Consider the following 144,179-nt stretch of genomic DNA (forward strand, 5'->3'; position numbering starts at 1 on the left):
TCCCTCAGACCCCATTGGAAGGGAGGGGCTGCGTTTCCAGCCCAGAGAACAGAAGAGGGTTTTATTTCTCATGTCTCCAGGCAAGATGCAGTACTGGCTAGAGGTGATCGCCAGAAAAGAGATCGAAGTAGCATCATCCCAGGAACGATGAAAACACCCCTTCTGAGCAGAGAAATATCAGCCTTTCAGCCAGTGGGCATTGCCTGTTTCTTAAGGCTGTCGGGATGAAAAATCGTAGTGTTTACACTCTTCTCATGCTAACTGGGTGTAGAACACGTTCTTTTTTTTTTTTTTTTAAGTCAACCTGTATGACTGGTGTCCAGTATAAACCCTAAACACCAAGATTCAGTAGACATGCTTTTTGGGGGAACATTTTGTATGTGTAGTCAAATATCATTGCTGGGAAAGTTAAGTGTATCCTTGTGCAATTCCATTGGAATGAGACATTTAGAAAATTGTGCCTGGTGTTTCCTGGACTTCACCCTATGCACCTTTACCCTTTTCTTATCTTCTTCTCTATATTTTCTGTGTAATAAATCATAAGCATGAGTACAATGCTTTCTTGAGTCCTTTCAGCAAGATATTCACCCTGACAGTAGTCTTGGAACTTGTGACATGGTTGCCTAGGCATAGAAACCCTCAAAGGGTATTTTTAAAAAGTAATCACATGTATATTGTCACCCTGCTTATTTAACTTATATGCAGAGTACATCATAAGAAATACTGGACTGGATGATACATAAGCTGAAATCAAGATTGCTGGGAGAAATATCAATAACCTCAGATATGCAGATGACACCACCCTTATGGCAGAAAGTAAAGAAGAACTAAAGAGCCTCTTGATGAAAGTGAAAGAGGAGAGTCAAAAAGTTGGCTTAAGGTTCAACATTCAGAAAACTAAGATCATGGCATCTGGTCCCATCACTTCATGGCAAATAGATGGGGAAACAATGGAAACAGACTTTATTTTTGGGGGCTCCAAAATCACTGCAGATGGTGACTGCAGCCATGAAATTAAAAGACACTTGCTCCTTGGAAGAAAAGTTATGATTAACCTAGACTGCATATTAAAAAGCAAAGACAGACACCTTTGCCAACAAAGTTCCACCTAGTCAAAGCTTTCGTTTTTCCAATAGTCATGTATGGATGTGAGAGTTGGAGCATAAAGAAAGCTGAGCACCAAAGAATTGATGCTTTTGAAGTGTGGTGTTGGAGAAGACTCTTGAAAGTCCCTTGGACTGCAAGGAGATCCAATGAGTCCATCCTAAAGGAAATCAGTCCTGAATATTCACTGGAAGGACTGATGCTGAAGCTGAAACTCCAATACTTTGGCCACCTGATGCAAAGAACTGACTCATTCGAAAAGATCCTGATGTTGGGAAAGATTGAAGACTGGAGAAGGGGACGACAGAGGATGAGATGGTTGAATGGCATCACCAACTCAATGGACATGAGTTTGAGTAAGCTCCAGGAATTGGTAACGGACAGGGAAGCCTGGCACCCTGCAGGGAAGCCCTGCAGTCCATGGGGCCGCAAAGAGTCAGACACGACTGAGTGACTGAACTGAACTGAATCATATGTTTAGTTCAAGCATCATCTTTTCATTGAAATTTATTGCATATGTAAATGATTTTCATCACCTCTTATAGTTTAATGCCAGGTTCATGGGCCCCCTTCTAAGGCTGTCTTTGCTTCACATAACAGTCTTTTCCCCAGTTAGCGGTGGCCACAGTGACAGGTTGTTTTCACGTGAAGTTGAAGCACATCTCATCCCAGCTTTTAAAGGGAGAAAAAAAAAAACAAAGCAAAACAAAGCAGTTCAGGAGATTTTTTTAGAAGTGGCAAAGTACACTGCAGACCCTGCAGTCTTCACGGGCTTGTGTAGCATGATCAGTACCTCCCTCTTCTTTCATCCTACGAGTTGTATGATGAACTCAGCTGTAAATAAATATCCCAGACTATAGCACATCCCCAGTGTGGTTCCAGGTATGATGAAGGTAACATATTTCTATTCCTGCCCCAGTTTGGATGCTCTTTTTATATTGAGCTGGATCGCCAAATTTTTTTTTCCCTCTGTCCCCCACTGATCAGGTCTTCAGTCATCTATGGTAAATGAGCACTTCTCTACACCAGATCTGTGATGCCAGTTCCAGAGAATGAATAGACTACACCAGCAGTTGCTTCATCAATTGTATTTTTTCCTGACATCATGCCTTGAAATGCCTGCTGTGGCTTTTTCTGCTTTTCCAGGAGTGGGGCTTTCACACCTCTGCAGTGCTCTCTGCTCCCTGCTTGTCTCCCTGTGTCTATACCTACTCTGCTCCAGGGCAGTTACATGGGAAGCACTTTACCTCTCATGCTACATTTCTGGGGGGGAAGGGAGTAGACAGAATTGGACTGAAATAGGCTCTGCACAAAATGTATGGAGTTTGTGATACCTTGTGGCATCTCAGGGGTTTATTGTTTAACCATTTCATACCCATTTTAAGAGTAGGTGATAGTTATACTAAAAATGGATGGTCTGCATTTTCCTAGTTTAGGTGTATCAAAATAAATGCTTTTATCTTTTCATTATAGGACTATAATATGATTTTCCTCTTTTGATCTATTAATACATTTTCTACTATTGAACTATCCTTGCATTTTTGAAATTAACTTTGCTAGGTCATTCTGTAACATTTAAAAATATTCAAAGTAAACGAGCTTATCTTTTACTTAAGAGTTTTGTGTCAGTTCTTTTAAGGGCAGTTGGTTTGAAGTTTGTATTCTCCTTGTTAGAATGGATGCTAACTTCATATGAGGGAGAGAAACAGTTTCTTTCTTTATCTATGTTCTGGACCAGTTTATATAACATGGAAAAAATTTGTTCCTGGAAAGTTTGAAATAATTCATCTGTAAAACCATCTGCGTCCTGCACATTTTTGAGGAGTAGTTCTGTGACAACTTTATTTTTTCCATGAAAATTGATTTATTTAGATTTTCTACCTCGTCAAGGGCCAATTTTGGTAATTTATATTTTCTTAGACTACTGTTCATTTCTTTCTGATTTTATTATTATAGAGATGTGCAAAGCATTTTCTTGGAGTTCTTTTAATATCCTTTCTGTTCTCTTTTTCATTTCTATCTTTGTGTAGGGGCATTTCTGGCAGCATAATTGCTTCTTGTATGATTGTTACGAGTCAAGTCATTTTTAGATAAATTCTTTAGATAAAGTCCTGTAGAGAACAGTGTTAAGAATTAGAGCTCCAAAAAAAAAAAAAAAAAAAGAATTAGAGCTCCAGTCCTAATCGTACTATAAAAATACAATGTTAATCATAAAAGTAAATGCAAGGAAATTACAAAGTATAGGTAATTAGAAGCAAATATTTATAACTCCATAAAACAAATATTTAGAATAAAGCATATATTGCAAATACCCCTTTTTGAGAATTTTTCTCTGTGGAATTACACTAGGTAAGTGTTCTTAAAATGAATTCAGAAAGTTTGGGTTGAGATTGCTTTTCTCTGTTTCTTGAAAGTTTCCTTGAAGCAAAATACAGATGCTTTTTGTTGATCATGGTAAGATCTTCTGCCTTGAGAATTCCATTGTGCGGAGTTTTTGAATAGGAAATTCTGGACAGTAGAGTTATTTTAATGATAATTCTATATGACTGATCATAGGGTACAAGGGGTAGAGATGAATCTGGAGATAGAGGCAGAGAGCTTATTATGATGTGTCCTGTACGTTATGTACCATCTACAAAAATTTGGGGCTAGATCCTTATAGACAATGGAGAGCCATTGAAAAGTTTTAACCATTAGTGTAAATGATCATATTGCAGTTTATAAATATAACTCTGTCAATGTGAGGCATGGATTAGAAGGAAGAAAACATGAAGGCAGAGACACCAGTTATGAAGTCAGTTAGAAGGCAGAAGGGATAGATTCAAACAGGAATACGTGTAAATCTATGGCTGATTCATATCAATGTATGACAAAACCCACTGAAATGTTGTGAAGTAATTAGCCTCCAACTAATAAAAATAAAAAAAAAAAAAAAAAAAAACCCAGTATTTAAAAGATGAAATGGCAAGTCTTAAAGACCAATTGAATGTGAAGAGTAGAGTAAAGGGAGATATTTTTAGATTGGTTTCCAGATCACCCATGGCCTGAATGATTGGATAAATGATGGCATCATTTGTTAAGGTAATTTGGGAAAGGAACAGATGTTAGCGGGAAGATAATAAATCACTTTTCACATATTGAATGTTCAGTGAATGTTCTATGGAACCTTCAAGAAGAGCTATGTGTGGGAGCCAGCTGCATAAACTAGTCTAAAATTCAGCAGAAAGGTTTGAGTTGGATCATGAATTTTGTCATGATCAGAATACACTAACCAAAGGTATGAGATGAGTTTGCCTAAAGAGTGTATTGTGGAAGAATGAAGAGGGCCCAGGATCAAATCCTGGGAAATACCAAATTTAAAAACAGTTATATTTAAATATAATGTTTGTCCACTCCCTTCCCACATTAGGTCCTCTCTTCTGATGAATATATTTTCAAATGCTCGGGCTCACAACTTTGAGTCATATCCCCCCCTCTCCTCTTGAGTCCCTTCTCATTAAGTGTCTCCTCTCTGTCCCTTACTCTCCATTCTCTTGACCCCTTCCCTAGAGACCTAGCATCAGCCACCTGGCAAGAGCCCTCCACATATCAAAAGCTCTCTTACCTGAGATCGTTTGGGTCAATGGCTTGTCAATGTTGTTTTTAAGTCTGTTTAAGCAAGGAATTATAAAAATTAAAACATTCATATACCTTAAGAACCTATAAATTTACACTCACTCATCTTTTAATGTAGCCGTGACATTTTCCTGACTGTTGATCCATTTATTGCTGAACAACAGACTGGTTCCAAATAAGAAAAGGAGTACATCAATGCTGTATATTGTCACCCTGCTTATTTAACTTATATGCAGAATACATCATGAGAAACGCTGGGCTGGAGGAAGCACAAGCTGGAATCAAGATTGCCGGGAGAAATCAATAACCTCAGATATGCAGATGACCACCCTTAAGGCAGAAAGTGAAGAAGAACTAAAGAGCCTCTTGATGAAAGTGAAAGAGGAGAGTGAAAAAGTTGGCTTAAGGCTCAACATTCAGAAAACTAAGATCATGGCATTGGGTCCCATCACTTCATGGAAAATAGATGGGGAAACAGTGGAAACAGTGGCTGACTTTATTTTTTTGGGCTCCCAAATCACTGCAGATGGTGATTGCAGCCATGAAATTAAAAAACTTTCCTTGGAAGGAAAGTTATGAACAACCTAGACAGCATATTAAAAAGCAGAGACATTACTTTGTCAACAAAGGTCCGTCTAGTCAAGGCTATGGTTTTTCTAGTGGTCATGTATGGATGTGAGAGTTGGACTATAAAGAAAGCTGAGAGCTGAAGAATTGATGCTTTTGAAGTGTGGTGTTGGAGAAGACTCTTGAGAGTCCCTTGGACTGCAAGGAGATCCAACCAGTCCATCTTAAGGGAGATCAGTCCTGGGTGTACATTGGAAGGACTGATGTTGAAGCTGAAACTCCAATACTTTGGCCACCTGATGCTAAGAGCTGACTCATTTGAAAAGACCCTGATGCTTGGGAAAGATTGAGGGTAGGAGGAGAAGGGGACGATAGAGGATGAGATGGTTGGATGGCGTCACCGACTCAATGGACATGGGTTTGGGTGGACTCTAGGATCTGGTGATGGACAGGGAGGCCTGGCATGCTGTGGTTCATGAGGTCAGAGAATCAGACAAGACTGAGTGACTGAACTGAACTGAATTATCCTCTTGAAGCCATATCCATAGTGAATACTAATAACAGTAATAATAAGTCTTTTTGTAACACTTTCAATGTAGCAGAATCTTTTGTATACCCTTTTAACTCAATCCTTACTGCAGTCTATGAGGTAGGTACTATTACAACCTTATTTTACAGATAAGGAAACTGAGGCACATAAAGGTTAAGTAAATTACCCAAAGTCATAGATAACAAAGGGTAGAATTGGAAGTGGATTTATTAAGTTTACCTCTGTAGGTGCTTGGTTACTGTGCTGTACTTTGAAAGTGGAAAACTCTTACAAAGTAACTTGACTATAGAATCTTTCTTGATATTCATCCACCTCCCTACCCGATCCTTTACCTGTCTCAGCCACCCTTAATCCTACAGTGTTTATTACACTCTTATTTAGTCTTTTCCAAAGCAGGTGGTTTGGTTTTCACAGAAACAACCACTCTTTTGCATTTTGCACTCAGTTAACTTTGTCTTAAAGTATTTAATTAAATAATGCGATAGCAATTAAGGTTCACATACATATTTGGTAGCAAACATCATGACTCTTGGTCAGCAGGCAACTTATCTGGAAGGAGGAGGAGGAATACAAGGGCACATTAGAATATGTCTTCCTGGCCTCAGCATCCAGAGATTTGAGAGGCAGCATTGACAGTGGGGCTTAATGAGGTATTTCAGTTAACAGGGGTCAGTTCAGAGAACTTCTACTTTCTCTCAGTTTCTAATCTCTTGCCATTCTGATCCATTCTACTCAGGCCTTTCAGACTGTGTCATTTTTCTAAATGGTTATGTTGCTTGCCCGATCAAAAACATGCAACCATTTCTCTAATGCCATGGAACAAAGTCCTGAGTCCATCAGAAAACCTAAATTCTCAGCATGGCATTTAAAATCCTCAATGATTGATCCCAAACCATCTCCCTAAATACATTTTCCTTTTCCATGCTCCAGAAATACTAATCTGCATTGAGTTTGGGTTTTGAAAACTCATAATCAACTATATTAATAATTCCCCTAAGCAGAATCAGGGCTTTCCCAGTGGCTCAGTGGTAAAGAATCCACCTGCAATGCAGGAGATGCAGATTTGATCCCTGGGTTGGGAAGATTCCCTGGAAGAGGGCATGGCAACCCGTTCCAGTATTCTTGCCTGGAGAATCCCACGGACACAGGAGCCGGGAGGGCTACGGCCCATGGATCGCGAAGAATCGAACACCACTGTAGCGACTGAGCACACACCCACGCAGGCAGACTTCAGGTTTTTGTTAAGTCCTCTGCCCCTCTGCATATTCTAGACACTGCAGTTGCTATAAAGGGGTATACGAAAGGGTCAGAGAAAGGGAGAGACGAAGCATGCAGGATAGGTTGGCTCTGTGATCTCTCCAAGGCTTAGGGGCAGATCTTCCTGATATTACCATGGTAAAACTTCTGGTTCAAACATGCCCTTCAGAACGTTGCCTTTCTTCCCACCAAGAGGTAGGATCTCGGTGCTCTGGCCATAATTTTGGGCAGGAGCTTGTTAACTACTTCTGCAAATAGTATATGATGGAACTCTTGCTATATAACTTCCAAAACCGGGGAATAGAAAGGATATAGTCTCCATTTGACTTTCTCAGAGTTCAAAGGATGCTTGCCCTTTGAACTCTGCCACCATTTTGTAACAAAGTCAAACTAGCTTTTTTTTGGCTAAGAGACCACATGGAGAAGCCCAAGTGGAGAGGAACTCCAGCCCCAGTTGACAGTCAGTGTTAACTGCATGACATGTGAGCGAATGAGCCTCCAGAAGATTCCAGCCCTCAGCTTTGAAGTCTTTCAGCTGAGACTCAGAAAGTATAGGACACAGGCAAGCTGACTCCACTATACTCTGTCCAAAAGCCCAACCCACAGAATCTGTGAGCATGATTAATTGTTGTTTTTCTCCATCAAATTTTGGAGTAATCTGTTGTGCAATCACAGTAACTGAAATAGGCCGTTTGTGCAAATAAGTAAATAGTACGTTTAGGATCCTTGTCCCAGAATTTTAACTTAGAAATGGTTGAAGAAAGAAATGCCTTCATTTGAGGACTACTTGCTCAATGCTCGTATCCCCAGCTCCTACTCTCAGGTAGTACCGGGCTGCACTGGAGTATGAAGCCGTACCTGGGGCCAGGACTGGCAGACTCAGTTGACAGCCCGTCACCCCAGGGCCCTCCTGTGACCCCCTTGCCATCTTCCATGGGCTCTAAGCTTGTCAGCTGGCTGCCAGCTCAGTATTGCCAGATGATTCTTATTCCCTCTTGGGCACGCCTTAGGCTCCCAGTCAATGCTACAATGTCAGTTAATGCCAACCTCAGTCATCTTGGGCCATTTGAAGCTCTGAAATTATTGTGTATGTGCTTCCTAGAAAATCACTCCTGCTTTAGAATTTCTTCACATACTAATCTGCGTTCAAAAACAATATTTTCACATCATGGATAAAAAGGAGGTAAAATGATCACAATATGCTGTAAACAAAAAGGTAAAAAAAGGATTGGAGATATTTTGCTTCTCTTGGCAGCTCTCTCCCATCACCAGTGCCAAAATTCTTCCTGACTCTTTTCTCCTCTGCTGGCTTTTCTTCATGTCCTTGCCTTTGCCTGGAAATCCCCAGAATTGTACCTATCTTTTCAGCTCAAAAACTTGTTGTTTAGTCACTAACTCATGTCCAACTCTCTTGCAACCCCATGTACTTCACAGGGCTCCTCTGTCCATGGAATTCTCCAGGCAAGAATACTGGAATGGGGAGCTATTTCCTTCTCCAGGGGATCCTCCTGACCCAGGGATTGAACCCACAGCTTCTGCTTTGCAGACGAATTCTTTACTGCTGAGCCAGCTGGGAAGCTGACCAGCTCTTTTAAGAAGCCACACTTGCTGTCATCTCATCCAACTTTATGCTCCCTCAGAATTTTGTTTATAATACTTTAAAATCCTCTTCTTGTGATTAAGATATCTGTACATGTGGATTATGTCCTTGACTAGATAGTGAGTCTTTGTTAGTGTTTATTTCCTTTGCATTTAGCAGAATGCCTTTCACATAAGAGATTCTCAATACAAGCTTGTTGAATTAAATTTCTGAGTTAAATTTCTAAATGACAAGGAACAGTGAAATAATATGATAAGGTTATCATATTGTAATAAAGTTTATATGATGTGTATGTATTTCTTATATATTATAATAAGCTTCAGAAATTTAAAACTTCTCAGATCCTTGGCTTGAGTTTGGTACATTTGTGTATGTGTACATAAGTATAAATATATATAGATTTACATATGATACAATCGGTGTCTCATTTCCTTCACATTTCTGTAAATTATTATTCTTACTATTGGGGCTTAACTTTGTATTTAATTTCAGAAATGACTTCAAGGGACTTACCTGGGAGAAACAAGGAATTTTAGTGATAGCAAATTATCACACACACCTAGTGTTTAGTTTGAATAGTTGGTAGAAGTGTACCCTAATTATTTGGTTCTGATCAAGAATTAATAAACACAGCAGCTAAATGTGAAAATTTGAACATGGAAAGTGATAGAAAATATGATAAGAAGAAGCAAGAAAATTTTTCTATGTTTTAACATGATTTTATTTTAAGTGAAAAAGTGTTTTTAGCATATTTCTATTTCAAAATATTTGCTAGATATATTGAATAGCTTCTACTTTGGAAGTGAGATAAACTACATAAAATAATTGCTTAGAACAAGTACACATGAATGAATTGTTCCTTACTAACAATATGATATACATCTTCCATTCAAAGATATTAATATCAATCCTTTCATTATGCAAAATTTTTTCCAGCTACAGCATTTCAATTAACATACCCATCTATTTCCATATGAACAGGGATCTGTGCTAATTTTATACTAATTCCTAAGATGAATAATTGAGATATTGGATGCAATGTCTCAAAAAACTGAATCTTGTTTGGTGCTTGAAGTAACAAGTCCTGAGCCATGAGTTAATCAAGAAAACTATACATAGGTCTTCATTAACATATCAAGAATCAGCCCACCAATAACAAAATCACTGAACATGCACATTTAATGGTGCAAAATTCAATCACACTTAACTCAGCCTGAAAATATCAGTATCTTAATAATCCCTTGTGTTTATATAGACTAGAAACTTTCCTGTGGAGACAGTGAAGTTCTTTTGCATATCTTTGATTAACCACATTTAAGAGCAGATGCCATTATCCACACTTGACAAAATATCAAAAAGGTGAAGTAACAGCCAAGGTCATAGTGCCAGAGAGAGATCTAAATCAGCTCTAGACGTCTTGGCTGCAATTAACACTCTCCTGAAGACAGAAGTAAACAGGACAAAATATATTTCTACACGTGGATGCTTCCAGGATATTATAAGGTCTCAAATGGTGCTGTCACCAACCTCTGCTGCCCTCCCAGTGCTATAGGCAATGAATGAGGAAGTGTGAAGAGGGAAGGGGGCACCTGACAGCAATTTTGAAGCCTTGATTCTGGAAAAGGATATAAATGGAAACCAGAGACGTATCTACATATCCGACTACTGTGAGCTGTGACTTGGTCATAAACATTCTATAGTATGATTCAAGGACTGCTGTAACATGAACATTTGTGATCATGGAATCCAGTACAAAGCACCCAGTTATAATACAGACCCCTTCAAAAATGCTAGAGAATAAAGGTTGCCATGTATGTGGTTCTGGGGAGCCCTGGCTGCTGGTCAGTCATGGGGTAGAGGGTAGAGAAAGTGTGAAGGGGAGATGAAATTGGCAGAGTTGTCCTAGGCTCTTGGTATGTCCTCAATCCTTCCTCAGATGTAACTCTGAGACCTGGTTAGTATTTGTATCTGGATAGAGAAATTAAAAAAAGGAGAGAGAGAGAGAAGGAAAGAATAGAAAAACTCAGAAGTTAGGGTCATGCTGTTATATGGCAGAAACCAATGCAACATTGTAAACATTGTAAAGCAATTAGCCTCCAATTAAAAATAAACTAAAAAAAAAAGAAGTTAGAGTTGATATTAGATCTGGATTGGAAAATAAAAGGCATATCTCCCCTCACTCCTCTATCCTGTGACACTGGAAGTGAAACTTGTTTGTCACCCTGGATTAGATGCTCTTTATGAATCCTTCTAGTTCTATCATTATTGTATCCTGCTTAAGTAAAGAGTTTTTGACAATTATAGAACAATAAAATTTATTTCCCCAATGCTCTAGTCTGTTAACTGCCCTCCCTGAATGCATGAAAGTATGGTTGTTCTCTTAAAGGGATAGCTTAAGGCACATAAAGTGCTGCAATGTCATCTCAACAGCTACAGGTAAAAGAGCAATATGTGCTCTGTTTAGATGCGTCAACAGCAAAGCTTACAGAGAACGTGAACTGACTTGATTCAACCCATTTCCAGAAGATGAAGGTATATTAGAATCCTGAAGGAAATGAGGCAGGGAAACCTTTGTCCATAAATCAGCAATTACTGGTAGTTGGTCAATATCACAGGTTTGATAAAATGCCAGAGCCCACTAATGATATGAGACCATTAAGTCTTTGGTCACAAAGTCACAGCAAGACCTTGCTCAGATTTACCCTGAAGCTGTCTGGGCTTCAAGCTGTTGCTGTGAATAACAAATCTAATATTTTTCTTCTGCTCTCATTTCTGTGCTGCACTTGGACTTGGTGAAAACAAAAGCAGGCCAGAGCAGAACAGCCACTAGAGACCGACATTACTGGTTGAGAACTTTGACACATAGAAAGCTAAACTCATCCAGCTCATGCAGTCTTGGCCCATGCCAGAATTGTATCTACAAAACTCCGCTAATACTGGCTGCTGGCTTCCTCAGTTACCTTGCAAGATGGATCAGAGACAGTGTTCTGAGACTGTGGGGATGCCCACTTGTGGCATCACTTATAGATTTTTCTCTTGCACTGGCTCTTTCAGTAAAATGAAAATAGAATCTGGACTTGGTTGTTATTGTTTAGTTGTTAAATCATGTCTCGACTCTTTGGTGACCCCAGGGACCACAGCCCACCAGGCTCCTCTGTCCATGGGATTGTCTGGGCAAAAATACTGGAGTGGATTGACATCTTCTTCAGAGAGTCTCCCTGACGTAGTGATCGAACCTGCAGCCCCTGCGCTGCAGGCAGATTCTTTAACACTGAGCCACCACTACTTGGCCTGTTCCCGAAGAAATTAAAACCATCTAAAGGAGTCACACACATGTTTAACGAGATTCTATCCATTCACTACCTTGTTTAAGACTTCAGTCAAAGCTGAGATACTGCTCGTAATATTGGTACTTGGTCCTGCTAAATCCTCCTCGTTCGGATGCAATATTCGCAAGTGAAATGGCCTAAAGCATTCTCTTCAAAGTGTAGCTGAAGGCTCAGTAGCATCCACATTGCCTGGGAGCTTGTTACAAGTTCAGAACTCAGGATCCACCCCAAATCAGAATCTATTTAATATGATTTCCAGGAGATTCAAAAGCTCATTAAAGTTTGAGAAGTACTGGCATATATGACTTTTACTATTTTTACTACAAATGGTATTTGTCAAGCATTCCCTGAAAAGAATGCCTACTTAGATTCCTACTTACAGTAAGAGGCACAGACAGAACTGAAATAGAATGAACCACCAAACACAATTTGTATGTGAGGTCCAACTCTCAGTCTAAATGAACATAAATGCTTACTAGTGAGAGAATAAATACTGATATTGTCCTTCCCCCCAAATGGCCCCTCCCATCCTCAAAATATGACCTTCGCAAAAAGTAGCTCAAAAACCCACTCTTTTGAATTTCAAATACTTGTGTTGTTTCCCTAAAGAGGTACTTTTGAGTGATTGCATTAAGTTTGTTTTTTTGCTGCACTAAAGACTATGGAAAAATATTCATTATTAGGGAAAGAGGACATCCAAATTTGAAATTAGCTCAAGACCTCTCATCCTACAAAATAGTCCAACACTATATGAATAGCAATCTACTTAGGAAATAGTAAATAAAGTGCTTGGTTCCATAACAGATCGATCCCGCTGACCGTTGTTAAATCTTGTTTGGCCCACCTCCAAGATGTTTGTGCTGTCCTGGCAGCCGCAGGCATTCTCAGGGGGCAAGAGGCCAAGAGGCAGGCGGAAGGGGGACCGCTGCCAGCAGCCCATCCTGGCTTTTCACCTCTTCTTTTAATGACTTGCTTTGTGAGTTATTTGATTTGGAGGAAAGACCCCCTACTCTAAAGCGATCAGATCTCTCACCATTAAAGGCTGAAATGATAAACAAGAAAAAAAATAGCAAAAGGATAGTGTATAATAGGGAACTTTATCCTTGGTAACATTTTGAGAACCCCTTTAAAGAGGAAAGTCAATTTCTCCTCAAAACTTGGAAAACGCCTACAATTTATGATCAGAAGAAAGAGAAAAAAAGAAAGCTATTTTTAAAATTTGCTTTCCTATTTCTTTGAGTCAAATGGAGGAATTTTTCCCCGTAAGGTACTGAGAGGATTCTAGTCAAAAAATCCCAAACAGTTACAGCATCATAAAGAATGATACTTAAAGATGCACTTTTAGGGAGCTTCTTGTCGGATGATGCTTGTCCCTTTACACACTATCCAAAAAAGAAACGTAATCTGTTGCCTCTATTTGATTACATCATAGACAAATGCTTCCTAGGTGGCTCAGATGGTAAAGAATCCGCCTGCAATGCAGGAGAGCCCGGTTCGATCCCTGGGTTGAGAAGATCCCCTGGAGGAGGGCGTGGCAACGCACTCCAGTATTCTTGCCTGGAGAATCCCCATGGGCAGAGGAGCCTGGTGGGCTACAGTCTGTAGGGTCACAAAGAGTTTGACATGACTGAGCGACTAAGCAGAGCAGAGAGATGAGAGATACTGCCGGATGAAGGAAACGCATCGTCAAAGGGTACTGAGTTTGGGAGAAGCTTTGTAATAAAGATTCATCAATTATTGTAAAGATTTCATTTTAAATTATGCAGAATAAATTATTCTTGGGGCATGTGTACTCACTATATAGATAATATTATTTATATTAACTTTGGGAAAATATTTAAGGCTCATTGGTAAAAATAGGATATACTTCTTTATGTTCCAATAGATATAACCTAGAAAAAATATTTTCATATTTTTCTTTTAAATAAATACACACATTACGTTACAGGGGGGCCGGTATATTCATACTTGTGCCAGGACACAAATAAATGAATGAATACTGAGTGTTTATCTGGATAGTTTAGTCCCCTCAAGTCTTCTACTGAGGACAAAATGATTGTGAAGGATTAAATACTTTGAACATTTATATTATAAATTTTTTTTATACAAAGTATAAATACTTTGAACATATATTATATGGAACATTACTACTGAAACTCTCAGAAAGTCACATGTTACTTTTGCTTTATCTGTATGGCAGAGAAACTGATTTTTTTCTGTTGATTACTATGTCATTCTGTGAATAGACCACAGGGATCTGCCTAATGCAGACATCCAAGAACTCTTTCAAAAGCATCTCCACTTAAAACAGGTATTCCTGTTGGAAGGAGTTGGAAGGAGAGAGATTGTAGCTTCATTTGGGCTCAGTGGAGGTCCTGACCATAATCTTCATTTTCAAGCTGTGTGTTCCATCTATCACAGAACCATTGGTGTGAAGTTACCTCAGGAAGAGATCTATTGTGTCCACTGCTTCCAGGTGGAGCTTCTCTTTTATTCTCCACCACTGACAATCTTTTATTAATGCTAAAAATTTTAAGTAAATGATCCAAGCTACAGAAGAAAGAACAGTACACGTGAAAACATTAAAAAAAATTTTTTTTTTTGGCTGCATTGTGTCTTTGCTGTGACTTTCTCTAGCTGTGGTGTGCAGGCTTAGATGCCATGTTTCAGGTCACTAGACCTTAGGGAAGTCCTCTAAAATATTTTTTTTAAGTATTTCAAGATATCACTTATTTGCCTATGTAAATTGTCTAAAGGTTTATCTGGTTATTTTAAACCATGTTACTGGTTTGTTGCTTAGATGGTAAAGAATCCACCTGTGATGTGGGAGACCTGGGTTCAGTCCCTGGGTTGGGAAGATCCCCTGGAGAAGGGAACAGCTACCCACTCCAGTATTCTTGTCTGGAGAATTTCATGGACAGAGGGGCCTGGCAGGCTACAGTCCATGGGGTCACAAAGAGTTGGACACAACTGAGCAGCTTTCACTTCACTATCAAAGACATTAGCAGATGTAAGTTAGGAGACCTATATTCAAGTCTTGGCTTTGCCAGAAATTTACCATAAGCCTTTGAATTAATTATTCACTTTTTCTAGGCTTTTCTCTCTTCTGATGACAATGGGAAGGATTAGACTAGAGTGAATTTGAAGGTTCTATTCTGACATTTTGTGCAGAAAAGACTCAATTTCTGATCTTCAACATGTTTTAATAAATATTAATAATATTCATACATTTGCATATTACTTTATAGCTCACAAAGTGCCTTCACATGTATGATTTCTTTTAAACCTCTCCACTGCCTGTGAGTTAGGCACATTTTATAGACCCGAGGACAAGCTCAGATAAGTTGTAGCTTACCCAAAACACAGAGTTACTTACATAGAGGAGCAGGATACTCCCAAGTTCAATTTTCTTTCTATTGTATTCAGCTCCTTCAAGGTTATGATAGTAAGACAGAAGCATGATTAGTTAAGGTTTTGTTAAATTATAAAATAATAATGCAGTATCATTTTGAAAAAAGACTCTAGATTTAAAGTCAGAGAACTAGGTTTCACAGACAGTTCTGACACTTTGATTTGGGGAATTCACCTAACCTCTCTGAGTCCCAGTTTCCTTATCTGTAAAAAAAGGGATTTGGACATGACTTTGGGGCTTCTCGCTTAAAATTCGTATTTTCTTTTTAATGGCTGTGACTATATCTAGACTAATTTTGTGACACATTAATATTAAATTGAAACTTTTTACTAGATTGTAAGAAGTTTAAAAAAAAGTACACAGAAAGACCATTTCTACTGTTGATTATTCATGCTCTTTCAACAGCTGCATTTTAAAAACCTTGGACTAATATTACTGAGTGAAAGTCATTTTCCAACAAACTAGTTAACTTAAAATTTCACAGAGGGGTAAATTATTTTGGCTGAGTTATGAAAGAAATGTATGGGATTGCGTTTTCTGAGAGGTCTTGACAGAAGAGCTTGTTTAGGAACCAGTAACAGAAAACCTAAGGGTTTTTTCTTCACCTGCCTGTGAAGACATTTTGGGTCCCCTGGGAAGAATGATGAATGAGATCTCTGCCCCTCTGGTATACTATCTCATTGGCATGCTTACTCCTTGTCATGAAAGCTTATTATAACTGGTAGACATTTCTTTCTAAGATGAAGAAAAATCACTTGAAAACAGAGGTTATAATGGTGAGAGCTTCAAGAGTTAGAGACAAAGAAGAGTTTTGAACCTGCTGCTTCTTTGCCCGCCTCCCCATCTGAGTAGAACATTGTAACTTTTGAAGCTAACATAGAATGGATCATAACCAGCTTGCTGAGCTGGTGACTTTAAGCACAATTAAGCTTTGTTGGGACTTTCTTTATTTGTAATAGTACTGTTACGGCGTGGGATGCTATTCAGTTGCAAACAACAGTCCATTTAATAACCAGGCATTAGTCCATCTATCAAATCAGCGCCATCATGAACTGATAAGTATCACCCTTTTCCTTGGCCTCACTTGGCTCTTCTGCCCAGCAAACAAAGCATACAGTGGCATGGCCCATGAGATGAGAGGTTGGAGACAGAATAGATTGAACAATGATGATCAAAATTCCATTACTCACAGAAATGGAACTTTGCCCTAATCTTTTCCTTTCTTTAAATATAACCTTATATACCTTCCAAGCAGGACTTCAAATGCCTTTAGAAACAAAACTAAACCAAAATACTACATGAAACAATAGCACCAACTATTACATTTCTTACACACCAAAAAAAAGAGAAATGTATGGGAGGGCATGCAGAAGATAGGCAGGGAAAGATATGAGTAAGAATTTCATGGCATCATCACTAAAAACTAAAAACAACTCAACGTTGATCACAAGTAGAATAGGTAAATAAATTATGGCATATTTGGGCAACAGAAACTCAATAAACTACTACACTTAACAACATAAATAACTCTCCCAAATCTAATGTTGAGAGAAAGAAGCCAGATTCAGAAGAGTGTATCATATATGAAACTAACTATATAAAGGCAAAAGTTAGCAAAATGTATCTCTGGTATTAGAAGTTAGGATGATAGTTACCTTTGAGGAAGCATAAACAGTACAGATAGGGTTCTGAGTACTAGTAATTAATTTTTTTTATCTGAGTGGTGAATATATGTGTATGCTCACTTTTTTATTAAACTCTTCATTTATATTTTGTGGCTTTTCCTGAATATATTTTAATGCTTCAGTGAAAAGTTTATTTAGAAATTAAATGAGAACCTGTTTTAGCAAGATTGAGTCTGAGTACTTTATGGACATCACTCAAGTCTCACTGGCAACCATAAAAGGGTCCGTTTCATTTACTTGTAAATTATTATTTGCAGTCCAGTCTTTATTTTAGAATAGATCGAGATTTACAGAAAAGTTCCAGTGATGGTACAGAGAGTTCCCTTATATCACTCATCTGTTTTCCCTTTATTGTTAACATTGTATGTTAAATAGTATGTTTGTTAAAACCAAGAAACCAACACTGACACATCACTATTAACTAAATTTCATTCATCACTCTACTACAATTAGTTTTCCCACTAATGTTCTTGCCATGTTCCAGGATCGCATTCAAAAATACCATGTTACATGTAGTGGCCCTGTTTCCTAACAGAGAGAGCTCTGGTCTGTGAAAATTTCTCAGTTTTTTTTTTCCATGAAAAAAAATTTGGGGCATTTTGTTCAAGTTTTTTTATAGGATACCTGGAGTTTTTGATGTTTTCTCAAGAGTGGACAGGGTTTATGGGTTTTGAGGAAGACTATCACAGAAATGAAGTACCCTTTTCATCACACCATGTCAAGGTACATGCTACCAACTTGGCTTATCACTAACGGTGTTAACTTCCATTTGACCAAGATAGTGTTTCCCAGCTTTCTCCACAGTAAAGCTACTTTCCTCTCCTTTCCATTTTCTTTGGAAGCAAGTCACCAGGTGCTGGCCACACTCAAGGACAGTTGAGGGTAGAATGGGGATTAAGCTTCAACTTATTTGAAAAATTTCCAGTTTTGTATACAATTTATACTGTACATCATATATTAGCTCCGTTCAGGCATATAATTTAAGAATAAATATACTTATTATTTTGCCTCTTTAGGAGTAATTAGATAGCAAGCAATGTGTGGTTTTACCTTTCTTCATTATTGTGTTCCATCTTAATGGAAACTGTGCCATATGCAAGATAAATATGCAAACTAAAAAAAGGGTAATATTGTCTCTATTGAGAATACATTAAAATGATTAAGGGAGACCATGAGAGCATCTTCTTCAACAGAGGTAATAATCACGGGCTTCGGAATGTTGGGAGGGAGATGAGCCTGCAAAAAGGATTTGTTTCTGGGACAGAAGAGTTTTGTAAACTTGGTGAACTATGCCTTTAGAGCACCTATTACTTTTGTTCCCCTTTTCTTCTGAGAACATCAACACCCATAATCCTTGAGCATCCCCTGACCCAACGACTCTAGACTGAAGAAGCCCTAGCTCTACTACATTACTGACGGCAGGCCGATTAGAGGACGAGATTACTTCCACAGCACATTTGCAACCAGTGCCCCTTGAGGAGTAACTGGTAATTCGTAGGGTACCAGTCAGGCCAGAACAGCAGTAGGAAGCTCCTCCCCTCGGCCTGGGAGGGGGCGGTCCAGACGCCGACGTGGCCCCGCCCCGTCCCGGCTCCGCCCCTCAGCGCGGCCCGAGCGTCTTCCTTCCGGGTCGCCCTGGGCCGGGCTCGCCGCGGTCTCGCCGCAGCGCGGGAGTCTGGGAGCCGCCCCCGCGCCCCGGCCTTCCCGCGCCGTCAGGTCGCTGGTGAAGCCACGGCGCGCGCCTCTCCCGGACCCTACAGGGTACGGCCCTTCCTTTACTTCTCCCTCCTGGGGGTCTCAGTCTTCTTCCGGCGCTGGGGCTGGGCCGGGCCCGGGTGGAGCCGCTCTTCGCGGAGCCGGGGCTCCCGGCAGAGGTCTCCGCTCCTGCTTTCCGCCCTCTCGCCGCCAGCCTGCGTTTGCTGGGCTTGCTTGGGACCCTGCAAGCATCTAACTTGCCTCCGGCGCCGCTTCTCTGCCCGACTGTCTGCTAGGCGTGAGGCGTCGCCCAGTGCGGGCGGCGCAGGGTTGTTTACACTGCGGGGTTGGCAGGTAGCGCTGACCCTGCAACCCCGAGTTGGCCACCGGCCCGCCTGTGTACTTGTGGCTCCTGCGCGTGCTACTTTGATTTCTCTTTGGCACCCGATGGTTTTCGCCTAGTCAGGCTCGTGTCTTAATTCAGGACTGCAACGAGATGCCCGGCGGCAGCCCTGTTTCTGTGTTTAGAGCTATCCTTAGAATGCAGTGAGATGGTGAGCATCCACTTGGCCTCCTTGTCAGCCTGTTTGCAGTGGGAGCGGTTTGGGATTTCCTTGATCGTTTCCCAAATACTCGTTGCCACAAAGCCTCTCATGTAGTCACGAGTTAAAATATACAAGTAATTAGAAAGTTAAGATGCTCTAAACCTGTGATCAGGTAGTTGAGGGGGCGTCTGGCTTTATGCCCTGGAGGACTCACTAGGTGCGGGGATCTTGCTTGCTTTGGTGTCTTAGAGGACACAGGCTGCCTTTACTGCTTCTTGGCATGCCCTCTTTGGTGTCTTAAGTTCAGAATAGAAGTACATTCCTCCCCCCACACCTCCCACCCCTTAAAGCTCACTTCATGCTTGTGTTGTCCTGTATTACAATATGTTGGCTGAGTAGAGGGAGATTTTCCTGAGACATCAAGGCTTCTCTAGTCCTTTATTAGATACTAAGCTCTTGGGGAAAGGGACAGTGTATGTAATCTTTCTAGGGGTACTATGCGTCACCCCATAGTAGACACTCTACTTGTTCATTGAATTGGCTCCTTCTTTCCGCACTTCTTTTCAGAGCACCATTTCTTTTCTTCCCTCTTTCTCCCTTTTCACTACTCCCCCCAAATTTGCTTTTTCTGGGCCCTGCATTTACATACTCTTCCCGTTTATTATGGACGTAAAAATCAGAAAAGTCAAATCCGTATAAGATAGTTATATCCTTTTTACCAGCACCCATGATCCAGTAATGCAATTATAGTCCTGTGTACGAGGCATCTTAAAATGTTGCTATTTATCCTTTACTTCTAACTATGGCCAGTAAAGGGAAAACTCCTGTTTCTTTACTGTGTAAGTTTCATTGTCGCATCCTCTTTAACTTTTGCTGTGATCAACGTAATCAGTTTTAACTTCATGGGTCTAACTCTGGTATCCTCTTAAAAAAGATGTTTTGCCACATGAATTGTATATAAATACTCCTTTATTTTCTTCTAGTACTTTTCATAGTCTTATTTTTCATATTTGGGCTTCCCAGGTGGCTCAGTGGTAAAGTATCTGCCTGCCAATGCAGGAGATGCAGGTTTGATCCCTGGGACGGGAGGATCCCCTGGAGAAGGAAATGGCAACCCACTCTAGTATTCTTGCCTGGAAAATCCCATGGAAAGAGAAGCCTGGTGGGCTAGTCCATGGGCTTGCAAAGAGTCGGACATGACTTAGCAATGGAGCATTCTTCATATTTAAGTCTTTACCTCAATTATATTTAGCATGAAAGTGAAGTCGCTCAGTCCTGTCCGACTTTTTGCAACCCCATGGACTGTAGCCTACCAGGTTCCACCGTCCATGGGATTTTCCAGGCAAGAATACTGGAGTGGGTTGCCATTTCCTTCTCCAGTGTTTAATATAAGCAAGGAAATAAAACACCCCTTTTTCTTTCGTAGTTGTCAGCCACTGTCCCCACCAGCAATTGTAGAATTCTATTTTCCCCTACTGATGGCAAATACTGTTTTTATCTGAGGCCCTAATTCTAGTATATTCTTGAAACTTTTACTGAATTGATGTTTAGCAACCTCTAGCTTCCTGTGCTGATACCATGCTGCTCTTATTACTTTAGTTTTATAATGTGTTTTAATGTCTAGTGCTTCAAATAGTGCCTGGCATATTGTAGACATCTCTAAATATTATTGAAATGAACCCGTTTAGAGAGGGTAAGTTGACTCCCTTTTTACCTCTTCCTCTCTACCCCACCCTTTCCTTAAAGTTTCTTGCCTCTTGAAATTATTTTTTAGCTTGCCTTTCTCATGGTCAGTTGAATTATTAACCATTGTTAAATAAATCCCTTCTCTTGCTAAGTTAGAACTTGCCCTGTCAAAGTTGCTCCTCAGAATTGTACCTAGAAAAGCAGCTTGATTCAAAATCTGGGTGTCTTTTGACCTTGCATTGTGTGCTAGTGAGTGTGTCTCTCCTCTTCACTTAGGACTCAGGATGTTCTGTAGTAGGTTTCAGTAGCTCTAAGGGATATCAGCTTCCCTGATAGCTCGGTTGGTAAAAAATCCACCTGCAGTGCTGGAGATTGATAACTCAGTTGGTAAAGAATTCGCCTGCAATGCAGAAGACCCTGGTTCAATTCCTGGGTCAGAAAGATCCGCTGGAGAAGGGATAGGCTACCCACTTCAGTATTTTGGGTCTTCTCTTGTAGCTCAGCTGGTAAAGAATGTGCCTGTAATGCGGGAGACACGGGTTCAATCCCTGGGTTGGGAAGATCCCAAGATTCCCTGGAGAAGGGAAAGGCTACCAACTCCAGTATTCTGGCCTGGAGAATTCTATGGATTATAGAGTCCCCAAAATTTGGATGTAACCCAGCAACTTTCACTCACTCACAAGGGATAAATGCCTGTAGACATGATCCCTGGGAACTGCCCCATGTCCATTTGTGTTTTATGATTGAACAACTTAAATATAATGAATTTTCAAGTGTTGCTATAATAGGTACTTAGAAATGTTATTAGATCATAAAATAAATGCATACATTCTTTTAGAAAAGTAATACAGAAATAGCCAAAGGAGCAAGTAAAAATGTTGTGTGTCCACCTCTCTAGTAACCCCATTCCCCAGAGATCGTCACTTTTAATCATTTGTTCTCTTTTCCTTCCAGACATTAAAAATACATGTGTGTAAGTCTACATGCGTTTCATAACTAGCAGTATATTTTATATAATGTTAAGTAACTTCCAGTTAGTAATAATTGATGAACATCTTTCTATGTTGGTGCATATAACATTATCTTTTAAAAGTCTTTTCTGTATTTCATTGTAGGAATAACCTAAAATTCATTTAACCAATCCCCTGGTGATACTTAGGCTATTCTGAATTTCTTTCTATTAGAAACAAAGCCTCAGGGATTCCTATTGTGTGTATATATTTGCACATTTATTTAGTTCCTTAGTGTGAATGCTAAGACACGGTATCGGTGGGTCAAAAGATATATACATTTTTTAAAAAATAAAAAGTTACATATGTTTTAAATTATGATAGATCGTTCCATATTTCTCTTCAAAAGGTTGTTGTCAGAGTCAGCTTATACCGTTTCTGAAAATGTTGCCTGCTGTTGCTGAATCCTTGCCAGGAATTGTCAAGATTGAATTTTACCTTATTTGCAAGCTCCCAGATTGATGGATGCTGGTAGAAGACAGGAGCCAGCAGTAACAGTAGCCAGAGATAATTATTTCTGTAAACTTTTTATTTTATACTGGAGTATAGCAGATTAATAATCTTGTGGTAGTCTCAGGTGGACAGCAGAGGAACTCAGCTGTACATGAACATGTATCCATTCTCCTCTAAACTCCCCTTCCATCCAGGCTGCCGCATAACATTGAGAGAATTTCCTGTGCTGTACAGTTGTTATCGTTTTTGAGTTGCTAAAGTCTTTGTTGGTTATCCATTTTAAATATAGCAGTATGTACATGTCAGTCCCAAACTCCCTAACTGTCCCTTCACCCAGCAACCGTAAATTCATTCTCTAAGTCTGTGAGTCTGTATCTGTTTTGTAAATAAGTTCATTGGTGTATTTTTTGAGGCTTCCCTGGTGGCTCAGTGATAAAGAATCTGCCTGCAATGTAGGAGATGTGGGTTTGATCCCTGGGTACAGAAGATCCCCTGGAGAAGGAAGTGGCAACCCACTCCAGTATTCTTGCCTGGGAAATCCCATGGACAGAGGAGCTTGGAGGGCTACAGTCCATGGGGTCCCAGTCCATAGGGTTTCAAAAGAGTCGGACACAACTCAGTGACTAAACAACAACAAATATTTCTTTTTAGATTTTACATATAAAAAATGTCCTTTGATATTTCTCCTCTTGGCTGTCTGACTTCACAATCTTTAGGTCTATCCCTGATGCCACAAATGGCATTGTTTCTTTATTTTTAATGGCTGCGTAATGTTCCACTGTATGTATTCACCACATCTGCTGTATCCATTCCTCTGTCGATGGACATTTAGGTTTCTTCCATGGCTTGGCTGTTGTACACAGTGCTGTGGTGGATGTTGAGGTGCATGTATCCTTTCAGACCACGTTTTTCTCTGGATATATAATTTCCCTTGTGGCTCAGATGGTAAAGAGTCTGCCTGCAGTGCGGGAGACCTGGGTGCTATGCCTGGGTTGGGAAGGTCCCTTGGAGGAGGGAATGGCAACCCATTCCAGTATTCTTGCCTGGAGAATCCCATGGACAGAGGAGGTCGGCGGGCCGCAGTCCATGGGATCGCAGAGTTGGACATGACTGAAGCAACCAAGACTTTCACTTCACTTTCATATGCCCAGGAGTGGGATTCCGGGGTGATACAGTAGCTTTACTTTTAGATTTTTGAGGAACCTCCATACTGTTCTCTGTAGTGGCAGTACCAATTTACATTCCCACCAACAGTGTAGGAGGGCCCCCATTTCTCCACACCCTCTGCAGCATTTATTGTTTGTGGATTTTTTGGTGATGACCATTTTGACTCGTGTGAGGTGATCACTCAATGCAGTTTTGATTTGCGGGTCAGGAATCAACAGTTAGAACTGAACATGGAATAACAGACTGGTTCCAAATAGGAAAAGGAGTACGTCAAGACTGTATATTGTCACCCTGCTTATTTAACTTATATGCAGAGTACGTCATGAGAAACGCTGGGGTGGAAGAAGCACAAGCTGGAATCAAGATTGCTGGGAGAAATATCCGTAACCTCAGATATGCAGATGACACCACCCTTATGGCAGGAAGTGAAGAGGAACTAAAGAGCCTCTTGATGAAAGTGAAAGAGGAGAGTGAAAAAGTTGGCTTAAAGTTCAACATTCAGAAAACTAAGATCATAGCATCTGGTCCCATCATTTCATGGGAAATAGATGGGGAGACAGTGGAAACAGTGTCAGACTTTAATTTTTGGGGCTCCAAAATCACTGCAGGTGGTGATTGCAGCCATGAAATTAAAAGACGCTTACTCCTTGGAAGGAAAGTTATGACCAACCTCGATAGCATATTAAAAAGCAGAGACATTACTTTGCCAACAAAGGTCCATGTGGTCACGCCTATGGTTTTTCCAGTGGTCATGTATGGATGTGAGAGTTGGACTGTGAAGAAAACTGAGCGCTGAAAAATTGATGCTTTTGAACTGTGGTGTTGGAGAAGACTCTTGAGAGTTCCTTGGACTGCAAGGAGATCCAACCAGTCCATCTTAAGGGAGATCAGTCTTGGGTGTTCATTGAAAGGACTGATGCTGAAGCTGAAACTCCAATACTTTGGCCACCTCATGCAAAGAGTTGACTCATTGGAAAAGACCCTGATGCTGGGAGAGATTGGGGGCAGGAGGAGAAGGGGACGACAGAGGATGAGATGGCTGAATGACATCACCGACTCGATGGACATGAGTTTGAGTAAACTCCGGGGGTTGATGATGGACAGGGAGGCCTGGCGTGCTGCAGTCCGTGGGGTCGCAAAGAGTCGGACATGACTGAGCGACTGAACTGACTGAATAATTAGTGATGTTGGATATTTTTTCATGGGCCTTTAGGCCACCTGCGTGTCTTCTTTGGAGAAATGTCTGTTTAGATCTTTTGCCCATTTTTTGATTGGGTTGTCTGTTTTGATGATACTAAGCCTCATGAGGCTGTCTAAAAGGGTTGTGCAGGCTTCCTGATGGGAGGGACTGGCAGTGCTGGTTCTTGCTCTGGTGGTGAGGGCCTTGCTCACTATAACTTTAATCTGCTTGTCTGCTGCTGGGTGAGGCTGTGATCCCTCCCTGTTAGTTGTTTGGCCTAAGGACCCAACCCTGAGCCTACAGACTCTATGGTCCGGCCTGTGGTGGCCTCTGAGAGAACTCACACCAGCTGGGACTTCGGAGAACTGCTCCTGCCAGTCCCACTCAACCACTGCCTCCCACACCTCTGCAGGAGACCCTCCAACACTATAGGTGGGCTTGGTTCAGTCTCCTGTGGCGTCCCTGCTCCTTCCCCCTGGGTCCTGTGTGTACCCTCTTGTTTCCCCCAGTGCCATGGAAGTCCTGCAGTCAAATCCCACTGGCCTTCAACGTCTGATTCCCTGGGGATTCCTGGCCCCTTTGCTGGACCCACAGGCTGGGAATCCTGATGTGGGGCTCAGAACCTTCACAATAGTGGGAGAACTTCTGTGGTTTAATTGTTCTGCGGTTTGTGCGTCACGCCCCTGGCAGGTATGGGATTTGATTTTATCGTAATTGCACCCCTTCTGCCGTCTCACTGACTCTTCTTTGTCTTTAATGTGGGGTATGTTTTTTGTCGGTTTCAGTATCTTTCTGTTGCTGCTTGTCCAGCAGGTAGTTGTGGTTTCCATACTTTCCCGGGAGTGGGTGAGTGCATGTCCTTCTGCCATTCTTTTCTTCTGTCACTTCTTTGAACCCTGATTTCCAGAGGGTGATGTGATGAGGGCCAGGTAGTTCAAGCATACGCAGTAGATTACATCATAGGAGTGAAACCCTGAGCTTAGGGAACCTGACTGTTCATAATAGGCGAGCAAGTCTGCCTAACTTTTACCCTAGAGAGAGACATTATCTTTATTATGCTGGAGAGTTAAAAAAAGAAAAATCTGCCCTCTACTCCAGGGGGAGACTTCTCTTTATGTGCCAGCGATGTTTGCTGTATAAAGACCTTTGAAAGGATAGTCTGGAACAGAGATTATCAGTGTCCCTGCTTGTGAGATGCGCAGAAATGTGAGCGACCTGTGAAGAATTGTTCTGAAACAATCACTGCTAAAATGATGTCATTTTTTTACATTTTATGATGTTATGGATGAAAGGTACTTTTGCTGTTTTAATTTTGCATTTGTCTGCTTATTGATGGAGTTGAATATCTCCTTGCCTTTTCATATTTTTTGCTTAATTTTCTGTTGATGGCCCACTTTTTCATGTTAATTTGTAATAGCTCTTTGCATGTCACGGCTGTCCGTGACTTGGTACACCATTGCTAGTATTTTTTCATAGTTTATTCTTTAAATGCTTTGTCTGGGAGCTTTTGCCATATTGGTTTTGTTCAGTCGCTAAGTCGTGCCTGACTCTCTGCGACCCCATAGACTGCAGCAAACCAGGCTCCTCTGTCCTTCTCTGCCTCCCAGAGTTTGCTCAAACTCATGTCTATTGAGTTGGTGATGCTATCTAATCATCTCTAAAGCTTTAATATGTATGTTGTCAGTTCTGTATTCTCTTTATGGCATCCTGAGTTTCCGTCCCCAGGTTATTAAAATGCTCTCTGTACATATTCTCTTACTGGATATTTTGTGTTACTTATTTAAATTTTAAAAAATGGTTGCTTGGGTAATACAGTTGACCCTTGAATAACATGGGTGTGACTTGCAGGAATCGATATACCTGTGGATTTTTTTCAGTAGTAAATGCTCAGGACTGAACAATTCACTGTTGCATGAACTTAGGGATACAAAACTGTGGGTAAGGAGGAACTGTGCATATGCATGACCAGTTGTAAGTTATACATGGGTTTTCAGCTGTGCTGGTGCTCCTAACCCCTGCATTGTTCAAGGATCAACTGTATTCTAAATTTACTTTGCTAAGTGTGTAGACATTTTCCCAAAATATTTTTGATAAGCTGTCATTTCCCTGTTTTTGGTTTGACACATTCCTTGTACTATATCACTATTTATTGTTTTCTCAAAACTGATAAATCAGTAAGCAGAATATATTAGTCTCTCACTGTGACTATGAATTTGATTGGATTCATCCTTATAGATGTTTGTTCTTAGTGGATTTCAATCTTACAAAATATAAAGTATGTTTTGCTCTGTTTGATGATTTCTGATATTACTGTTGCCATCTCTGTCAGTTTTGTGTGTACTGGATAGATTTTTATTGCTCACATGTTTCTTTCAGTTATTTACATCATTTTGCTTTACTATCTTATAAATATCAAGCATCATTTAGTCAGACTTTTATTTTTCCTTCCAACCTTCGCCCTCCCAACCTGAAAGTTTTTCTTTGTTATTTATTTTGCATTGTTAAGAAACGTTTTATAAAAGATAATCATAGGTTCACATGCAACTGAAAGAAATAATAAAGGAATATCTTACGTATACTTCACCCAGTTTCTTCCTGTGGTAACATCTTGCATGACTATAACACTGTAGTACCCCTGGGACATTGACATTGACCCAGTCTACACACATTACTCGGATTTCCTCAGTTTTACGTGCCTTTGTGTGTGTGTTCTCTGACATTTTATGTAGATCTTGTCATAGCACCACCACAGTCAAAATGTAGAATCACTCCATTACAAGGATCCCTTGTGCAAAAGGACTTACTTTTGCACAGGAAAATTTAACCTATTCGTATTTACTTTTTTTTTTTCCTCCCCTGAAAGTTTGGAAATTCTGAAACGATGTAGAACTGACTTTCTTTTGCCCTTATTCCTCCATTTAATGAGGCAAGACCTTGACTCTTTGCCTTCCCTACATTCTTGGCTCTATTGATTTGATTTCCTTTTGTATCACTTCTGTTTTTCCCTAACCATCCTTTTCAACTTTACCAGCACTGCATCTGTAATGATTTAGATTTAACTATAAGGTCACTGGTCACTTGAATATTGTGTCTTCCTCTTTTAAAATTTATTTACTTTAATTCATTTGTTTTTTGACTGGAATACTTTCTTGAGTAATGTTTTTAAGAAGAGTTATGGGAGGAATACTTGCATGTCCAGAAATAGTTTCTGGCTTGTTGTTTGTTTTTCTATGTGAATAAAAGTTTGAGTCAGTTCTTTTTCCTTTGTAATTTCTAAAATGTTCTATTATCTTTTAGCATTTTTTTGAACTTTCGTCAGCTTCAATCTCTTCTTGAAGTCACTTTATATAAGTATTGGGTTTCTTGCATCTGTGTTCCTATTTTTTTCATTTAAATTTTCAATTTATTTTGACTACTATGATTTTAATTTCTAAAATTTAAAAAAGTTTAAAAAAATTAGCTTATACTTATTTTACGGAGCCTATGCCATGTTAATTCACACTAAAGATAATAGTTATATTTTAAAACTCTTCTCCTGTTTTTTGCATTAACTTTTGTTGGAGACCAGTTGCTCTAATTGCCCAAGTTGCTTTTAGGTCTTTAGGATGGATGTCTAAGGCCAGGTGAGTTGGCTGGGGCTCTGAGATCAGGCTTTACCCTGAGTGTAATGAATGGGCAGAACATGTCAACTAGTAGATATTTTTTTAGGGTGTGCTGGTCAAAAACTGACTAATAAGCTAGGATGCCCATAAACATGGAGAAGGCAATGGCACCCCACTCCAGTACTCTTGCCTTAAAAATCCCATGGATGGAGGAGCCTGGTAGGCTGCAGTCCATGGGGTTGCGAAGAGCCAGACACAACTGAGCTACTTCACTTTCACTTTTCACTTTCATGCATTGGAGAAGGAAATGGCAACCCACTCCAGTGTTCTTGCCTGGAGAATTCCAGGGATGGGGGAGCCTGGTAGGCTACTGTTTTTGGGGTCGCACAGAGTTGGCTATGATTGAGGTGACTTAGCAGCAGCAGCAGCAGCCCGTAAACAACCCAATTCTGGGATACCAGATCTCTACCCTGTCTTGGTCCACAGTGAAGACTGAAAATAAAAGCATACAGAGCAGTCTCATTGCCATAAGCATTCCTTTGTGTGGCCCCTTTGCAGTCATCAGACTCAACCCTGTCTTCTTCCCTAACTCCCCAGTAAACACTGATCTGCTTTCCTTCCCTATAATTTTACCTTTTCCAGAGTATCATATCATGTACATGAAATTAAACAATTGTGTAGCCTTTGTGTATGTCTTCTTTCACTTACAAAATGCATTTTCAGTCATCTTTGCTGTTACCTGAGTCAGTAACTCATTCCTTGTTATTGCTGAATAGGTGTACTACTGTTTATCCATTTGCCTGTTGAAAGACATCTTGGACATCTCCAGATTGGAATGAGAATGAATAAATCTGCTCTAAACATTTGCTTACAGGTTTTTGTTTGAATATAGGTTTTAATACATTTGAGTAAATATCCTAGGAGTGGAATGCTAGATGGTTTGGTAAGGGTATATAACTTTATAATAAACTTTCAGACTTACCCAAAGTGGCTGTACCATTTTGTAATCCCACCAGAAGTGTTTGTAGCATCCAGTTTGATATCATCTTAGAATTGATTAATCTGTATTTAACTGTTCTCAGATTTATGATATTAAACACTATCTGTCTTAGGGTTTATTCTTTTGAAATTGCTCCTAAGTAAAACATTTGCCAGGACACACAAAAGTATGTCATAAAAGAAAAACAAATGATAAATTGGACTTAAAAATAGAAAACTTTTCTAAAGAGAAGCTATTTTCTAAAGATAAGTCTATTATCAAGTAGATGAAAAGGCAAGCACAAATAGGGAGAGACTGGAAGAAGCTATTTGTGAAACATATATTTAGAAAAGATTGCATCTAGAATGTATGAAGAACTCTTACAACTCAATAAATAATAAGAAAGCAAAAAAATGAATGATAAGACAATTAAAAAATGGGAAAAATACCCATTTCACCAAAGAAGATACATGTGGCAAATAAGGACGTGAAAATAAGGCACGTTATTAGTAGTCAGTTGAGAAATGCAAACTAAAACCATAAGGTATCATGACCCACCCACTGGAATGGCTAAAGATCGACAATTTGAGTCGAGGTGAGGATTTGTTGGTGGGAATGTAAAATGTTACACTCATTTTGTAAACATTTTGGTTCCAGAAACAACCCAAGAATATGTCTGCTTAAGAGAGATGATTCAGCAATAAAGGAACAAACGACTGATAAACATAACAAGAGGGATCAATCTCAGTTATGCTGAGCAAAATAAATTAGACTCAAAAGTACAGACATATTTCACTTTATGTAACTAGAATAAAAGGTAGTCTAATTTATAGTGACAACAAGTAGTGTGTGTTTTTTTCCTGGCACAGGGAGTAGATGGGTGGTTGGGAGAGCAGAAATTTTTTATTGGGTTGCTCAAAAAATGTGGGTTTTTCTGTAACATCCTATGGGAAGACCCAGACTAGCTTTTTGGCCAACCAGTATATCTTGGTCCTGGTGGTGGTTTGCATTTTTATATGTCTTTGTCAAACCTCATTGAACTGTACACTTAAAATGGAGTACATGTTTTAGAATGTAGATTATACCCTAAGGTTAATTTAGCAGTATTATGCCATTTTAATTAATTGCTTTTTTAGCTTGAATGGCTAGCAGTGACATACCTAGGATTTTGTACTTGGATTTTTGTTAGGAAGGCTAACTAAATTCAGTTATTTTTTACTTAGGTAAAATACTTTTTATTTTAATGTAAAAATGTATCACTAGTATTTGGCTAAAATAAATGTACATTTACCTTATGGTTTTAAGAGCTAGGGAGTTTTTTTTTTTTTTTTTTCCTCCTTCAGTGTGTCCATTAAAATGATCTGCAATCAGATATTCTTAAGTTTTAATACTCTAGGTTTTAGTTAAATATATATCTTGTGTCTGTTAAAAGTTTTGGGTTATTCTGATTTGTAGTTCTTCTAACTCAGATGATTTATTCTTACTCATCATAAATAATTAAGAAAAATGTAAAACAGAGAGAGCATTGGTGGCATTTGTAAGTAAGGTACTTTATAGAATCATGTCTGTGTGACTAGAAACATCCTTATTTGTCACTTCTGAAATAGTATCTTTGGTAGGAAGAGGGTTTCCAGATCTATTTTATCAGAAAATCACAATTCACTTATCCTACCATTATGTGGCGCTTTTTTTTTTAACATTGACTCCTAAATTCCTTTTTCTTGCTACTGAAAGGTTGCTTGTGAAATATTTCATAAATTTAGATTTGCTTGTTAAAATCTAGGAAAGAAAGAGAAGAAATAAAGCATTGTACAGAACTAACCATTGTCAGTTCCTAGTTTAAGTTGGTTCTAAACCTCATCCTTGGTTTTCTGACAAGTTTATTCCTAGTTTCACTTGTTAGGCATTTCCTGCTTCATCCTCACCGTTGGCGCATTAACTCAGCAGAAATTCTGAAGAGCCCATTGTGTTCCATACTTTTTGTATTTTCAAGGCCTACCTTGATTTCTGGAAGATTTTTGTTCACCTCTTTGGTTTTCAAGATTTTTCCCTGGCCTTCAGGTTTTTCTTCCTGGTTGCTTCTCCTTTTGCTTTATTTGCCTGGGTTTTCAAATAGCCATAAAGCTGCATAGAAGTCTCTCTTTTCTTTGTTCATCCACATGGTTCAGTTAAACTCTACCTGTTTATTTTGTATTGGGACCTTGTTGATTATAACCTATAGTCATAATAAAGATGTTTCAACTGGAGAAGAATTTACATAGAGGAAGAGAGAGGCACTTAATGTCATAATATTGCACCCCCGGTAGTCTCCTTACTGACACTGCCGTATGTTTTCAATGTAGTGCATTGTGAATAATGATGAAGGAAGAGGGATGCTTTTGTAAGACTCAACCTTTGCTCCTCCCTAGTGTATCTAATAGCAGAAAAATATTAACCTGTCTTTTTTACCTTTACTCTTATATTACTGCCCATTTTGGCCTATCTCTTTTACTCTGAAGTTATCTCTCTCTCGCTTTTTAAAGAACTTTTTCATCCACAGTTTTTTCCAGTTCTTCATAATCACCATATGGTCTTAACATAGATTTGGAGTGTTAAAAAAATCATCATATTTGAGAAAATAGCTTCTTTTACCTCTCCAATCATGTCTTTTATGTGTCTTTCTTTAATTTTAATCAGTTTCTTTGTGGCCAAGGTCAGTTCTCTTTTATGTATTCAAGACTGCTTTTGTATTAACAGAAGTTACCACTTTTTTACATTCTCTTTGAATAGTAAAATTTCAATATATATATACTATTCCTTATTGGATGACTTCAAGGAAGGTCATATATTTGATTCTTACCTATTGTGTTTCTGTTTTTATTATCCATTTCTCTCTCTTTTTCTCTGTATCAAGATGTGGAACTTTTTTTTTTTTTTTTTTTTTTTGGGTTACATGTGCCTTATGTGACTTGAAGGGTCACTGGTTTATTTTTGTGTCTATTTTAATCTTACTTGTTTTAATTCTCTTCTGCCATCTACTCTGCCGGCTCAAAAAAATGAATAAATGTTTACAGAGCATATATTGGCATGTGCTAAGCCCTAAGGATATAGTTCTCATTAAGAAATATTCTTTTAACTTGAGGAATTTGTAGTCTATTATAGTAGGAAAAAATATCTCAGCATGTAAGAAATGGTGGGCTTCCCAGGTGGCGCAGTGGTGTAGAATCCGTTTGCCAGTGCAGGAGATGCAAGAGAGATGGGCTCGATCCCTAGGGGTTGGGAAGACCCCTAGGAGTAGGAGGTGGCAACCGGCTCCAGTATTCTTGTGTGGGTAATTCCATGGACAGAGGAGCCTGGCGGGCTACAGTCCAGGGAGCCCTAAAAAGTTGGACATGACTGAGCTCACACATGAAAGATCAGAGCAGGGAAAAAGTGAGTAGTGGATAAGGCCTGAACCTTAAAGGTGAGTAAGAGGGTGTCAAAGAGAGGAAAAGTAAGGGGATTTCAGAGCCACGTAGCCTCAGTGGGAGACCAGGAGATGCTGGGGGTTGAAAGTACAGGTGCAGCTGAGGCCAGGGTAGGTGTCCTGGTAGGTCTGTAGGAAGGACGGGGTGTGTGAAGTGGAAGACACAGGGAGAAGACAGCCCAAGAGAAGTGGGAAGGAACTAAAAAGACAGCCTTCCTTTAATGGAACCTCTAGCTATTTTAGAAGAATGAGGAGAGAGGAGTCCGAGGGAGGACACGGAAGTTACCAGAAAGGCAGGAGGAGATAGGAGAGCATATGGTGGCGTGGAAGCCTGCAGAGGGCAGGCCAGGGGAGAGGGCTGGGTGGGAGTGTCAGCTGCTATCCCAAGTTCAAATATAACCCCTTTCTTTTCTTGACTGATATTTTCCTCCATTCCCCTATGTCTGGATTTCTAGACTCAACCTGAAAAGTCCTTTCCTCAAAGGAGTGTCTCTTGATCAGTTTCAGCAGGATTCAGAATGACAGCATTTAAAGTTCAGCTTTTTTTCTGGATTTGTTACCACATTCCGCCCTCTATGACATTTCGGTAACATCCTGCAAGGCTGCCGAAACTTTTGGTTTTTTTCTGTCACTTCGCTGACATGTCTCTGTGGGCTGTTTTGCAAGTACGTATTGTTATGACTTGCCTCCAGTGTAGGACTGTGCCTTTTTGCCTAGCCTTTTTATCTTTTCCCATATCTTTTCACTTTAAAATAAGTTGAGAATCCACTGTGGAGTTTTAAACTTGTTCTCCAGGTTCTCCCACTATACCATGAACCTAAGCTTTCACTTTCATCCCAGTTACCTCCTTTTGTTGATTTCATGAAAAGCCCCTTTTCATGAAAAGCTCCTTCCTCCTGGTTGCTCTGCCCTCTTCTCTGCAGTTTCTGCCATCCTGTTTCTCTCCGCCTCATCGACTCCCCATCTCACTTCAAATCTCAGTAGTAAACATATGTTCTCCCTTGTCTATACCTCTTAATTTCTCTTTTCCACTGTTATTGCTTTCTCTGTAATTGTATTATTTAACTTTGTTAAGCATTCTATAATATGAAAGATGAGGTTGAAAATAAAGTTGTATTATAATAAAATGATGTCGCATAAAGCAAGTTGTTTCCCAAGGAGTATGAAAGTCTCCCGACACAGGTTAAAATGGCTGTTGTTTTGTATTCCTTGATTGTGCTAGTATAAGTGTTCAGTGTGTTGTGGGGAATTTCTTACTTTGTAATCATTGTTGACAAGTTATTGGATTAAATGAATAAAGATCATTGTATTTCTAATTCATACATTTTTGTTAAATGGAAAATAGTGTTTTTATATGTTGTGTTTAATAGTAATGTAGTTTTTTGAATGAACTGGGAAAGAAAATGTCTCCCAAAAGGTATATATTATAGTCACCCTCTTGGAAAAATTTAGTGTACCAGACCCATATTTGTTTACTTGCATCTGGTGGGAAAAGTCATTTTGTCTTTGAATTCCATTCTCCTCCTAAAGGGGAGTTATTGTATCTTTCACATTTGGTTCATTGTCCATTGGGATATTCATTGGTTGTCACAAATTGCCTCAATGCCTTGGCAGAAGTCCAGACAGTACATGGACAATTTGAACTTGGGTACTGGTCGTTGCTGCCCACATGAGTCCTGAGACTGCGGCTCTATTCCCTTTTTCAGCGTCATTTCCCAGGGAAAAGTAGAGTGAGCTATCCTTTCTTCTCCATATGTTCATCCTCACCCGCTAGACACTGGTATGTGTCATCTTAGCTGACTGGAAAGGAGTTTAGAATCAGTGAAGGATGTTAACAATGGATTTGTACATTTTCCTTTTTTATTTCTATGCCATGTTTATTAAAAAAAAAAGACAGGAGTTAGCTGCATTATATTTTTCTAAATATTATGGCTGATAAAAGAAAAAATGTATTCGGTTTTCCAGTGCCTGCCTTTCTTTTTGTCAGTATAGCTTTATCTCACAGAAAATTAACCCTGTAGGTTATTGTTATCCATAGTTGAAAAAAATAAAGCATCTCTTCTACACTGAAGATCTTTGAACATATGTATATTTATAGCATATATATATAATACATGTATTTATAACTCTCACATATAATATGTATATTTATAGCTCACCTTTATGTGTGTTGCTTCAATGCAAAATTTTACTTAACACCAGCTTAAAAATGATCCTGCACACTTGACAGTCTTGCTGCTTTTGATATTACCCCATAATCTGATGGTAAAAACTAGCTAGGAAACAGTTATCAAGTTTGTGGTTCAGTAGGTCAAATAGAATTTGTCTCAATCTTTTTGCCAAGAATGATTGTGCAAGTTCACATGAATGATGGTATCTTATTTACAGATGTTTCTTTGGTTTTATAAAACTATTACTTTCTGATAAATGCAGTTTTATAAAGAAAGTAAAAGGAGCTCCATTGCAGCAATTTATAGACTGTGGAAGGACAAGTGATATCTAAAGATTATAGAGTCAAACCCATCCATCCACCTTGACAAATAGATTTCTGTCCTTCCCTTGAAGATTTCCAGGAACAAAACACCCACATTCTTCCCAGATTAGCAGAGATGTCAATTGAGTGGGATTTTCTAAATTTCATTTTTGCAGTTTAAATTTATTTCATTAATTCTTTTTCTTTCAAGAAAAAGAGGGGTCAAGTAACTTCTTTGGGAAATTATTCTTCTTAATTTACCTGGGGGGGGGCCTATTTTGAAGTAAAGTATAAGTGGTAAAAGAAAGAGCTATGTCATTTCAGGTTTTGGTGTTAAACATTTGATATTTGTGCATTGGTACATTTTTTTCTTTGACCGATTTATCCTTGTGGTGGGTGGAATGCTTGAATAAGGAGGTGATGTTCTAAATCATTATTTCTCCCACATTTACAACCCGTCCTGTGCTTCGGCACTCCGTGTTGTCTGTCCTGAGGTGAATCTGATTCACTGACTCATGGTTTATCCGCTGGAGAACATGTAACATGTGTTGCAGAAGTACCTTATTTATTTCAATACTGTGCTTTTGTTACTCTTTCCCAAAACAGTTCTCCTCCAGAGTGTTCTGCTGTTTCTTGTTCTTAGGGTGCGGCTTCTTCCATTGAGTGAGTCTGCCTGCCGACTGTCCGTGATAGTGGTTCAGTTTCTGCTGTGGTCTGTACGTTTGTGCTGTGACGCATCTTCTGGAAGGGTTTAGTCAGTCCTGTGTGTGGAAGCATTCCTGCAGGGAGGTTCACATCTGCCTGTACCAGTTAGGACCGCTGTTTCTTTTGAGATCTTTTGGCTCGGGGGTGGTACCGCGATTCTCAGCCGTGAAGGCGGTATGAAGCTGGGCCCGTACTTTGTGTGATACTTGCCTAACAGGGTTCTGACTTCCCTCCGCTGACTTTCTCCCCGCTACCCACGTTGGTGCCAAGCATCCTTTGGCCTCCTGGCCGGTGAGCTAAGCTTTCATGTTCCTGGTTTCACAGACAGGGTGATTTCTCCTGAGTTTTGGCCTTAGGAAGATTCTTCCAAATGGGACCTGTGGCTTGAAATCACCTCTCTGCATCGGTGTTGAAAGTCCTCTTATTACAACCGCTGAGACCTGTAACGGGTTCCCTGCGTCTTAGCTTCCGTTTCTGTTCTCTGCTCTTTGATTTTCCTCTTTGTTTCTCACGACAGCAGGTTTTCCTCACTTGTTTCTAACTCAGCCCTTTATCTCCTGTTTTACTGGGTATGTTTTGTCAAGCGTTTCAGTGTGTTTGGATCTGGACAGGATTGAGAGGCAGAAGATGCCATTGTATGTGTGTGCTAAGTCACTTCAGTCGTGTCTGACTCCTTGTGACCGTATGGACTGTAGCCCACTAGGCCTCTCTGTCCGTGGGATTCTCCAGGCAAGAATACTGGAGTGGGTTGCCATTTCCTCCTCCAGGGGATCTTCCCGACCCAGGGATCCAACCTGTCTCCTGCATCTCCTGTTTTGCGATCGGGTTCTTTCCCACTAGCATCACCTGTGAAGATGCTGTTATCTAATTTTAACTTATTTTGGATTTTTATAGTCTTTCTTCTCATCATCTTTCTGTCAACATGTGTCATATTTCATGTACTGAGTACTTTGATAAATGAAGTCTTTGGCTATATTCCTTCCTCCAAGAAGCTTGGTCCTAATGTAGGCCCTTGTGGAAACAAGAGTACATACCTGATACAAAGGTGGTGCCGGATAATAAGCCTACTTACGGAATAAAGGGGTTAGAAAAGGAATGGTAAAGTCAGGGAGATTAAAGTAAAGTATGAAGGCTGTTTAGAAGGTGACAGAGTTTACTGCATTAGATGCAAAGAAGTGGGTCTAGCTTGAGGAGAGCCTTGAAATGTCAAACCAAGAGGTTTAGATGGTATCTTGTATGTAAGAACAAAAAGCTGTGAGAGGTTTTAGGTGGGAGAGATGTCCAGTTTTTTATAATCTTAGTATACTGTTTTGAAAGCCTAGCACATTGCTCTACTAAAGAAAAAATTCTATATTTTCCTTCTTTTACTTGGGAGAAGTTAAACTCAAGCCTTCGCAGGTAGAAAAATGAGTATGCTTGATTGCTTTGTTTGTGTAGCCAAGAGGTTAGCTAGTCAGTGCAGACAGGGGCCAGGTCTCTGTCGTGAACTGGGAGAGCTGGCTGAGAACAGCAGTGGCCGCCAGGGAAGCTCAGGCCTCTTCTCACAGGGTCTTCTTGACTGTTAAAAGTTACAAACTTCTTCAGCTTTACAAATCACTATTTGGTCCGATTAAAGTATATCCACCCAGCGACGCGTCTTACCCTTGGACTTCCCTCAGATGGTAAAGAAACTGCCTGCAATTCAGGAGACTCAGGTTCAATCCCTGGGTTGGGAAGATCCCCTGGAGAAGGAAATGACAACCCACTCCAGTAGGCTTGCCTGGGAAGTCCCATGGACAGAGGAGCCTGGTGGGCCATAGTCCATGGGGTCGCAAAAGGTCAGACGTGACTGAGCAACTAAGCTCTTAGCATGAGTATATCTGCTGGCGTGGTTTGACCCATGAGCTATGGGTTTGCAACCTTCATATAGAAAGGGTTCGTTTATAATATTTTTATTACATTCTGTTATAAAATTTAAAAAACATATTAGTTATTCAAAATTGTCCACGCAATTCAGAAAAACGTGAATTCAGAAAAAATTCAAATTCTATTTGAGTGTTCTGTATCTAATAAGTAACTGTTTCTCTATGATAATAATCTTGTTGGGATATTTGGCTTTCTAAGTTAGAAGTAAAAATATTTTCTAAAACTCTTGTCTTACAGGTAAAAGAATGTCGTATTTCAATATTTGCACCTGAAATCAGGGTGTACCTGTCAGGCCACATGGATGAGTGCCAACCTTTGCATTTCCGGTGTGTACCCTGTGACCGTTCTGTCTGGGGTGAGTGATTTCTAAGAGGAGCTGGCAACCAACCAGATGCCAGCCAGCCATGGACTGCCCTCACAAATAATGCTGGGAGTTATAATAAATTAAACACTGTCTGGTGATCTGTGATGTGTAAGGCAGTTAATTTCGTTGGTCTGGATTAACTGTCAGCTCCAGAAAACTATATTCCCATAATGTGAAATCTGTACTTAGCATGTTCAGAAGTGAGTCATAATTAACAGTAGGGAATCATTTGTTAAAATGTGAAGTTATAAAATATGCCTAAGATCCTTTTGGATTTATAGCACTATTTTAGTGGTTTGCCATATATTTTAAATAATTTTAATTTTAAAAGTTCAAGGACTTAGTATTTCTTGAAGGATAGTTATAATTTTGTACAAAATGGGGTTTTTTGGGTTGTATGTCTTCCATTGCCTTATAATATCAGTTTTGCTTCCCATATAGCATAAAATTGTATACATTTTCAATATTCAGGTTTCTTAAAAGTACATTAGATAGATTATTTAGAGGTTCACATTTGCAGTGAATTTTTTGTTTGTTTCATTCTGGGAAATTACATTGGGTAAAAAGCCTGTTTATTACCTTATCCATGCATGTTTCTACTTATTTAAATTATTTTATTTAACCAAGCCATTCATTTTTTTTAGAACATCCTTCAAAGAGTTCATGCGTCTTACTGAGGACACCTGACCTTTTGAAGCTTCATAATTCACACCTAGATGTCACCGGTCTTTCCCATGTTAACAGTTCTGACTATGTTTTATTATATGTGCCTTCGGCGCCGAGCCAGGACGGCTACCAGAGGAGAAATAATGAACAGCCATAGAACTGTAGAATCAAACAGCCGGACCTCGCCTCTGAATGCAGAGGTGGTCCAGTATGCCAAAGAGGTAGTCGATTTCAGCTCCCATTACGGGAGTGAGAACAGCATGTCTTACACCATGTGGAACTTAGCAGGTGTCCCAAATGTGTTTCCGAGCTCTGGCGACTTTACGCAGACAGCTGTGTTTCGAACTTACGGAACGTGGTGGGATCAGTGTCCCAGCGCACCTGTGCCGTTCGAGAGGACGCCAGCAGATTTCCAGAGCCAAGACTATGTGGAACTTGCTTTTGAACAACAGGTATATCCTACAGCTGTCCACGTTCTGGAAACCTATCATCCTGGAGCAGTCACTAGAATTCTAGCTTGTTCTGCAAATCCCTATTCCCCAGGTCCACTGGCTGAAGTCAGGTAAGACTCATTTTTTTTAATGACCACATTTTACTGCTGAAAGATGGTGGTGGTTTCAGTACTGGAGGTCTTTTTTCATTGAAAGCGTTCTCTTAGGTCATTTAAACAAATTCAATTTTTAAAATTTTCCTTTACTTTTCTGATAGGGGAAGAAGGATCAGATAAATTTAATGCATTCTTTATACCTATAATACCTCACCCCATAATAGTCATGGATTGTGAGATTTGTGTGTGAGTTTGCTGTAAATGAAAAGCATGATTTGAACTAACTGGAACATGAGCCAATCTGAGAAGTTGGAAGTATGAATTCTAACATATTTTCAAACAGGCATCATGTTATTGATTTTAAACACTTTGGTTAACTCAAAGTCAGCCTACAGAGTAATACTTTAGAGGAGGTCCTTAGGGGATTAGCTTTCATGTTAAATGGATGTTTTTGTAACAAGTATATTCATTTAAAAATAAATGCTGCCTTAAGTGTTCATGCAGTCTCCCTAAAAACCTATTTATTTACATCATTGATTTGCATCATGGCGCCTCTCTCTTCCTGTCTTGTTTCTGTAGTTCAACCTCCTGATTTTTTAGAATCTAATTATTTGATAGGTAATTATATTCAGTAATCTAAAAAGTACATAATACATTCTTATACCCTGTTCTCCATGTGCCTAGGATCCACCCTGCACTCAAAGAAACCACTGTTATCCACTTCCTTTGCATTGTTCCAGAGTTTTGTTATGCAGATATAAAAAAATACAAATATATTCATTTTACTTTTCTTTATACACAAAAATAAGCACACCGTTTACATTGTTCTATACCTTATTTGTTTCACTTAGGGTGTATATTGGATCTTTTCATATAAATGCAAAGAGAGCTTCCTTATTCTTGTCTACAGTTGCAAGTAATGTACAGTATATGTATACGCCAACTTATTAACCACTCCCCTGTTGATGGCTTCTTAGTTGTTCCCATACTTCGCTATTATTAGTGTTAACGCAATGAATAACCTTGCCATTGAGTCACTTTGCATGTGTACAAGCATGCATGTGGGTAACTTGCGAGAAATTTTGCTGGGCCAAGGGTCTGTGTATTTGTAGTGTTAACATGTGCCAGATTTCCCTTCAAGGAGGCTCTACCTATTTATATTCCCACCAGCAGTGTACGTGCATGTGTGTTTTACTAAAGCCTCACCTGTAGAGTGTCTTAAGAAATTTTAGCATTTTTGTTAATTTGGTAGGTGAAAAATGTTATCTCACATTAACTTTAAGTTAAAATTCTTTCATCATCTCTGAAGTTGAATGTTTTCTTGTGTTTAAGAGCCATTTATATTTCCTTCTCCTTGAACTATCATGTTATTAATATTTGTCCATTTTCTATTACTTGTTGAGCTTACCAGTTTTAAATCTCTATGTTGCTTCATTTATTCATTCATTAAATATTTGAGTGTCTACCATGTACTAAGCATTGTTCTCTGTGTTGAGGTACGTTAATGAACAATGAACAAAACAGACAAAAATCTCTGCCCTTATGAGCTTATTGTAGTCTAAGAGCAGTTTGTGGGTACCTGTTAAACTGTAGGAGCTCATCTGCCCATGGAGGAGGAGGAGGGGCACAGATCTGGTGTGGCCTAACACACTCCTCCCTTTGAGTTGAGAAGAGGTCCTTGTCTCCTCAGCTCCAAGGAACACCTCCCAGGCTACCAGGAAGCAAATGCAGAATAGAGCTCAGCTCAAGCTGGACACTGCTGGTATAATCTTTATTCATTCTTATAAGAACAAGTTTGATAATTCACATTGTCAACAATATTATTAATGAATCAGTTTTTTAAACACAGAAAGCCAGTATCCTTTATTATACAGACTTTTTTTTTTTTCTGAAAGGGGATGCTTTAAATTTCTTTGAATAGGATGCTTGCTTGTGTGAAAACTGTTTTGTTGAACTCTTGTCATTCTCTGCCTCTTTCCTACAAAGCTATCTACTTTTCCCTAACAAGATGAATCAGTATCTGGATAAGATATAAAACCTAATTTCTCCATAACTGATTGTGACTGTAAATCATGCTCTTGGGTTCCTAGCTGAGAGTTGCAGTGTGTGATTGTGATGAAAATGACAACTTTGTATTTACAGATGTAAGTCTACTTTGCTTAACTGCGTTTTAGCCTTATTCCACAGAAAACACCATTAGCTTTTGAGGAAAAGAATATAACTAATAACTAATATCTATTACTGCAGGATAAAAAAGGGCCTACAATTTTTACTGATTATGAAATCAGTTTCATTGTTTAAAAAACTTGTTAGAAAATACCCCACAATTTGTATAAAAAAACCCCACGATTCTTCTGCCCAGATTTAGTGTTAGCATTTTGGTGAATCTTTAGACAGTCAGAAACATTGATTGAATACCTTCTCTGCCCACTCACTGCTGGGAATAAAACAGAGGGCTGGACCGATGTGGATCTTGTTCTTTGAGATTTACAGGCCAGCCTGGAAAAGGGCTGGGGAATTGCCGGGTGCATGTGCTGACAGAGGGAAGCCTGTGGGGCTCAGAGAAGTCCCCCCAGAGAAAGTGACTTACTTGGGACTGAGGGTTGAGTAAGGCTTTAATTTGGGTAGGAAAGGTGAAGTGAGAACAGCACGTACAAAAGTGGAATCATGAGGTGAAATCCTGGTGTTCCAAGAAGTGAGACAAGTCCCAGAGTGGAGAGAACAAGCTGTCAAGGGGCCACAAGCTCTGGGAATTCGTAGCGCTCTTGGATCCAGTTTCCCAGAAGCAGCCCGGAGAAGACTGTTCCCCCGCCAAGGATTTTTTAGGAAAGTGCTCCTGGAGAAACCGGTGAGGGAGCAGGGAAAGTGGTGTAAGGAAGGGAAGAAGGCAAGGCTGCAGTGTCCTGTGAAGTCCCAGGCAGCCTGGAGGCTGACTTGCCAGGGAGCTGGACTTGGACACCCCTGCTGGTCTGTCCTGGGCTGTGAGCTAGGGGAGTGGGAGGTGGGTGGAAGTCTTCCAGAGACCTGCCACTCTCTGATGAAGAGGCTCTGGGAGCCCATGTAGTTCTCTGTAGAAGGCTGCAATTGGGAGCCCTAAGGAGCAAGGCTGCAGATCTGGGGTATGAGCACAGACCTACCAGGAGATAAGCTGAGCATGGGTAGAGAAAGTCAGCTCTAATACACTGGTAGACATAATGTATTGATAATAAAAGAGAACTGGTACAGAGGTAGCAGATTATTTACTTTGCTACCAATGTCATTTTCATCACTATCATTTCATAAAAGAAGCCCCAGTTTATACTGAGAAATTAGCACGCTCAGAATCGCAAATAAAGAGCAGTTGGCAACTTTACATGTGTATGTGTGCGTGTATGTGTCTGCTCAGCCTCTCAGTCGTGGCTGACTCTGACTCTTTGTGACCCCGTGGACTGTAGCCCACTAGGCTCCTCTGTCCATGGGATTTTCCTGGCAGGATTACTGGAGCAGGTTGCCATTTCCTTCTCCAGGGGATCTTCGTGACCCAGGGATCAAACCTGAGTCTCCTGCATTGCAGGCAGGTTCTTTACCCTTGAGCCACCTGGGAAGCCCTTATTTCCACCTTAAGGCTTAGCAAGTGAGAGGGTGTGTTGGAGTAGTTCAAGAATTTGTTAATGGGAATTGAATGCGTCCCAGCAAATGGAAAAGCAATCTTTCCCCATTTTGTCTGATTGCATTTCTTATGTTTGGTGAGTGAAGTGGGAAAGTTACAAGTAGTCCTGTAAGATCTCAGAGTCTTCTGACTTCATGCCTAGTGTTAATACTAAGAGAAAAGAAAATCGTATAGCGTGTCCTGGTCCTGAGGATAAGATCTTAATAGATGCTTCTGTAAGAGTCAGAAAAAAGGCAAGTGCAGGGTTACACACTGGAAGAGAGAGAGACAGGGGAAAGAAAAGAGACATTGAGGTCATATTAAATAAACTGATTGGAATAAAGCTATTTGGGGTTAAAATTTAGTGGTACTCTTAAGTGTTGAAAGCATTTTCACTGTATAATATAGACGTTAAGTAAGCAGGGAGAAAGAAAATGGCTGTCTCAGGATTTGCTGCCAAAGGAAGTTGCTTAAGCAGTGATTTCACGAATTGGTCATGATCTGGTCCCCTTGACTTTGTGAGGCATGATTTTGTCATTTAAGTCAGAAATAATCAGACCCTTTACTGGTTCTTTTTAAAGCAGATGCCAGTTTGTTAGTGCCTATTAGTGGCAGGCTGAGAAACACAGAGTGAGTTCAGTATACCTCTTAGAATACTTTAATTTTATTCTTGTTTTACGATTCTCTCCCTTCACTTTTAGCTGGTGAAATGGAACCATGTTGGCAAGAGATCTTTCTTTGTGCTGGCTACTAGGTATGCTTAGTAACCAGGAAAAATTTTGGTTACAGCGAAGTAATTTGCATCCGTGTGCCTGGCTTGCAACCTGAATATGTTAGGAAACTTGCTTTCTCCAGTTTCTGTTGATAAACATCTCTCTTCCTCTCTTGTCCACCTGCTGCTTCCTGGGAGCCCTAGAGCGACTTTCTCAGTGGTGACATCAGGTCAGCAGTTACAGAGACAGAGTGTCTGGTGTCCACGCCCTGGATACATAGTCAGAGAGAGAAGGAGAGAGGAGGAAAAAGAAGTGGACTGGTGAAGAGAATGCTGATACCACCCCGGGATTAAGTGCTTCAAGTGTAGAAAAAGCACAGTCTGATGCGGATTCCACACTTAAGTTCTGTACATGCAACTGTAGATTTAAAATAATTGTTTGTCAGATTTGTCCAGTAGAGAAATATACTGTATGCACAGATAAAGTTAGCATATAAATGTGCAGACTACAGTAGCCATGACTTAGGGCAGTTTAATCTCATCGGCGCAGCTCTGGGTCTAGAGGATTAAGAGAGTCAGGGCAGTCTCATGGAAAATTATGTGTAAGTGTGTATGTTTGTGTGTATTATGTGTACACAGGCATGCACATGTGCATTTATTTGTATTTGCTTGCTTGCTTTCACTCACTAGTTTTTAAAGGTCAGGCTTTAGTTTTCTAAACAGAAAGATTTTGACATAGGAAATACAACCAATATTTTAGAATAGTCATTATTTTGTAATATAGTAACATTTTATAACCTATGAAAATATTGAATCATTGTGTTGTATACCTGAAACTAACGTTATAAATCAACTGCATGATAATTTTAAAAAGATATTGATATATTCTCTTGTTGGGTAGATATCTAACTTTAAAATAATATAGTTCTGTTAGAATTTTAAACAAAAATTCACTTTAGTGCAGATACCCCTAAATCAATTGTATTGGTCTCATAGTTAATGTTAATTTAAATGGCCACAGACCTATAAAATAATTTTTTCATCTTTTTAGCACTTTTCTTAGTTACTTTTTAGGTTATCAAGAAAAATCAAAATAAAATATAAATAATGATACCTGAATTTTTTTATGTTTAGACATTTAAAAATATTTCTAAAAACTGATGATATTATTCTACGTTAAGAATGCTATCATATTTAAATGTGATTTATGTATAACTATATTTATGCTATCTAAAGTCAGAAGCAAAAGTGATACTAAAATAGCATTAACTCTTATATATTTAAACATGGTAGAAATGTTAAGGAAGTCGTTTTAAAGCATCATCTTAACCTTGTCCATTTTGCAAAGTAGAGAGAGAGGGGGGAGACTTTAGTAGATTAGTACATTATTTCAATAGAATATTTCTGCTCTAATCAATGCTTGTTTTCAAGCTTATATTTGTAATTTTATAATGTAATTTGCATTATAATACAGGTCCAGCTCTGCATAAAGAACATGTTTTGTCTGTGTCTTTATTTATTGCGAAGGACCTGGCAGAGGTGATTTTTGTGTTACATTTTCAGTGTCTCTGTTAAGCTTCATAAAAACTTCTCATTGAAGCTAAACAATAAAACAGGCTGGTTTTGTCCACATGTGCTATGAACCAGCACGGGCAGTTATTTCACAGGGCCTTGAGTGGTCCTTGCTTCTTGGACACGAGAAAAACCTCCAACATCACTTCATGTCATTTTCCAGCAGCAACAAAAAGAAGAGCAAAACCAAAGTCTGAGTTTTCTCCTACCTTCTGCCATGTACCCCAGGATTCTTGGACACAATCTGTCCAAAGTTAGGAATGCATTTCCCTACGAACATGGTTTTAAATGTTTCATACTTCTCTTCCTGTGTGGCTAGCTCTGTTGAACTGCCTGGATCTTCAGTAGAGTGTTCAGATCAATACCATTGTTAGAAACCCTCAAGATTTTTGCATTTAGACTTTAGGAACACTTCTTAGTCTGGGCTGGCATTTCAAATTTGCTCTTCTGCCTTGTCACAGAAAGTGAGACTGCTCATCCTGCTTTCCTTTCCTCCTTGAATCTGCCACAACCTGCTGTGTTCCTTGAACTCTTCCCCTGCCTCCCAAGGCTGATCATACAGCGGGGCCAGTCTCTATTCCTGCTTTCAGGTTGTCTAAATGCAAATACTCAGAGTCTCTTTATATGTTTGATGGGTTTTATTCCTAGTGTTCAGGAGAGAAGTAGCAAATCTCACAAATATGGGGTGATTATAAGGGTTCTGTTAACTGTAAAAGTTCCTACTGTTATTGTCAGTGGTATGTTTACTGGAATCCCCGTTGAGTTTCTGCCTTATGCTTTTATTCCTAAAGGTAGAAATTACCTTCTCCTGCAATTGGTGCTCTATGCCTATTTTGCTCCCATCTTGGCCTAAAGACCATTATGGTACTTGTATGTCAATGACTTCTGTAGTCTTGGCTCTGAGTTTCACACTCTTTTGTATATTTTAGCTTCCTAAATGCTTTGCTGTAGTCAATTTTTACATAGGTATCAATAAGTCACTGGGGCAAGGAAATGAACTGACGATATACTGGGAGGAAGAGAATTTGATATGATTAATAAGCATATGAAAACATTTTAAGTGTTATTAATAGTGAATTGTAAATTATGTCACAGAGATATGGGTCACCATGAATTTAGAGATTTTTTTTTTTTAAAACAGAATACTGGGAACTCCCTGGTGGTCCAGTGGTAAAGACTCCAGGCTCCCAAGGAAGGGCGCCTGGGTTCAATCCCTGGTCAGGGAATTAGATCCCACATACCACAACCAAAGATCCTGAATGCTGTAACTGAGATCTGGCACAGCCAAATAAACAAATATATACATAAAAATAGAGGATGCTTGCAGTGGTTACTCTTATATACTGTTGGCTTAAGCGTCTTTGAAATAGTTTGCAGTATTTATTGGGAGACTTAAAAGTGTACTTAGACTTTGACATAAAATCTTTATTTAAAAATTCTGCCAGCTAAAGTAAATCTAAATAGCAAAAGAAAAAAAAAAAAACAGCAAAAGAAGTATTTATTGAAGTATTTTTGTCTGTGTTTTTAATTTTCTCTGATGTATTAGAAAAATGGTTATTTATGCCATATATATGAGGGTGTATATATTTAATGATGTTATGAAGAATCTTTAAATAATTTCGGAAAAAATTTTTATAAGAATATCTATGTAAAGACATGGAATATGAGTTAGTCCTTGAAGAAAAGATGGGCTGATGATTGTAATTTAGGCATTTCATTGAGTGGAGAGGCAACATGAGCAAATACCTTTCTGTGAAAATAAATTTATTATCTGGAAAAGTAACGATTAACCCAGCTGAATAGTGGAAGTTCATTTTGAAGAAATAGGAGAAAATGTTACTTACCTGTTAACATGTTAGCTAGTTGCTAGGTATGGAGGATATAAGGATGACTCAAAGATGACAATAATGGAAATTTGGCAGAAGAGCATATATGAGACAGTTTCATGAAAACTTTGATAAAACTTAACGACTGGGTAAAAGAAAATCAAGGATAATGAAAAATTTGAATTTGTACAATGCCAGTAACAGAAATGGGAAAGGAGACCTTTATGAGGCAAGGTGGTCAGTTTAGTTCCCACAGTTGGTTTCGGGCACACACACAGGAGTGCTTGCTTTCTTTTTTTAAAAGTTAGTTAATTTATTTATGGACGCAGTGGGTCTTCATGCTCCACAGGCTGTCTCTAGTTGTGGTAGGTGGGGGCTTCTCTTTGTTGCAGTGCTCGGGTTTCTCACGGCGCTGCCTTCTCTTGCTGCGGTCACAGGCTCTAGGCGTGTGGGCCGGGTAGTTGCAGCACATGGGCTTAGTTGATTCATGGCATGTGGGATCTTCCCAGACCAGGGACTGAACCCGTGTCCCCTGCATTGGCAGGCAGAATGTTATCCACTGCACTATCAGGGGAGTCCAGGAGTGCTTGCTTTCATGTGCCTTCATACTTGGAATTTACTTTTTCTATAAAACTGAATGTTGTTTATGTACCTCTGACTAGTGATTCCAGTTTTTAACTAACTGTGAAATCTGCCTAAAATGACTTTCTAAGGAGTTGTAAAAATAATTTAAGTAGTAAAAATGTTTTCAGTAATAAGGTCTATGGCATTTAGATTTAAAATTTTTTCATGTCCTAGAAATAATTATTGGTTCGATTGTATCTATCTGCTTTGTTTAATGGTTTTGCTTCACACTGGAACATACTGGCCATGGGCCCCTAACTTTACAGTACCAGAAAATGTCATTCTAAACTGTATTATAGAGAAATTTCTTTTTTTGGCAGATGGGAGACTCTTTGGTCAGAGAAACCTACGAAGGTGAATGCTTCCCAAGCTCGCCAGTTTAAACCTTGTATTAAGCAGATAAATTTTCCTACAAATCTTATACGCCTGGAAATAAATAGTTCTCTTCTGGATTACTACACTGAATTAGATGCAGTTGTACTACATGGTACGAAGGACAAGCCCATGCTTTCTCTCAAGACTTCACTTATTGACATGAACGATCTGGAAGAAGATGACTATGAGGAGAAGGATGAATGTGAAATGGACAATCTGAGTAAAACGTTTAGCAGTACTGCTCTCAGGGAAGGGCCAAGTAATGGATATTTTGATAAATTACCCTATGAGGTAAGCCAAAGATGTTCAGTAGCAATGTTGGAGATGCAGTCATTTAAAAATATTTAGATATAAATGCTTATTTTGCTGAATGTCAGAGAAATCGGAGCATTAGCGAAGTATACATAATCTGATGTATTGTGTGTTTTGACTTTGGAAAAACTAGACAAAATTGTGTTCAGTAACTTCACCATTTCTGTTTTGAATTGACTTTAGTGATTCTGGACCAATTCTTCAGTTCAGTTCAGACGCTCAGTCGTGTCTGACTCTTTGCGACCCCATGAATCTCAGTACGCCAGGCCTCCCTGTCCATCACCAACTCCCAGAGTTTTACTCAGACTCAGGTCCATCGAGTCGGTGATGCCATCCAGCCCTCTCATCCTCTGTTGTCCCCTTCTCCTCCTGCCAAATTCTTAGATATATGTTATTTTATCACTGATTAATAATAACCAAAATACATAAAGCAGTAATAAATTACACTCCACTTTAATTCAGAGTTACACAGCGTAAGCATGGACAATATGTGTTTAACGTGATACCAGTTATTTTAAAGATGATTTGTTGTGAAAATAGTGTTAATACGGTTGTGAGAGGAATCCTTATTCTGGTTAATAGTGCACAGTTTCTCCAAGTGTGACTTACTCTTCTCTACTAATTCTATTCTGTATTCTTCTAACTAGCTATAATTTTTGGGCTAGGCAGGTACAGGGAGGCTTTCTCTAAAGTCTTGTTTTCCATGTGTCTCCACAGGATTGTTTCTAGGGTATATTTAGCACTCCTGGCTCCCAGGCATTCAATGCCATTAGCACATCTCCTGGAATGGGGGTGGGGCCAAGCATTTCTGTCCCCTGCTGAGAATAGCTGTGTGTGGTTTAAAATATTAATAATAGAATCAGATCTTTTAAAGAAAATATTCTAAACTCAAACTACTATGGAGAGGGCTATCATGTGGATGAAATCCCTGAGGATGTTCATACTCTGAGGGTATGAATAAAGGGTCAAGAACAGAATTCTAGAATTAGTAACATCTAAGAGTCAAATACAGGCAGACAAGTCAGAAAAGGCACTTGGAACAAAGATGAGAGTGTCTTAAAAGCGGCGATAGGAAGCTAAAGAGGTATAGGGAACATGAAATGGGTGTGGTCAGCCACACTACTGCAGAGAGCTCAGGGACAGCTGCCCCTGCTTTTGCTCATCGGGAGAGCTTTGCTAATCCTTTACCATTATCAGTTCAATGGAACTATGACCACAGGTGAGAGATGGGGAAAACTTTACCATATCTGGTCAAGGCATTGAGGAGCGGGGAAGAAGCAGAGACAAAAACTATTTGCTGTCTGAGCAGAAGCAGAAAAAAACCTTCTGTTAATATACTCTAATTATGGGCTATAACATGAGTAAGACTGCTCACCAATAATGAATAACACTTGGCATCCTGACTAACACTCTAGTCCTTCCTGTCACATTCAGAGAAGGGCATATCAAAATGAGGGAGAGTATGACATTTTTATAGATATTATATGCTCTAATTTATCATTTAAAAGGAGAAAAGATGGGTGGCAGAAGATGCAATAGAGTAGGCAGGTTGCTGTTTGTAACAGGTTGGGAGAGATTTCAGTAGGTTTTTATGCTGTAGGGAAGGAGACTGTAGAGAGTTAAAGCTTCTAGTACATGCAGGGGGTTTAGTCAATACAACAGTGGAAGAGCTGGGAGATAGAATCAGTAGTCTTGAAGGACATTAAATAGCCATGATGAAAGCAGTGCAATGTATAGAGAGTTAATGCTCCAAAACACCAAGTGATTTCACAGTGAGTAAAAGGAGAAACTGTTTTTTAAAGTTACCCAAATTATAGGTACTTCAAGTTACTTTAAGGGAAAAAAAAAACCCCACATTTAAATAAATATGCCAAGTGATATCATCTTTCCATAGTTGAAAATAATTGTATTATGAGTAGAATGAATTTTGAGGGCAGATCATTTTGAGAGTCCTTTCCTGCATTGCATGGTGTCAAATGGTACTTTAGGCTAGGATGTTTTTGTTAGTCGCTAAGTCGTGTCTGACTCTTTTGTGACCCCGTGGACTATAGCCCGCCAGGCTTCTCTGTCCATGGGATTCCTAGGCAAGAATACTGGAGTGGGTTTCCATTTCCTTCTCCAGGAGATCCTCCTGACCCAAGGATTGAACCCATGTCTCCTGCATTGGCAGATGGATTCTTTACCACTGAGTCACCTGGAAAGTCTCTTAGGCTAGGATACCCCCATATGTTTGACAGACACTAGCTACTAGATGAGTAATGATTAACAGGTATTGTGGGCCTAAAGCTTGTTATTTTTCACTGAATCAGAATCCAAAGTGCTTTTTCACTTGCCACTGTCATGGTCTCAATAATTTCATTATTCTTTTTCTATTTTGATATTTGCTTAAAATATAACATTAGGGGGCTTCCCTGGTGTCTCAGATGGTAAAGAATCTACCTGCAATGTGGGAGTCCCAGGTTTAATCCCTGGGTTGGTAAGATCCCTTAGAGAAGGCAATGGCTACTCACTCCAGTATTGTTGCCTGGAGAATATTAAGGATCAGGAAATGTTTTCACACAGTATACATCTTTTAATATTGGTGACTTTTGTTTGGAATGATGCCAGCAATTGCTGGGAGTTATTTAAATTACAAATCATCTGGAAAAAATAAATTATTTATCCTCTGGTACAGGGATATATTTAACTTTTAATGCTTCTTTGTACTAACTACTTTAAAATTTAACTGAAATAGCTTTTAATATTGTAGTTAAAACAACAATTATTTAAGGTCCTACTGTTGCCAAGCCTGGATGGATCACAGGTTCCTTCAGACATTTAAGAAGTGATCACATTCTGTGTTATTTAAACTCTTTCATAGAATAAAGAAAAAGAAAAGTTTTTAACTTCTTAATGAAGCTGATATAACACTATAGCACATAAAAATAAATGTATAGACTAATTTTCCTTCTGCATCAAAATGTAGTGAATAGAATCACTTAAAAATAAAAAAATCATTCAGGATGTATTTCTGGAATTAAGGGTATTTAAGTATTAGGTATGGCAGAAAGTGAAGATGAACTAAAAAGCCTCTTGATGAAAGTGAAAGAGGAGATTGAAAAAGTTGGCTTAAAGCTTAACATTCAGAAAACTGAGATCATGGCATCTGGTCCCATCATTTCATGGGAAATAGATGGGGAGACAGTGGAAACAGTGTCAGACTTTAATTTTTTGGGCTCCAAAATCACTGCAGATGGTGATTGCAGCCATGAAATTAGAAGACACTTACTCCTTGGAAGGAAAGTTATGACCAACCTAGACAGCACATTATAAAGCAGAGACATTACTTTGCCAACAAAGGTCCGTCTGGTCAAGGCTATGGTTTTTCCAGTGGTCATGTATGATGTGAGAGTTGGACTGTGAAGAAAGCTGAGTGCTGGAAAGTTGATGCTTTTGAACTATGGTGTTGGAGAAGACTCTTGAGAGTCCCTTTGACTGCAAGGAGATCCAACCAGTCCATCCTGAAGGAGATCAGTCCTGGGTGTTCATTGGAAGGACTGATGCTGAAGCTGAAACTCCAGTACTTTGGCCACATGATGCAAAGAGCTGAGTCATTGGAAAAGACCCTGATGCTGGGAAAGATTGAGGGCGGGAGGAGAAGGGGACGACAGAGGATGAGATGGTTGGATGGCATCACCGACTCGATGGGCATGAGTTTGAGTAAACTCCGGGAGTTGGTGATGGACAGGGAGGCCGGCGTGTTGCAATTCATGGGGTTGCAAAGAGTCGGACATGACTGAGCGACTGAACTGAACTGAAGTATTAGATAATATATATGATAATATACAGTACTATAAAATGATAACATAGTCAAAGGAGAAAAATTCTATGGTCATCTCAGTAGATGTGCAAAATCAGTTGACAAATGGCAACTGGATAGAAATCCAAATTTTTATCAATGTCACTTTAAAAGTAAATATCTTATTAAGCTAGCCATGAATTGTCTACTACCACGTGTTAGTAACCAAGAGCTAACATCATATTTAATCATCAAACACTAGAAATGTTCAGTATGGTAGTCACTAGCCATATATACTATTGAGTACTTTATGGCTAATTTGAAGTGAGATACGCTGAAAATATACACATAATACTTCAAAGACTTAATATGACAAAAAAAGACCTAGTTTCTCAGTAATAATTTTTATGTTGAGCACATGTTGAGATGATCATTTTAATATCCCTCATCAAATAAAATACATTAAAATTAATATCACCTGTTTTTGAATTTATTTTTTAATTTCATTGAGGAATAATTGACAAATATAATTATTTGTACTTAAAGTGTACAACATGACTTGATATACATTGTATAGTGATTACCAAGATCAAGGTAACTGACACATACATCACCTCCCATTTTTAACTCTTTTGTGTGAGTGTTTGTGGTGAGAATTCTTAAGATCTACTCTAAGCAACTTTCGAGTATACAGTACTATATTATTAACTAGAGTCTTTTAACTTCTAACAACTTGTAGTTGCTAAAAAAATTTTAAATTGCATATGTGCTTCACATTTTTGGCTCACATACAAATTAGAGTTAGGAACAAGACAACAATTTTACTTAACATTGTTCAGGATATACTATCCAGTGCTGGAAGATGGGAGAAAGAAATAAGAGGTGTGATTTTTGAAAAGAAAGATGTAAAATTATTGTCATTTGCAGACAATATGATTATGTATTAGAACACTCAGGAGAATAGACCAAAAACTATTCAAAACAATAAGTAAGTTGGCAGGTTACAAAATTAATAGATAAAAAATCAATAGATTTAAGAACTCTAGGATCAAAAAAGATAAATGATAAATTATGCCATGCTCTTGAGTAGGAAGACACAACAAAGAGGTCAGTTTTCCTTAACAAAATCTATGTGTTCAATGAAATTCCAGGTAAAATGCAAACATAATTTGTTTATTTTTTAATATAAAAGTTCACCTAAAGCCTATGAAAATACTCAGGAAAATTTTGGAAAAGAAGAGTGACAGAAGGAGCCCTAGTCCCACCAGAAAATAAAACATACTACGAAGCCATAGTACCGATATTTGTGGGTCAACAATGAAGGTAGATTCTCATTTGCAACCAAATAATCCAGTACATTTCCACCCATAAACTGGGTACCTCATCGTGGTTTTGATTTGCATTTCTCTGGTAATGAGTGATGAGGAGCATCTTTTCATGCCACATGTAAACTTTTAAAAAGACAGAACAGAACTTATTTATTTGACCCAGTGGGCTATTGTTATGGGAGAAATAAATGGAATAGAATAGAGACCAACAAGAAAGAAGGAAACTTTGGGAACTCCCTTGACAAGGGTTACACTTCTGTAATTAAAAGCAAAACAAACAAAACCCCAAGATGACAATGCCCTACTATTTTTTGTTGCTGTTTTTTTTTTTTTTTTTAAATTTTTTTCCTTTTCCTTCCTTTCAGGATGGCAAAATTAAAAGTATTGATACTAGTTTGGATAGGTTATGCGTGAATGGGTACTTTTATACACTGTGTAAATTGATGCAAACATTCTGAAGGGCAATTTTGTGTTTATAGCAAAACTTTTAAATGCATGAAATTTACCGTATGATATATTTGCAAAATTTACCAACATATGCATACATACACACAGTGATATAGCAGTGTTATTTACAGTAGGGAACAAACCAGGAAATACATCAATGAGAAATTAGTTGGATTAGGGTGTCACATCTACAAAGTGGCATGGGGTAGATTTGTGTGTGCAAGTGTAGAAATTTCTACAAGATACATCATTCAGTGAGAAAAGCAAGGTGAAGAACAGTGTATAAAGTATCATTCTTTTGGTACAAATCCAGGAATAGAATTTCATACATATTTATCTAGAAAAGATCAGAAAAACTGTTAGCAGTGTTTACCAAGGGGTTGAGGGATTATTAGATTTGAGGGTCGAGAGGGAAAAACTTATCATTTTCTACCTGCCTTCAGTGTTTGGATTTTATGATATTTTACCTGAATTTTCTCTTGTTATTTGTTTAATATTTTGCTTGTCGACAGTTTGCATGTCATCTGAATGGTGAGAGTTTAGACTAATTTTTAATTTCCCTGTTTTTATAACACAAACACCCACACCCCTTGATGTTATTTTCAAAAGTCAAGTTCACATGTTAAAAATAAATAGCAAAAACACCCCAAGCCTTCTTATACTTAATATGTGTATTACCAATGTGCATTTTTAAATGTACTCTTTAGGCTTATTTTAAATGTATTGTTGTCACTCTTTGTTGTACTTTGGCCTCAAACAGGGTTATTCTGACTTGAAAATAATACTGGGCTTACATAGTTAAATAAATTGATGAAGAGCATTTAGGTTAAAGGGCATAATCGCAAATCAAAAAGTATAGCTAGATAAATGCACTGCATTAAGTGGAAAAGTCATACTCTCTCATCTAGAGGTTTCTTTTTCTACCATTTAGCAAATATTTGTTTTTTTTTCCTTTGTGTTTCTTGGTTCAGAATAGGCTACTTAGCTATGATTCTTTGAAAATTAGTTTAGAAGCCCCCAACTGTTCACCATTAAGAAAAAACAAATCTTGAACTACTAACAGTTCAAAGAAACTATTAGAATTAAACATCTTTTTGTTTCCTCCTCCTTAATACATTTTTTGGTATCTGTTAGCGACCCCATCATCATTGCCAGTTGCCTTAAGTAGGCTCCTGATTCCTCTTCCCTGGAATTCTGCAGTTGCCCCCTGGCTGGTTTCCCTTCCTGCCTCCAGGAGTGCCCCTTGCAATGATCTTTCTAAAACACAAATCTGACTCTTGTCACTCTGCAGCTCAAATCCCTTGGAGACTCATCATTGCTTTTTGTGTAAATCCAGGCTCCTCTGTGAGGCTCTCTGTGACCTAATCCTTACCAGCACCTAGTCTTTGCTCTCCGCAGTTTTGCCTCTCACTCTTTAAAGTGGAGCCTTTGTGGTCCCAGTCTGCTTTTACTGTGGTTAAGCCTGTGTCCTATGTCAGACTCTGGTGGCAGTCTATGCTCCTAGCAAAGTTATTAAAACCGTCGTTGTCCTTAGCAACATGCCGCTGAACTCTGAAAACCCTGAAAGAGGGAGCTCTTCTGTCACCAGTGATAGATGTGTAATCGATGTTCAGTAAAGGTTAAGTCTGTGAAAAATTGTGTTATTCAATAGATTACCAATATATACTTTTTGCACTGTAAAAAAAAAGGGTAACTAACATGAATTGAGTATACAGTGCACACTCTTGAAATGTAGTATATATAGCCTTATGTATGTATGGGTACTACTGATGTGGATAATTCTGTTGAATATTGATTTATTTAGTATGTGAAAATACTGTTATAAAATGTAGGATACTGTTGTCCTTTATTAGATCACATCATATGCTTCGTAAAGGGATACTGTGTTTTCAGTCTGGGTGATCTTGGTTTCTCTGTTTTATGTAGCTCATTCAGCTGATTCTGAATCATCTTACGCTCCCAGACCTGTGCAGATTAGCACAGACTTGCAAACTACTGAACCAGCACTGCTGTGATCCTCTGCAGTACCTCCACCTCAATCTGCAGCCGTACTGGGCGAAGCTAAATGACACCTCTCTGGAATTTCTGCAGGCTCGCTGCACGCTTGTGCAGTGGCTTAATTTATCTTGGACCGGCAATAGGGGATTCATCTCTGTTGCGGGATTTAGCAGGTTAGTGCCAAACCTCGTTGAGGTTATTTCACCAGCAGGCCGTACTTACTAGATAGTAGTTAACATAATAAAAGTTTGAAATTGTATACCATGTACTTTATAGAAATCAAGAGAAATACATTTGTGTATCTTGTTCAGAATGCTTCTGCTTACAACAGTGGATGAGTTCGTTTCGCCATCCTCTTACAGCTCAGCTTCATAAGATGGAGGGGAAATTATGTTCTTTACCTCAAATTTTTCAAAATCCCAAGTAACTTTCAACAGAGCTCTTTTTTTTTTCTTTCTCATATTTTCAGCACAGATGATTAACACATTTTAAGAACTATTTCCAAATCAAAATCTACCTCTCTAATGTGATTTGTCAGAAATGGAAAACAATTTATTATAGAACATTTTTAATTAAATCTTAATTACATGTGCAATACATCACCCAAATTTAGAAGCTCATTTAAACTAATTATGTTGAAAATGCAATTGCATGTTAAATAGGCGACCACACTTGCAGACCTGCCCAGGTGTTTCTGCTCCTTTCTATTTAAGCATTTAGTTTCCTTACTATTAAATGTCACCTGTTAGACATTTGAAAGCTTGCACGCGTGCATATTCATTTAGTAACGCCATAGTCATTTTTTCTTGTGATACAAACAGGTGTTTTTCTCTTAACCTTGATGACGGTTATTCTCATTGTAAGTTACAGTATAATCCGTTTCATTAAGTTAAATAATGAAGAAATAGACACTTCAGGGAAATTACTTGTTATTTTTGATTAACGAATAATCGCCTGTCGTGTTTTTAGAAGTTAGAATGAACTATAGCTTTCCCCACACACATCCCCAGTGGATGCATTCCTACACAGTGGCTTATGAATTAGAAATTTGTATTTTGAGCTTTGTTTCCCCTTGACTTAGAGTGTAAAATTAAAGATGCAGTTCCAGAAATAAATATTTGATACCCTTAGATTCAGATGAAATCATGTTTGAAATAGCACCACTGTGTTCAAAATGCTAATATTAATAGTTTGTGCATCAAAATAAAAAATGAACACAAACGGTAATGGCTTACAGCACATGTTGAAACCATCAACGCACTGGGTTTCTTCCTTTTCTGCCAGAAACAGAACCAGAGGAAGGGGTTCTTAGATAAAGTGTTCTGGGATTTGAGGGTCAGAATCTAAAGATTTTGTAACATGCTATGTATACAAAATTCTTTTTTATTATGTAAATTTGCTTAAGAGGGGAGATATATATATACATATATATATAATAGTAGGTATTATATATATGTAAGAAAATGAGTTGTTTCTTTTTGGCAGTGTAATTTTGGTGAATTTTGATAGAATCCACATTTTGAAAATCGTTGGCTCCATTGGAACACAGCTTAGTCCTTTCTGCTTCCCTTTCTGCAAACACGCTTCATTAGCAAATTGTCCTCACTGCTAATGGGACCAAGAAGAACTGAAGCTAATGATGACTGTGGGTATTCAGAGAGTGCACTATGGATCATAAACCAAGACTAACCAAGAGCAGATAGAACCATTGGTATCAGTAAGCATTGTTTTACATTATAAGGACTTTGGGGTATTTTAATTCCCCTCATAGCTCTTTCTTCAATGTTTCCCACTATTTGGGACTTATGTGTTTGTTTTTGCTGTTGGTGTGTAGTGTGTAAGGCATTAGGGTGAGTATTGTGGACCACGTGAAGAGATAGGTGGTATAGTTCCTACTACAAAAAAGATACAGATATAAAGATAAACATTTAAACATATCAGTCCCATATTTTTGTAAATAAAATAACAGGAAGGCAGCTAATGAGTAAAAACATTAAAGAAAACATTGGTAATGAATGACCAAGTCCAACTTCCTAGGCAAAATGTGGCATATACCCATAGTATAATGAGTAAAATATAAAGATAATATTAAGTCAGTTTTTAGAAACTCTCTTTTTGTAGCTTCTTCTGGTGCATGAGCAGAAACATAAGTTGTTAGAAGAAAACTTCACAATGCTATTTTAAGAATTTTAGACATGCAGTGGATAAAGATCTCCTTTTACAAGGTTAAAGCTCCAATCTGCTTTCTCACCAGCAATTTCTCTTCCATTTTCAATTTGCCCATTTAGTTGCCTTGGAGCTGTTTGAATAATTACAAAAGTACATACATAAATGTAAGTTTTCCATATTTCACAGGAGTATTTCAGCCAGTAAATCCATGTATCTTGATAGCATTCCTTTAAGCATAGTCATTGTTCCCATTAAGAAAAGAAAAAGTTGAAATAACAGGGAGAGAGAGAGTCTTTTTGGGGATGGGAGATACTGGAGCTTTGCCTACTGATTGCTGTTGGCCCCCTTGATGTAACTGCTGAATTGATAGTCATTATGGCTTGTAGGCAGCATTCCCAGAATAAACAATAAATATTCATGGCTTGATTATTAATGAATAATCTATGAATAAGTGTGGTCTATTTATGCTCATTACTGTGAAGAAGGCTTATTTATAATACTTTAAAGGGAAAAAAAGTACATTTTTGAACTAGAAACCAATGATGATGAGTTGCCTTTTGAGCAAGTCTTTGGGAAAAGTTTGATATAGTTAATTTTTGTTGCCTGGAAATGTTATCCTCACAAACTGGAACTGTTTCACTGCACTTTAAAGAAGTTAGGAATTTATTTTATTCAAAATATCAGGGAAAGTGGAATAATGAGAACTTAAAACTTTTAATCAGTTATTAAAATCCTATTCTATCTACAGATTTGTGATTTGTAACTTTGAGTCCTGCTCATGTATATCACTATTCATTAAAATCACATCTATTATAATTGCACTTTCCTCTTACAATGCACTCCCTAAAGTCTTGGATATTCCTTCGCCAGCCCGTTTGTTTGTGCTCCGAGGCTTAATTATACCATTTTGATGTTCAAAAAGCCTTAGATTCATTTTTTTCTGCTATAGTTTTTCTTCAGATAGTTGCTCAGACTAATCACCTTGAGCTCCACCTCAGTTATGTAGAGATTTCTAGCCCTAGTGCATCTACTTGTTTCCTTCAGAAAACACTGCTGGATGCTTTTTAGGTTTAAGGACTTGATGTTTTGACACAAAGCTACAGTTTTATGGAATAGAGAGCTTTTTGAGTATTCATATATTTGTTTATTCAGTTGCCTGCCAATGTCTTACACTGTTGTGTCTTTTAGATGGTCAACTCCTGGAGATGAAAGACAATTTACAACAGTTTCTTTTCATGATGTTCTACCATTGCTGGGTGGTGCCATACACAGTTAAGCAAGAAGTTTTGTTTTTAATAACTTTATTTTGGATCTGATATAGTAAATAATGCTCCAGCTATTTGGAATTAAAAATATCTTAAATATACTGTTTTATAAAACTCAGTGAGCGCCAGCTACAAAACATGAGATTAGGATTCAGAGCCATGGATATTTGTACCTAATTCTCCTCTTTACCTTGAAACTTCAGGCAGGTTGTGAGGATTGGTGCCTTTTATTTTGTGATGAATAAACTCAGATTAAGTCATTCATTCACGTAATGTTAATTATTTTAGGGTGCAAATTACCATTTAGTAAATTACTTCTTATGTACCTGTATTACTCTGGACAAATTAATTCACCTTATAAGGATAGGCAATTTTTTTCCCTCTCCAGAGACTCCTTTTCTCATAGCAGGAGACCTAGTTTGGGATTGTTTGTCTGAACTTAGGTTTTCTCTTAATACCCTCAATATCAAGAAATACTTGATGAGAATTCATAAGGTGGAATGAACAGGCTTCAGGAAATAAACAAGCTATAGTTCTCTTTTCAGGTGACTAGTATTACAATTGAGATGAATAAACAGATGACTAAGATCTGTAATTATGTGTTAAAATAAAACTTTATGAGGAATATTAAGGAAGGAAATGAGTTGTGTTCAGCTAATTAATTGATTCTGCTATTTCTGCCTTCTTGTGGAAATATTATGAAAAAGCCGGTGGTGTAGATCTCGTAAGTTTAGGAAGAGTTGACTATGGGGATATTGACTAAATTACCTACTCAGTAAAAATAGAGAATATAGAAAAAGGGGGAGAGTCATAAAGGTAGTATAAGCATGATCATTGTCATTACTGTGCTTCCAAATTCTATCATTCATTAAATCAATTTGGGAAGTTTTCTAGTCTACTAACAGCTTGCTGATGATTGGCTTGCTATCTTTAGAAGGGAAAAGTTCATTAACGAGAGAAAAGAGAAAAGGGGTGTCAAAGCATTCCAAGTCTAATACTAAAAAGAATTATAGAACAAAGCACTTTGCCAAATAATGAAGACCTTCAATAGATAAGATGCTTAAAGATTTTAAGAGTTAATATACTCATTTAACTTTTGTAATCTGCAAATAATTTTAGAAGCATCAAATCAAAATAGGATACTCTAGATCTCTGGTGCCAAACATTCATTTCTAGATTGCTAGCTTATAAATGATGATGAACTAGCCATAACTACAATGCATATTCAAAGTAAGGTAAAAATGTTCATTTTGTTGTATTTCCTAGTTTGATCCTCTTAAAGGAAAAATGCTGAGTCCATAGAACTTAGTCTGTTCCAGAGTAGAGGAAATTTAAATTCCTCAAATGCATTTTCATAATTGGAAGAGTTATTCAGCAAATTCATCAAGTGTTTTTACACACCTGACATCGTGCTAAGTACTAAGTATACCAAGGATAGACTCAATATAAACAAGTCAGTAAAGAAGGAAATTATGGTTAGCAGAAAAATGAATTTTGGTTGAGAAGCAGAGGAGCTGAACTCATTCAGTTCAGTATGCAGAAGATACGTTGTTAAGTTAGTACCCATTGCTTCCCTGTGAACTAGATCCCCAGTCTGAATATGGAGCCCCATGGTCAAGGCCACCACCCCCATGCAGCCCTCGTCCCTGAATGTGGCTGTGGTGTCCTGATGATCTCCCGGTTTTCACCCCTGCTCCCCTTCAGTTTATGCTCCACACAGAAGCCAGAGTGATCCTGTTAAAACACAAGCAAGTGGTGCTGCACCTCTACTCAAAACCCTCTGATGTCTGAGAGCCCCGTCTCCCTCAAAATAAAACCAGAGTCTTTATAGGATGCACGCTCCGGCCTGCTCCCGTCTGCCTCTCGCCTTGTGCCTGCTTGCGGTTCCCAGCTCCAGCGTGGCTGAGGTGTCCTGCCTCTGAGCAGTCACCCCGGCGGCCTGCTTGCTGCTTCTCCAGGGAACTGCTTTGCTCATCTCTCACTGCCTTTGGGCCTCGACTCACCTTCTCAGTGAGGCTTCCCTGTCTCCCCTTCACGCTTTCTGTTGTCATTCTCTGCTTTTCTTTTCTCCTTGGCACTTTTCACTCTCTTACTATTAATTACTCTAAATACTATTAATTAGTATATTAATTAATATACTCTCTAATATACTATTAATTTTACTCATTTATTTGTTCATGGTCTACCTCTCCTACTGAAATGTAAGTAAGCTCCCTGAGAGCAGGGACTTAGCCCACAGCCAGCTCCCCAGTGCCTAGAGTAATGTGGGGTCATAGTAGGAGCTCAGTAAATATTTGTTGAGTGAATGCCTGAAGGTGCTTGATGTAAACTGTCAATTTAGCCACTACAGTAGCAGAGAACAGTAGTGAACATGTAGGAGGAAATCAAGGTGAGGGGATAGCTTGTAGAGTGCCCGAGAATTTGAAGGAAGGGGACGGCATGTGAAATGGTGTGAAATGCCCCCAATAAATCAATACAAGGGCTGGAAAGAAAGGCCCCTTAATTTGGCATTTAAAAGGAAAGGATGAATTTAGGGAAGGCAGAACATAGACTGCAGTGGATTAAGAATAAGCAGACGTTCTTGGATGTTTGGCTGTAAATAAGCTGTGTGGGCTACTGACTTATTTGCAATATTTAAAATAAATTTGTAGCAATTACATTTTTTGTTTGTGTGCTGGCCAAGATTTCACTTTTAATGTTTCTGGGGTGCTCTGGCCTTTGCAGACTTTTCACATTATTGTAGAATGTTCAAAACCACAAGCAGTATGGTGAGTGCTGTTACACATTTCTAGTCTGCCTTCTACTGCTGAGGGAATGCTGTGTGTGTGTGTGTGTGTGTGTGTGGTGTGTGTGTGTGGGGTGTGTGGGGTGTGTGTGTGTGTGTCTGCGTGCGCACGCCCTTGCTGTGTGTGTGTGTGTGTGTGTGTGTGTGTGTCTGCGTGCGCACGCCCTTAGTCTCATCCGCCTCTGTGACCATGTGAACAGAGGAATCCACCAGACTTCTCTGTCCATGGAATTTTGCAGGCAAGAACACTGGAGTGGGTTGCCGTTTCCTCCTCCAGGGGATCTTCTTAACCCAGGGACTGAAGCACGTCTCTTGTGTCTCCTGCGTTGGCAGGCAGCCCCTTTACCGTTGTGCTTCTTGGGAAACCTGAGGCAATGACTGAGACCTGGATAAATGCCCTTTCCAAGGTCACGTGCTAGGAAGTGGTAGAACAGGGCCAAAAAAAAAAAAATCCCTCCTTTGAAGTCTAGTGTTCCTTCCTTTATTTTCATAAGTGATTGGTTTATTTTTGTTTTGCATGTATATTTGTAAGCTAATTAAGTCTTGCAGAAAAAAGATGCAGTATAGATAAACCAACAGCATGAGACTGATTGTGGCACTGAGGTGGGCGAGAAAATGTCCAGAGACCGGGTGAGTGGGGCACGTGTTGAAGGCTTTGCTTTGCTCAGTTGTTCGTTTCAGGGATTTGAATACTCATGGACTCACATTTTACTTTTATTATCAGACAGTGATTCTGGACAGGACCTTTTCCCCTCCAACTGTAATGTGATGAAGATAAATACTATTCCTACCCTGATAAAGTGTTTTGTGTCCCCTACATTGAATTATTTCTGTGTATTTTATGTGAAGCTGCAGTTGAATATCTTGGAATAATTTGACCATCAGTCTAGGTACTAAATAATAGCAGTCAAGAAACGTATCTCACCAGTACGGTTAAACCAACCCAGAAGTTTTCTGAGTTGAGTGGAGGCTAGTCTGATCTGTTTTGAGGTCATTTAAGCTTTCATTTTGTGTGCCATGTTCAAAATAAATTATCCATTACCAGATGGGTACTGTTTAGGAAGAAATATCTTCCAAAAGTTGAGAGTTTTGTTATATTTCGTTTGTTGGCTCTACCAGCTCAGGTGTGAATTACAGGTAAGTAGAAGAAATACACCCTCTGGCTTTCTTAATTTCCCACTTAGCAGTAGCTGACTCTTTATGTGATGTGAATCCATTTTATCTTCTCAGGTTGATTTATTGTAGCCTAGCCATGCCTGTTTCGGCAGGCAGTAAATGAGAATTTAAGTGAAACAAGTTTTTTTATTTTCCCTGATAAAAATCTATTCTTCCGAAGGTGTCTGCTTTAGAGTCGATATAATTCCAAAGTGCTTGCAAAAAATATGTTTTGGTTTTATGAAATTCACACGGAGCATTGTGTTCACAGGTTTCTGAAGGTCTGCGGATCTGAATTAGTGCGCCTTGAATTATCCTGCAGCCACTTCCTTAATGAAACTTGCTTGGAGATTATTTCTGAGATGTGCCCAAATCTACAGGACTTAAATCTCTCCTCCTGTGATAAACTACCACCTCAAGCTTTCAGCCACATCGCCAAGTTGTACGGCCTGAAACGACTCGTTCTTTATAGAACAAAAGTAGAGGTAAGATTTACGCTTTTAGTAATATAATGACCAATGGAATGATCAGTTGCCTGTAATTGCTCATAATAATATGATTTATGATTTTTAAATAAATTATGACACCACCTATCCTAAAACAATTAGAGCTGATTCAGTCATTTCATAATTAGTCTGTTGTATTTTTTTGTTTGTTTCTTTGTTTTTCAATTTAAGAAAATGTTACCCTCTGTGCTCTTAAAATTTTTGTAATGCTGTTCATGTTTCTAGGTAAAGAAGCAAGCAATAGGCTGAGGTGAGCTGAAATGCTGGCAGGGAATTAATTCGTGAAAGTGGTGGGAGGAAAGTATGTAGGAGGACATTGGCTTGGAGTGACAGGAAGCAAAGTGGAATTTATCCAGGAGCGAACTTCAAAGTTAAAATTCCTAATACATAGTTTAGGAGTCTCATTAAAGAAGAATGGAGTCACGTAATATTTATTGATCTCCTTGCTTTTTTTCCACTTAGCCCTAGGACATCTTACCAGATCATTATATCTATTACCACCTGACTCTTTTCATTAACTGTGTAGTTTATGTTTTACCATGATCAGCTCAGTTTTCCCCCAGATGGTCAACAATTCAGTTTTTCCAGATGTTTTTCTTTTACAAACCATCTAGCATTAGCATTATTTTGCACAGTTTTCTATGTACTGGCTATTGTTGCTCTAGGATAGAGTTCTGTAAGTAGTACTGCTGGTCAGAATATGTGCCTGGACCCTTGTAATAAACATCCACTTACTGCCGTATACCTGTTTCCTCTGCTCTAATCATGTTGGCCTTCTTTCTGTCCCTTGAACATTCCGATCCAGTCCCAGCTCATGGCTTTTTGTCCTGTGCCTGTCTGGAATATCCTTCCAGCTTGTTTACGGCTGCTCTTTTCTCAACTCAGTGTCCTACTTAAATATTTTTTTTCAGAGATGGTTTCTTAGACATTGATAAAAGGTAGCCTCCCCACTCCCTTCTGGTTGGCTCCTGTCATATCATATCACCTTGTGTATTTTCTTTCTAACAACTTTATCACTATGAAATCATCATGTTGGTTTTCTTATGATCATCTGTCTCCTTATACTAGGATATATGTTTCATGATGATAGGAGCCTTGTCTGTCTTCTTCATTTCCATGTTCCTGATATCTAGTATAGTACCTGGTAAAGACTGGCCATTCAGTAAATATTAAAAAAAATGAATAAGATAGACAAATTACTTTTTCAAAATGACGTACCAGTTGCCTCTCCACTCTAGTGAACCCTTGCCTGCGTTGAATGTTGCCTTGGCCAAGTATTTTGAGAATCATTTACATGTAATGTACTTAGAGGGTGCCAAACACATAGTAAACTCTCAATAAATATTATCTGCTAAAACAGTAGTAAGAGTAATAATAATTATTATGGCAATTCTGTATATGTTTTGCTGTGTGGTAGGGAAGGTCCCCTCTCTCTGTTCTCTTTAAACTTAAATCCTTGTGTATTATTATTCTTCCAGATATATCTTTCAGCAAAGATTTTGTTGGAAGTGCCTTTATTATATTTCATTTTGCTCTTTAATAAGGCTTCATATCTGTTCCTATATGTCTTATTTTACATTCAAGAACATGTTATAGTTTTCTTCATTTAGATTTTATATCCTTCGGTTAAATTTAAGCCTTGTCTCTTATAGTCTCAGACACTATTTTCTTTCATTTTAATTGGTTATTTTTAATATAAAGAAAAATTGAGTTTTGTATATTTATCTTGTATCTGCTCCCCTTACTGAATGCTTATCATTGTTGTAATAACTTATATCTTTTGAGTTTTCTAATGATATAATTGTATAATCTGGAAATTAATATACTTTTTCTTTCTGTTCCAATTTACACTAAGTAGAACTTCATAAATAATGTAGAATAATAGAGTCACAATAGGTATACTAATCTTATTTCTAATATAGAGGGAATTTTTTCTTTTTTAAATATTTATATGACAAATATGTGCCAGGTACTGGTGTAGGCCCTGAGACTTCATTAGTAAACTAAATAGACAACTCCTCATGTAACTTACTAATTTTATCTATTGTTTGATGTTCTTTCTGATAAATATCATTTGAGTAAGACTATTTTTATCAAAAATGTGTATTATATTAAAAACTTTTAAAGCCTCCATTACCATACTGATCTTTTTTCTTCTTTTATTTGTTAATATAATGACTTACACTGGACAGTCCTTACATTCCTGGGATAATTCCTACATGTTTTAGCTTAATACATAGCTAAGCCATTTTCCTAATATTTTTGAGCCAAATTGCCTGGATTTGGATTCTACTTTGGATATCACTTACTAATTATATTACCTTGAGGAAGTTTCTTGATGTCCTGTTTCCTTCTGTATAAGTGGATATAATGATAATATACCTTTCAAATGGTTGTTGTGAGAATTAACATGATTTAATATACATGAAGAGTTTAAAACAGTACCTGTTTCATAGTAAACATTCTTTAAGAGTTAAGACTTATTTATCAATACTTTTTACATCTACTTTCTTAAATGAAATTGAGTTGTGTTTTTCCTTTTCACGCCATTTTATCATGTTTGGAGCTTGGAGTATGACATCTTGGCAAAAAGGATTGTGACATTGACATCTTTTTCTTTGATATTTGTGGTTCAGTTGCTAAGTTGTGTCTGACTTCACAGCCCTAGGGACTGCAACATACCAGGCTTCCCTGTCTTTCACTATCTTATGGAGTTTGCTCAAACTCACATCCTTTGAGTCGGTGATGCCATCCAGTCATCTCATCCTCTGTTGCCCCCTTCTCCTGCCCCCAGTCTTTCTCATTCCAGTGAGTCAGCTCTTCGCATCAGGTGGCCAAAGTATTGGAGCTTCATCTTCAGCATCAGTCCTTCATGAATATTCAGGGTTGATCTCCTTTAGGATTTACTGATTTGATCTTGCTGTCCAAGGGACTCTCAAGAGCCTTCTCCAATACCCCAGTTTGAAGCATCAGTTGTTCGGCACTCAGCCTTCTTTATGGTAACTCTCACATCCATACATGACTACTGATAAAACCATAGCTTTGACTTTGTCGGCAGTGATGTCTCTGCTTTTTAATATACTTTCTAGGTTTGTTATAGCTTTCCTTCAGGTAGTAAGCATCTTTCAGTGTCATGGCTGCAGTTACCATCTGCAGTGATTTTGGAGTCCAAGAAAATAAAACCTGCCACTGTTCCCCTTTTTCCCCATCTATTAGCAATGCAGTAATGGGACTGGAATGCCATGATTTTAGTTTTATGAATGTTGAGTTTTAAGCCGGCTTTTTCACTCTCCTCTTTCACCCTCAAGAGGCTCTTTAGTTTCCCTTTGCTTTCTGCCATTAGAGTGGTGGAATAACTTTAATAATTGAGAATTATCTGTTAGCATTTATTTATAAAGCTGTCTGGGTGTATAGCCTTCTTATTGGCAGATCAGAGTAGATATCTTTAGCTTGACATAGTTTTTAAACTAATCCATGGAAACGTGAATATAGTATTCCTGACTTGGGGCAGAATTTTAGTTCGAGTTTAACTGGTGACTTGGTGGAAAGAAGACTTTGATGCTAGTTCTAGCCTTACCAGTAACAAGCTGAGTGATCTCTTAGTGATTTCTTTCACATAGTCTCTCAAGTTCCAGGATTCTTTATTTGTAAAATGAGAAGACTTTTCTCCCTGAATGCTAGTTTGAAGATAGTGTTAGTGCATGTTTTCATTAATCTGTGGTGAAGTGACTCATGATTTATGAGGGTGTAAAATTGTCAGCTAACTTTTCTTGAGTAGATTTTGCATGCTGAAATTATGCCACACCTGTGTTTTACTGGTATATTTAATGTTTTATATTGCCTTGTGTGCTGTAAAGTTTTATACCCTCTGAGCAAGATAACACCTCATTTAAAAAATCTTCTGATTAAATTTAACTTTAAGAAGAAAGGTAGCTTAGTTCATTATTAAGTAAACCTTCAGGAAGAAAAATAGGGTAAAAACTAAGAAATTATATAACTTGCTAGGCATCTTACATCTGGGATGATTTGTAAAAATGTTTCCCATGATATGCTTTTGAAATGTTATAAATTCACATCATCTAAGTGTGAGGGAATCATTAAATAGTCTACAATTTTCTTCAATTTACCTCCAGAAGCTGATAGTATATGATTATATATTTTTTAAAAAGTTTGATTTTATAGGGCTTGAGAAGATTTCATAGCTCAAGACTGGAGACCTTATACATATGTATCCAAGTCTAAATAGCATCAACTCTGCTTCCCCCAGTCACTTAAACATAGATGTGAAATCATTGTATGAGTTCATTAAGTAAAATTTAGTTTGTACCATATGTTACTACCTATTAAAGTTTGTTTTTATTAATCCGGCTGCTAAAAGACCATAAAATCATTTTAAAATTTATTCTAGATGATTTTTCTGACATTTAGTACATAGAAAAAATTATAAAATTGATTTTCATTGATCTGCATTGGACTTACAATAAAATAAAAAATAATCTCATTTTAGTGATACAAATGGCAAAATTCAAAATAGAGAAAAACCTACCCAGGCAGTGATGACTTTTAACAGCTTCCCAGCTCTGCATTCGATGCTCTCTGCCTATACTTTATTTACATCTGTTATCTTGTCATTCTCGGGATCTGCATCAGACTCCCCTGTCGACACTAAGTAACTCAGAGGAATAAAAGGAAAAGACAACACCATCATCTGGTCTCTTTTAAAACAAACCCAAGTGACCACACTGGTAATCATATCAATCTGTAAGCACCTCCCCGTTACTTAAGCAAAATGTTATGGTCTTCCCTGGTAGCTCAGATGGTTAAGAATCTGCCTGCAATTTGGGAGACTTGGATTTGATCCCTGGGTCAGGAAGATCCCCTGGGGAAGGGAATGCAGCCCACTCCAGTTTTCTTGTCTGGAGAATTCCATGGAGAGAGGAGCCTGGTGGGCTACAGTCACGGGGTCACAAAGAGTTGGACATGACTGGGCGAAAAACACTGTCAACCCTTATTCCCTTCCATGCGTGCACTGTTTGAGTCCTGCACTGGTGGATGAGAGAAACCTGAGTGAGAAGACAAGATTTAGGGGACTGGCTTCTCTCTAAATCTTCACATAATCATTGGCAGTACATTCAGATGTTTTAAACTGTTTTGAAAAGAAAAAACAGCGATTGATTTCAGATGCCTCTGATGGCTCTAAGGAAATATATGAGGAGAAAAAGAAGATATGAATTTGAACTTCTTGGGAGAGGTTTTCATTTTTTTTTTTTCTTTTAAGGAATACAGATTATCCAGTGCCAGCCACTTTTACCCTTTTTCCCCCTAGACTCTATGTAATTCTAAAATAAGCAGAAATTAGTATTACAAAATATTGACACCATGATAGCATATTATGTTCAGAGAGACCAATTTATGATGTAGTAGACTTATATTTTATGTATCTATATATAATCTACATTAGTAAGTGGAAAACATTTATGCCATTTTTTAGGATTTAAGCAAGTATGTGTGCATGGTGAATATAGCTTTAGAGGATATTGGAACCTGGGGCTTTTCTCCCCAAGTTTAAGAAAACTTGCTGCATATATTTTGTTTGCTGTCCTAGACATTTTGCATATTATTTAATCCTTTAACTAGTCCAGTGAGAGTAAGTGTTATTTTCTTATGTTCAGTTCAGTCACTCAGTCATGTCCAACTCTTTGCAACCCCATGGACTGCAGCACGCCAGGTTTCCCTGTCCATCACCAACTCCTGGAGCTTGCTCAAACTCATGTCCTTAGAGACGGTGATGCCATCCAACCATCTCATCCTCTGTCATTCCCTTCTCCTCCCACCTTCAATCTTTCCCAGCATCAGGGTCTTTTCCAGTGAGTCAGTTCTTCACATCAGGTGGCCAAAGTGTTGGAGCTTCAGCTTTCACATCAGTCCTTCCAATGAATATTCAGGACTGATTTCCTTTAGGATTGACTGGTTTGATCTTGCAGTCCAAGGGACTCTCAAGAGTCTTCTCCAACACCACAGTTCAAAAGTATCGATTCTTTGCTGCTTAGCTCTCTTTATGTTACATATGTTGAAATGAAAGCCCCCAAAAGTTAATAAGTTTCCCAGTGACACAGAGCAACAAGTTAGAATTAGGATTTGAACCCAGATTTGGTGGCCTCAGTGTTACAGTGAAAATTGTAAAATATATAAGAGCATAGAATAGTAGTTCTTTTAATAGCTTGGCTGCCTCTATCTAATGGAGAAGGAAATGGCAGCCCACCCCAATATTCTTGCCTGGAGAATTTCATGGGCAGAGGAGCCTGGTCGGCTACAGTCCATGGGATCACAAAGAGTTGGAAGTGATTCAGCAAATAAAATAGAGCTTTTCCTTTACATCTTAATCCTTTTCTAATCTTCAGTTGGTAAGGAAATAAAACATTGTAACCAAGATATACAAGATTTTGATCTGGTGTAAAATACAAACTGTGAAGTTATATTCTGTAAATATTTTCCAGTCTAAATTGCTATAGGAAAATGGACTTTGATTTTTATTATGAGCAAACTTATTTTGAAGTCTTCGTTCTAAATTTGTAATACCAGTTATTCAAATCACATTTAGAAACATTTAAGTAATAGTTTGTATAATCAATACATAATGAACTACCTCAAGCAAATGGTTTATATATATATGGGCCAGCTCTCAATATTGTATCATAGTGGGGAGCAGCATTGGGACATATACTCCCCGAAATATTTTAGCATGTAAAGTAATGCGTAGCTGATGTCTAGGTGGTGTGATCTTAAGTGGTTAGGTATAGCCAAGCATGTTGCTGGCCTGGGTACTCAGTATGAATGAGAACCCCGGAGAATGAAACTTGAGTAGGGTCCGAATTGCCCTACATGCCGGTGGGTAGAGCCTGGTAGGCTAATGTGGCACCTGCCTGAGCCAGTGGTGAGACAGTGGGCCCGGAGCACTGCACTCTCTCGACCTGACAGATTTTACCAACAAGGCCTGCTGCAGTGACCACTGAGCTTCATGTATAACCTTGTTAGAGACTGGGGTTGTATCACAGTGCATTTTGTGTATACTGTCTGATTGCGGCTTTGGTAGTCAATTAAAATGAAAGCAACCTTAAAACAATCCCCAAGTGTCATTTTGACACCCGGCCTTTTATGCCCTGGCGTAGTTCATTAAGATTTTCCTCCCCAGCTCCACTGCTTTGGGCTGGGCCATAGCTAGTACCCAACTGTGAGAAGCAGCAGCAGTAGGATCTTTATCAGACTTTAACTATGGTTAAAACTGAGCAGCAAGTTCTGGGTGTCTGATTCAGACATTATTTTATAATGTAAAAACTGGGAAGATGTTTGTTTTTTAGTCTGTATCAGAGACCCACATCATAAAACAGTTCCCATGATTTTCCCACTTGAAAGATTTATGTGCCTGAGAAACGTCACTTATACTAAGCTGAAAGTTTACCTGTTAAAAAAAAAATTTACCCTATCACATAGGCTATTGAGAAGACCAAATTAGATCATACTTGTAAATAACATCACACTGTAAATTAAATAGACTTGTGTACATAAGAAAATGATAGTATAGATTTTTTTCAGCATAACCCTACAAATTATTCCCGACTTTGTGAAGTATTCTTACAGATCCTCCTAAATAGGAATATCTTTTCCATCACGTGCTATGAGGGACTTAGGTTAAATTACTGCTTTCATGCTTCTGATCTGTTTCTGGTAAAAGGAAAGTGCATTCCTAACTTATAAACTCCATAATGAGAGGGATCATGTTTGACTGTTTATGTCTTTACAGCTAGTATGTAGAACATTGTCTGGTATTCACTGTAGTGAATATATATAGTAGATACTTGGTAAACCTCTGTTGAATGAATGAGTGATAGCTCTCGCTTGCCAGTTTATCTTTTCTTTGTTCGATAAGTGAGTAAGCATCAGATAAGTTTGTCTTTCTACAGAATAACCACATCAGCTAAGCAGATGGATGGGAGATCTACAACTTGGAAAACTTGTAAAAAATTTTTTTGATCTTATATTTGTCCAGAATTTTTAGCTCTAAAAGATAGTGAAATACATTTGTATTTGTTTTGTTAGTTTATTTCATGAGATCTTTTTCCTTCTTTAGATATGTTTAGGATTGTGATGAAAAATTGCTTCATCAGAGAAATAGCAAATGTGTTCTTAAAACATCCAAAAAAAAAGTGAGAGAGAAAATCATTCAGTTCAGTTCAGTTCAGTCGCTCAGTCGTGTCCAACTCTTTGCGACCCCTGGAATTGCAGCACGCCAGGCCTCCCTGTCCATCACCAACTCCCGGAGTTTACTCAAACTCATGTCCATTGAGTTGGTGATGCCATCCAGCCATCTCATCCTCTGTCGTCCCTTTCTCCTCCCACCCCCAATCCCTCCCAGCATCAGGGTCTTTTCCAATGAGTCAACTCTTAGCATCAGGTAGCCAGAGTATTGGAGTTTCAGCTTCAACATCAGTCCTTCCAATGAACACCCAGGACTGATCTCCTTTAGGATGGACTGCTTGGATCTTCTTGCAGTCCACGGGACTCTCAAGAGTCTTCTCCAATACCACAGTTCAAAAACATCAATTTTTTGGCGCTCAGCTTTCTTCACAGTTGAACTCTCACATCCATACATGACCACTGGAAAAACCATAGCCTTGGCTAGATGGACCTTTGTTGGCAAAGTAATGTCTCTGCTTTTTAATATGCTGTCTAGGTTGGTCGTAACTTTCCTTCCAAGGAGTAAGCGTCTTTTAATTTCATGGCTGCAATCACCATCTGCAGTGATTTTGGAGCCCCCCAAAATAAAGTCTGACACTGTTTCGACTGTTTCCCCATCTATTTCCCATGAAGTGATGAGACCAGATGCCATGAATTTAGTTTTCTGAATGTTGAACTTTAAGCCAACTTTTTCACTCTCCTCTTTCACTTTCATCAAGAGGCTTTTTAGTTCCTCTTCACTTTCTGCCATAAGGGTGGTGTCATCTGCATACCTGAGGTTATTGGTATTTCTCCTGGCAATCTTGATTCCAGCTTGTGCTTCTTCCAGCCCAGCGTTTCTCATGATGTATCCTGCATAGAAGTTAAATAAACAGGGTGACAATATACAGCCTTGACATACTCCTTTCCCTATTTGGAACCAGTGTGCTGGTCCATGTCCAGTTCTAACTGTTGCTTCCTGACCTGCATACAGGTTTCTCAAAAGGCAGGTCAGGTGGTCTGGGAGTCCCATCTCTTTCAGAATTTTCCACAGTTTATTGTGATCCACACAATAAAAGGCTTTGGCATAGTCAATAAAGCAGAAATAGATGTTTTTTTGGAACTCTCTTGCTTTTTCGATGATCCAGCAGATGTTGGCAACTTTTCAGAGTTAGGGGTATATATACATTGAATTTCAGTAGATGCAGGGCTGTAACTCTATGCCTGATGAAAAGATAGTGCAAAGGGATGGAGAACAGAAATGACTCATATGCTGAGGTTTCAGTTCAGTTCAGTCGCTCAGTCGTGTCCGATGCTGAGGTTTAGACCCTGTTTAATGAATGATCTCAGAATAACTAGTGAAACGAGTGGTTAAATGCAGTAATTTTCTTTTTACTGAATTTGATAGGTCCTTGATGATTGTATAGGCAAGACTTAAGGCAAAAGATAGGAACAAACATGAAGATTTTAATAGTAGTTAGTTTCTTCTACCATTAATGACAAGGAAGTTATAGTAGAGTGAGATATATAATGATTGGAAAGACTTTAAGTTCTTTTAGTCCTTTTTATCTCTGTTCAAAAGATTCTTATTACTAATGATAAACATTAATTACAAGTCCTTCTTTAGCCATACATGATGATATATTTTTTGGAGAGAGAACTGTAGAAATTTAACTCATGAAATAGACTCTTAAATACTTACAAGGAAAGAGCTTTTATTTTGAAATAATTTTAGACTTATGAAAAGTTGCATACAAAATAGATTGCTCTACTTTATGCATAGTTTTTTCCTGAACCATTTGAAAGTAATAAAGATATAACTCTCCTTTACCCCTAAAAGGGCATATATCTACAACTATTCTTAAATACTTGTTCCATGGGCTGAACTGTGTCTCCCCAAAATTTATATGTTGAAGTCCTGACCCCTGGTACCTCATAATGTGACAGGATTTGGAGATAGGGTCTTTCAAGAGATGACCAAGTTAAATAAGGTCATGAGGGCGGGGCCTAATCCAATATGTGTGGCCTCCTTATGAGAAGAGATTCGGACACAGACACTCAGGGGAAGAGGATATGAAAGCACCAAAAGTAAATGGCAGGTTTTAAGCCAAGAGGAGAGGCCTTAGAAGAAATTAACCCTGCTAACACCTCGATCTCAGACTTCTAGCCTCCGGAATTGTGGAAAAATTAATCTCTGTTGTTTAAGTTACCCAGGCTACAGTATTTTATCATGGCAGTCCTAGCAAACTAATACATCTTATACAGAATGGCATAGGATAGCTTTTTAACATATTGCACAAAAAGTGACTTCAAGAGAAGGCCTTCACATTGTCTAAAGCAACCTGGGTTAGTGTTAGGAGTTTCAACCTGTTTACCTTTTCTTTGTTTTGGGGAAAAAAAATATCTGGAGTTGGGGGTTAGTTGGGGTGTGTAGGTTGCTCAGTAAGAATGTCATTCTGTTGCTTAGCAGCAGACAAGAAAACCAAGAGTGTTTTTTTAAAAGTTGGAGTTATAAATGGAACACCTGCATCCAGTTTTGATTGCCTCACTTCAAGAATGATAGAGCATAAATTGAAAGAATCTGAAGAAGTGAAAAAACTGATTATAGGTGTTGTAGGGGACTGGTATATGACAGTAATCCGTAGTGTGGTACAGCTAGTGTTTACCTGGCCCATATGCTGGGACCACGGTTTCAAGGACCCCACTGCCTCCATCTTCATGAACTGGGAGACAGACAAAAGCAGTTGGTCTTTACTTCCGTTGAATATCAAAACTCACCTCTTGTTTTCTTTTTTCTGTGCCGGTTTATATATAAGTAAAATGTGTACCACTCCCATCTGTTGATGAGAGCACCTGAGCTTTCCTGCAGAAGATGCATGTCTTTTGAAAACAGTATGATTTGATTTAGTGCCATGAATTTGCTTTCTGACACGTAGATAATGATGTTCTTCTGGCTGCATTCTTACTTGATTTAAAGAACACATTTATGTATATTGGTAAGTAGAAGCACAGATGGCCTTTATTTTGTTTATTTATTTTTGAAACCTTCTGGCCAAGCCCCGGGACTGTGGGGTCTTAGCTGCCTGACCAGGGATCGAACCTAGACCCCCTGCAGTGGACCTGTGCAGAGTCTTAACCACTGGATGGCCTGGGGAGTCCCTGACCTTTCTTTTAGTGGAGCGAGTGCGGCTGACAAACTCGGGGAGGGATGGCCTCTCACCAGAGCCAGTGCTGATTGCTAGCTGAGGTCAAGATCGAGGGGAACAGTTGAAGTAGGAAGAACCTACTTTGGTCACCTCTGTGGACTAATGCAGGCTGTCGTTAGCTGTCACCTAAAATGCAGTCCATTTTAGAGAGCTTCATTTAGTTAGATAACATGTAAAACAAAAGATGTTAATAGTTATTTGTTCTTAAACAGAATCAAGAATTAAGATTTTAATAACTTTTCATATATTCTAAAACTAACAAACTTTTATTTTTTTTTCCATTTTATTAGTTGGAGGCTAATTACTTTACAGTATTGTAGTGGTTTTTGCCATACATTGACATGAATCAGCCATGGATTTACATGTGTTCCCCATCCCGATCCCCCCTCCCGCCTCCCTCTCCATCCCATCCCTCTGGGTCTTCCCAGTGCACCAGCCCTGAGCACTTGTCTCATGCATCCAACCTGGGCTGATGATCTGTAAAACTAACAAACTTTTAAAAGTCCTTTTTTTTTTTTTTTTTTTTAATTTTATTTTTATTTTTTTTTTTCCAGTGGGTTTTGTCATACATTGATATGAATCGGCCATGGATTTACATGTATTCCCAATCCCGAACCCCCCTCCCACCTCCCTCTCCACCCGATTCCTCTGGGTCTTCCCAGTGCACCAGGCCCGAGCACTTGTCTCGTGCATCCCACCTGGGCTGGTGATCTGTTTCATCATAGATAGTATACATGCTGTTCTTTTGAAATATCCCACCCTCACATTCTCCCACAAAGTTCAAAAGTCTGTTCTGTGTTTCTGTGTCTCTTTTTCTGTTCTGCATATAGGGTTATCGTTATCACCTTTCTAAATTCCATATACATGTGTCAGTATGCTGTAATGTTCTTTATCTTTCTGGCTTACTTCACTCTGTATAATGGGCTCCAGCTTCATCCATCTCATTAGGACTGGTTCAAATGAATTCTTTTTCATGGCTGAGTAATATTCCATGGTGTATATGTACCACAGCTTCCTTATCCATTCATCTGCTGATGGGCATCTAGGTTGCTTCCATGTCCTGGCTATTATAAACAGTGCTGCGATGAACATTGGGGTGCACGTGTCTCTTTCAGATCTGATTTCCTCAGTGTGTATGCCCAGAAGTGGGATTGCTGGGTCATATGGCAGTTCTATTTCCAGTTTTTTAAGAAATCTCCACACTGTTTTCCGTAGCGGCTGTACTAGTTTGCATTCCCACCAACAGTGTAAGAGGGTTCCCTTTTCTCCACACCCTCTCCAGCATTTATTGCTTGTAGACTTTTGGATAGCAGCCATCCTGACTGGCGTGTAATGGTACCTCATTGTGGTTTTGATTTGCATTTCTCTAATAAAGTCCTTAATATAGGTCTTCAGGAAAGAATATGGAAAAGAAGTTATACTTCTTTTCTATCTTGAATGGCTTTATAGAAGTACCAGTGGGAATATGAGGCTTTTGGTGGTGAGTGTGTGTGACCTGTGTGACTGGCTATGATTCAGCTACAGTGAGAAGCCTATTGGCTTCTTGGGGGTCAGATTCATTATCATCCACCATCATGACAGTAAGCAGTATGCCAGGTATAAGCAATCTACCTGGTAAGGACACATTCGTTAGAGACAGCTGATTCTCTCACTGCTGGCACATCACAAGGGAAACCAAATTACAGTTATGAGACCTGTATAGTGAGTTTAGAAGGAGAACAATGAGCATTGTTTATGTGACTTAAATGCTTCAAGATGTCAGCACAAAACAGATTGATAATTTCCTCTTAACAGGAAGGAAAGGTATGCTTTTGGAAGAAGATTAAGTCTTTGGATGAGTGTATCCTCTTCACCTGGGCATCATTTAGATGAACAGTGTCAACCAAGTGTGCCTCAGACTTGTCTTCTATGCTCTCTAGACAATCCAACCCTTAACCCTCACATCAAAACATTCTTTCTGTTAATGTAGGCAGTAAGGTTACAGCCCAGTTCAGCTGGTATGCAAAGTGCCATGACTTTTTGACTGCACATCTCTGCCATCATCCATCGTGGGTTGATATGGAAATTGATCGGTTTAGTCATCTGTGACCAAAGATGTGTTCAACTGTATTATTATAGGAGAGATCTACCACCATGGTAAAAATAAACTTTGAAATGAGACTATAGGGCAAGGCAAATGTGTGTGATTCAGCCTTAGGTTTTGTTCTTTCACACACATTGGTTTTTGGAATTTCACACTGGAAAAGGTCAGTTTTCATTCCAACCCCAAAGAAGGGCAGTGCCAAAGAATGTTCAAACTACCACACAATTGCACTCCTGCTAGCAAGGTAATGCTCAAAATTCTTCAAGCTAACCTTCAGCAGAACGTGAACTGAGAAATTCCAGATGTACAAGCTGGATTTAGAAAATGCAGAGGAACCAGATATCAAATTGCCAGCATTCACTGGATTATACAGAAAGCAAGAGAATTCCAGGAAAACATGTGCTTCACTGACTATGTGAAAGCCTTTGACTGTGTGGATCACAACAAACTGGAAAATTCTTTAAGAGATGGGAATACCAGACCACCTTAAGTGTCTCCTGAGAAACCTGTGTGAAGGTCAAGAAGAAACAGAATCTGACATGGAACAGTGGACTGGTTCAGAATTGGAAAGGAGTATGACAAGACTCTATATTGTCACTCTGCTTATTTAGTTTGCCCAAGATAGTTTCCTGGGCAAACTCCGTGAGATGGTGAGGGACAGGGAAGCCTGGTGTCCATGAGGTTGCAGAGTCAGACTCGACTGAGCGACTAAATAATGACATGATCTTGAACATTCTCTTTTATTGTTTTCAAGTTGTGGTTATGTATCAGTATATAAACTGTATCATATTATATATTTAAACAGTATAAAAGAAACAGTTTACAGTAGATGATTTATCCAAACATCTATAAAGTAATTGAATTTAAATATCCTAAATATAGTTAGTTTCAAGTACTTTAAATAGTTCTTAAAATTCTTCAACTTTTAGTCTATATTTCCCTTACCCAAATTTATTGATATTGGAATGCTGGGCCCCCAAAAAAATTAAATTAGAGAAAGAGAAATTCACACATGTATGTGTATCTTAAATTTCAGTAATTGAGTTATTGTGTTCTTAGGATTTCTTTGGTGGTATTTCTTATGTAAATTTATAAATATTCATTAGTGGATGTACTTTTCTCACATCTCGTCTCATTACTTGTAGTTACTGCTCTGATGTGTTTGAAACATCATCCGTGAAAGCACATTTGTGATAAGGTGATGTCACTAGTCTATTTTAGTTAATGTATGTTTGTGATATATAGACTTGTTATCTGTTTCATTAATATGCTGTCTAGGAATCATGTTTTAGAGTAGAAAATACTGATTTAAAAAATTCTATCATCCTGTATTAAGAGTGTTGTAAGTAAGGGTTGTATTCGTTATTAAAGATAAGCAACAGTTTTTAACTGTAAAAAATTTTAATTGTAAAAACTTATTAACTAGTTATAATAATTATAAACCTATGTTAATGTAAAATAGTGACCATAATATTGCATATGTGGGTTATATAAGGTCTCATTATATTATAAGATGTACATGATATATATATATAACTGTTATTCTACTAAGCTATAAATCTGGACTATCCAAAGCTTATTTGTGAGTGTAATAAGCAGCAGTTATCATTTTACTAAGTATTTTTGCTTAGCCCTTTAGAAGTCTGGAAGAAAGATTATGATAGGAGATTGCTTTATGGATAGCATCTCTTAAAGAAACTGTCAATGAAAATTTGAATTTCTGTCTTCTTTCATCTTTTACATATGCTTTTAAAATTTTTTATTTATTTATTTTTGGCTGTGCTGGGTCTTTACTGCGGCATAGGCTGTCTAGTTTCGGTGAGCAGCGGCTCTTGTTTAGGGTGATGTGCAGGCTTCTCATTGCAGTGGTTTCTCTTGTTGCAGATCAGGCTCTAGAGTGCTAGGGCTTCAGTAGTTGTGGCATGTGGCCTCAGGTTTTTGGGACTCCCAGGTTCTGGAGCACAGGCTTAATAGTTGTGGGGCAAGGGCTTAGTTGCTCCCGGCATGTGGGATCCTCCTGGGCCAGGCAGTGCACCAGTGTCTCCTTCATTGGCAGGCGGCTTCTTTCCCACAAGCCACCAGGGAATCCCTCCTTTATTTCTTAATAAATTTCCTTGTAACAAGTAGAGGCAATAATAATTCTCTGTAACCTATAGTTATCCTTTGGATTTTGAAGCTGCTGATCAAGGCTAGTAGGTAGATTTCAGGTAGAATGCAAAAGGATTCTTTCTTTGTGAATGGAAATCCTACTACCGGGTGCCAGCATTCATCTAGCGCAGGGGTCCCCAACCTCTGGGATCTAATGCCTGATGATCTGAGGTAGAGCTGATGTAATACTAATAGAAGTAAAGTGCACAGTAAATGGAGAGCACTTGAGTCATCCCCAAACCGGTCCCCCCAACCCTGGTCCATGGAAAAATTATCTTCCAGGAAACCTGTCACTGGTGCCTAACAGGCTGGGGACGACTGACCTCAAGTATGTTTTGAAATTCTGTGGAAGGAATTAACATGGATCCAGTCACTTCTTAGTGACTCCCTTTCCACAGCGATTTAAATAACGTTGACCTTTGTTTAAAAATTGCAAACTCATTTGAAAATGAATCTGCTGCTTTGCATTATTAAAGCTACTAACTATTTAAATTGTATTTTAATTTTATAGAGCTGCTCTTATGCTTATATTGAATTTTCCAGGACTAACCAGCAGAATTTGTCAATTTGGGGACCTTAAAGTTATCTTAAATCTTTTAAATGAGAGGTTCATAAAATTGTTCAGTTTTTATTTCTGAATACCTTTTTTTTGTAGTACCTTTAATGTAGCTTTAATCCATCTGTTTGTGTGTTCTAGAAGTGTAGAAGTGCTGCAAGTAGTCATTAAGGTAGAATTGTTTTCTTAAGGTGGAGGTGGGCTCGTTCATTCTGAGGATAGTAAATATTTTCGACCTTGCAGGCCATATGGTCTCTGTCATAACTACTCAGCCCTGCTGCTGTAGAGTGAAAAATTATAAACAATACAGAAAGAAATGGGTGTGCCTTGTTTCAACAAAACTTTATTTACGAAAACAGACAATAGGCTAATTTGGCAATGAACAGTGTTTCATCAACTCCTGCTCTAAATCATTGAGTCTGTGGTGTCTTTAAAATCAGGTCATTTAAAATCAGGTCTAGAAGGGAAGAGGCAGTTTTTGCTTTTTGTTTTATCATCAATAGTAGTACTTTCATTCTGAATACTAATAGAATAGAGAAAAGAAAAGATACTAAGATACTGTAGGAGGGGATTGGTTAACTGGATTTGGAGAGATTGCAGGCTGATCTATAGATGTGTGCTCTATACCTGGGAAAGATTGAAAGCAGGAGGAGAAGGGTACAACAGAGGATGAGATGGTTGGATGGCATCACTGACTCGATGGACATGAGTTTGAGCAAGCTCTAGGAGTTGGTGATGGACAGGGATGCCTGGCGTGCTGCAGTCTTTGGGGTTGCAAAGAGTCAGACACAACTGAGTGACCGAACTGAACTGATATCTGGGTATTCCCACAGTGTCTGGCTTATCATGAGCTCTGCTGGAGAAAGTCAGGAAACTGTTAACTTGTGCTTGCTCACCTCAGTGCTGCCAATCAACCCTTTTATTTATCTCTATTTGACTCCTTGTTACATTCCTCACTGCATCTCTTCCAAGGTCATTCTTATCCCCTCATAGCTTGGTCTCAGCATTTGATCTCTCATCTCTTACTTAGGAAAGATGTGTGATATCATTCAATATGAATCTCTTATGTTCTGTGTTAGTTCCTTTTTTAAGGTAGGAATGAAAAATGATCATTTTTATCTACAATTAAATGAATTTTTAATTCTCAATTTAATATGCAGACCGTGTAAGTTATTGTAAAATATTTGCCTAAATAAGTATAATTAGTCGTGAACAGCAAAGGAACTCAGCCATACATATACATGTATCTATTCTGCCCCAAACACCCCGCCCACCCAGGCTGCCACACAACATTGAGCAGAGTTCCATTCAGTAGGTCCTTGTTGGTTATCCATTTAAAATATAGCACTAACTGCTTTTTTTTTTTTTGGTTTTGTAACACTTGAAATAGATTAAACAGAGGTTGTATACTATCATTTTAATTTTGTTAGATGTTAATTTAGCTCAAATATTTAGAAAGTTTGCCACATGTTTGAGTAGTAATTTTTTTTTTTTAGTTTATGAAAGAAAAACTAGAAATCTGAATGTTTTGCATTGTTTGCTTTAAAATTTGTCACAGTGGGCATGTAATCAAGTGCAATTTTGATTGTTTAGAGATGTTTCAGGAACCATGATTATGTGGCAGTCTCGTACACCTTTGGGTTTCTTTAGTGGTGAGACCGTTTTTCACTGCCCAGGATGGATGGGCTGAAATGGCAGGAACATGACTAGAAAGCACACATTGCATACACTTCAGTCAGCATGTTGCTAGTGACAGGTGCTCGATGGTTGTTGGGATCCTTGTCAACAAGGAGAATCCTCTGACATTAAAGTCACCGGCTCCATCCTGATTTGGGGTGGCTATTGGCAGTTCCATCAGGCTGCAGCTGATCAGCGAATGTCAAAGCTGTGCTGTTCTGCACTGTCACCAGCTCTTGGTATTTTTTTTTTTTTTCAGGGAGGGATGGTTTGGCTTATCTTGTTATTTCGTCTTCACCAGGCTTTCAAATTGCTTACCTTTGGGAAATGCACTGAGAGGTCATAGGGAATATAGGTGTCTTTAGGGCACGCAAAATCATATACAGAGTGACGACTTACATGGAGACGAGTAATGATTACCTTGACTCCAAGCCAATCAATGGTGTGAACACCTGGGGACTCATTAAGTGGCATTTGTGGTGTCTGTAACTGAGGTTTTGAGCTCTGTTTCAGGAAAAGCGGTGACAGCCCTTAATGTCTAATTGACCTCTTCTCTTTGTTTCACTTTCTTTCTTTTTTCCTTATTTGTGTCTGATGTGGGTCCCAACGGCAGCAAACAGCCCTGCTCAGCATTTTGAACTTCTGTTCAGACCTTCAGCACCTCAGCTTGGGTAGTTGTGTCATGGTAAGTATTGGAAAATTCTTTTTTCTTCCCATGGGTGAATTTTATCCCGACCCACTCCACACCCACCCACAGCTTTTCAGATTTATGGTTAACAACTGTGCACCCCACTTTCAAACATTTTTCTTAAATCAAAGAGTTTGTCTTTGAAACATGGACATTACTTATCTGTGAGAACAAGGAAAGAAGTATAGTGTGGTGTAAAGTGGGTGGTTCTACCTCAAGTAAGATGGTATCTCAGACAAGCTATTTACCTCTCTGGGCTTCTTTACAAAATAATAAATCAATCATACCCAAATGCCAGTAGTTTGGTAATTTTTTCATGAGGCTAATTTTAGTTTTTGAGATCTGAGATTATTTCCTGGAAATGTTGATGATAGTAGATAAATTTATTTTGTTTGCTTTTATGTTTGTTTTACTGTCCTTACTGAGTAAGATAAAATGATGGACACCAGCCTATGTTGATGCTCACGTATTTTTGAAGTGTCACTGGTCTGTGAAATCCAAAAGTCTAGAGACTCTTGGAATAAATAATCTTGAGATTTAAAATTGTAGCTTACATGTCACTGAAAGAGTTCATGGCATAAATTAAATGTTTTTCAACTAAATGGCATGGTTAGTAGTGCTGACACTTAAGGGACAGCAGAGCCCTTGGTGTGTGTGTGTGTGTGTGTGTGTGTGTGAGGGACAGCAGAGCCCTTGGTGTGTGTGTGTGTGTGTGTGTGTGTGTGTGCATGCATACACACTCAAAGGAAGTGCATCTCCCAGTGTAACTGACTGTGGAGCAATCGATTCCTTTTTATTTTCTTACCTACCCCCGCCCCACACACACACACTCAAAGCAGATTCAGGAGATCCTAAATCATTCCAGTTTTGCATCCACTTATTAGGAAGACCTTAATAAGCAGGATGGTTGCAAGATCAAAGTTTCTTAGGCCTTGTTAAACCACGTGTATAGACTCAGGTGGGCTTCTTTGGTGGCTCCGAGCATAAAGAATCTGCCTGCAGTGCAGGAGACCTGGGTTTGATCCCTGGGTTAGGAAGATACCCTGGAGAAGGGAATGGCTACCCACTCCGATAGTCTTTCCTGGAAAATTCCATGGACAGAGAGGCTATGGGTCTGCAGTCCATGGAGTCGCAAAGAGTCAGACATGACTGAGGGACTAACATTTTCGCTTTCACAGGCTCAGGCTCATCTCGGTCTCTGGATCTTGGGAGCTCACTCACTCAGCATTAGGTTTTGTTTACTGCTGATCACCTTTTTACCTTAGTAAGCCATTTCCTGGGCTTCTGTTGGGTCCTTCTAGTTTCTCTTCTAGATGAGCTCAGTGACATTCCATGGCACTTTCTGTGACAACACCAGCCAGTCACTGTCACTTGGATCTTTGCCTGTGGTTAGCCCGCCTTCTTTAGATTGGTAAGGACCCTGTTTTATCTTTGGCTAGAGGTTTCTGCCTGTTAATTACCTCCCCATTAAGTAGAGCAGCATTCTCTAGAAAAACAGGCCTCTGATCACAGGCACTTTAGAGTTGGAATTATATATGTTTACAGTTGGAATTAGGTGTAGTAGCAGGCAACATTTTCCAAAGTTGACCTATGGAACGTTAGTCCTAAAAGATATTCAATTTAGAAGGTTGTGTATTTATGGGAGAGAGTAGGGCAAATAGAAATTCTGGGTCAAAATTAGGAAATGATGCTCCTGTATCCTCCTCCTGACATTTTCAATAGTATGTCCTACAATAAAGAGACAGTTTGCCTTTGCTGAAGCCAGTATTTTCTAGCTTTTCCTGACACTGAACCTGTTTTTCTGTGTTACCTCTGTGAATGTGCCCCACTCATTCCCAGAGGCCCTGGCAGCCGCTCCTCCCTCCTGCAACCCCTGCCACTTATCATCGCTCTTACAGCACCTTGTTTTATTATTTTACTTATCACTGTCTGAATTTATTTTGCTCACTTATCTGTCTGTATGTCTTTCCAAGAAATGTGAGCACAGTATTTTTTTTTTTTTGGTTCACGGTTGTTCCTGATATCTGGAGTAGTGCTGGCACATTGTAGATGAAAATATGAATAAAGAAAGAAACAAAAGGAAGTAATCATTGGAAATGTTTGCTGTTTCATTTCCTTTTGATGTCTGGTAATAATGCCAATACCTGATTCTAACAAAAGCAAATAAAACTCTTAAAAAGAATCTGTTTAAAGAAACATTAAAACAGTCAAAGTCCGTCAATAGCAGTGTTTAATTCTTGGTTAGTAGAAGCTTTTCCCATGATCATGAGTTAAATCACTGGACACCTCTGATAACTGACAACAGCTAACGTATCGAGATCTAGAAGGTTCCATCTTCAGTCTCCAAGGACCTCATTTAACCAAACTAGTACCCTTGTTAGTACTACCAACATATTCACTAACTATTTTAGAGCCTGGCAAAGTACAGGCCTTTATCAGGGAGGTCTTACGTACCTATCAAAGTGGGAACAGCACTGTCACAATGGGAGGCACACAAGGACACTGAATAATCCTCAGATTCTTCTGGAGGGCCTGAGGATTTCAGGCTGCCTTTGGATTTACTTCATTAACGTCCTGTCAGGAATTCTTTTAAGTGGATTTTTAAGGACGTGATTACCCTTGCTGTTTTATGAAACAGCGGCTGCTCTGGGAGATGAGTGAGCAGATCTGTATTATCTGCAACGTGGGGATGTTTACATGGAAGCAAACAACAGGAGGTGATTAAGGATGTTTGAACATGCTCCAGACAGTTCCTGTTTCTGAACAGAGTGTGGGAAAGACCTAAATTACTTGATTTCCAGATTGAAGACTATGATGTGACAGCTAGCATGATAGGAGCCAAGTGTAAAAAACTCCGGACTCTGGATCTGTGGAGGTGTAAGAACATCACTGAGAATGGGATAGCAGAGCTGGCTTCTGGGTGTCCGCTTCTGGAGGAGCTTGACCTCGGCTGGTGCCCTACCCTGCAGAGCAGCACCGGCTGCTTCGCCAGGCTGGCACGCCAGCTCCCAAACTTGCAGAAACTCTTTCTAACGGCTAACAGGTCGGTGTGTGACACAGACATCGAAGAACTGGCCTGTAATTGCACCAGATTACGCCAGCTGGACATACTAGGTAAGGTGCAGTCTGTAAGTTTTGTTTTAAAGCCTTGACATTAAAGCTAACCTCAGACATTTTATAAAGAAAAAAAAATCTTGGATGCAATCAAAATGTTGTCTTGATAATTATAAATGTCCTTAAGTAAGAGAGGGAGGGCAGTAACAGAATTTTATCATTGAACTTATCAGAAAGCTCTGAATAATCCTTAGTTCTTGATCTAGTGAGAAGGATAAGAGTTTGTATGAGCCGTGTTCTCCATTTTTATTGACAGATAAGAAATAATTCATTTGTATAATGAATTCAAGACACACACACACACGGCTTCTTGATGTTAAATTCTTGATTAAAGAATACTGTAAGTCTCTATCCCTGATGATTGTGCTTTTAGGAGTAGTTCTACCCTAAGGCAGAGCTATTGAAAATCCTTCCCAGTTCTGGGATTCCTTGTGTTCCTGGGATTCCTTTATTGCAATTTACAGCCAGAAACCGTGTGATATTTTGTTACTTCTGATGTTGGCCAGAATTGCTAGAATGCCACGGTTATAATTGCCCACACAGTTGTGAACTCAAAACGCTTGCACTGTGTTTCTGGTAATCTATTAATACCAATAGATTAGTCCTTGAAGTTCTAGTTATATCTTTTCCTGTTTATTCAACATGTAACCAAAGGGAAACCTGAATCTTTTCAGCACTGGTGTTTCTGGTTTCACTTAAAATCTCTCCACAGTCCAGGCTTATGGTACATTTGTAGGTGTTGCTTATATAGTCATATGTTACTTATCCAAGTTACTTACAGGCAGAAATTGTTTCTTAAAAACTTAGGAAGGGAAAATTGAGCCTATGGGATTAATAGTTACAAACTAAGTAACAAAGAGATATAGGCTAGAATTATATCCAGTATCTTATAATAACTTATAATGTAATATAATCTTCAAAAATTACTGAATCATTATACTACATACTGAAACTAATACAACATTATAAATCAACTATACTTCAGTAAAAGTAAATGCATTTTTAAAAATCAATAAAAGAAACAGTTGATTAACAAAAACTTAGGAAGAACTTCTTGTCTATTATATACACACTTTCTGCTAGATACTTCTTCTGTATTATATTCTCCTTCATCTTCATAGCTCAGAAAGCCGGATATCATTGTCTCTTCATAGTTGAGGATCCTGGAGCCAGCAGTTAACATGTAACAGAGCAAGGGTCAAGTACAAGGATTTTGACCCCAGGATCAGTACTGTCTTTTCAAAACACCAAAACTTGCTTGTTTCTTTTCCTGCCTATTCATGTTCTCCCTTGAATTAGCCTAGACTTTTTTATAAGATAAATATTTTGAAATGTTCAAAAAAAAAAAAGTCAAAGTCACAGGGACGATGAGAAAAAGCAGCCAAAGGCCTTTTAAAATAATCACAAATTGCATCAGGCTTCACTTCAGAGAATGGTGCCAGTGTTGTCTAAAAGCTATTTTACAGCTCCCCCTCCAAAAAACCGTCAAATAAACTCCAAAACATACTCTAGAGATGGAGAGTAGCCAGTATCTGAAAACAATGCTACCAAACTACAAAGATATAAGTTAACACTGATCCCAAAACAAAGCACAGTTGTTATGGACCATGGGTTCTGTGTCAGGTAGCCTAAGTTAGGTCTATGAATGTATGAATTACTTGACAGAGACATAAGTGCAAGTAAGAAGTATCATGACTTCTTTTGAAATATGTGTGACTTGCATGAACAAGGGAGTATCATTATTTATTTTGCTGAGTATAATTATATAATTTTCAGTGGAAGATGACCATCATGCAAATATATTGGAGCATCTTATTTCAAATATAAAGAGCACAGTAAAAAAAAATCACTAATAATAATTCATAATGTTAACAGTGATGGGACTGTATGCTTTATACTGTTCTGAGCATATTTTAACTTATTTAATCATCACCATAACCTTATGAGGTATTAATAGATATATTAGCCACAGAGGAGAAGACAGGTGGAAACAGGTTAAATGATTTGTCCAGGGCTCCTGACTAGTAAGGAACCTGGACTTGAACCAGAGTCTCTGCTTCTAACCACCATGCTGTATTTTTATTGTTTTTTGGTTTCTTTCCACCATTTAGTGTTAGAATCCTTATTGTTTTCTTTTAAAAGGGATTCTTAGTTAAACTATGCTGATATTCATTATTTTATTTGTCATTTTGTGATTAGCACATATGAACATTAAGTGGCATAGCTTCTTCATACTAAACGTACTTATCAATCCGTACAAAGCTGAATAAGGTAGAGTCCCTGTCTTCAGAGAGTTGATAACCTAGCAAGAAGGAATAAAACAAGCATAAAAATAGCTGTAAGGCAAACTAGAAGCAAGTCCATCTCGATGAAGCTCAAAGCAAAGAGAAATATATATATGATCAGAGAAAGAAGGAAAGGCTTCATTCAAAAGGCTAATAGGGGACTGCCCTGGTGGTCCAGTGGTTGAGAATCCATCTGTCAGTGCAGGGGACACTGGTTCGATCCCTGGTCCAGGAAGATCCCACTTGCTGCAGGGCAACTGAGCCCATGTGCCCAACTACTGAAGCCCCGTTGTCTTAGAGCCTGAGCTCTGCAAGAAGAGAAGCCACTGCAGTGAGAAACCCACGTGCTACAACTAGAGAGTAGCCCCGGCTTCTGCACCTAGAGAAAACCCATGCTTAGCAACAGAGATCCAGCATAGCCAAAAATATATAAAATAGTTTTTTTTAAAGGCTAATAGGTATTTGAAAGATAGACTTAAAAAGTGAGCGAGAAATTGGGGGAGGAGGCGTTTTAGGCAGAAAGAACAGCATGAAGCAAAAGCAAAGCTGTTGAAATCACAGGATATCTTAGCGAACAGGCAGTCTTATTTGATCTAAAATGTTGGTATAATGGAGGGTATCATGGGGAGTTTTGAGCTCCAGGATGAAGAATCTGCACAAAATTAAACAAGAGCTCTTACTGGGCTTCAGTTAGGGGTATGAGGGATATGTTTAGAGCTATGTTTTAGGAATCCTTACCTGGAAATGAGTAGTAGGTGACTTGGAGAAGGAAGAGATCAAAATCAGAGAGACTGGCTGCAATAATCCATCTAACGAGGGTCGACACCAGGGTAATGGCATTGGGAAATTAGCCACCATCGCTTCATCCTTCCGTTGATGCACACCTATTGAGCGTATATTGTGTTTGGCCTTGTTTTCAACACGGGAGATACTCAGTGCCCTGAAGGAGCAAGCTGACTGAAAACAGAACTGTGTCCTAAGCAGACAACAAAACAACATCACAGAGCGCCCTGGAAGCGTAGGTCAGGGGACGCCGGCCAGTAAAACGTTCAGTCTCTGACCTCCTTCCCTGACGTTCTCTTGGGCTTTAGGAGCTCCGAATTTATCAGGAAAGACTTCCTAGTGGCTCCGTGGTAAAGAGTCCTAGCTGCAACGCAGGAAACACAGGTTTGATCCCTGGGTCCAAAAAAATCCCCTGGAGGAGGAAATGACTCCCACTCCAGTATTCTTGCCTGGGGAGTCCGATGGACAGAGGAGTCTGCTGGGCTATAGTCCATGGAGTCACAAAAGAGTTGGACACGACTTAGCAATTGAACAACAAAGGTTTATCAGGAAACTCAGATTCAAATGACCAAGACTAGCAAGTAGACAATGGTCACAACCCTAAGTGAAAAAGTTCACAGGCGTCAGTGAAGTTTTCTGATCTTAAATAACGAAATCCCCCTCAGGATACCTTACAGTATAGTGTTAGTCTCAGTCATGTCTGACTCTTTGCGACCCTTGGACTGTAGCCCACCAGACTCCTCTGTCCATGGAATTCTCCAGGCATGAATACTGGAGTGGGTGGACATTCCCTTCTCCAGGGAATCTGCCCGACCCAATCTCCCACATTGCAGGCAGATCCTTTACCATCTGAGCCACCAACTAAAGCATAGGAAAAAGACAATTATCATGAAGATACAGGTGTCCGTCTCAGATCCCATGGGTAGAAGCTGGCTGTGGTCAGACCTCAGGAGGGACCGAAAACCATCGGAAGGCGAGGGAGCTTTTTCTCTTTTTTCCTGCCTTCTCCTGTCTTGCCTACTGAGGCCTCCGGCCCCGACGCCCTCCCTCTGCTGCCTTAGGCTCTGTGTCTGCATCTCCCCCTGGTCCTGCTTTGGTTTTCTCTTGTCATGCTGACCATATCTGCTTCTCGGTGTGCACATGCCCAAATATAGCAACCCTGGCCCAGTTTTCCAGGTCTTTAGTTCAAGAGATTGAGTGGGCACTGGAGACTTTCAGTTCAGTTCAGTCGCTCAGTCATGTCCGACTCTTTATGACCCCATGAATCGCAGCACGCCAGGCCTCCCTGTCCATCACCAACTCCCGGAGTTTACTCAAACTCATGTCCATCGAGTCGGTGATGCCATCCAGCCATCTCATCCTCTGTCGTCCCCTTCTCTTCCTGCCCCCAATCCCTCCCAGCATCAGGGTCTTTTCCAATGAGTCAGCTCTTTGTATCAGGTGGCCAAAGTATTGGAGTTTCAGCTTCAGCATCAGTCCTTCCAATGAACACCCAGGACTGATCTCCTTCAGGATGGACTGGTTGGATCTCCTTGCAGTCAAAGGGACTCTCAAGAGTCTTCTGCAACACCACAGTTCAAAAGCATCAATTTTTCAGCGCTCAGCTTTCTTCACAGTCCAGCTCTCACATCCATACATGACCACTGGAAAAACCATAGCCTTGACCAGACAGACCTTTGTCGGCAAAGTAATGTCTCTGCTTTTTAATATGCTATCTAGAGTGGTCATAACTTTCCTTCCAAGACTGAATCCCAGTTCTGAATTCCCAGGAGGATCTGCATTGGTTTGCCACAGGGCTGGTCACAGTCAGGATAGCAGTATAGTCAAAGCTTCTAGAGTCTGTGGCAGGGAGGGGAGGAGATAGGATTTCTCACAGCAGAAGGCATAGACTACTGTTTCAGAAACTTTAATCCTCATGCCACGAATCTATACGCAATACCATTGGGGTTTTTTTTTTTTTCCCCCCTCCCTAGAAAATCTGTAGTTACAACACATGACATCTTAGAGCCTAGTCATATTTGGTGTGTATTGAGTGCCTGCCATGTATCAGGTGCTTTACATAATTTATATGATTTATATTCCATCTGAATACCCCATAATCACTTGAAATTTATTATGAGCTAAATAGTACTCATCAGCCATCATTTGTCTTCCAGTCGTGCCGTTTTAAACTTACTGTAAAACGTATCAAGTTGTATTGTACGTATTTGCTTTCAGCTCTGGTCAATGAGCTCTTTAAGGCAGGCACGTGCCTCACTCATCTTTGTGTCTCTAGTTCCCTGAGACAGAAGTTTCTACCGGGCAGTCGCTCAGTAATTGCACTGCACTGAATCATTGTTAAGTATTGAGGCCCGATTTGACCCACGAGTTCAGGAAAATGAGATGTGCAAACAGTTTTGAACTGGAGTGAACAGCAATAGGGAAGTCTGGAGGAGCTGACTGGAAAGGGTGGGAGGTAGGAATGAAAATCAAATGGGTAGGTTATTGATGACATTCAGGTCCTGGATTCACCAGCTTGGCTGGAAAAAACTTTTTGACAGGACAATTTCAATATGAAGTCTTTTAAGAAATGTTTTTAATTCTTAAAAGGCTATTTTAAATGTATTTTAAGTAACTCACAAAAGGAACTCTTCTTCAGGATACTATATACGTGTTGTGTAACGTTTTGTTCTGTATTGTTTTTAAACAGGAACTAGAATGGTAAGCCCGGCATCCTTAAGAAAACTCCTGGAATCTTGCAAAGATCTGTCCTTACTTGACGTGTCCTTCTGTTCTCAGATCGATAACAGAGCTGTGCTGGAACTCAGTGCAAGCTTTCCGAAAGTGTTCATAAAAAAGAGCTTTACTCAGTGACTCCATATATGTCCTGTAATAAAATGAATGTGCTTTTTCAGGGCTTTGTTTCGGGGTTGGTTTTGTTTCGTTTTTATAGTGGTGGGCATGTCTTAATATCCCATTAAGACATTTGTGAATTTTAAAGAAAAATGTGGAATTGTCCCTTAAATCACTGAATCAATGATTTAAACAAATGTTTTCACAAAATAATGTAATAAGCACTTTCCTTCAAGAATATTTGAGTGGCTCATATTATTTTTATCTTATGTTAATCAGTGGTGTAATGCTTCGGTCAGTAACTATACATGTTTGATAAAAGTAATATGGAAACATTTTAACTTATTTTGAAAGGAGCACTTTGGACAATAAAGTATCATGATATTTATGCAAAAATAAAATTAATTTTCCACACCGCCATGTAAGGATGCCTTATTAATAATAAGCCTTATGACCAGTGTTCTGTTTGGTATGTACAGAATTGTCAGAGTTGTGTGAAGGAAGAATCTTATTTTTCATCCGTTAAGGTTATTTTTTAAGTTGATGTACTAATTCTTCAAGTTGAAAGTTTTTAGTTTCTCCACTTTTCTTCTGGTATGTTTATCTATTTTACTGTTGGATAATAACTATAAAAAGATGGGCAAAAATAAGAACAAGAGGTCCTAAATGAAATAATTTTACAACTGCTCGGCAGATGCCTTAAACATTTGCCAGAGGGAAAGGTTTAAGTCATCTGAATTATATGTGGATTTTATTTATTTGTTTTTTCTGTGCCTCCAGCACCTTAAATAATCAGAAATCAGGTATAGTGGAGGAAACAAAGCAAAGAAACCTTGTTTTGTTGATTGTAAATTGATTTAGTTCTGCTGCTAAGAAAGTAGAAAATATTTTGTGAAATGAAAAAGCAGGCTGTTCCAAATACCAAACTAATATTAAATGTGTAGTGTAACAAAATTTGTTTTCCCACACAGGGCAAAGTGTTAATTTCCAATATCCACACATCCTAGAGAGATCCTGTAGAACTCTGCTGTCCAGCGCAGCAGCCACTAGCCACATGTGGCTGTTTTATTTAACTTGAATTTAATTAAAAATTCCATTCCTAGGTTGTACTAGCCACATTCCAAGTGTTCAGTAGTTCCCCGAGGCTAGTGGTTATCATATTGGACAGCACTACTGTATAATTTCTTGTTATAAGATGTAGTCATTTAAGAAGAAGCATATTTGGGTTAAAAATTAGCATAGTTAATATATATCTCTAGGAATTTTTGAAGAATACTCTCAATATTGTATATAGGAAAGCATTTTTACCCCTACCAAAGTTCTTAAGCTAGTGAATTTATACATATGGGAAATAGTAGGCATTCAGTAAATAGTTATTGAATGAATAAGAATATATTATTGAATTCAGCCATATGTCAAATTTTAAAATTATAAATTACAAGTAGTACTGTGCCTATTCTTTTATAGAATATAAAGAATGTAGTATGTGACATTTAAAATATTAAAATAGTAATCCAGTCTCCTCCACATAAGAAGCCATTGTATGAGAGTTGCTGTCCTTTTGATACGCCCCACATCTTCTGTTTGATGGCAGAAGCAAAGGGCAGTAAGAAAAGGGCTTGCTTATTCTCTATTCCTATCTTCAAGCACTTGCTTTTCACTCAGGAATGTAGGTAAGCATCTTAAATGTCTGTTTCAGTGGAGGATGGGATTTATGGTTTGACTACCAACTGGGTGAAGTAGTGCTTCTCTCTTAAGCTAACAGCTGTCGTTGAATTAATACTTCCCATGAGGCACTCTTGCCTGTGAATTGCATTTATAACTCATTTAGTCTTCATAATAACCCTGTGTGATAGATATCATTGGTTACTCCCATTTACAGATGAGGAAACTAAGACAAAGAAAGATCAAAGAACTTATGACCATAGCTGCTCCTGGCAGAGCCACGCATACACACCCAAGTGATCTGGCCTTAGATACTGTAAGGTCAGTCTGTGCCTTAAAAGTGTCCAGGTGAGGCATCTGGTTCTAGGGCAGAGGTTGGCAAACACTTTCTGTAAAGACCTGGATACTGAATATTTCAGGCAGACCTGGATACTGAATACTGTGGGCTAAGAGGCAAAAAAAATTGAGATTATTTTGTAAGTACATATGTAACTAAAGAGAAAATGAATTTCCACAAAATTTTTATTGACAGAATTCAAAACATAAAAACAATTGAAGTTTTCTGTATTGCAGTTCTACTAACAGAAAGAAATACTTTGGAGGAGGGTAACATTTCACTTAGTTTGGAGTCAGTGTTAATATTTCCTGTCATCAAAATAGAAAAAAATTGATTGTACATATTCATCTGTTAATGTTCATCTGCAGTAAGATTTTACATATTTTGTCTTTGAAAATATCTTTTCATACAGATAAGGATTGCCAAATACATTAATCCATGAGAATATGATTTTCATGGAGCAGATTTATCACTTGGAAGGCATTAATAGAATTTCATTAGGTTCTTTCTTTCCTTGATATTTTCCTTTCAGGATATTACACTGCAGATTATTCACTTCCCGACTAACTTCCTGATTGAAGTTTAGGTGGAAGTTCCTCAATTGCACAATTGAATAGATTTTGACAAGTAGGTATTTTCTTTACACTTACGTTCAGAGATCCAGAAAACACTGCCAGGCCTACTGTTGGAACAAAGAAAATGCATCTGCTGCAAATTCATGTGAGAACGGGGCTCCTGTCATTTTTCTTACCTTCCCATTGCACAGGAAGTAATAAAGCAGCTCTGTGTTAACTTCATGATTCAGTGTTAGTCACCAATATTTGTTGTATTAAGTTTCACATATAAGCACTCTTTTGCTGGCTTCACCTCCGGAGCTCCTGATTCGGTTGTTAGTCTCTAAGTTGTGCCCGACTCTTTGTGACTCCATGGACTGTAGCCCGCCAGGCTTCTCTGTTCCTGGGATTTCTCAGGCAAGAATACTGGGGTGTGTTGTCATTTCCTTCTCCAGGGAATCTTCCTGACCCAGGGATGAAACCCACATCTGCATTGTCTGGCAGAGTCTTTAACTCTGAGCCACCTGGGAAGCCTTCTGACTCAGTAGAATTTGCGTTTCTAATACTGGCTAGGCATTGCTGCTCTGAGGCCCACCCTTTGAGAAACACTGCCCTACAGTTCTCCTTAAGTCTGAATCTTTCCCTTAATCCCAGTGAATCCACATATAGTGGGAATAACTACTGTCATACTGTTGTGCACCGGTTCAGTTTTTGGTTGAATTCATTACAAAACATCATCAAGCCTGCAACAAAAGCTATATTCCCAAGCCATTCAGTATTCTGTAATAGTGGTTGAGGGCATTTCTTCTAGTTCAGAAAAATCTCAATATCAGCTCTGATCTCAAAAACTCACAATAAAACGACCACTGTTTAGCTAACTTGTATGAGAGGACAAATAAGGATATTCAGCTTCTTTATCTGATGAAAAATAGCTGAACTAATGATGGTTAGATGAAGCTCTCCACTGACATTGCTATTCCAGTAGCACAATAACACAATATTAAATCATATATATTTCATGAAGTACTTGTTGATGAATAATACAGTAAACAATTGTAGGTTTTAAACTGCATTTTCACAAACTTTGTAGATTTGACCAACTAAACCTTTTGTTTTTTGCTCCACACATATTTTACCACCACTGGTTGTAACGCATCTTAGCAGATTCTACTTTAGGTTGTACTGAATTCATATTTTCTTAACTTACTAGAAAATATTCTTGTCTGTTAATTGTTCCATGCAGACCACTCGTAGAAACCAACTCTTCAGTCACTTCAACCTTGGCATTGACTCATCAAATAAATAATGATAACTTGGCAGTATCAGTAACATCTGTTGACACATCAAGAGCCAAGGAGAACCACTCAGAATCATTTGCTTTGGTTTTGTATTGACTAATGTTGTTGTTCCCGGTGTTCTCAATTCTTTGGGCCAAAAGGCTAATTTATTAGTCCTAAGCAGGTTTACTTTGGACACATTTCTTCAGCTGATGAATCAAAAACAATTTAATTAACTCACCATTGGTAAAAGGCTTTCCTTGCTTGGCCACTTACAAACTTACTTTGCAGCTTTATTTTCATTTTTTAGTTTTTGCAAAGACATTTTGCTGTGATAAGATACCTTGTTTTAAATTTTCTAATTTTTCTGGCCATTGCATTCCTATGAATTGAGACTATTGTGGTGAGTGCTTAGTATGGTAATTCTCATGTATGTAATAGTCTTTCAGAATGGCTAGTGTCACTGCGTTTTAAACACAATGCTTTGCCATCTAATTCGGTAACAAAATAATCTGTACTCCTCTGTGCCTTAAATACATGACACTTGAATTTACTCTTCTCTTTTGTTGTTCCAACTTTATGGGTATGCACTGGTGATAAAAACTTTAAAAATATTGTGGAATGACAGTACGTGTGGCATTCAGAATGCTGGTAGTAATAACTGTATCACTACGATTTGGAATGTGCCGAGCATCAGTGCAAAATGGTGAGAGCATCAGGTAGGTCTCTGTCGCTGCTACTCAGCTCTGCCATTGCAGCCTGGAAGCCACCATTGACAAGAAGTGAATACGTGTAGTAACATTCCAGTAAAACTGTATTTCTAGACACTTAAAGTTGAATTTCATATAATTTTCATGTGTCACAAAATATAATTCTTTTGATATGTTTATTATTTGCTTTTTTATAATGGAAATGGTAAAAAAAAACATTTTTAAATTGCATTCTGAATTTGGCTTGTGGGCCTAATTTTTGACCCCTTTAGGAGGAGATTCTGAAATCAGTTAATGCAGCTTTGCCTGTTCCTAATTTTATAAATCAGAATCAAGCCTGTTCTCAGCTTTTATCTTTTTCATTTTACCATTTAGATTTTAGAATTAAGAACCATATTTTGCTAACTTAAGCTAAACTAAGCTAAGTGAAAGTTGCTCAGTTGTGTCCAATTCTTTGTAACCCCATCAACGATACAGTCCATGGAATTCTCCATGCCAGAATACTGGGGTGGGTAGCCATTCCCTTCTCCAGGGTATCTTCCTGACCCAGGAATCAAACCAACGTTTCCTTTGTTGCAGGCAGATTCTTTACCAGCTGAGTGACCAGGAAAGCCATTTTGCTGACTTAGAGAAAATAAAACTTCTACCATGACAAGAATTTTGGATCTTTTGATTGAGATATTTTTTGTTGAGGTATATTTGACAATTAAGAATTGTATATATTTTAAGGTATACAATTTGATAATTTGATATACATTGTGAAAAAAAATCACCACATTCAAGCTAATTAATGTATCCTCCTATTCAGATAGTTAACACTTTTTTTTGGTGGTGACAGTAAGATCCACCCTATTAGCGAATTTTAAGTATACAGTGCAGTATTGGTAACTGGTCACATTGTTGTACATTAAGTCTCCAGAACTTATTATACTTAACTGAAACTTTGTGCTTTTTCACCAACATCTCCCCATTTCTCCCTCCTGAGCCCCTGGTAACCACCATTATAGTCTCTGTTTCTATGAATTTGACTTTCACATAGAAGTGAGATCATGTAGTATTTTTTTCTGACTTGTTTCACTTAGCACAATGTCCTCCAGTTTCATCCATGTTGTAGATAGCAGGATTTCTTTTTTAAGGCTGAATAATATTCTATTTTACACATAGATGTACCACATTTTTTTATTCGTTCTCTTAACAGACATTTATGTTGTTTCCATATCTTGGCTTCTGTGAATGTGTCAATAATGCTGAAATGAATGTGGAAGTGCAGATTCTCAGAAATGGGATTGCTGGATGCTGTGGTATTTCTGTTTTTACTTTTTGGAGGAACCTCCATATTATTTTTCATAAAGGCCATACCAATTTATATTCCTACCAACAGTGTACAAGGGTTCCCTTAATAAAAGTGAATATGTAGATTATCTATTAAAGTTTAAAGCCTGATGACCCATTATTGCTAGCATTGTCAACTGACTTTTTAAATTTTTTATTATCTTAGAATTTTGGTAAGACAAATGACTTTCCTGGTAGCTCTTAATAGACAAGGATATCTCCCTGACTTTGGGAGCATAATTAAAGGATCCTCTCAATTTAAATTGCTTGTGTAAAAATGCACAATATGCAGCAAAATGTTCAGGCAGTTAAAATTCTTCCTTTCCTTTGGAGTGATTAATTTTGAGCCAATATATAGCAAAGCAAAACTGATTTCTTGGCAGAATTATTTTTATTTTTTCGTGTTTCCCTAGGAATTAACTTAGAAACTGAAAACTCATATTTGCAAGTGTAAAAATACTAACCAAGAAAGTCAGTAAAAATTACGTACCATGTATATTATTCGTGAATTTTCTGGATTTTCATTTTTTACTTTAAGGCATTAAAGGATGCCTATTACTGACAGAGTAATTTTCAAAGCCATTTATCAGTGTTGCATCTTAGTTCTCCTCCATTTAGCACATTTAATATTGATACTTCAGAATAACTTTTTTTAAAGTTATTCCAAAAATTTTGTCAGTGACCCCTAACAGATTGTTATCTATTGCCAAAACACTATTCTAGCAGCTCTGGTTTTATACGTGTAGCCCAGTTCTCTATTAATGTTAATAAGCAAAAGTGATTGGCACTTATAGTTGCAAGTCAAAAGGGAAGAGATAAATTACTTTAATCAGAGATGATTTATTATGTATATTTTATATACTGCTTTATAAATGTGGATAGAGGCCAAGATTTTTCCTTTGGCACAGCAGAGTGTCTTTAATATTTTTGCTTATAAGTCTAAATTTTTGGCTTAAATTTTTGTGCATATGAATGCAATTAATGGTTTATTTGATTTTGAAAAGAAAAAGGCTATTATGTTAAAATTGACATTTTCAGATGAAGAAAGATTTTTATCAATGTATTTGGTAAAGTAAATTAGTGCAGTCTTAGCTGTAAAATTTTTAAGGGAAAATTTTAAAGCAAAACAGTCATATGATCAGATAAGTTATATAGATTACACCGAAGAAAAAAATAGCTCTGTTACAAATGAGCATCTGTACAGGCAACTGACTGAGATGTTTAAAATTTTATTTGTATAAAAATGCTATTCAGTGCCTAATGATTTTTATTGTTCATATTATTCTGTACTTTAGAATAATAAGATAAGCTTGAGTATCTCATTAGCTCACTTTCAAAACTGATCATTTCAGGACACTGCTGAATATAATGGAAGGTTTGGGTAAATAGGTTTGTGTCACAGTCTCTATGAAATTAGACGAGAATAAGCCTGGAAGATAAGCTATCATCTATGTGCTGAACAGTAGCAGTCCATCCTTATGCTATGAAATGCCATCGGCTCGGGTGCATTCTGTAAACTGTAAAATTACATGAGGCTGCAATTAAACTGTAAACTGCAGTCACACTGTTATTTACTTTTCCTTTATACTTTCTCAGTAGTTGCCCCAAATAAGATTTATTCACTTGCAATTTGTTTGTTATTAGTTTAATATAGTGTTTTCCTACTTTTAGTTATAAAGTATCATGTACTGTGATACCTGCTTTTTGTAGAAGCCAACTACTTCACTACCAGTTAAGCTCCTAAGTTGTCCCACAGTTTTTAGTCACACCCTAACTACTTCTAGTGAGCTAGACTGGAATAAATGACAAGATAAAGCACATTCATCCATCCATTTAGTCAACAGTATGTATTGACACTGATAGCTCAGTTGGTAAAGAATTCACCTGCAATGCAGATGGTTCAATTCCTGAGTTGGGAAGGTCTGCTGGAGAAGGGATAGGCTACCCACTCCAGTATTCTTGGGCTTCTCTTGTGGCTTACCTGGTAAAGCATTTGCCTGCAATGCAGGAGGCCTGGGTTTGATCCCTGGATTGGGAAGATCCCCTAAAGAAGGGAAAGGCTACCCACTCTAGTATTCTGGCCTAGAGAACTCCATGGATGTATGGTTAGCTCCTAAGTTGTTCCACAGTCTTTAGTCACACCCAAACTACTTCTAGTGAGCTAGACTGGAATAAATGTCACAAGAAAAAACACATTCATCCATCCATTTAGTCAACAGTATATATTGACAACAAAACTATTTTGATATGTGTGCTAGGCAAAGATTAGGGGTGGAGCAGGTTTGCAGAATGTGTATAAATAACTACAAAGTAATTTTCAAAAATGTTTATGTGCCAAGAAAAAATTTTATGGTGAATAAGCACGGGATGCAGGTCAGGAAGCAACAGTTAGAACTGGACATGGAACAACAGACTGGTTCCAAATAGGAAAAGGAGTACGTCAAGGCTGTATATTGTCACCCTGCTTATTTAACTTATATGCAGAATACATCATGAGAAACGCTGGGCTGGAAGAAGCACAAGCTGGAATCAAGATTGCCAAGAGAAATATCAATAACCTCAGATATGCAGATGACACCACCCTTTTGGGAGAAAGTGAAGAGGAACTAAAAAGCCTCTTGATGAAAGTGAAAGACGAGAGTCAAAAAGTTGGCTTAAAGCTCAACATTCAGAAAACTTAGATCATGGCATCTGGTCCCATCACTTCATGGGAAACAGATGGGGAAACAGTGGAAACAGTGTCAGAATTTATTTTTTGGGCCTCCAAAATCACTGCAGATGGTGACTGCAGCCATGAAATTAAAAGACGCTTACTCCTTGGAAGGAAAGTTATGACCAACCTAGATAGCATATTAAAAAGCAGGATTGGGGGCAGGAGGAGAAGGGGACGACAAAGGATGAGATGGCTGGATGGCATCACCGACTCGATGGACATGAGTTTGAGTTGGTGATGGACAGGGAGGCCTGGTGTGCTGCGATTCATGGGGTTCCAAAGAGTCGGACACAACTGAGCGACAAAGCATGGGATACAATGAATTCAACAAAGTTAGGTTTCTTTACTGCTGAACTTTAGAACCTCTTCTATTTAATGGACATGATAACGGTGAGATAAGAGTGAAGATTTGTAGTGATTGCCAATTTTCCAGGGAATACCTGTAAACATCTCTTGGAAGCTTTAGTTTCTTGGAGCACAATTTGGAAAATGCTGCTAAGCAGCATAATATAGTATATTATCAAAAGTATTCACTACAGTAATTTTTCATTATTTGCTAAAGATTATGCATTATAATTTGTTTCTATGAAAAATATTTTTAATTTTTATTTAAGAAGATTAGGAAGTTGACTAATACTTTGATGATATAAATGTACAAAAAATTTCTGAGCATGATTACTTTATATTTTGGCCCATAATTTCTAACTCAATTTTTATTCGTATATTAGATTTTTAGAATATGTGTTTACCATTGGTATCCTAAAATTCTGTGAAATATGAATCATGGTCTACCCATTGGAAATGCATAAAGGAACTGCTGCAGCATCTGATTATTTTTAATATTTATTTCAGTATTAATAACATTGAATGGCAATAGAATTTCACTGTCAAGTTAATTTGTATGTTATACTAGCCCATAAACTGTTCTAATAATCAACTGGGTAGTAACAGAAAAAAGTAGAAGTTTTAGATTAACTTTATCAGTGACCATTTTTAAAATATTTATATATAATATATTTTAAAGGTATAGTAACAGCATTTACTACTGTCATCTGTTTTGCTAAAGTCTTCAAATAAAGGAAGGTAGTAATTTATTATGAGACTCATTCTTCCCTAATAGATACTTTTACATGAACCCTATTACATGTTAGTCACCTATATATACATGTATTTATTTCAATCTCACAAAAATGTGTGTCTAATTTCTCTTATAAACCTTTTTAAAGTGGGAATTTATATTTCAACAATGTGTTCTATAGAATATTTATAAATTGATGCTGAGATTACAACAAAAGCTAGAAAACTATTAATACTAACACACATTCTGGCATATAGTTGTTCTTATTTGAGAGATTTTTTGCTGACAGACACACCAAATAAAGAACTGGGAGTGTTGAAACCCTGCTAACTTGTTTAAAAGTCTTAAAAATAATCATACCCAATAAAATCTAAAATAAATATGTATAGATTTTTATAATCTGAAATATTTCTAAAGTTGAAAGACCTTTAAATGTATTTTCAGCATATGTTACGCTATTTGTCAGCAGTATCTGGCCCTGTGTATCTGCCCAGAAAAGAGAAACACTTTTAGACTATTAGACGGCTGTTCAGGTTCTGCCTTCCAGAATACCTTCTGATTTCCCATCTACGGGCACTCCTTGTCAAAATCAAGGGTCCCAGGTCTTACGCTGGGTGCATCAGTTTTATCAGGCTCGAGTCTGAGTGGAACAGCGCCTTCTCTTCTTCTCAACCTCTGTAACAAGTCACTGGTGGTGGTGTTCAGTCACCAAGTCATGTCTGACTCTTTGTGACCCTGTGGACTGTAGCCATGCTCCTGCCCATGAAATTCTCCAGGCAAGAATACTGGAGTGGTTTGCCACATCCTTCTCCAGGGTGTCTTCCTGACCCTGGGATTGAGCCCACATCTCCTGCAATGGCAGGCAGATTCTTTACCACTGAGGTCCCCAGGGAAGACTGTAAGAAGTCACTAGCTTCCATTGTAATTCTGTAGCTTCAAATCCTTCCCCCATAAATCAAATTAGAATATACATTTTATTAATGCTTTGAACATTAAAAGATGAAATGTTAAAGAAGTTGAATTTATAGCTGAGAAGTGTTTCGACACCAACTTTCTGGTGGAGGGGGGCAGAGCCCTGATTTGTAGTGTTTTCCAATTTTTGTCTTCTAAATTCTCCCACTGTGACTGATTTCAGGCTATCAATGTGAAGCCCCTCAAGGCTGAGTTGGGATGAGATATACACACTGTGAACTGGCTTCAGTTCACACCACCGCTGGATGATATTATTAAACACTGATAGGCAAAATACACCTATTGCTAGTTTTCCCCCAGAGGTGATATTAATATTATCTGTAATCAAGTGGTCCTTCAAACTCTATGAAAATTTTCCCTGCCAATGAATACACTGAAAGAATAAAATTCAAAAATATTTTGTCTAAACTGATATTCAGTAATCAGTAGGAGAATTAAGAATATTAAGAAGAAAAAACTTTGAAAAAAACTCACAAGGAGAAGCAAGTTGTTTCTGCTAATGTGAAACCAACACTGATCATGGGATTATAATTTTAAAAAACATTTCCCTATATTTCCATGGACTCTGAAAGTTATATCCCCAGATAAACTGTGACATTTCCTCTCTGCATGTTGGTGCAATTTTATATTATGAAATTGTCATGTAGATTCATTGCACCTATTTTCTAGACACAAATGACCATAACTGAAATATGTACCTATCCAAATACTGACAGCTAAACTACATAAGATCATTCTATCACTAATGTATATGTAGGCACATTGATAAGATATTTACACATTTTTTTATAACAAAGATTTTGGGCTTGGGAACCTCAAAACTTTTGATATTTGTCTGCTTCAGGTACCAGATTTTTGCTCTGGATATGGAAGCATTTGTGTGCTAGCTTTATCAGGTTACAATGAATAACAATCTCAGAAATGTCGGTGGCTTTCAATATAACATCTATTTCTCACTCATGTGGGAAGTTGGCTTCTCTGGATTGGTTGCTGTGGCTGTCCTTCAAGATGTGCTTCAGGCTCAGGTCTGCCTCACCAGGACCCAGGCTGAAAGAGGCGGGCTCACCTGGGATACACCCTTGCAGTGGCAGGGGCCACTGATGCAGGAGAATTGGCAGCAACAAGAAATGCATCCAAAAGTGTTTAAGTGTATATGTGTGCATGTGTGCTAAGTAGTTTTGTCCATGTCCGACTCTGTGACTCAACAGACTGTGGCCACCAGGCTCCTCTGTCCATGGGGATTCTCCAGGCAAGAATACGGAAGTGGGTTGCCATGCCTCCAAGGGATCTTCCAGACCCAGCGGTCAAACCCACATTTTTTATGTCTCCTGCATTGGCAGGTGGGTTCTTTACTACTAAGCCACCTGGGAAGTCCCTTAAGTGTGTATACTGCTCATCAAGGCTGTTCACATTGTGTTGGTCAAAGAAAGCCATGTGACCCAGTCCAGTCATTGGGCAAGAAGGCTACCCATCCTATTGGAGTCATGGTGAGTCATCACCAGCTGTGTCGGGAACAGGTAATTCCAAACAGTGATACCACGTGCATGCACGTGGGTGCTCAGTAGCTAGGTCATGTTGGACTCTTTGCAACCCCATGGGCCAGACTCTTCTGCCCATGGGATTTTCCAAGCAAGAATACTGGAGTGGGTTGCCATTTCCTCCTCCAAGGGATCTTTAAAACCCAGGGATCGAACCCAGGTCTCTTGCGTCTCCTGCATTGGCAGGTGGATTCTTTACCACTGAACCACCTGGGAAGCCTCAGTATACCACAAATATTTTTGGTCACTATGAGTAGCCCAAGTATGTCAAAATAATATGAAAGGAAAAAAAATAATATGAAAGGAAATAACATGTTAATGTTTTTAAAGAAGAAATAGATTACTGATTACATTGGATTAGGTTCAGGATTTTTGGAAGGATCCTCACTCTTTGTATTTTTGTATTTCATTTTTTGGAAAATAAAAAGACTCCCAAATATCACTATCACTTAAGCCTGTATGAAATTAAAAATATGATAAAAATCACAGAAATATTCCTAGACATGTGATGGTGTAGTGATGGAAACAGCAGAAGCAAAATGGGCACCATGTATCCAGTCTGGACTGTTTGGCTGTTAATTCAATTTTTCTGAGTCTCAATTTCTCATCTATAAGAAAGTTGTTCTACAAGTTTCCTAAGGTCATTCTTACTGTAAAGCTCTCATTCCAATGCTTTCTTATTGTCATCTAATCAACAAAGTATATCTTTCTGCAATTTTTTATTATAGTTTAACTCACTTTTTCTTAGAATTACGGCAAAGCAATGGGATTTTAATTTTCTTTTATTCATCTTGTGCCCAATTAAAAAATAGATTTGTGATAAAGTAATAGAATACAGTTCAACTTGCTTTTATCTTAATATTTAAAGTACTACTCTTTTGTTACTCTGAGATTTGCTGGTTTAAAGATCATTGTATATAAGAATCATCTGGAAACTTGTTTAAAATGTAAGTTTCCAGTCTTCAAACCCCTGGAGACTTTGAGACTAGCTAGAATCTAGAAAACAATATTTTTAGCAAGCACCCCAGGTGTCCAAACTAGTGTAAGCAGTACAAATCCTATAAATTATTTTGGTAATAAAAATATTTTTAAAACCCACATACTGGGATACTATATACTTAGCATAATAATTTAAGATTAGTTCTTAATACCATGCTTCTCAATTATACATTCATTATTTGGTGTTTGTATTTTGTCTTTGTGAATTTAGTTTTTCTGTTATCACATTTAGTGTATGGGACCTCTGTAAGTGATACAATTATGTTTATATATAAGTTTTAGAGATGTGGAAACCAAAATATCTTAATATTCCTTTGAAGTAAAAGTGCTTTGATTAGTATTAGCCTGCTCCAAATGCATGTAGGGCGGATCCATCTCAGGATGAAATAATACCACAAAATGAAATATTGAATACTAGAAAATTAGTACCACTGCTGGATTATTACATCCAGTCCTCAGGTTCTTCCCTTGTTTCCTTTCAGTCTAATCTCGACATCCATATTCTTCTTTTAACCTATATTCATGTCATTTCTCTGCTTAAAATTCTCCAGAAAAACAGCCAAAGCCTGTATTCTATCGGATCTTAGCTCCTCAATGCCCCCACCCCTGCTTTCAACATCTTGCTCTTTGATGAAATGCTCTTCCCAATTTATCTTCTCCATGCCAGTTCTGACTTTACTTATATCTATGCTCAAATATTGCCTATAAAATCAGACCCTTACTGATAATCCAAAATAAAATAATATGGGCTCTTCCATCCATCAATCACTAGCCTCTATACCTTGCTATATTGTTTATAAAAGCACTATTATGACTGTAACACTTAGACTATTTGACGAACTGTGGACTGATTTATATTTACCCCCTACCATTTTTAGCTGGATAAGCACAAAGCGTGCTTTGTTCACAGCCCAGTCTTCAGGGTTTAGAATAACACCTGAAACATAGTAGGTACTCAGTAAATATTTGTTGAAAAAAATTTTGGAGATGATCCACAGCTTGGCCTGTCTCTAGTAAAAGGCACAACTATTAAGATCCAAGTTTTATAAAATAGGCAATGCTTGAAAAGGCAGTTATATTTTCCCTTAATGTTCCATCTATTTTGAGTCATTTTAATTTATTACTTTCAGATTTATCATCTCTTTTGCAAACTCTCTACTTTCCATCTTTTTCTAGTCTATTGTTTAATTATGTGTGATACTTTATTTTGAATGGTGGCAATTTAAAGTGGATTTTTCATTTCAACAAGTTTTAATTACTTAATTGAAATATGAAACTTCAACTATGAATTCAGTGTTGGTGAAAGGCATGAGATTTACATTCCCATAAAACCGTGCTCTTATCTTCATATGAAACATATATGCAATAGTACATGAATGGGTAATAGCATTCAGGATTTCCTTTGAAAACTAGAAAACTTCTTGATTAAAAAACAAAATAAAAGGCTAATTTATTCCTCAGCATCCTCTGATACATGGCCTCTAAAATCAGCACATATACTGGTAGAGGTTTTTCTACCATAAAAATAAGCTGATTGGAACAGAAATGAGATTATTCAGACAATAGGTCTAAAGCACTTAGAAAACCGAAGGAAAAAAGTAGTTGTTGAAATGTTTACAGCACTTTTAGTAGAATAAGATTAAAACAGTCTGCTTATTTGGGCATTTTCCCTGTCCTCACCTGACTTTCCTGCTTGTCACTTCCTGCCTGGTCTGGTGCCTAGATATTCCCTATGTGCTAGTATACTGGCAGGTATTAAGGTTTGGGTCACCTCACCAGGTAGAGACCCAGGACCAGCAGAGATGCTTGCCAAAAGCAAGAGAACATAGAATGGGTAGTGGAAGGAAGCAGTCATGAATACCAGCCAGGACCACGTGACCAGTTTCAGAAACAAGGACTAAGATTGCCGTATTTCCTCCTTATTTTGCTATGAATATGTTTCTCTGTGTATTTGTATAGCAAATAGCTTTGATTGTTCCTTATTCTATCTCCTTATCAGGCAGTATAAGATGTACTATCTTTATATCATGATATTTAAGTATTGTTAACTTTCCACCATAGTATTTAAGTTACAGGATATCAAGAAGAGTAAGCATCTAAGGACTCTGTATCCTCTTCTGGGGAAAGGGCTAGTGCATTTCTGGTTGTATGCAGACAACCTTGTATAAAACAAGGTACAGTTGTACCATGTTAGGCAGAATTGGGACCTTCTTTTTGTCTTATCAGGGGCTTCCCAGGTGACTAAATGGTAAAGAAGCCACCTGCAATGCAGGAGACCTGGATTCAATCCCTGGGTCAGGAAGATCATCTGGAGAAGGAAATGGCAACCCACTCCTGTATCCTTACCTGGAAAATCCCATGGACAGAGGAGCTTAGTGGGCTACAGTTCATGGGGTCACAAGAGTCGGACACAACTTATGGTTTCAGGAGTTATGTATGGATGCCAAGTTGACAAAGAGTGCATTTGTGGTGGTTAATTTTACATGTCAACCTGGCACTATGGAATGCCCAGATTTTTGGGTCAAACATTATTCTGGATGCACTCTTGGTGTTTGGGTGAGATTACCATTTAAATCAATGTACTTCAAGTAAAGCATAATGCCTTTCTAACGTAGGTGGGTCTTATACAATCAGCTAAAGGTCTGAATAGAACGAAAAGCTTAGTCTCTTCCAAGCAAGAGAGAATTTCTCCAGCATACTGCCTTCAGACTTCATCAGCAGCACTGGCTATTCCACTTTCTATAGCACACTGCCTTTGGACTTAAACTAAAACACTGGTTCTCAGGAGTATCCAGTCTGTCAATCTGCCCTACAGATCTTGGACTCACCAGCACCCATAATCCCATGGCCCAATTCCTTATAATACTGTGTAAACATATGTACATGCATGAAGTGCAAGTGAAAGTGTTAGTCGCTCAGACGTGTCCGACTCTGCACCACCCCATGGACTGCAGCCCGCCAGGCTCCTCTGTCCATGGGATTCTCCAGGCAAGAATACTGGAGTGGGTTGCCATGCCCTTCTCCTGGGGATCTTTCCGACCCAGGGATAGAACCTGAGTCTCCCGCATTGCAGGTGAATTCTTTACCATCTGAGCCATCTGGAAAGCCCATGTACATGCATACATATCTACCTACACATATATCCTTTCTCCAGAGAACACTGACTAATGCAAAAAAAGCTTATGACCTATATACAAGAAAATAAAGATGTTTTAATAACTATATTCAAAACATTGTGTAGTATCAATGACATGTCATATGACCACTCAAAGCTAGCAGAAGTTTCCATTACGTACAATTTATATCATCATGCTCTTGCCTACTTTACAACACCTTTACTTTGTTTTTAGTGAATATAATTTCTGTAGGATATTTGTTCTTTTATAAACTTGAGATCCAGCATATACGTTTCTTTATCACTAAAGACATTTCTTTTTGTTAATTCTATAAATTAATAGAACACTGATGCACAATGAAATACATTTTAAACTTTATGTATTACCAATAACGGTAACTTATTTCTTACAAAATAGTAGAAAATGTTTTTGTTGTGTATAGTGCCGATATCTATAGGCTGAATACAAGATAGGAAGGGAAATAAAAATCAGATTTAAATACGATGGTGAGTACAGGTGTTAAATCAATTACAGATGAAACTGGGCCACAGAAAAAAATATGAAATTATGAGATATATTTTCAGAATCATTTCAGAAACTTCTATGAGCTGTCAGGGCTGTGTAGAACACGTTACAAAACAACATACAAGAAATTAGACTATAGCATTGGTAAACTTCCTACAAGAAAAAAAGCAATTTTTGAAGTTCCTTCAAGGACAAAAGATAATGGATGTTTTTATAGTTTGCATCTGGACTAACTCTATTAGCATCATTAGTGGTAATGTATTCCAGAAGCCATTTAATGTAATTATGCAGATAATATTTTTTCGTTAAGAATGTTGTGGAATTTCAAATATTTTTTAGATGAAATCTTCTAATCTTCTAAGAGTAGTTTCCTAGAAAGGTCTATTACCTCTACAGTAAGAAATAGGGAAACTGTAGGTTAAGAGCTAAATAACCTTCTTTTTTGTAACTCACTTAAATATTGATACAACCTATTTCAAGTTGTTAAGTCAGGACAGAAGAGAAAAAGAGCTTTCCAAGTATACTTACTCCAAGTCATAGCCAAGAGATGATAAAAATGCAAGTATTACTGTATTAAAAGTACATTGATTATAGTAGACACTTTTAATTTTATTTATTTTGCCTGTTCAAGCCAAATTTAACCCTTCTTGAACCACCACCCTGATTTTCTTTGAGAAAATTCGACTCTTAGACTCTTAGAACATATGATTAGAAAGCAGCTGATTCTTTGGTTTTAGAAGTTAGCATGTGAACTCAGGACTGACCAGAGCATCGCAACCCTCCTTACACACACCTGTACACACACACACACACACACACACACACACAGATTGTTTTAAAAGGTGGGCAATAAAACTAATTCTGGGCCCCAGGTGGAACTCTTCAAGCTGTGGCTCCTCATTGTACTGAATAACAAACTTACACCATCTTCTGAGCAGCAGTTCTGGTCACCAGAATGCATTCAATTGCCAGGAGATGAAACGAACCAGACTCAGTCCTGCTGATCTCTTTTGTCCTCCAGGACTGAGTCATTGCAGAAGGGTTATGTTGTCTGATTGAATAAATTCCCTATTTTGTTTTTGGATTTTGTTTTGATTTTGAGGGTTTTAAAAGCCTATTTGATTGAATTTCAGTTTAGTTGCAAATGGAAGCATCCTAACCATCAGGTCCTACTTTGCTGAAGAATATTCTTATATGCAACTCTTCCTTTCACCCATTTCCTATAAAGGGCAAGTTCTCTTTGTCTTTTCCATTTGTTCCCTCTATAGACTGCCATCCCACTTCCTGCCAGATCCCATTGCCAGGCTCCTCTGTCCATGGAGTTTTCCAGGCAAGAATGGGTTGTCATTTCCTACTCCAGAGGATCTTCCCGACCCAGAGATCGAACCTGAGTCTCCTGTGTCTCCTGCATTGCAGGCAGATTCTTTACCGCTGCACCACCTGAGAAGCCTCTCATTTTATTAAAACACTGCTAGGGTAATTTTCTTACCTTACTCTTCCTGGCTTTGAATTCTCCTCCAAGCAGGATTTTTAATTGACTCAGCTTACACATAATACCTACCTGCTTCTGTTGTTCTGAAAATTGGTATATATTTGTGGACTTGGCTTATAAACTCCTCGTGCAAGTATAAATGGTACTGATAACAAAGGAGTTCAGGGCTCCCACACACCCTTAGCAATAAGTACAGTGTCATATGAGTTGGTTGTGTGACAAATTTCATCTAGTGTCAGGTTTCACTTCATATTAGACATCCCTCAGAGGCCTGTGAGTTGGGCAGGAATGATGCCCCAAGAATTTTAAAAATATTTAATTGCACTGTGGTGTTGAACTGGTAAGACTTCCCTTCGTGAACATTTTCTTATGATTTCAGCTTACCGTACAAATGTGCCTGACCTACAGTACAAGCCCATTCTCATATTACTTTCTTTCTGTTGTTTATTGCTGCGTTGTAACCATCTCAGAATGTCTGGTTTAAAAGAATAATGGTGTATTGTTTCTCCCGATTCTGTGGATTGTTTGGGCAGTTTGTCTGATCTTTGGTGAGCAGTCTTCAGCTAGCTGATTGGCTGGGCTTGTGTTCAGCCAGTTTGTTGGTTGAGGCACCTAATCTCTGCTCTGCCCTCAGAGGTTCCAAGAGTGCAAAAATGGAAGTTACAAGGTCTTTTAGAGCTTAGCCTGTAAGTCATGTAGAGTCAGGTCTATGGTTGCGTCTTCTTATTACAAGTGAGCTTAGGTAGGAACGGTGGTGGAGGAATAACTCTACCACTTGATGGGAGAAAGAGTAGCAAAATCTCATTGCAGAAAGGGGTGCTGTATAGGGCCTCTTGTGTGACCATCTTTGGAAACAATCTACCTCACTCTTATTTTTATTGATAGTGGAGAAAGAAACTAGGATACTTTTTATTTCCTAATCCTCTTGACACATACAGTAGAATCCTTCTGGAACCTTGTTGTATTTATAAAAGTACTCCAAATGAAAAGTAGTGATTTTTATTGGAAAGTATTTCTGAAGGGGCAAGTATTAGAACATATAGTTATTTATAAGTACACATACTTGCTAGTCTATTTTGGGCCTTTTTTTTTTGGCTTATATACACAACTAAGCAGATAGTTTGTAATATATATAGGTTTTGCTCTTATTGAAAAAGGCAAAACATACTGTAATCACTAATTCTGCTTCTTACTCTGCTTTGTAGAACTTCAATTTTTGAAAATATAACTTGTTTGGAAGAGAGATACAGGCCTTTGAACCAATATGTTGCATTATGTAAGCCTGAAAAGTGTAGCAGCATTTCCAAGATACCTTTTGCATTTGAGATATTTAATATATTTTCTATAAAGTGTGGTTTATTCAAAAGTTTTATATCAGTTACAAAAGGTTTTTAAACATGAAAAATAAAGATATATGTGTAAAAATATCTAGAAAAGTATGTTAAAATTCAAGTGGCAAAACTATATTCAGGATAGCAGTTCCTCTGGTAGGGAAGAGAGGAGAAGGCCACCAAGGAGCCATAACTGAGGGGTGAATAACATTTTGTTTTATTTCTTAAAGGGGGTAGTAGGTGTGCAGGTATTTGTTATATTTTCTCTTAGATCTTTCTATATGAAACACTGCAAAATTATAAAGAGAATGTTATCTTATAGTTATCATCTGATTAAGATGGCATTCAGATCTATGCTACCGGAAACTCTTCCAGAAATATTGTTATAATTGGTTTCTAAAATGTTGCCTCACTATACAGATTATTCTGCTAATGCAGCCCCCGTGCACTATCATTTCATAATACCCTTTCATCTTCTTTTCAAATTAATTACTGTAACGACAAGCAGAGAGACTCCACTGCACACATATACCTTCCAACTCAGAGCCAACAGCCTGGCCAGTTCACTTCGTTGCACCTGAGAGGTTTTTTATATCGTATATTTTATAAAATATTGCACGGGATGGGCCAGGCTTGGAGTAGTATGTCTACATCTGGAAAAAAAAAGTGCTTTTGAAAGGACTCCAAAAAACTTTAATTCTCTTGATATATTGGGACTACATCTTATTCAGACAACTATTGCAGAAAATAGTTTCTCATTTTTCTTCCAATATCCCCCAAATATTAATTTCTAACAAACATTTTCGGGTGAAAAGTTCCTTTCTGAATACCACTTAGGAAGCTCCTAAGGAAAAAAAATAAAAATAAAAAAGGTCCCTCTGTTCAGCTTAGTTTTAAACAGGAAATAGAGCCAGGAGGGAACTCCCTGGTGGTGCAGTGGTTGGGACTTGGAGCTTTCACCGCTGTGGCCCCAGGTTCAATCCCTGGCCTGGAAACTACGACCATCCCAGAGGCCGCGGTGTGGCAAAAAAAAAACAAACAAAAAATGCTGCAGGCTGACTATCTGTGGCATGTGAAAGAGAAAGAGAAATGAATGACGTGGAAGGCAGTTTGTGCTCTGTTGTTTAAGCCAGGCAGTCTCAGCTCCTTTAAACTATAATCATGAGAATGTTGACATACTTGTATTCCACTGGCCTCTATTCAAATTGCCTGTGTTTCTCCTAACAAAAAGCCATCCAGTATACTATTCCTATCTTTTGAAGGCTAGGAAATCTGAGAAAGGGGTTTCTGTACCTTAATTGGGAAGTAGTATTAAATGTATACAAATATTATGCTCAAATCTAACCCCTCTAGTTATAGATGACTTAACATGTTAAATAAGGAAAGTTTAATGTATGTCCAAGTTCCTTTAAAATAGACTCCTTTCTTTAACTCCCTTGGAAGCAAATAAAGATTTGGATGTAAATACATAGTAGAAGATACATGAGAAAAAGAAGTGATACGGCTCACACAGGGCTTCTGGCAAGTTACAGGAAGCCTGGCTGCGGTCCTTGTGTAAAGGTTGCTCTGTGAATCCCACCCACTACGTATGAAAAACGTGTGGCCTCTGATACATGTTACTTTTCTCTTCCTTCCTATTCTCTTCAGCTCAGTTAGAGAAACACCATTTAGGAACGAGGCTCACACATGGTAGATGCTTAATGAAAATTTCCTAATTGAAATTAAGTTGATTTTACTAGGGTCTGCCTTGGAGACAGGTTCCATAAATAGGGAAACGTTGCTGAGAAACCTATCCTGATAGCATCGCGCGCGCGCTATGTGTGTGTGTGTGTGTGTGTGTGTGTGTGTGTGTGTGTGTGTGTGTGTAAGAGAGACAGAGAGAGAGAGAAGAAACTAGTGAAACTAGTACATATGAAGCTGAAGTTTCTACAACTCCCCTTGCTTCCATTTCTCAGTCCTTGTCCATCTAATTCCCCCCACCTGTAATCATGGCCTGGCCATTCTCTCTCTCCTTTCCACCAGCTGCTGTCTCTTGCAGACTTTTTCGACCACTTGGAGTCAGGACTCTGGCAGGGCCCCCAGCTCACTTCCTTGCTTTCTGTCCTCCCCAACCTACCCAATGCACTGCTCTGACTCCCTTCCTGAAGCCTGACTGTCATCGGATCACTCCTCTACAGTGGCTCTTAATTGCCTTTCGAATCTAATTAAAACTTCTTCAAGACCCTCTTCTAATTAACTCCATAGGAGGCTCCCTTAGCGGCCATCTCAAGCCGGGTCCCTCCTGTGCTCTGGCCCAGCGACCAAACCAGCTCACCTTCTGCCTTTTCCTGCTTCCACTCCTCACCTTGAGCCAATCTCCTACCTAGAGGGACCATTTCTTTCTTTTTATCTGCCAAAGCACTCTGTCTTTTGAACAGAAAGGGTGCTAAATTACCTTTCCCTCCCAACTCCGACTAAGGATCCTAATCGGTGAAACGTGGGTGTGTCCTTTTGGAAATGCGTGTGTTTTCACGTCCAGGCATTAGCAACGCCTTGTTGCAGGGAGCAGCGCCCACACATTGGTTCAGGACTCCATGCGTTTGGTAGAAGTCCTGCGGGCCTGGGGCTGGTCTTTTGGCTTTTCGTGCAAACAGTGACGGTTCATCTAGTGTGCAGTCCTTGGTTCCCGCCCGGAGGCTTCCCCGTTCCGTCTCTCTTCTCTTCCTCGCCCGCCAGGCGCTCTGCCCCGGGGGTTTTCCGCAGCCCCTCGGCCAGCATCCGGGCGCGGCGGGGCCGGGGAAGCCCCAGGGCTCCCCAGGCATTCAGAAGGAAACCATCTAGGCGACAGACCGTGGAGCGCGGCTGGGGCCCCCCGGGAGCGGACCGCGGGTCGCGCAGGTCATTTTCCGGCGGGAACACCTCCTTGTCTGAGCTGGGCGGCTTCTCCGGGTCCCCGGCTTCAGGATGCTGGGGCCCCCGCTGCTCCCCTCCGCGTGGGGGCTCCGGCCCCCAACCGATCGCCTCTTGCTTCCCCCACTGGAACTCCTGGGGAGACCAAGTGTTTGTAAAACTTGGCCCTGGCCCAGCCCCGGCCGCCCCACTTCGCCAACAAGAAGAGGGAGTGCAGCTCTGAGCGGCCCCGGGCGAACCTCGCCCCGCCTGCCCGCGCCTTCGGGTCTCCAGCGGGGACAGGCGCGCAGACTCCGCTTTGCCAGCGTGCGACCCGCACCTGGGACCCCAGCTCTGGTGCGGCCCAGCGTCACCAGGAACCTCTGCCCCTAGCCTGCTGCGCGCCCCACGGGGGCCTTCTGGCGCTGGCACAAGGAGGGACTGGCCGGGCCACTCCCTACGGTGGTGGAAGGGACCTGAGGGTGGGTGGCAGGACTCTCTGAGTGGGATGGGACCCCCCTGAACGGCGGAGTGGGAGTTCGGCTTCCGCGACACAGCCTCTCCGGGCGACTCCGGAAAGTAGCAGAGCTCCTGATGGATCCAAACTGTCTTATTTGCAAGCCCAGTGACGGGATGTGGCCCTCCAGCGTTGGACCTCTCTACAGGTGGGAGGCCGGCATCGACTCAGGATGAGCTGTTGGTGGTTACTGCTGTTGTTCCTCCCGCTACTTTTTGTGTGTGCCATTGGCTTTAAGTGACCCCCCCCCCCCCCCACTATTCCCTTCCTGACTAATGCGGGCTGCTATAAATGACACCCAGAGAAGGACGCAATAAATGTCAAGAGGTTGTAAGATGTTAAAGACATTGAGTGGTTTGCAGGCGTCCTGGGCTAGGCCTGCCATCATGGTGGGGCTAAAATCGTTGTGGTTACTAATATGTGTTGCCAGAGGTCCTCCTGAGGATTTTAGCTACCAGTGAGGGTCTGTGGCTTGGTGATCAAGAATCCGCCTGCCAATGCAGGAGACATGGGTTCCATCTCTGGGTGGGGAAGATCCCCTGGAGTAGGAAGTGGCCATCCGGTCTAGTATTCTTGCCTGTAAAATTCCATGGACAGAGGAGACTGGCAGGCTACAGTCCATGGGGCTACGGAGAGTCAGACACAATTGAGTGACTGAACATGAAGAGCCTGAATATCCTAAATACAAAAAATCGAGTGCAGCGGCAGCCCAGTTTTAAAGCTAACCATAATTGGTGATGCCTTTTCTGGATAATGCAATTGAGATGGCCATGAATTTCTCTTTCCCCACACTGGTAGACATAAGGCTGCATCGTTATTTTTAAGTTAAAAACCTTTCTTGTTGGATGGTCACAGCAGAGGCTCCACTGGCAACAGTAGCCCTTTCCATTAGGTTTGCACTTTTATAGGTATTCGTGGACATTCTTTCATTTGAGCCTTACTTAAATCCTGGAGGAAAGAAAGGAGTGGTATTAACCACATTCAGCAAAGGAAGAAACTGAGGTTCAGAAGTGTCCACTGACTCCCCGAGGCTGCTCACACAGAAGTGCACAGCTGGTGCGCAAATGCAGGTGTCTGACTGCAGGCCCCGTTCCAACTCCATCAGGGCCACCGGGCCTTGATTTCGTCTTCTGCCTCTTGTCATGTTACTTGGGAGAAGGCAGAGGGGAAAATCACCATCCATGATGAACATGGCCTACACAGTGAGAGAGGAACTAATATTGTGGACTCTGAAGGAAGCAAAGTTCAGCTCCAAATGCTGAGCTGGTATCTCTGGTTAGGTGTTGCAGGGAGGAAGGAGATGTTTTCCCTATTCTGGAAAGTTCTTTCGTGGATGGGTCTCTATTCAGTTAATTAAATATGGAAACTCTCTTTTGAACCCTAAGACTGAACAAACTTACTAGACAGGAAGAAATCACAAGTGAAACCTGAGTTGAAATAGCATTCACTGGGCTCCCTTTCTCCTGCTCTTAACCATTTCATCTAGCCTGGCTTTCTGGTCTTGATGGCCCTGAAAAGCTGGGGTTTCTGTGAGAGACTGAAGACTTGCCCACCCCAGTCCAAACATGCAGGAACTAAGGACTGGGGGACCTGGTGTTTTATCTTTCTTTGGGAATTTTTCTGGTGTTGAATGTATGGTCTTTGCAGATAGTTTTTCAAACCCCTACTTCGGAACTAAGTGGTATACAAACTGTCAATACTTACTTTCTAGAACTGGATGTTTAGAAACCTTTGAATAAGTCAGATGCATAGAGTCACCTTCACAAGTGTCTCGTTAGAAGGAACTCAGGGAAGGAATGTAGACAGAGGAGGCAAAGGAGGGAAATAGGGAAGGAGAATTGGATCTTCAACAAAACATTTGAATAGATTTAGGAGGCTATAAAAATTCAAAGTAGTTCTGAGCCGGTGCCACTGTGGGGCGCCAAAGTTCTACTCGGCTAAGGCCTGCGGTCGTCTTGGGTGCGAGGACAGACGTCCTGGAGAACAGATGCACCCGGGGGAAGAGAGGGGGGAGGAAGGAGGGAAGGGAAAGGAGGGGTGGGGCTGGGGTGTCCTTTATTCTCCAGTTAAACTCGCCTGGGAGACTTTGTTACATAACAAGTCTGTGCGTGGAGGAAAAAAGACTTTGTTAGAAGGAAGGAAGGAAGGAGGGTGTGAGTGGGGGGAAGCTCTTAGAAAAGATCTCGGACCTCTGAGCTGACCAAGGAGCACAGACGCACCCCTTCGCTTCAGGAATTCTTGGGTTTCTTCTCAAACAGAGGCCACGACCACTTTTAAAGGGGACGAGCGAGGAGGGGCTATAGATTTGGAGAGGCTCCTCTCTCCACTATCACACCAGCTACCCCGCCCAACCTCCCCTCCTCCATTTGGGGGCTGCCGCCTCTAGGAAGCCGGGCCCTTTCTCCTCCGGGACGCCGCGGGGTTGCCCACCTCCATCTGCAGCCCCCGAGGACTCCTCGGCGGTGATAAAGGGCGGCCACCCCAGCTCGCGAGCGCCCGGGATGCTCAGCCGTCAGCTGTCGGGAGGCGCTGATTTCGTTCCCGCGCGGCCTCGGCTGCAGGCGGCTGGGCGCGCCGGGCGGGGGCCGGCGGGGGCGGGGTGAGGGCAGGAGGCGGGAGGCGGCCGCGGCAACCCGGTAGACTGAACGCCCCGGCCCCGCCAGGGTTTATTACATCCCCGCCACCGGCAAAGGTTAGGAACGCGCATTTGGAGATGGGATAATCCGAGTTTAAATATTAACAGTAAAAGCAGAACCGGTGGAATATTTACCTAGAAACTGAGCAGATCTCCTTCTGCCAGGGGAGAGGAGCTCGGAGGAGGCCCCGCTCTCAGGCCTGGGGCTCCGGCTGGGCGCTTCCCAGTGGCATCACGGGAGCCCCCCAAGACCCACCTCGGGAGCGTCCTCGGATTGTCGTTAAGCGGGGAGGGCCGCGGACCCCCCTCGCTTGGCCAAGTGGGTCCGAGTCTGTGGGGCTCGCTCCGAATCTTCTGCTTTGTCATATTCTTCTTTTTAAGGGCCTCCCGGACCAACAAAAGGTGGCGGAAAGTGCGTTGGATCAATAGCAAAGATTGTTATTTAGATAACGAATTAATCTCCCTGTTATAATACTTTTTATAGTGAACTTTGCACCCCTTCCATAAGAAAAGGAATTTAAAGGGGGAAAAAAGTCTCAAACAGGATTAAGGTTTTAATTACAATTCCCTATCGAAATAGTATGTTTGATGAACTGATCTTATCAATTAATAGTAACATTAAAGCTCAAGAAACAGATTCACGGGAAATATGCTTCAGGACGTCTCTTAAAAGTAATCGCACCTGGGGAACTAACGAGGCAGCGGGCCAGCGAAGCGGCGTCCGAGCAGGTTTCGGCCCCGCGTCTGCTCGGACTTGGTCAGTGCGGGGCGCGCATCTGGGACTCGGGATGGGGTGGGGGCGGCGGGCCCAGCTCTACGAGACGCGGCCGCGCGGGTGGGAGGGAAATAATACCTAACAGACGCCTCTTCCAAGCCGAGGCCCACATCAAAGTTGGGGCCCCGCAAGGGCCATGCAGTTCACTGCGTTTGGGTCAGCGTTATATTCCAGGGGCAAATAAAGTAATTTGAACATGCACCAACAGTTTTCCATAAAATACGAGTTAAAAGAAGTAATAGAACTAATCACTGTCTCCTCAAATCAAGTAGAAAACATTTCAATGCACTAATTAGAGTAATTAGAATAATAAGCCTCTGCCTATATGTGGTAAGACAATGTGTACAAACAACTTTATTTAATGTATACTGGTAATCAGCGATGCGTGCCTGCTTGAATGCTTAGCGCAATAAAACTACCCTCCGTCCGCCCAAACAATCAAATACAAATTAGTTTAATGATTGTGCCTGCTGAATGTCTTAGAAATCCACAGGCAGAGGCGAGTAAATAGAAGCATCCTTGTTTGCGTGCGTCCCCGCCCGGACCGGCCCTGGGGCCCGGTGAGTGGCCGCGGGCGGGCGCGGCGGGAGCGAGCAGGAGGCCCCGCGCGCGGGGCGGAGGCCGGGCCAGGCGCCAGCACGGACCTGCGCCCGCCGGAGCCCCTGCCTCGGTCCTGGCCGCCTTCCCAGCCCTCCTAGGCCGGCTTCCCGCCCCCGGGCCCAGTCGCGCACCTCAGGCCCCAAGAGCCCCAGGGTCCCGCTGGGCTTCCCCTCCTGCGGAGGCGAAAGGCCTTGCTAGAACTCCTGGCACCCGTGACAAGGATTTTAAGAATTGAGTTATTTCCTGCCACCAAGCGACGCTTCCCAGGAGCCTTGGGGGAACAAGGGACCATCCACATGGGCTTTGGGTACCCAGACCCCAGAGGAGAATCTCGGGCCTCGGGTGGCGCGGCGCGGCCCCTCCCCGCTCGCTGCCCTCAGCTCTAACTTGGGATGATGGGGTGTCCAGAGGGGCTCCCAGGTTCCCTTCTCTGGGGAACCGAGTTTCCTCCTGTGTGGATCTAAGAGTGACTATAGGCCCAGCAGGAAGAGATCAATGTCCGGGGTTTAGAGATTCGTTTTTCTCCCAGTTCCAGTGCTTGGGAGCTGAGGTCAGTGGCAGCCACAAGTTTGACGGCTGTGGGCTGAACAAACTTCAGAAGTTCGCTTATCAGCTCCCCAGCTCCTTTCCTTGGCCCTCCCCGTTACCCCACCCCTTCTCCCCCAAAAGCGACAAACAGGAAAAGGCCCAATTATCTACTTCACAGGCAGCTTATCTTTTTTCCCTCCCCAGTTTTCCTGCAGTTGCCTCCTCTGCCCTCTTCTCTTGGGGCTCCTTCTTCCACGATTGCCTCTATCAAGCAGAAAACCGTGTCCTGGGCCCAACTTGGCAGACACAAACGGAAAAGCCGCGCAGGCAGAAAGCTAGGAGATTCACTGGCCCCTGGACCCTCGACCCTTAGTCACCTCTGCCTCCATGGCATCTCTGCCCGGGCCACGCGCGCCCCCAGAAAGACCTCGCCAACTCAGCGCGACTAGAAACAACTTCCCCGGGGGCGGCGGTCGCACCCTGGGCATCTGCCCTCGATCTCCTGACCATCAGATCTCCTCTCGCCAGATCACCAGATCTACCCATCGTCTACCCTCCCTCCGCCTCCCAGGATCTGCCTGGACAAGGGGTGCGCTGGAACGGCCCAGAAGATCTGGGCTGTTCAACCTCCCCCTAAAGGGTTGGGGCGTCCGAGGCTCGGGAGCCTCAGAGAGTCTCCATCTCTGGCGAGAACTCTTGGAGGTAGTTCTGCATCCCGCAGCGAAGGCCGGGGCTGGGATCGGGAGAAAGCGGGGCTCCTCTCCCTTCGCCCCCACAAGCGCCCAGCAGGCGGGGGATGAGGGGAGTAACCCGGGACTACCTTTCCGAGCTGGGCTCTCCGAGGTAGGGGGCGCGCAGCCGGGCCGCGGTGTCTCCCGGGCGCCAAGCCGAGACCCGCGCGCAGGACACTAGTCCGCCTGGCTCAGACGCTGTAACAACTTGGAAGGAATATTGTTAGGAGAGCAAACAAACAAACATAAAGTTGTTAGTGTCAAATCATCCTCTCCAGAATCCAGTGCTGTGGAACACAAAATTCCTCAGACGGGATGAGATTTCTTAAGAGCAGGACGGAGGACTCCCAACACTTTCCACAAGGATTTGCCCAAACAGTAGAGCCCAGTAATTCACAATGGCTGATTTTACAAGCCCGCAAGAAACTTTTTCTTTTTCCCACTCGGCTGCCAAACTTTGGCCATATTTAGTTGTGCGTGGCTTTTTTCTTTCTTTCTTTTTAAACAACAAACCCAGAGGAAACACTGGTGGGAGGAAAAATACATGCTCCAAATCAAAATGGATGCAGATTCAAATTTACTCCACCGCGAGGTCTCCTATCGCCGTCGTTCTGCACACAGAGAGTTAATCGTATACAATTTATAACAATCAAAATCCCCTCCATATTGCTCAGATGGGGTCCAAGTGCTCCCCTGTCTTTCTGAAATCAGTGACAAGTGAGTCTTTGTGGGGCATTTATTTTCTTCTTTTCTCTAGATGACAGCTCCCCATTCTGAGAGCGGAGAGCTGTTTGCTGCCAGCCACACACCACCCCAGAGCCCAAGCTCTTCATCCGCGAGGCGCATGAGGAAGTCTCCCCCACCCCAATCCCAGACAAAGAGCTATAAAAACTCAGAAAAGACGTGGAAGAAATGAAGTTTAAGATATAGATGCACTTTTACTGATGTATTAAATAACATTTAAGACATTAAAAAAAGTAATACATCTTCATGTTATCAACAACCAGAATTCTGGGAACAATGAGAGAGGCCAGGGTTGTTTTGATGCGACATGATATTGTGTCTAAAACCTCTAATAGCTAAGCCAAGCAGAGTTGTTATTATGGTAAAGGGAAAGTACTACATGATAAAGTTAATTAACTTTTTTTCTTTAAAAAAAGGGGGGTGGACATATTTCCTAGCTTCCCACCAAACACAAGAACAATGTGAAAATATTTTGATTTTTATTTATCTCCATAACCCAGCAAAGCCTTAAAGAAAACTAAAAAGCCATTTTCTGGCCCTCTGTACTCACATCTATATAAGGGGCATTGAAATAAGTCTGGCTTAAGTTCTACAAAGGTGAGCAAGTTTATTCCATAATTTGCTAGTTAAGTGGCAAGCCCCTGCCACTTGTGCATTATTTCCCATCCTGAATCAAGTGGTGATAGGTACCAGGAGCCCTGGTTCTCTCCTATCACCATCTGCCCCCTGTTAAGAGACTGTGCATCATTGAAAAAGTAAACTTCCCTGAACAGGGAAAACATTTGTTTAAAATTTAGCCGTAGGTCCCATTTAGTCATGTTGTCAAGATTTGTCCATAGTACTTCAAGATGCATCTTTTTCTTTCATTTTAAAGAAACACTGTCCCTTTTGCCTCACGGAGATATATAAGCAGACCCCCTAAAACACTTATACCTTTCACCTTCCCTTCACCATCCTTCTTCCTTTTTCTGTATAAGCTCCATTGTTTCCCTTATTCTTTACCTTGTCTAGGAATTTAATAGAATCTAGAACTGAGTTCTATAAACTGATTGAATAATCAACAAAGACAAATCACAGAGACCAGTGATAAAAAGATCATTTCTCTCACCCTGCAATCCAGCACTATCCAAGTCGCTGCCTCCACAATAAGGCAAATGAAAGGCAAATGAATGCAGCATATAGACACACAAGGGCAGGTACCGGTGTGCTCACATGCCACTCCCCCCCCCCCCTTGTTGCTGTTGCATCTCTTTATTAGTTGGAGAAATAAGATGATAGAAAGATGAGTGCTTTTATTAAAGCCATTTCACCAGATAATTTTGCCAACCAGTGTGGCTCCCCTGGTAGGAGCTGGAGGGGAAGGAGAATATTGCTTTTGTTGTTGCATCTGAAATATAAAGGAGGTAACTTCGTGGGAACCGAGAATGTTTAGAAGCGCCAAGCATAATATTATTTATGGCCATTCCCTCCAGCTGACCATCGCATAACTCTCCCACAGGATTGTTTCTTCCCCATCTTACACCATAAATTTTAAAAGGAAACATAGGAACTCTTTCAGGATGGCTGTATTCTGCGTTATTGTCTTTAGGAAAACGAAAGGGTTGGTCGTGGCTAGTCAGCATTTTAGGGATGACTGCCTCACAGATTTCTCTCAGTGGCAATGATGGAGCTTTTCATCTTAGCATGCCATACACTCCCCAAAAGGGCATCAAAAACTGCCAGAGTAGTTCCAGAGTCAGAATGGCAGGCATGGGTCAAAACCATGGCGTGTCCGTTTAACACGTGACGGTTTCCAGTCAGTAGCCCCCATGGCTAAGAACAAAAAACACCTTCTCAAGGCCCACTCAAATGCCCTGCAGAGGGCACATGCTGCTTGTTTTCTGCCTACCATGGAGGGGGAATATTGACCCAGAACTCAAATCTATAGCCAGCTTAAACATTTTACCCATCAGCATGACTACGGTCACAAAATACTTCTTCTTTCTGTCACTTCTCTTTCAGATTATTGATAAGATCATTTGGCTGAATCTGTTTGGGACCTGGGTATTATTGACTAGGAGTTAGAAAAGATGATCAGATGTAATAAGCCTAGAAACTACCTTTCAAATGGGCATATATACTTAAACCACTGTTCCAAGGAGGGTTTTAAATACATCAGCAAACTTGTAAACTAATGCAACACTGCTTGTATTTCTCACTAATCTTACAACTGATTTTGGTTAAGTGTGATGTTCCCTCTAAGACTATCTGAAACAATGTTATTCTCATCCCAATCTTGAGTCTCTTCCATATGTTCATTTCTTTTTATTTCCTGTTTCAGATCCTGTTTGCTTGCTTGATGAGAAATAGACACTACTATGTAAACCATTGCAAATCCCATCTTTCTCTGTAAGCCTGAAAGGAAAAACATATAGCACCTACCTCTAATCACCTGGCAAACACACATAGTGCATATTGCCAGAAGCATTCTTTGTTGAAAGATATTTGTTAATCATGAAAAAGAATAATTCTCTTAACTAAGCCTTGCTTTTCTGTAGGTCCCAAATTATGTGAGGACATGTGGATAAAGATCAAAGTTCACCTAGTTTCATGGATGCTCTCCAAAAAAGCACAATCAGATAAGGTAAAGCTAACCTAGAAAGAAGATGCAGGGACACTGCAGATACATCAGGGGACAAACATCTCTTTGTCAGACCATGAAATGGAAACAAATTGAAGCTCAAACCCAGTGACCATTTCAATGAAATGCTACAGGCATAGTAACTGCAAGGTTTGGGACCGATAGTTTTTGCAAAGAAAAGTGAACCAGAAGAATAATTGCTCTTAAAAAAAAAAAAAAAAAAAAGCTCCTGAAAGTTATAAACATGAAATCTGGCAGTATATGCATAAAATTTATTCCAAAACTTTATGAAGTATAAAGGAAGGGAAGTGTTTACACACAACTCAACTCAGTCAGTATAAGGTCTAGGGTTTTCCCCCCTTAAAACTTGGCACTATTTTTAAAATAAAATAAAGATATTTCAATAATTAGAACAAACTACGAAGGTATTGTGCATTTCTGTTTTATGTAGATAATAAAATATTACTTTAACATAAATATATAAGGATCTCTGCGTTTTTATTTTCCCCACAAGCACAACCAAATGTACCAAAACAAAGTATTTTTAAAGAGACTGAACAAAAAAAAAAATTACATCCCATATAGATTTTGCTTACCTACTCATTTAAAGCTACAGAAAAACAGTTTCCAGAACCTTTTTGCTTTAAAAGAAATAAATATACATTGAGGCAGGCCACTTAAAAATGATATGAAAATATTTCCCTGGGTAGCATTTAAAAAAAAAGAAAATAGACAAAGAAACATTTAAACTATTTCTGCATTTCAAAAGACAGATATTAAACATATATACATAGTGGTAAGGTTCAGTGGTAACTTTCATCTTAGTAAACCTATGAGAGTTAGAGGCTACAGACACATCCCCTGAACTCCAGCTTCTGACCTTACCCACTTGGTAATAAGAATTTGAAAATTCATTTCCTCCCTTCACCATTGGCTCTATGTCCTGCTCTGGATTGCTTCTCTAAAGGCCAGTTCCCACACCTCAGGAACAGGCAGCATGAAGCACCCCTAAGGAGCTCCATGCCCATCTCCTTGAGACATTCACTGGGGGAAATGAAATACAGGCAAATAAATATGCCCATTTATAAGCCATCATTTATCTTGCAAAAACACTGAAAATGAAACAATCACAGGTGTTTGAAAAGACAATATAAAGCATAGTTCCTAAAACCTTAACTACTGATTGCAATGCTAATTTGATGCTGAGCCATCATTTTCTGGTAGTGAGAATTTAATTTTTTTAAATAAAAATTTGTCTAAGACCTAACCAGGAAAAAAAGCCCCAAACTTTTAAGATGAATACAAAGTATTTTCCCTTTTAGCGCCCTTTTGTGCTGATTATTATCTAATATTTTAACTGATCACAGTTTAATGGTATTTATTTTCAGTAAAGTTACAAGTTGTTTTTTTTTTTCCACTTACACCTCTCCGAAGAGTCTTTTGTTAAGGGAGTCAACCGTTTTCCATCAAGATAAGGTTAAAAAAAAAAAAAAAGCACTTAAAACTGTTAACAAAGGGAGAGTAGGAAGGATTGAAAATAACATTGTTTCCCTATACTTCATTTGGCTTCTTTAGTAAAAGAGGGGGGAAAGCTGTCCAAGTCAAACTGGTATTTTCTGTAATAAATTACATATGAATAGGGTGTGGGACCTTATATATGATTTGATAAACAAATGAGCTAGTGAAGACAAAAGTCAGCCTAGAGTGGAGATATTCTCTGTAGGCATGTGGGTATTTTGTGTGCTAAGAATCATAGTCTATGCATACACCATTAAGCTCCCAGATTATTTTATGTTAAAAAAAAAAAAGCTATTAGAGGAACAAAGTTTAACTGCTGCTGTCAGCACAAATAATTCCTCATAATTAAGTTATTAAAACTGAAGGCAAAGAACTGAGCGGTGGTGTCTGAAGATATATATTTCCCTTGTTCCTTTCAAGGTGCCACTTTCCTTCTGTTGGACAACTCTGAAAATATATTTAACCTCGGCATTTCCTCTGAGCTCTTTCACAATGGGCCCCGCCTGATAAAATGAAGCAATCAGTCACTCACTATCGATTTCGCTTTTCTCCCCTCCACAACCTCCCCCAGAAACACTGCCTGAAAATGAAGTTTACTTTGTGGCTGGTCACCAAAACCAATGCTTCACTTTCATTTTTGTATTCCAAACAGGATTCTTGCCTTGGATAAAGCGGGTAGACCATGCCTATTTCCTGAAAGCAGAGAATTGTTTATTTTGTATGAAGTTGATCGGATTTGCTTTGGTAAAAGGAGCAAATAAACGTTATCCTAATGTAAGGAGATGGGCTCTGAAGGTAACCAAAGTTCACAAACAGTAAGAATAAGGAGGGGTAACACAGGAGCATTAGAAATGGAGAGTGGCCAAAAGCTGGCTTCAGCTCTCTCCCAGGAATCAAACCGAACCCAACCCGGCAATTTCAAAATTAACGGTGGGAGAAAGAAAAAACATGCTCGTGAATTTGTTCATGTAAACTTCAATTTCCTTGCAGTGCAAATTTATGTGGTTAAGTTTTGCCTACATCAAAGAACGTGTGTATTTTTCCCTCTTTCCTGTTGGGGATCCACATTGAATAAACACAGCAGCATGTGCCAACGCCGAGCATCAGGAGCTGTGTTTCGGATTTACTAGGGCTTGGTGGATTTTTTTTTTTTCTTTTTGGTAATTTATTTAGTTTTGCCAGGTATTTAACTCAGTGCTCGCCATCTCTCTCCCTCCCTCCCTCCCTCCCTCCCTCTCTCTCTCTCACACACACACACACACACACACACACACACACACACACACACACACTGCTCACTCTCTCTAGGAGACACTCCACTCCATTGCCTGGGTACTAGCCTGTAAAGGTCAAAACATATCATTACACCTGCTACCGTTTAAAGGATAGTCCAGTGCCTTAGTTGTTTTCCTTATTATTTTTTTTTTTTCTTTTTAAGGGACGGGGAAATAATAATTAAAAAGAAAATAACAATCAGAAGTTAGAGAGGGAACAAGGGGGTCGGGAAAGGGCCGCGGACCAAAGGGGAGGGGGAGCCCGCGCTCTGCCCCTCCCCCTCCCCCTCGAGTTCACTGGACGGGTGTCTGCACCCCATGGTGTGGTGGCGTGTCCCTACTCCCCCCGTACACATCCTCGGCGCCCGGCAGAGTCCCTCCGGGAGGGGTCATCCTTTTCTCTTTCTGTCTCCTGTTACAAAACCAAACTCTCACCACCTCCTTCTCCAGCTGTAAGCTGTCCGCGAGGGAGGTGATCTCCTGGGCCGAGGGCTTGGGGCATTTGAGGAAATGGCTCTCCAGAGCCCCCTTGACGCTCACCTCGATGGAGGTCCGCTTTTTCCTCTTGCGCCCCTGCGCTGCGATCTTGTCTATGCTCGTGGGGCTGCCCGAGGACGAGTCCGCCTCCTCCAACCACTTGTTCAACAAAGGCTTCAGCTTGCACATGTTCTTGAAGCTCAGCTGCAGGGCCTCAAACCTGCAGATGGTGGTCTGCGAGAACACGTTGCCGTAGAGGGTGCCCAGCGCCAGCCCCACGTCCGCTTGGGTAAATCCCAGTTTGATCCGCCGCTGCTTGAACTGCTTGGCGAACTGCTCCAGGTCATCCGAGGTCGGCGTGTCCTCATCCGAGTGCGGGTCGTGGTGCGCGCCCGGGTGGCCGGGCGGGCCCTGCGGGGGCGGCGGGGGCGGCGGCTGCTGGTGCGCGTGCGAGTGCGGGTGCGGGTGGTGGTCCGCGTGGTGCGGCTCGTCGTGCGCGTCCCGCAGGCCGTGGTGGTGCAGCCCCGCCGGCTGCCCGCCGGCGCCCAGCATGCCGTTCACGGTGAAGCTGGGCTGCGAGTAGAGCAAACCGCCGTTGGACGCCCCCATGGAGGGCGGGAGGTGCGCCGCAGCCGCCGCGCTCCGCCATGCCCCGGGCCCCGGGTGGTGGTTGGCGGCGTGGTGCACCAGATGCGGCGGCCGCGGCTGCTGCTGCTGCTGCGGCTGCTGCTGCGGCTGCTGCTGCTGCTGCAGGGTGCCCGGGCCGTGCAGCTCGTCGCCGCGGCCGCCCTGCTGCACCACCACCGAGGGCTTGATGTCCGGCTGGCCCAGGGGGCTGGTGGACCAGGGCGAGCCGTCGCCGCCGCCGCCGCCGCCGCCGCCCCCGCCCCCGCCGCCGCCGCCGCCGCCGCCCCCGCCGCCGCCGCCGTGGGACAGCGCGGTGATCCACTGGTGAGCGTGGCTGAGCGGGTGCCCGTTGCTCTGCAGCGCGCCGTAGTCGCCCTGCACCAGGCTCTGCGCCTCGCGGTAGCCCCCCGCGCCCTGCTGCATGCCGCCCGGCGGCTCGGTGTGCACGATGGAGGCGCTGGAGGTGAGCAGGCTGTAGTGGTTAGACGCTGCGGTCGCCATGACTCTCGGAGCCGGACTGAGCGCTCCGGTTAAAGGAGCCGCGCATTTGACAGTTACTTTTCCGCCTCGGGCTCCTCTCCTCGCTCGCTTTCCGTCTCTCTCCTCTCTCCTCTCCCCGCCAGCAGGCAGCTCCGACGCCCGCTCCGACGCCTTCTGTGGCTGCTCCTGCTGTTGCCGCCGCCGCCGCCCGCCCGCCCTCGCTCTCTTTCTCCTCCTCTCCCTCCTTGCTCTCGCTCACTCTCCGACTAGCTCAGCGCGCCCCCCTCTCCCGGCTCTCTCCAGCTCTCTCCCGCTCTCTTGGCAGCGCCGGCTCGCAGCGGCACGCGCCTGGGCCCCGCCCCCTCCACCCCCTCCCATTGGCTCCGCGCCCTTTGATTTACGTGGATACCGCTAGCAACCTCCCAGGCCGGCGCCACTGATTGGCGCAGAGATGCCCCCTCCTCCTCCCCACCCCCCCGGGCGCGGAGTCCTTTTAGCTGTTCTCCGATTTCCCCCCACCCCCCCCCCCCCCCGCCCCATTCAGTTTCTCAGAGTTCTCACCTCCCCTTCTCCCCCACCCCCGGCCTCCTCCGACCCTCTCGGATGGGCCCGCCCCCCATCTGTCTCCCAAGCAGACGCGCCTGGCGGTCCGGGCGGAGAAGTGACGGGGGGCGGGGGCGCCCCGGCCCTCCACCGACCACAGCCACTTGCAAGACTTGGGTGGCGGTGGGGGGGCGGGGTGTCGGGCCACCTTCTCCTCCCAGTAGGGCGGGAGAAGGAGTGAAGAAAGAGGAAGAGAAAGGCTGAGTCCCAACAAGCCAGGGGGAGTCCGACTTTTATTCACCTTGGGACACACACACACACACACACACACACACACACACACACACACACACACACACACACACACCCACCAACGTCTCATACCTACAGCCAGAAGTCAGGCTACACCCCCGCCCACCCCCTCCACGTTGAAGTCTCCTTTCCCTAACTGTTAGAATTTCAGTGCCCACGTGCTTCTTGCTCCAGGGTGTGACACTTGCCTCCCCAAAGGTGCTTTTATTCGCCTCCACCCACCGCGCTAGCGCCAGATCTCTTCCTTTTAGGTTCCAAAAGACCCGATGGTCTTCCAGCACCTCGGGGTGGGGACCCCATTAAAGGCGGGCTCCACAGGCGCCTCGGCTTGTAAGAGGCTGCTTGTTCAGGAGCGGAGGTGTTGCCTGTTCTGAACAGCGCAGCGGTCTGGACTGAAAACAAAACAAAACTCTAAAAGTCTCTGACACATTCAAACCCTGGGTGCGCGCACAGGTTTGGGTTTAGGGAAAACTAGGATCCTACTCGGATAGACCTTCATTTTGTGACAGGAGGGCTGTCAAGGGGGTGTTCGGCCTCTGTAAGGGGCAGGGAGGCACCAAGGGCGGCTTCGACTGCGTGAGCGCTTCTCCGTGTTCCTGGAGCCTTTGGATGCAACTTTTTCCGTTAGCTGCTTCGAAAGAGAGGAAGAGCGGGTGATGGAAAATGGGCTGTACTAAAGGAATCTTCCGAATCCTAAACTTCGGCGGACGCCAGCGGGTGGGGTGGTCTGACTCAGCTGCCAGGCGCTCACTGGCGAAGCTGTCTGCTTAGGCTTCAGCAGAGCACTCCGGAGCGAGGCTGCGGGACCCTGCACCGCCAGGACGGTTCTACCCAGCACGAGCGCGTCGCGCCGTCAGCGCCGCAGCCGCCCGGAGCAGGTGCCTGCTGCCGCTTTCGGAGCCTGCTAGGAAAGGTAGGAGGATCCGGCGCAGGCCCGTGCTGGAGCAGCGGAACCACCGCGCACGATCGAGTGTACCGCGCGAATACTGCAAAGCGAATCAGAAGTTGCTGCCCTGGAAGTGGGGGAAAAACCCAACCACAGGGAAAGTGAATTGCGTCCCCACCTCTCACCCTCTGACCCTCCGTCGTCGCCCTTAGCGCTGGCGTTGTCGGCGATCGTGGGTTTGTGAGGGAAGCCAAATCAACGCTCAAGGGGAGCACTTTGGGGCCTCCGAGCATCTTAATCTAGACAGCAAAGTGGAACGGGCCAGAGAATTCATCATGACTAACGAGGAGCGGAGGTCTTTGGGGAGTGGCTGAGCTGTTTATAAATCACCGCGTTGAGCACTCGCCCGGGCAAGGCGCTTTGGCGGAGAATTTCCACGTGCCCTGTGTTTATGAGCGTGTGTGGGGGAGAGAGAGAGAAATGGTTAGGGGAGGGGCGAGCCCACAGGCCGCCAACCGAACGGACCTGCAACCCCCCACGCGCGCACCCGCGCGGCGAGGCGAGGACACACACCTTCTGGCGCTGGGTTCTCGCGCAAGCGCGGAGCCACTCTGGCCGCGCGCCTGGGGGCTGCTAGGAATCCCGTAACTTTGCCCGGCTAGGAAAAAATGAAAAAGTCCAAGCCTGGAAGCGCGCAGACTCGGCCGCTGGCGCCCGCGGCTGCTCGACCGGGAGTGAAGGGGCTGGGCGGAGGGCAGCACCGCCTCCCTCAGCAGCGCCTCCGTGTCCCCAGCGCTGGGCGCCTAGGCTCTCCTGGGGCTTTGGGAGCGCACGGGCCACTCGCCAGCCGCGTCCTGGCCCAACCCGCCGCGCCTTTCACCACCCCCACCCCCCGGCTACCCCCCGGTCGCCGGCTGTCCTCCTCCCCAACCGCTCGGCTGGGAGAACTCGGAGCTCCCACAGATGGAAGGATCCAGCCGCCGGGAAGGGCCGCGTCCGGATGCCGAACAGCTCGCCCCCTCCCCCTTCCGGGGCAGGTGTCTGCTTTTCTCTGGATTTGATTTCTCATTTCTCTAGGGACAAGGCCCTTTGCAGCCGGTGGGGGTGAAACACTCGAGGGAAGAAAAACGTTTCCAATCTCCGAGGGAACCGAGGCGGCCAGACTCGGAGTCAGTTTAAAATCCGCCCCCCACCCCACCCCACACCCTCCTCTCCTTCTGCCTCCCTTCCCCCAGTTTCAGGCTTTGGGCGCTGGGGTTTTGGGGTGGGGGAGCAAGAATAGGCTACATGTGTACATCCAAACTTCCTGTCTGCAGTGGGACTTCACTGACGATGACTGCTCGGAGATTCATCCCATGCTGACGTCCCAGGTCTCCACTCCACCCCCCCTCCCCCCACCTTCGCTTCATTTCGCTGGCAGGCGACGGAGCCGAAACATTCCCAACTGGGTAAGCCGGGTGGTTCTACTCGATTAATGCACCCAATAAATCCCCGGGAGTACACAAAGCACTGCCCTACCCCCGGCCTCAGCCTCCCACCCCACCCCCACCCCGCAGCCTGGCCAATCACCGGGCGGGCTGGGCTGGGCGCGCACACTGGCTCTGGGTACCACCTCCCCCGCGCCGCCCCCGCCTCTCCGCCTGCTGCCCGAGGCCCGGTTGGCGCGAACGCCGGGTCCCGAGTACCTCGGCTTCCAGTCTGCCTCCCGGCGAGGCCCCTTCCTGGGGCTCCAGGAACCTCAGAGGTTGTAGACCCCCGATGAGGGGCTTTGTGGTCCTCCCTTCCCTTCCTCCCACCGTCGTGGGCGCCTTTCTTTGCGGCCGACACCGCCGGAGCAGAGTCCACGCGTCTCCCTGCCTCCCTCCACCCTCATAAAAGCACGTTGAAAGTGTCTCGGGGAGACACCTCCAGGTTTTGATTCAGCTCATTCCCTTTCACTGTTCAAAGCACTGTTCAAATACAGAGGCTGCTTACGTTGACGTGGAGAGGATTTCAAACAAACCTAAAATGCTTTGAACTGACAAGGTGTCTTGATATCTCCCTCACTCCAGTACAGTTCCCTGAGATCACTGGCTAGGACAATGGCTTGAGCAAGCGGTTCACGCGGGCCTCGCAGCCTCTTTGGCTGGCTGCTGGGTCCCCCGGGCCCCCTCCACGAGAGCAAGCTCCAGGCGTCCTGAGCAACCTCGCCAGCCCATCCCCGTCCTCTAGGTCCCAGCAAGGGCTCTGCTGAGTCGGTATCCTGACCTAGACTGGTCTGAGGAATTGGTGCGGACTTCGTACTGCACTGCTTGGAGAGAAAATAACTCAGAGAATCCGAGCTAAACCAAAAAGACATATTTATCCCCACATTGTCACACTTCTCAAAAGCGTGAGCCAGACCTGGGTCTTAGTAGTGTCCAGCACCTTGACCAGAGTCTCCCAAAGTCTTCACATGAGTAACAGTAATGATATCAACCTGTACACTCTAATATGAACTCTATTTTAACTTCATCTAGTAAACACACACCATATGTAAAATATCATTTATTGTATTTCTCCATACCAGGTCTTGGCAGAAAAACCACCATAATCACTCCTAAACATTGAGCTGAAAGGATGCAGTTATTAAAATAGAGGTGAGATGGTATTTATTCATTTGATGGATCTTAATTTACTTCTTATTGATGTTTTAATAGTTCCATGATAATGGAAATCAGGAAACAAAGGGAATTTTCTTCCAGGGTGGCAGCTGGTTTAAACTTGGGTAAAATTGCCTACTGGGATTTCCTTTTTAATATATCCACCTTGGAGGAGGATTCCAAGTCCCTTCTCTCTCTCTCTTTTCTCCCTTATCCCAGTCATTTTTTCCTGTACCTTCTGCTTTTCTGTTAGTCTCCAGGAGCTGTTTGAGAGCTTCCCCACATTTAAATGGAACTTCTTTGCTAAGGGCCTACAGAATGTCAAAACTGAGGTTCCCACTTCAGAGCTTCAGCTTTAAACAGCCAATCCACACAAAGAGGCAGCTGGCTCCTTTAATGAAAACCTCCTTAGAGCTTGAAGACTTACAGGCTTAGAAATGCATTTGTAAGAAGCAAGGAAAATGCATTTTCAAGCTGCCAGTTCTTGTGAGAGACAATAAACATTTACTTTAAAAAAGAACAGAAATTAATATCTTTAATTATGCAGCACAATGCCTCCCTGATGAAAAAAATTCCACATAGATTTATATGTTATTGTCTATATATACATTTTACAAGTTTCTAAATGTGCATCCGTCTCCATATCATAAACGGTTTTGAAGAAGGAAAAGTTTTCTGAAAGTTGAAACGCCCATTCTTCATATTCTTGCCAAATCTGTGTTTGTCCATGTCTCACATACGGATGATTCTATTTTATCTTTACTACTGTGTAAACCAGTAAGATGTAATGTTCTAAGTTCAGTATTTTAAAATGAAATTATTTGAATTTGTGGATATTAATCTGTTTCTCCTTTTCTTCAAGTTCTGAATCTCATCATTAAAAGTGACCCCCCCTTTGTAGTCCACAAGTGAATATTTTATAGACAGGCACGGCTTGAAGACTTCTAAAACCATATCACCCAGGCAGTCTAGCTATTTCAAGGATTACTTTGAGTAATTTATCAAAGGAAGTCTGCTAAATTTTGAGTGGTGAATATGAGGCCTTAGAGGGGAGAAAGCATAAAGAACACATTCCATCAGTGTACAAGGCAAATTCTATTTGGCATTAATACAGCTTGTTTATACTGAAATAGCAGGAACACAACATGAGGGGATTGGTGGCTCCTAGTTTCCTTTCTGAAATTTCCTTTTCAAAGGACTAACATTCAGTGACTTCCTAACAATGAAACCTGAAGGGGTTTCCCACCCTTATCCCTTGCCCTAAAGCAGGAGGAAATGACAACTTTTTAATAAATTAATTTCAACAGAAACCTCCTTTGCTTCAAAGCTTATGGAGATGTACTGAGATGAAGTTCTTGCCACAGTCCTTTCTCTTTCTTGTCTTCTGGAGCACAGTCTGAGAAGCAGAAGGAGGGGCCAGGAGCAACCCCACACACCTGTACACAGGTGCAGGGGAAGAGTATCCTCAGCTATTTTATGGGTGATGTGTCCAAGATTTAGGGCTGGATTTCCATCACTGGGGGAAACAAGGCTGCATTTAGTTGAAGTCGGACTTCATTTTTCTTATTCTGGTTGGACAGAGTATGAATACAAATCCCCGCTGAAGTGTAAGAATGCAATGCACCAAGTCCTACTGGTGTCCTGGTGCATTGAGCGAAGTTTTTCTTGTGTACAGTTGACCACAGCGATAATCGATGTGGACTGGGACCTTCTTCTAGATCTCTGAGTTTCAAAACTGTCATTCTAGGCACTTTGGGGCTTAGTGAAGCTAGAGATGACTATTTTTTAAAAGACTGGTTTCCAGAATGTGGGTCTTGGGAATGCAGAGGCTGGCATTGTCTGGAAGACGACTCAGAAAAAAGGAGCCGTAGGTTGGAGCAATGAGACCATCTCACCCCTCTGGTCTTTGCTGAGAGTTTTGATGGTAATCTGGACCAGCTGGGTCCCAGCATTAAATGCAAAAAATAGGAAAACAGGACAGGCAGAGTCACAGGCCTGATCATATTGACGCCCTAGGTCAGAGGAAGAGAATAATGAATAGGCGAGGAGCTTGTGGAAAGGAACTTAATTAACCTTGGGAGAGTGAAAGAAAGTCAGAGATCAAGCTCAGGTCCGTGGTTCAGGATGCTTATATTTACGTGAATGTGAGGGGTGGAGGAGTAGTCTGCTTCGTACATTATACTAACCTTTTTTTAAAAAACACTGAAAAAAGCTGGAGTTTGTGCCCCTCAGGGCCATCCAACCACCCACACAATCTCGCGGAAAACTCCGCGGTGGGATCGCGCGTACTCCGCCGGGAGGCAGTGTGTCCGGGCCTCAGCCTGCGTGGGGCGTAAACCCGTGTAGGGAGAACTGGCGGCGGCGTCCGGGCGCCCCGGCCTGACCTCCCGGGGGAACCGCTAGGGAACGCCGCGGCTGGGGGTGGGGGCGTTCCCGGCCACCGAGCCACTGAGCTCCTAGGCAGGTCCTGGCTGCGATCCGGGGGAGGAAGGCGAGGGCGAGAAGCGGGAGGCCCGGCCATTGTCCAGGGAGGGCGCATTTTTGTCCGGAGGCTGCTGGTTGCTATAGCGAGGAGGGAAATCCAAACAGAAGGGCTCAGTTCGCCTCCCTCGGGCCTGGGAGCAGCGTTCCCTCCTCTCAGCCAAAATAAAAGTGCCGCCCGGGGCCTGGCACCCCTTCCCCGGAGAGCTGACAGCGGGCTCGAGAAGAGGGGCCGGCAGGATCCGGGCACCGAACGAGGGGAGGGGGCATCCAGCCCAGCAGGGAACAGCCAAGCAGGTTACTGCTGGAGCGGGCGGATGCGCCTCTCTCTCTCTCTCCCCCTACACTTTCCCTGCCACATTTTATTTAGGAAAACTCTTACAACCCTCTCAAACTCGAGAGACTTTTCGATGGGTGAAACCCCCTCCTGGCTTAGACTGGTGGGAGCGTCTCCGCGCTGGAAGCGCCGTCGGAGGAGAGAGACCTGCGCGCGACAGCGACGCTGTACCGGGACGGAGCGGTGACACCAGGGGCAGAAAGAGTAGTTTGTTCTGAGTTTAAAAATCACCCACAGGGAAATGTTACTGGAAAGGCGTGTAGATGCAAATTTCTTACATTTAAAAGAGACTCTTATTTTGCAATAGTGTTCTCTCTTCCTTTTCTGTTTTTCTTAATATCTTACTATTCAACTTTGAACACAGTGTGTGAAGGGAGGGTTACAATAAAGGCTCCTTACGATTTGGCTTATAATTTCTCCAACCACAAAGCTTAGGACAACTAGGGGAAAGCAGCACTGTTTAGTTGACTCCGATCTGTTAGTTTTAGAAATTTTTGAGTTGGTATTTTTTAAAGGGGAGAATATTCGTTTACTCTGGGCGTGGCAAAAAAGTTATGATTTTGTTTGTGGGGACAAGTTATCTATGCCAGGAGGGAATCAGATAGTAAAAACTTAAAAAAAAACAATCAATTCTCTTACTCTCTTGTGACTTTTACCTTCTCTTTCTTCTCTGCGTCTGCCTCTTGCCTAGAAACTGTCTGAAAATCCAGAGAGAAAACTTTTATGTGGCTGGAGGAAGCCATTTGAAAAGCATAACAAGAGAAGTTCTCTCCCTTCCCGACTTAAATTATATCCTTTCCTTCCAAGTGACAAGTCTCTTTGGGGAAAAAAAAAAGTTGAGACAACTTTATAAGAAGTTCTTTAATTCATAATAATATTCACATTTTAAAAAATGCTTGAAAGAAATCATGTTAATGAAGAGAACATTTGCAGTAATTTGGTGATAATTATCAGAATCGCCACATATTCGCAGAGGCTTGAACAATTCGTGTTCGGAGAAAAGCAAAACACATTATTTTAATAGTCTGATATGCAAACTATGGACCGTTCAATTACGTGGCTTAATAATGCATACATGATGCGATCTTGTTACTGGGATGGGAAGGTCTGCGGTGAGTCACTCTAAGCCCAAGTGTGCTCTCACAGCCAGCAAAATCCATTGCCATGGATCAGGGGCCCCTGCCAAACTGCATCTAAGAGAATAAAAATTAATGACTGAGAATTTGAGCGTTAAATTAACATTAATTATATGACCTGCATGGTGGAAAGATTAAATTTCTTATGCCCTAATTAGATAACGTCTCCTCATACATCAAACAATTTCCATTTTCATCCCCGGGTTTCAGGAATACAATGCAAGGTGGTGAGAGTCAGTAGTGGAAGGTTTTCCTTCTCTGAGGTCAAAGTTTGGGGTGTCCAGCCACCTGCTCCGCTGCTTTCCTTTGCTTCTTTCCGTTGGCTTCATCGGGGAAGAGCCCTCAGGCTGGAAGAGGTCATATTTTAGAGAGTGAATCTACTCCACCCTGTACAGACAGTGGTAGTTGGAGAGCAAGGAGCTTGGTGGGCGGTCCTCAAGTAGACCTGGAACGCCAGAGGGACCCTCATCAACTGTCTGGAGAAAACCTGGGTCACTGGTCATTGTCTCAGGCTGAGAAAACTAGGCAGTAAGATCCCTGCGGGGAAGCGGAAGGAAGGGAAGTCCAGCCAAAATGCACCGCCGCGAACCCTTTTCAGAAAAAAACGTCAAAGCTAGAATTGCAGGGACTCGAGAGACCCTCGATGTTGTATTTGCAAAAGAAAAAAGGTTTTCTTAGGTGGGAAACAGTCAAAGGCCAAGACAAGGGCACTCAGTTCCTTCGAGAAGAGGCTGGACTAGAGGCTTGTCCGCCGTATCCCCAGCAGTGCCCTGACATTTTGAAATCTCACACCTTGTTGGCCACAAGTGACCCTGAGACCCTGTCTTACCCTGTCTGGGGGCAACACAGGGCCGGGCGTCGGCCACAAGGTGGCGGGGGAGGAGGACCAGATGCTGCGTGGGTCTCGGTACTCTAATACCTGTTGCTGATGCAGGGGCAGGGTGAGGGTGAACTGCACAGCCACCGGCCCCACCTCCAGGACAGATGGTCAGTGGGGGCGCGCGCGCCCGTTCTCTCGGTTCGTAAGACGTGACCTGGCGGTCCCAGGGCTCCGAAAAAAGCTGCTCTGTGCAGTTGGCTTGGAAACAATGCAGGGGACCTAAATTCCTGGGATTAGGATATCCTCTTGTATATACCAAGTGGCCCCAGACCTCTCACGTTTCCTTGTCCACCCTCCCCATCCTCCTCGTCTCACCTTCCCCCGGGGACAGTAAAGAACTCCGGGACCTTGCGGACAGCTGCCCCGCGCGCAGGGCGGGACGAGCAGAGCAAGATTAAAACCTCAAGGCGGCGGACGCTAAGTCACTCAGAATAGAGTTTTCACGTGTCACTGTTTCCATTCAGCCACTTTCAGGCTTCTGGGGAAAGGGCAGGTGCGGGAGCGCGAGTCTACGCAGTTCTCAATGGTGTCTACGTGGCAGGGGAAAGGGGTGTCAGGGCAGTCAGCAGATGCCGGCTGCTGGGGGCTCTGCCTGCGGGGTCCCCTTCCAGCGGAGCCGTCGGGACCCGGGTGGGGCGGGGGGAGGTGGGAGCGGAGGGGTGAGGAAGGGGCCGGCGGAGAGGGGCTCATCCCGGGCCGAGCCGGGCGGGACACTTCCCGGAGCTCCAGGCCTGGCGGCTTTCTCCGGCCGCCAGCCCTCCGACCCCCGGCGCGCGGCCCCGCGCTCGCTCGGCCGCAGCAGTTACTTCGCGACCCCGAACTCCGGGTGCAATCCGATCTCAGGGTTGGAATGAACCCGAAAGTTAGAGAGCACCGTCTCTCTGGGCCCCGGGGCTGTAGGACTGGGAAGTCGGGAGGGACGCCTCCACCGAGCCGGGTGAAGACCCGGGGCTTCAGCAAAGTTCGGCAGAGTTTGAAACCCAGCGCGCGCGCTCCGCCTCCCCGGTCTCTCCCTCCAGGCTGTTCTAGGATGGGGTTCCGAACAGAGGGCGTAAGGACGCGAGTAACCAAGGTGAGGCGACAGTGGAAACGGTCGGAAGAGGGTGCGTCCCGCCTCCCTGCGAAGTACAGAAATCTCTCTCTCGGCACAGAAACAACTCTCGCGGCAGGTCCGCCGAATAGAGCGTCGCAGCTGTCGTGGCCAGAACTTTGCAGCCCGGATACTTGGGCAGAGAGAAGCCGCCGCTGGCTCACCGCAGCTTCCCTCCTCCCTTCTCGGCAGCGCTTTCAGTTTGAAGTGTTTCTCCTTTACGCAGACCACCCCTCTCCCCCCACCTCCCGCCCCCAGCGTGCCTTTGCTGGAAACGGTTACTCCTTTTAAAAATGGGAAAATCAATACCAGTTTAGCCTCTTCCGTGAGATGATGCACTGTCTAATATTGCAGGGAAGGAAACGGCCCGGCCGAAGGCATGGCTTCAACCCCTGGAGAATTTTAGGTAGAAATTGACAATGAACCGTGCTCGAGAGCGCTGCTGAAACATACTTTGGCTTAGTAGCACTACTATAAACCTAAGGCACATCTCTTACACATCGTCTGTTTGGTTGTGGCTGAGGTTTGGCTGAACGATTGATCAGAAGCTTGCACCGTGGGTGTTTATTCTTCCTGTTTCCTTGAACCAAATCTTGGATGGCTTCCTGATAGTTTTCAGATGCCATTTGCTGCACAGACAGATCTCATATGCCTACTGCAGATTGTCTTCAAAGTTCTAGTTTAAAGAGCATTATGTAAGCCTCTCTCTATTTACATAAGAGCTTTAACTCAAACCTCTCAGAAAACCATTTATTACCAACTGAAACCCATGCAGGGTAGCAGCATAAACGACCTGTATCTTTATGATGCTCTTAAGAACAGCAGTAGTTTATTCTTCTTGAAAAAAGGAAAAAGTAGATGTAACAAAGAATTGGAATATTTTGCATTTTTATTCAAACTTGGTGTCTTGTAATTTGAGCATCATTCTTAAGCTTAATTCAGACAGTGGGGACATTTATAGGGTACTCTTTTTCTCTGTGAGGTCAGCATTTATCTAGGCCACAGAGTTAGCCCTGCGTCTCTCAAGTTTAATCCCAAATGTGAGAACAAGTTTTAGTTAGTAGAATCAAGTGCAAATTTAACTAAATTCTAAATTATTAAAAGGAACCTTGAATACATGATCACTGTAAACAAAAGTCAAGCGATAATAAAATATATGGAATAAAATGTAACTTTTCTTTTTCACTACCTTCACCTACATCACAGTTCTCATCCTTGAGATAACCACTGCTGATAGTTTAAGTTCCCTTCTCTCCCCGACTCCCCACCTACTTACTAAACTTTGGGCCAGATTTTTATTGTTATGCATTGTTACAATTCCTTTTGGCAAGATGGGGCCTGGTGAAACAAGAAACTTAGTAATGCAGAGTTCAAGTTTGGGATACTCTAAAGAAGGAAAATGTTGTCTAGTCACTAAGTCATGTCTGACTCTTGCCACGTCAAGGACTGTAGTCTGCCAGCCTTCTCTGCCCATGCGATTTCCCAGGCAAGAATGCTGAAGTGGGTTGCCGTTTCTGCCTCCAAGGGATCTTTCGGACCAGGGACTGAACCCCAGTCTCCTGCCCTGGCAGGTGGATTGCTTACCGCTGAGCCACCAGGGAAACAAAAAAAAAAAACTTGTCCCAAATGATGTGGGAAGCGAGCTCTGGAGTATCGCTTTATCACTGCTACTGCTCTGGCTGGAAACAAGACAAAACAAAATATCATTTAGGAACTGGCACTTTCATGTCAATAGAGTCAATAGAAGAGATCAACAAATGTTCTGGCAACATCTTTGTTTATTAAAAGCTAGAAATATATCAATAAGGTTCTTAGAGTCCAAGGTTCTTCCTGTTGAGCATCTTCTATTTAAACAATCTCACCTCTCTCGGCAGACACAGGCCAGGGGCTCGTCTACACCTAGGTCTCCAACATGGGGTTTGTCTTGTTAGGGGAAGGGACTAGACTCCCAAACATCCTCTTGTTGGCTGCTCTTTCTGACACACAGTAAAGTTGTTACCAAGAAAAATTGTAGTCAGGCTGTGTCTCAAGCATCCTGTCCCTTTCTACCCTTCTCACTTTTGCCTATCACCCTGATCCCACAGTTCCAGATCTGCCCTTTCTGACATTTTAGCCCATTTAGGCTCTTCCCTGTCATCATCAGTGTGGTAAGGTAATCAGTGCAAGGTGTTAAAAGCTGATACATGCTAAGAGGTATTTACATGTATTTCCAAAGCATCTTGGAGGGTCCATGTTACAGGCCCCAAACAATGAATGTCAGTAGTGGAACTGGAATTTAAGACTGTGGTTGGCAGATGGGGAAGATATTTTAGGCAAGAGGAATTTGCAGCATTCCTAAAATATAGCCACATGGCCATGAGTCACCTTCTTTGTCCTCTCTTTAGAGACCAGCTCTACCTCTGTGATCTACCCAGATACGGAATTTCTACTGGAAAAACAGTGCCATTTTAGAATTCTTTATTAGTAACTGGACAGTGTTGGAACTGTTTTAATGGAGTTGTATTGTAGAATTTGCCTTTAGTAACAGGTTTTCATGGGACTGACCCCACAATCTGGGGAAGAATGACCTATTTTGGCCTATGAAATTATTTGCACCCTATCATGACTGGTTCAGGAAATGCACATGACCCAAATAGGCCAATCAGAGTCAATGAACATTAGCTTCATAATTTTGTCTAGCATGGTGAGGAAGAAGAAAAAAGTTAAAGTTCTCATTACCTTACCTGCTAAGGTGAAATCATTCATCCTCTTAGAGCTCTGTTATGAAGAGGAGATATTTGAAAGAAACCAATACAGAGAAACACAAATGACAAGTAACGTAAGATGACATAGTTGAGCTCTTGGATTCAGCTGCACCTTTACCCTTAGATTCTTTTTTTATGTAAGCCAAAAAATCACTCCCCCTGCCCTGAAATTAGTTTGAGTTTCTGTTGCTTGAAATTGAAACAGCCTTGACTCCTTCATGACTCTCATGAAGGGCAGAGAGTTAAGTTAATCAAATGACTCAGCTCATGGCATAGCATCATCATTGGGTCGTGCAAAGTCCTTCTCACATCTATCGTCCTTCCTTCCTTCTTCCCTCCCTTCTTGCTTCCTTACTCTTTTCCTTCCTTCCTTCTCCTTTATCCCCATATCTCACTCAGATTCCTGTCTCTGTCATAGGCCACTGTTCTGTTTGTATATATTCTTCTTTTTTCTTTTTTAAATCTCAAACTCCTAATTTATCCCTTTCCCACACTTCCTCTCCCCTTTGGTAACCATCTGTTGTTTTCTATGTCTGTGAGTCTGTTTCTCTTTTGTAGTTAGGTTCATTTGTATCGCATATTAGACTCCAGTGTAAGCGATCTCATATGATACTTGCCTTTCTCTTTCTGACTTACTTTACTTGGTATGATGATCTCTAGTTGCATCTGTGTTGTGGCAAATGGCATTATTTCATTCTTTTTTATGACTGGATAATATTCCATTGTATACATGTATCACATCTTCTTTATCCATTCATCTGTTGATGGACATTTAGGTTGCTTCCATGTCTTGGCTTTTTGTGAATCGTACTACTATGAACATTGAATAGCTGTGTCTTTTCAAATTATAGTTTTCTCTGGATATATGCCCAGAAATGGGATTGCTGTATCTTATGATAGTTTTATTATTAGTTTTTTAAGGGCTCTGCATACTGTTTTCCATAGTGACTGCAACAATTTACATTCCCACCAAGAATTCCATGTATTCTTGAAAATACATGTTGTTTTTCTGAAGGAATTATTTTTGATTCATGTAAGTGACATTGTGTTGAAAACCTTGTTCTGTTTCTTGCATTTTCACTCAGTACTATATATTGAATACCTATTTATGTTGCTATGTGTACATGTAATCCATTGCTTATAATTGCTACACAGTTCTTGATTGTGCATGTATCTGTCAAGCTTCAGTAGGTAAAAAAATAAACCATACAAAAAAGTTGGAGATTGTGCCCTGAGCTCAGTCTGTATGTGAAGCTGCAGGCTTCTTCCCTAGTCTTTCAGCATTATCTTAAATATCCATCTGTGCTCTTATGTTTACACTTTCTGTGTTGCTCCTCATGTATCCTCATGTTTTACTTTTTTACTCTTTCAATTGTGGATACTCAAATAGCTTCTAACTCCTTGTCACTACAGAAAATGCTACACTGACCAGCTTATTAGATATTTCCTTATGGACTTTTGTGTGAGTTTTGTACATATATGTGTACATACATATATATCATATATATATATTTCATAATTCAAATGGTGATTGGTTAGTTGCTAAGTCATGTCTGACTCTTACGACCCCATGGACTGGGGCCTTCCATGCTCCTCTGTTCATGGGATTTCCTAGGTGAGAATGCTGGAGTGGGTTGCCATTTCCTTCTTTAGGGAATCTTCCCAACCCAGAGATTGAACCTGGGTCTCCTGCATTATCTCCTGCATTGCAGACAGATTCTTTACTGCTGAATTACCAGGGAAGACCATAATCCAGATATCCAGGGGGAAATTTCAGCACCATAAGTTATTTAAATACTTGATGTGATTGAATAATGTGTCAGATTGTTTTCCCAAATGGCTATCCCAGTCTATATTTATACTAGCTATCTATGATGATTCCTCTATCCCAGGGAGATCATGTGATTTATGCTCTAAATGGAGACACTTTTGACAATGAAAGCAGATATTAATAATTATGATGGACATTAAATGTAAACTAGGACTGTTTCAGACAAATTTGGATGTACAGTCCCCTTGCGCTATCCTACATCCTGGCCAACTTGATGTTATCCAGCCTTCCTATTTCTGCCAGTCTACTTGTATGAAGGTGTGTTCCTTTTCATTTTCTCTTGTTTTTCTCTGATTATGTTTAAGCACATTTTTCGTGCTTGGATTTTCTTTCCTGTAAATTACCTGTTTATATGCATTATCCATCTTTCTTCAGTTGGGATTGCTACAGGGTTTCTTTGTAGACTCTAGATATTTGTAATTATTAGTTATAAACATTGTTGATGTCTTCACACTTTTTGCTTCCTGTCTACTAACTTAATCCAAGGTATTCTTCACCAAAAAATATTTAATTTTAATGGAATCATACACATCAGCAAAGTGGATCCAGGAGTATGCCATCCAACTCCCTGTTCAAGGAGAGATCTGTTATCCTAGCTGCTGGGGATGCTATTAGCAGACGTATTTTAGTTTTCAGTCACTAATGGCCTCAACTGGACTCTTAATTGTATTCCGTTAACAGCGTATGCCTATTCCTTTGTCAGTACCATACATTGTTTTGTTTACTGTAGATTTGAAGTAAGTTTTGAAATTGGGAAGTGTGGTTGTTGCAATTCTGTTCTTTTTCGAGATTGTTTTGGGAATTCTGTATTCCTTGCAATTCCAAATGTATTTTAGGATCAATTTGATCATTTATGGAAAAAAAACACAGCTAAAATTTTAACAGGGATTATATTTGATTTGCAGATTCATTTGGGGGTTGTTTCCATTTTAACAATATTAGGTCTTCTAAACCATAAACTTGGTGTATCTTTCCATTTATTTAGATCTTCTTTAAGTTCTTTTAATAATGTTTTGTAGTTTTAGGGAACACATCTATCTTGTACTTTGGTTAAATGTATTCCCAAGTATTTTATTCTTTTTAATGCTATTATAAATGAATTATTTTTCTTAATTTCATTTTTACATTATTCATTTCTGGTATACAGAAGTGAAACTGATTTTTATATGTTGATCTTATATGATCTTATATCTTGTAACTTTTTAAACTCATTTATTAGTTCCAATAATTTTTTCTTACTACATATCATATCATATCATATAATCTATGAGCAGAGATAATTTTAGTTCTTCCTTTTGTCTAATTCCCTTGGGTAGAACTTCTAGTACAGTGTAAATAGCTGTGATGAGAATATACATCCTTGTCTTGTTTCTGATCTTGAGGGAAAGCTTTCGATCTTTTAGCATCACTTATGATGTTAGTGTGGGTCCCTTTGTCAAACTGAGAAAGTTCCTTGTTTGTTCAGTGGTTTTATCATGAAAGGGTGATGGATTCTGTCAAATGATTTTTCTGTGTCTGTTGAGACAGTCATGTGGTTTTTCCTACCTTTAACCTATTAATATGGTGCACTGATTGATTTTCATGTTGAACCAACCTTGCACTCCTGGAATAAAGCCCACTTGGTCATGATGTATGCTCATTTAATACGCGCCGGGATTGAGTTAACTAGTATTTGTTG

At 40.7% G+C, this 144,179-nt stretch overlaps 2 protein-coding genes across 3 annotated transcripts; one reads left to right on the forward strand and one right to left on the reverse strand.

Annotated features, from left to right (window-relative positions):
• Positions 1-18,752: 18,752 nt before the first annotated feature.
• Positions 18,753-92,027, forward strand: FBXL4 (F-box and leucine rich repeat protein 4). 2 transcript variants are annotated; one of them, XM_061131980.1, is made up of 9 exons: positions 18,753-18,880; positions 38,202-38,319; positions 38,973-39,556; positions 48,224-48,569; positions 56,070-56,314; positions 63,787-64,000; positions 82,519-82,590; positions 85,395-85,707; positions 91,465-92,027. In XM_061131980.1, exons 3-9 carry the CDS (start codon positions 39,045-39,047, stop codon positions 91,626-91,628), a joined length of 1,866 nt encoding a protein of 621 aa, XP_060987963.1. In that variant the 5' UTR covers positions 18,753-18,880; positions 38,202-38,319; positions 38,973-39,044; the 3' UTR covers positions 91,629-92,027. The 2 variants fall into 2 exon arrangements, with proteins under 2 accessions (XP_060987963.1, XP_060987964.1); XM_061131981.1 differs by having other exon boundaries at positions 38,202-38,290.
• Positions 92,028-126,350: 34,323 nt separating this feature from the next.
• On the reverse strand, positions 126,351-127,661 carry POU3F2 (POU class 3 homeobox 2). Its single transcript, XM_061131816.1, has one exon. The coding sequence runs from the start codon at positions 127,659-127,661 to the stop codon at positions 126,351-126,353; it is 1,311 nt and encodes a 436-aa protein (XP_060987799.1).
• Between the last annotated feature and the right edge of the window lie 16,518 nt (positions 127,662-144,179).

Source organism: Dama dama, chromosome 28, assembly GCF_033118175.1.
Source record: "Dama dama isolate Ldn47 chromosome 28, ASM3311817v1, whole genome shotgun sequence".
NCBI classification, from domain to species: domain Eukaryota; kingdom Metazoa; phylum Chordata; class Mammalia; order Artiodactyla; family Cervidae; genus Dama; species Dama dama.

Coding starts and splice junctions, on each gene's coding strand:
- FBXL4 (XM_061131980.1), top strand. CDS start 39,045: ATGTCACCGGTCTTTCCCATGTTAACAGTTCTGACTATGTTTTATTAT. Junction 56,315..63,786: donor TCTGTTGCGGGATTTAGCAG/GTTAGTGCCAAA, acceptor TTGTGTTCACAG/GTTTCTGAAGGTCTGCGGAT. Junction 64,001..82,518: donor TTTATAGAACAAAAGTAGAG/GTAAGATTTACG, acceptor TCCCAACGGCAG/CAAACAGCCCTGCTCAGCAT.
- POU3F2 (XM_061131816.1), bottom strand. CDS start 127,661: ATGGCGACCGCAGCGTCTAACCACTACAGCCTGCTCACCTCCAGCGCC.